The sequence below is a fragment of the Phragmites australis genome, chromosome 1, assembly GCF_958298935.1.
Source record: "Phragmites australis chromosome 1, lpPhrAust1.1, whole genome shotgun sequence".
In the NCBI taxonomy this organism is placed as follows: Eukaryota; Viridiplantae; Streptophyta; class Magnoliopsida; order Poales; family Poaceae; genus Phragmites; species Phragmites australis.
In genome coordinates this window covers 50,605,102-50,746,867 of record NC_084921.1, presented here as the reverse complement: position 1 = coordinate 50,746,867, position 141,766 = coordinate 50,605,102, and the positions used below count along the sequence as shown (strand labels likewise).

General features: G+C 44.3%; 7 protein-coding genes, 2 long non-coding RNA genes, 1 other non-coding gene and 4 pseudogenes across 12 annotated transcripts; 6 read left to right on the top strand and 8 right to left on the bottom strand.

Annotated features, from left to right (window-relative positions):
* Nucleotides 1-3,002: 3,002 nt before the first annotated feature.
* Nucleotides 3,003-5,482, top strand: LOC133925447 (uncharacterized). The gene is made up of 5 exons (XM_062371378.1): nt 3,003-3,445; nt 3,524-3,655; nt 3,756-3,990; nt 4,095-4,317; nt 4,565-5,482. The coding sequence occupies exons 1-5, from the start codon at nt 3,068-3,070 to the stop codon at nt 4,671-4,673; spliced, it is 1,077 nt and encodes a 358-aa protein (XP_062227362.1). The 5' UTR covers nt 3,003-3,067; the 3' UTR covers nt 4,674-5,482.
* A 3,347-nt stretch (nt 5,483-8,829) lies between these two features.
* LOC133890617 (protein STRICTOSIDINE SYNTHASE-LIKE 10-like) lies at nt 8,830-9,902 on the bottom strand. The gene has a single exon (XM_062331078.1). The coding sequence runs from the start codon at nt 9,853-9,855 to the stop codon at nt 8,830-8,832; it is 1,026 nt and encodes a 341-aa protein (XP_062187062.1). The 5' UTR covers nt 9,856-9,902.
* Nucleotides 9,903-14,137: 4,235 nt separating this feature from the next.
* Nucleotides 14,138-16,933, bottom strand: LOC133925438 (patellin-3-like). Its single transcript, XM_062371370.1, has 4 exons — nt 15,503-16,933; nt 14,931-15,055; nt 14,706-14,847; nt 14,138-14,608 (listed from the first exon to the last, which is right to left on the bottom strand). The coding sequence occupies exons 1-4, from the start codon at nt 16,715-16,717 to the stop codon at nt 14,354-14,356; spliced, it is 1,737 nt and encodes a 578-aa protein (XP_062227354.1). The 5' UTR covers nt 16,718-16,933; the 3' UTR covers nt 14,138-14,353.
* Nucleotides 16,934-37,152: 20,219 nt separating this feature from the next.
* Nucleotides 37,153-38,529, bottom strand: LOC133925428 (myb-related protein 308-like). The gene is made up of 2 exons (XM_062371362.1): nt 37,947-38,529; nt 37,153-37,822 (listed from the first exon to the last, which is right to left on the bottom strand). The coding sequence occupies exons 1-2, from the start codon at nt 38,510-38,512 to the stop codon at nt 37,285-37,287; spliced, it is 1,104 nt and encodes a 367-aa protein (XP_062227346.1). The 5' UTR covers nt 38,513-38,529; the 3' UTR covers nt 37,153-37,284.
* Nucleotides 38,530-39,772: 1,243 nt separating this feature from the next.
* LOC133891338 (small nucleolar RNA Z247) lies at nt 39,773-39,911 on the top strand. The gene has a single exon (XR_009904185.1). It is a non-coding gene; the product is annotated as a small nucleolar RNA Z247 (small nucleolar RNA).
* Nucleotides 39,912-67,622: 27,711 nt separating this feature from the next.
* On the top strand, nt 67,623-70,834 carry LOC133925418 (uncharacterized; annotated as a pseudogene).
* Nucleotides 70,835-74,516: 3,682 nt separating this feature from the next.
* On the top strand, nt 74,517-82,296 carry LOC133925403 (protein PSK SIMULATOR 1-like). Of its 2 annotated transcripts, none has more exons than XM_062371342.1 (13): nt 74,517-74,793; nt 74,912-75,431; nt 76,158-76,480; nt 76,639-76,731; nt 76,827-76,917; nt 77,319-77,412; nt 78,374-78,471; nt 79,368-79,437; nt 80,584-80,684; nt 80,963-81,079; nt 81,200-81,276; nt 81,371-81,415; nt 81,498-82,296. In XM_062371342.1, exons 2-13 carry the CDS (start codon nt 75,111-75,113, stop codon nt 82,009-82,011), a joined length of 1,944 nt encoding a protein of 647 aa, XP_062227326.1. In that variant the 5' UTR covers nt 74,517-74,793; nt 74,912-75,110; the 3' UTR covers nt 82,012-82,296. The 2 variants fall into 2 exon arrangements, with proteins under 2 accessions (XP_062227326.1, XP_062227332.1); XM_062371348.1 differs by having other exon boundaries at nt 74,517-74,815.
* Nucleotides 82,297-83,291: 995 nt separating this feature from the next.
* Nucleotides 83,292-96,828, bottom strand: LOC133890608 (uncharacterized). Of its 2 annotated transcripts, XR_009904083.1 has the most exons (5): nt 96,248-96,828; nt 96,055-96,183; nt 84,206-84,262; nt 83,805-84,079; nt 83,292-83,614 (listed from the first exon to the last, which is right to left on the bottom strand). It is a non-coding gene; the product is annotated as an uncharacterized LOC133890608 (long non-coding RNA). The 2 variants fall into 2 exon arrangements; XR_009904081.1 differs by having other exon boundaries at nt 83,292-84,079.
* A 383-nt stretch (nt 96,829-97,211) lies between these two features.
* LOC133925395 (probable magnesium transporter NIPA7) lies at nt 97,212-100,041 on the bottom strand (annotated as a pseudogene).
* Nucleotides 100,042-110,780: 10,739 nt separating this feature from the next.
* LOC133925387 (amidophosphoribosyltransferase, chloroplastic-like) lies at nt 110,781-112,748 on the top strand. Its single transcript, XM_062371330.1, has one exon. It carries the CDS (start codon nt 110,889-110,891, stop codon nt 112,512-112,514), a length of 1,626 nt encoding a protein of 541 aa, XP_062227314.1. The 5' UTR covers nt 110,781-110,888; the 3' UTR covers nt 112,515-112,748.
* Nucleotides 112,749-116,630: 3,882 nt separating this feature from the next.
* LOC133925370 (3-phosphoinositide-dependent protein kinase 2-like) lies at nt 116,631-120,659 on the top strand. Its single transcript, XM_062371320.1, has 11 exons — nt 116,631-117,087; nt 117,209-117,389; nt 117,785-117,837; nt 117,912-118,013; nt 118,089-118,194; nt 118,282-118,360; nt 118,717-118,882; nt 119,440-119,574; nt 119,653-119,816; nt 119,961-120,183; nt 120,264-120,659. Exons 1-11 carry the CDS (start codon nt 116,890-116,892, stop codon nt 120,354-120,356), a joined length of 1,500 nt encoding a protein of 499 aa, XP_062227304.1. The 5' UTR covers nt 116,631-116,889; the 3' UTR covers nt 120,357-120,659.
* A 229-nt stretch (nt 120,660-120,888) lies between these two features.
* LOC133925377 (protein NRT1/ PTR FAMILY 5.10-like) lies at nt 120,889-123,705 on the bottom strand (annotated as a pseudogene).
* A 920-nt stretch (nt 123,706-124,625) lies between these two features.
* LOC133890603 (uncharacterized) lies at nt 124,626-126,055 on the bottom strand. The gene is made up of 3 exons (XR_009904080.1): nt 125,813-126,055; nt 125,214-125,415; nt 124,626-125,133 (listed from the first exon to the last, which is right to left on the bottom strand). It is a non-coding gene; the product is annotated as an uncharacterized LOC133890603 (long non-coding RNA).
* Nucleotides 126,056-136,400: 10,345 nt separating this feature from the next.
* On the bottom strand, nt 136,401-139,685 carry LOC133925360 (protein NRT1/ PTR FAMILY 5.10-like; annotated as a pseudogene).
* Between the last annotated feature and the right edge of the window lie 2,081 nt (nt 139,686-141,766).

Below are 141,766 nucleotides of genomic sequence, written 5' to 3'. Positions count from 1 at the left end.
ACTCCACAAAGATTGGGTGCTCTACGGGAGACGCCTTGCCGTCTAGAAGCACAAAGCTTCAACTGTAAAGATCATAGCGAATGTTCGAGGAAGAACTCAATGCTCAAGTGGCTTAAACTCTCTCCAAACCCAAACTCACTAAATTTTGCAAACTTTGCACTAGAGGTGGTTGGAGGGACTTTGAATGCTCTTAAAGTGCTCAAGGAGTCTAGAGTTCACCAGCAACAGCAAGCCTTAAATGCCATAGGGTGTTGGAGTATTTATAGCCATCTCTAAAAAACTAGCCGTTACTGTTCTGTCAGACCTGACCGGAGTATCCGGTGAACACCGAAGTATCCGGCCCCAAATCCAAAAACGGCGTCAGAATGGTCACATAACGTGTCAGAACTAGCCGTTACAATTCTGTTAAGTTACCGGAGTCTCCGGTCCTGACAGGACTTTCAAAAAGACTAAGTCCGGAGACTTGCCGGACCCTCCGGCCTCTCCAGGTACCGGAGTATCCGGTGAACACCGGAGACTCCGATTTTTTTTATCAAAAAGAATAAATGCTAAATGAGACACCCTTGCCGGAGTCTCCCTCGGAAACTCTGATTAAAACTTTTTCTCCTACCGGAGTATCCAGTGAACACCGAAGACTCCGGTCTTTTTCAATAAAAATAAAGACTTAACCGAGACTCTCTGGCGGAGTCTCCCTCGGAGAATCTGACCTTAAAACTCACCAACTACTGGAGTATCCGATAAACACCGGAGACTCCGGTCATTTTTTAACAAAAATAAATCGGAACCGAGCACCCTCTGCCGGAGTCTACCTCGGAGACTCCGGACTAAATACTGAGTACCGGAGTATCCGGTGAACACCGGAGTATCCGGACTCATTGAACTTTGCAGAACTAACCTGGTGTCCGTAGGTGAGTGTGTCTCTCAACTTGTTGATTCTAAATGATATCTTGAGCATTGAGACACTAATCAAGCAATCAAATGCAACTTTCTTAATAGAGCGGCTATTCTAGACTCAATTTCAAAAAGAAAAGAATTTAAATCCTATTGAGTACTCCTAGTTGCTTCTCCTTTCTTTTCGACGGGCGTCAAACGTCATATGTCTTCTCAACTAAGATTTAAACATATTCATAACTTAGATAAACATATTAGATCCTTAATCGTTTTGTCATCAATAAGCCAAAACCCACATAAGGGGCCTAGATGCACTTTCAGCGTGGTACAGGTGGTGGAGCGTGATGAGTGTTCGGGGCAAGGTGCTGGGTCACAGCTCCCGACCGCCCCCGAGCAGTCTCCAGTTCTCGCGGCTCTTCCTCGGAAATCGCGCCATCCCTTTCTGTGCACGCTACCGCCCCAGCGGGTATATATGCCGGGCGGCTCGCCGAAGAACGAGGAGGACCCAGTACGAGCTAAGAAAGAAGGAAGTCAAGTTCAGTTAAACCAAGGACCAGTTCGGACGAGATCAATCCTCGGAAACCGACGACGAGCACCGAAGAACTAGGAGCACGAAGTTCTAGGCTAGATAAATATTCTTGTAACCCAGTAAACACTCAGAGAGACACTCACAGAGCATTTATAGCATACACACAGAAGTAGGGTGTTACGCTCAGTGCAATCCGAACCTGTCTAAAAATCCCCTAAGCATTTACTGCTTCCTACATCCGATCCTTCCATTCCACCTGCATCACATTTACGCCTATTTATTTCACCGGCAAAACGGATTCAGAATCATCCCCTCGGCCGAATCTCAAAGGGGTCCCTCCGGATCCCCGCTTGAGGAGTTCACCCTCCGACACAAGCCCATAAGGATGTGTTTTATGGATGGATAAACCTGGATGGGTGATGACCGTCTAGCTTTTCATGGTGTTTGATTGGATGGATAAAGTGGATGAGGTGACCACCATTAGAGAATATTATCTAATATCTTGGATCAGTTTATCCAGGCAAAAAACAGCCGGACCGAGCCATCCATCGTTTGTGCGTTATTTGTGTTGTGTTTTGTTCATGCTTTTTATTAAACTCTTGATTTTATTTGGGAGTATAAGGGTGGTCTAAAAATTTTAAACTTTTTTATGAGCAAACTAGATCTCACTAGTAACCTGTTTTAATTGCTTTGATCTAAAACTTCTAAGCTAATATTTAATTAAAATTCTCCAAAGAAACATACTTTTATAAATTCTAGTAATTTTTAATTTCTCAAATAAATTCCAAAAATATGGGAAAATTCACTAATATTCTTCTCATGTGATGTACTAATTTATAAAAATGTTTTGAACACTAGGTTATTTAGTAAAAAAGTGATTTCCTTTGTAATACTCTATTTATATGTATTTTTATCATTTTATGTGATATTATCTTTTTAATTCAATTTGAAATCAAACAGATTCAAAAATGCACAAATTCATCAAAATACTACACAATCAAGGGATAATAGTGACTCATCGAGAAATCATTATAACCAACTCAACTCGTCTAATCCATCCAATCAAACAGAAACTAATTCATCGTATTCATTCTAACCCACCAACCAAACAGAAAACTGGCTCATTCTATCCATACCAATCAAATAAAAAATTGGATCATACCATCATAAACAACAGGGATGGCCATATCTCATCCAACCTGATCCTCCAACCAAATACATCCTAAGTGAATAAGAGAGATCCCATCCACCTGAACGAGAGACGTTGGATTGAGATCCGACGGACCACGTTCATTATTTGCATCTTTGCACCCAATTGAGCATTTGCACCCAAATATTTTGCCCCTACAACATTCACAACTAAAGAGCCCAAAGAAGAGCACAAATCCCATAGCAAATCTGATGGCACAAAATTTAACTGCAACCATAAAAATAATTAGCTAGCTATTGTATAGCAGTCCCGTTGGGAAATAATGCAATTTTGAATTATGTTGGGCCTCTCATACTAAAACTAATGCAGCCCATTAATCATGATATAAGATAGACTTTTCACCCATAACAAGTTTAAGCCCAAAAAAATTCTCTCTCTATCTCTTCCGGCCCTTTTATCCACAACTCCCACCGCCGCTTCGAACCAAACCAAACGCCATGCTCATGGCAGTGACATTGCCATTGCCCGCCGTGGGCGCGGTCGCCGCGTCGCCGCTAGCTCCGGTTACCGCCACAGGGGCAGCGGCGCCCCTCAGGTCTCGCCCCCTCCGCCCCATCGCGACTCCAGCCACCACTGCCTCCTCTTCGTACTCTACTTCCGCCTCGGCCGTCTCCAGCACGCCGCCGTCTGCGAGGCATTCCCGCAAGCACCTGGCGGGCAGAGACGGCGCCTCGGCGAAGCCCGCCAAGTCCCGGGTGTTCTTCCTCGACGTCAACCCGCTCTGCTTTCGCGGCTCCCAGCGCAGCCTCGGCGCCTTCGCGCGCTGGCTCGCGCTCTTCTTCGCGCACGTCAGCCTCCGCGACCCCGTCGTCGCCGTGAGGACACCCTCCCAGACTTTCTACAAAGGAGGAGTAATCTTTATGTGATTTCTGAAATTCTCTCTCTTGTCGTAGGTTTTGGACGGGGAGGGAGGGAACGAGTATCGGAGGCGGCTGCTGCCGTCGTACAAGGCGCACAGGGCTCGCGGCGTCGGCACCGGCGCCGACTCGCGCGTCGTCGACGTTCTCCGCGAGTGCAATGTCCCGGTGGGTGCACCAGATATAGTGAACACAAATGTATAAACTTGTGTAGTTGTATTCTCAGGTCGAATTCTGATGCTTGATAATTTATAAACGGCAAACTCAGGTTGTCAGAGTCGATGGGTACGAGGCAGATGATGTGGTGGCTACCTTGACAGAGCAGGTTTTACAGAAAGGTTTTAGAGTTGTCATTGGCTCACCAGACAAGGACTTCAAGCAGCTGATATCTGAAGATGTTCAGTTAGTTATGCCCATTCCCGAGATTGGCCGATGGTCTTTTTATACACTAAGGCATTATATCGCGCAATACAAGTGTGATCCTACTGCAGATTTAAGCCTTAGTGAGTTCATTTCTTTGGTATCAATCTATGATTGTACCTTTTCTTTTTACCATTCAGAGACCGTTTATCTAACTGACTAATGAATTGGAAGTTATGCTGCACAGGATGCTTCATGGGTGATGAAGGAGACGGTGTTCCAGGAATCCAGCACTTGGTTCCGGGTTTTGGTCGAAAGACTGCAGTGAAACTACTTAATAAACATGGTTCATTAGAAAACTTGCTCAATACAGCTGCAATTAGAACTGTCGGCAAGGATTATGCTCAGGATGCTCTCACTAAGCATGCAGATTACTTGCGGAAAAATTATGAAGTTCTTAGTCTGAAGAGGTATGAATTTTCCATTTTGCAGTAACAAAAAATATCCAAAACTTCAATCTAATATGCACCACATTCAAATCATTCTAGATAGGCAAGTGTACTGATGAGTACAGACCTACAAAACTAACCTGCATTTTGTAATCGAGAAAGAGTACACAAATGTAGCAGTGGAAGTATGTTTAGAGACATCATTCGCAGCGGTTGCTGCATGAAAGCCTAAAAGGACAACTGAACTTATTCCTTTGTCATGCCACAGGGATGTAAATGTCCAGCTTGACGACAGATGGTTATCCACAAGGAACACATCCAATGACACCAGTGTTCTATCTGACTTCATCCTTAAATTTAACGAAGGCAGAAGCTAAAGGCTTGTTTGGCAGAGCTCTAGATTCAAGAATTCTTGGAGCTGGTTATTTTTAGCTTTAGAAATTTATGGAGTTGTTGGTACACCGAGGGGGGATAATTGCTCAGTTGCCACTCTAAGGAAGTGACAATTGCTGCTGAGGATGACATGCGGGCCGCTTTGAGTCTATGCATGTGGAACAAGATGGCTAATGAGCAATTGTCACTTCCTCAGAGTGGCAAAAAAGCGAATGCCTCTACAAACTTAAGATATGATGTGGAGCTGTGAGGTGGATACCTACCAAACAGTGCCTAAATAGCCGGTATGATCTAAATATTCCACAAGCTGAGTTTCTTCCTCACAGACTGTATCACTTAACATGAAAAGAGGGATGTATAAATGTTGAAGGAGCCAGTTAGCTGAAATTTTTGGGTATACTATTTCCTTGCTCCAAAGTAGTTGTGGTCGCACATTCTTGCCAGTAGTAATGTGTGGAAATGGAGTAGTCTACCTAGGTTCAGGCTAGCTGCAAAATAGAAGCTTGGAAGGCCTGTCTTGATGGGTCCTTTATATCCGGAACAAGCTTAAAGAATGGTCAGGAACAAGCTGCAATTATAGTACTATGATCCATCGAGTACCTTGCCAGGAGATTCCTGATGGAGTACTTTCTTCTGGTAGCTGCTCGTTGATGTATATCATTAGATACAAGCAGTTTGTTGTAAGTTTGTACTAACATATATTTGTAATTTCAAGCTGGCAAGCTGCCAACTGTTAGCGTCAGCATCGAAAGTTTATTCATGCCATGAGAAGCACAAATGTGCGACCCTACTCGCTTTGGTTTAATGTTGCAGTACTCGATTTGTGCCAATTGTTGCTCTGGGATCAGGAGTAGAGCGAAGCGAGACATTATCAGAAGTATGTCATCATGATCGACGCTTTTATGTCTGGTTGAACAAGGAGGCTATGTTGGTTGCGGAATCCAGGACTCATTGCAGCTATAGTATCCCTGAAAGTGTCAGGAAGCATCCTAAAATGATCTTCAGACTTCAGGCCAGATCATGATGACATATATGATGTTTCCTCGGATGCTATTAGTAATAGTACTTGCACTCGCTGCAAAACAGACGCAACCTTTTAAACTGTTGGTAAGGGCTATTTCTTGGTTCTTCTCTTGGTTCAGTTTAGATACTGAATTTTGAGCAATGGCGATCACCAGGCTTTCTTATGCTAAAACACCCTATGTCCACATCAGTTTTGGTTTAAATGCGCGAAACCATTGCAATTAGGCTCTGAAGTTTGAGCAACTGTTTAATGAAAGGAGAAAGAGACTTATTGCCTCGAGACACATGACCTGAATTTCGGAACTTTGATCGAGGTGTACTCATGCGAGACTCCAAAAAAGTTTTGCGACCGTTTCGATGGAAATGGAATCCAAGGCTCGACCTTTTTTGGTGCATGGAAGCGGGTGACTGTTTCACATCCTCTGCGATTCTATAAAGTGAATATGCATCAATGCATGCTATTTCAGGCATCAATGCCAGGAAGCGACTGACTGTTCATACTTGTTGGGTGGTTAACCTCTTAACGATCCAATTACAAACTATGTTCTCGGTAGGGGGTTATCTGGGACGAAAATTCTATAAGGCCCGCGTGCGAAGGACCCCGGTGAGACCTCTATCTGCGCCGTGCACGCTCGATCGCACGACACGCGCGTGTGAGCCTGTGTACGCGTGGGCACGTGTCATGGCGCGACATGGGTCTAAACTAAAGACCGGGCCTCACGTAATTTCCTTCCGGGTATCTGCTTCAGAACGTTGTCTGAGTAGCTCACGCACCCGAGCAGCCAAGCACACCGTGTTCTGGCTGAAAGTTAAGTAGCAGCGTTAATACGGCTAACAAGACTACAAACTGAACAGGCGGAGCTTTTATGGTTCCCGAAAACATGGAACGCGGTTTAGGTTTCCGCCTTTCCATTCTTTCTTTTCCTTTCTGATGCTAGCCGGAGTGCCACCTTTTGAGTATAAAATTGTTCCTCTTTCAGGTCCGTTGCAGATATGACAGCAAAAATGTAGTACTTGGTCTACACATAATGGAGGAAAAGGTCCAGGAAAAGAGCAAATAAACGACACGCATATGCTCATCATGTCTCGATGGAAGATTGGATGTTCCTTGTTATGCCAGTTCGATGGAAGATTGGAAGCCAATAACTCATCCCTCTCCATTGCCCTTTCTTATGCCAGTTGCTCACCCTTTTCCTAATCGACTGTGCGGTTTCTAGTGCAAGTAGCTTACACTGGTCGGCAAAAGCCTGTGTCCTCACGAAATTGTCTTGGTTTAAGATCAGAGTCGTTGCTTGTCTGTTTTCCGTAATCGTACAGAAGTAGAGCTGACTCTTCTGTCCAAATGACGCATGTACGAGTATACTTTACGCATACTTTTAGTACAGGACCTGACCTGTATGTATATACTTCCTGATGAGGAATAAATAATTAATATGTATATATATTTAATAGATATATGATATATTCTCAGAACAGTTATCCACTATATACACATTCTTAACCCGATATAATAGTTGGGGTAAATAAGGTAGATGTCAATATTCTAGAGAGTTCATTGTGTTATATATGGAAACCCTCTCTAGATTATAAACAAATCTTCCAAACATTCTAAAGTTATACAATCTGGTGAGGTTACATTTAGAAACTCCAAGATGGTGCGTTTATTTGACTCGACTATTTAAGGAGAGAAGATGGTACGTCCAAGCGCATCTAAAGCGATGTTGATTCTAAAGCTAGACAATCGAATTCCAATTAAGAAGTCAAATAAACAAAATAAAGCAAGCCTAGTCGTATAGGAGCAAAAATAACTCATTAAGATCCATAACAGAGTCATACCCGACGAGAATTATCTGACAAGGGCTTCACGACTAAAGTTTGTTATCCTAAGGGATATCCGAACCTATATAAAATTTTGTGTTTTCTTCTTCGATACATACAGTTCATAACCAGTATCCCTACTTTAAATAAGTACTAGTAAGGTGGTTCATGCTAATATTATAGCTAGCTTTACTGTAACATTTTATCATGATAATATTTGATTAATTTATTTTAAATAGACTATTTACTTAGGTATTTGATTTTTATGATAATTTGATTTTACATAGACAATATTTTATAATAATTTGATATGGATCTTTTTTCTATTCTAACTCTAATTTTAATTATTATTTATTTTATTCTATTTAGACTCTTTATTTAGATATTTTTCTTACCAAACCATATTAATATGCTAATTTTTATTTTAAATTTAGTTATTTATTAATCATAGTATTTGATATGAATATTTTGATTTAATATAGACCGTTAAATATTCATAACAATAAATGATCTATATTTTTTATTAACCTGATAATTTTGTGACCGTTCGAGAGAATATAATGGCTCTTTTTAGCACTCAAGTAATAATATAATAGATTTTCATAATCTACTTTAACGATCTACCACACGCACCAATTTTCAACGGCAAGAACCGTAGCGCCTGACCTGGGTCAGACCTGTCACGAGGCAGCGACGAGACGAGTAGACGACACAACCGATCACCTGAACTACTCCATCAGTTCCTCTGCTAGATATGAAGGAATCCGATGCGTGCATGCGCGTATTGCGGTATTGCATATGGGCACGCACTGTTTGCTGCTCACTGTTACGACGCCGCGTGCCGGCCGGCGCTAACGTTGGAATCGCGATCGCAAGCTTTTGGCTGGACCTGAGACAGGACATGACATCGGTCCTCCGTGCGAGAGCAGTCTCTCTCTTCAGGAAAGGAAGGTGCTTTTGGTACCGTATCTAACGGTTCGAACGATGCTGATGCCTCACTTGTCCGGCCGTGACAGGGAGGGATTAGTCACAGAGGATTTTGGGAGAGCAAGAGTTGAGCATTTGTCGACATGATCCGGGTTGGTGACATTGCATGGAAACAAAAACACACAACTACATAAGTATACTGTATACACATCAGACTGAACAAAGAAAACCAGTAATGAACTTTGTTCGGTAGTGATATGGTAGGCACGGTTGTGTCCAAGACCATATGAAGCTACGGCTTAACTGTAACAACTAACTATTGTTTATCTACTAATCGGATCACTAAACCTAACACTAGCTAATGCTGGCAGCTCAAGCCACCAGGCCGACGTACTCGAGCTCCACGGACCCCAACCACAGCTGACCGTTCCTCTCCGCCACATCGCTGAGCGTGACGCCCTTGGCCGCCGTCAACTCTTCGTGCTCCACTCCGTCGAAGTCAAGGCGGACACCAACCAAGTGCTTCACGGGAGCCGTCGCCGACTTCGCGTCCAACCGCTGCTTCTCCTGGTTCAACGCCACCCAGTAGCCTCCCTTGTTGTCACGCCTGACGTTGTCCGGGTACCCAGGCAGGTCCGCGAAGCGCTCGTACTGCCCCGCCTTGGGCCCGCGGAGGAAGTACCTGAACGCCTGGCACGGCACGGTGTGCGCCACCACGACGTGCGCCCCGTCGCGGCTGACCGCCACGCCGTTCGGGTACGGTAGGCCGGCCTTCAGCACGGTGACGCGCCTCGCCTGCGCGCCGTACTTGAGCAGCCGCCCGGTCGCGTCCGCGTTCATCATTATCTCGGTGTTAAACCTCCTCGGATATGTCGTGCTGCTATCGGTGAAGTACACGTCACCGGTAGCCTGATCGACGTCCAAGCCGTTCACGAAGTTGAATGGGACACCGTCCGCGCCGGTCGCCAGCACCTCAGCCTCGCCGCCGTCGGGTCCAACCCTCATGAGCCCCAAGTATGCGTCGGCGATGTAGAGATCGCCGGTCTTGGTGTGGAACTGCAAGCCCAACGGCCGTCCACACATGCTCTCCGTCTCTTCCGACGGCACCACGGACGCCGTGCACAGCGGGATCTTCCTGTAGTTTGCGTTGTACGCGAACGTGGTCCAGCCGACGGTGCTGCCGCCCCACTTGAGGACGCGGCCGTCCGAGACGCCGGCGTAGGGCCCCTCGCCCTTGGCGTCGAAGGCGAGGCTCTCGGCGCCGGTGACGCCGTTGGGTAAAGGAAGGTGGAAGTCCCAGCGCGTGTCGGTGGTCTTGATCTGCGCAGCGGTACACGACGGGACGAAACTAGCTAGGCCGACGAGAAGGAGGAGCCACGTCGCCAGGTTGAGCCCCATGTTGTGCGTCGCCAAACTAGCTTTCTCGCGATCTGACGTCGCTAGATTTCTCGTGTTGCTGATGTGCCTCTTGACGCGCGGTGGGTTCGCGCTTTATGGCCTGAGACCGGCCGTTGTGTCATCGGAGTCGGACGCTGCTGGGGAATTTCGTTTAGGAGCCGGAACGCCGATCACGAAACGGGCCCGCCGGCCCCGTGTTGGACACTTGCCCCCGGACACTATTCGGCCGCGTCAGATCACGAGTTCACGACTCGAACCCAGACATGCCGATCTCCACGACTCCTTACCTTGCCTACCTCGCAGGTCGCGAGTGCGTGACACGAACCTGCAGGGGGCCTTGTCGCGACAACGTGTGTATGCTAAGCAGACCACATATGAATTGCAGAGGCAGACGACAATTATTGGGACGTTGCGAGGACCGTGCGCACGAACAAGAATTAGCTCCGAGCACGAGTATCCAGATTCCGCTGTAGATCGGCGGGCAAGTGGAGTTGCACGGAGCTGTACTCGCACCGGTTTCCAGACCATGGACCGCCTGGACGGATGGCCACGGACCCCGGTTGTCCGGTTGGTCCCTGCACCGCGGCACGGTCTGGACTGGTCCAGTCGCCCAAGAACGATGCCTGTATTTCGCTTGTGCACTCGCAGCGCATTTCATCATCGACGTGCGATCCGTACGGATGAATGCACAGTGCTTTCCCAGCTAGCTCGGCGTGGACGGTGGACCCAAATGGAACCGGGATGCCAGGACCCCCCGGGGGGCGGGGGAACGCAATTCTGGGGAGGGCTTCTTGTTCATCTTCGTCATGACCGGCTGCTCAGTTCTTGGTTGATTTTCAACCGAAAAGATTTGGGTTGTCCTTTGAAATGCCTAGGAGTCAGTCCCCGATTTACGCCTCCAATCGAGCAAACACGCTCGGCTTTCTCTTTTGGCCTCGGCTCCACCACCCCGGGCCAAACTCTTCTTGCATCCAGAGCATGAGGTCCAGATAAATGCGAGTACTTCCATTGACATCTGGGAGCAAACATTCTGGCTCCGCCACGGCGGAACACTAGAGTTGGGGAGACACGTCCGATGCTGCCTAAATAAATGGGCGCGCGGACGTCAAACACGACAGAGGTGCATGTCCACCCAATCAATCATGAGCCCGTCTTTCCGACGAAACGGGACGGTGGACCCAATCAATCAGGGGCGTTTGGTTGTCTGTACAGGCCCGGCCAGCTCCCGGGATGCAGTTTCTGGTGTTTGTTGTTTAGATGGGTATTTGGATCTAGTTTACCGGTGAAAAAAATATTGTTTTAGCTTGGCTCTACAGAAACGAAAATAATTTGTGTTTCTTCAAAGCTAGACTTGCAAGATACAGGCATACGCTCAGTTAATAATGGTAATTAAATACTACATAATGTATTTATACAAAATAAATATTATGTTAACACTTATTTTTTATTTTAGTCTCATGCAACATATATTCGTATATGCAACCAAACTCAATATCTTTTTAGCTAGATTGAGCATACATAGTCAATCAAACAAATAGCATTCCATACACATAACTTGGCTCAAATGAGCCTGGCTCACTAAATACACGCAACCAAACACAATCACTAGATACGTGCAATTAGTGATGTCATGGCCCATTCCGTGTTAACGACGAGTAATTTGATTTTTTTAAATATTTTTATTAAAAATTGTAAAAATATTACTCAAAATGAAAAAGTTGTAGAAATAGTTGACAGTCGGTACTCCAATAGTTAACTAAGGGTGTTATCAACAATTGAAGTGTCGATATTCCATTTGGCATACATGTGGAGGTGAGACGAGCTCATATCGAAGCCGACAGGTCTTGTATCCAACAAATGATATTCAAATAAAAAAACATAACTTTTTTCATATGATCTCGAATTGAAATAATTTTTATATGAAAATTATATCTATCAACGATATCTACATTTTATAGTTGAACACTTTGTCACTTAAATATGTTGAAATACACAAAAGGTAGCTAGAATATCATCCACATGACACAGGACATGTCGGCAGTTAGTATGCTGACATATCCCACTGCCGATAGGCTATCTTAGGAACTAGTCAGCATTTTAACTGCCGATAACACCTTATTTAGTAATTGAAGTGACATCTGGAATATATTTTTGCAAGTTTCCCATATTAAATAATGTTTTTGCATTTTTCTAATAAAATATTATTATTAAAAAAATCGGGTAATTCCCCTTTAAAATGGTGAGGATGGGGCTATTTATCCCTCTACGAGGGTTCTTTCCCTCATGTTGTGGAGCGGGGTGGGTACGTTCTCATCCCCCTGTCCCCATATCTCCATAGGCCCCGGATTTTCTTATATGTTGTGGTTTTAAACATTGGCATTATGTTATTTTTTAATGGTTTTAGACATCTATCTTGTGCTATTATATATTTATGCTAATTTTTACAGTAGTGACGTCCATTTATTTTATATCTTGTGTTAATTTGATGTGTGCCGGTCATAACAAATGCCAAAAATTTATCTTATGGGATTTTCCTGCAGGCGATGCCGCGAGGGCACCCACGGCGGAGAATTTCCCCGTTGAGGGTCCCTACCTCCCCTTCCCCGGCCTTTGCGCAAAGACGGAGCAGAAACACACACCGCGAGCCACCATCGGCGGCCCCCGTTTGTCAACGACACGCGTCTCGTTAGCACAGAGCTCCCCCACAGAGAACGAAAGCTCCCTCGATTCGGCCATTAAGGGTCCGTTTGGTTGGGAGACAAAGTGGGATGGGATAGGGCCGTCCCTGTTTTTAGGGATGGGATGATCCTGTTTTTTGTTTGGTTGGTTGGATGGGATGAGTCTCTTTTTTGTTTGGTTGGAGGGACGAGGACGGATGAGGATGAGAATCATCAACTAATTATATTTTTTAATTTTAAATAATAATTATTAATAATACACTAATCAACATGCACCAACATGTATTAAGTTACTCTTGCCATAATCATTACTAATTAACAATAAAATATACTAATTAACCATAATCATACTCTAATTAGCTCATTAATTAGCAATAATTAGTACATTAACCCTTACAAATTCTAATCTCGTAGTAATATGTACTAATAAGTAATACAAGTATACTAATATCATTAATCATTTTACTAATGTGCATGATTAACAAAGGTGGATGGCTTCATCCCATATATTTTGAGGGATATCTTCATCCAGCATATTGAGAGAATATTCCTCAGGAGGGATCATCCCATCCCTGCTGCCCCTGAACCAAACAACACAAAAACAGGGATCGCCCCATCCCATTCCACCTCATCCCTTGAACCAAACGGACCCTAAAAGCGCCGAGCGCATGGCCAATCTGGACATTATAGTACTGGCATTTGCTGGTATGGCCAAAGGGGACGCGAGCTTTGGCCGAGCAATGTTCTTTGGCCTTCTTTATTTGCAACAGCTGTTTCGGCCCCGCTTTTCCTTCGTTTGGTTTTTCTTTTCCCATGTTGTCGTTTGAGGAACACGATGACAGCCTTGGAACGAGCGGCAGCGCCTCTGGATGTTCCACCCACGCTGAGCAGCACAGGCGCTTTCCCTTTTGCGTTTGGCCTGCAGCCTTGTCCTTTTACTGCTTGTTTTTTGGAATGCAGTCCAGGTAGGTGAGCGAGTCTATGCAACGAGGTTGAAACAGGAAATGCGCTTGTAAAAGGTAGGATTCACAAATTCGATAGAATTTAAAAACCACCTAGGTCAATAACCGTATAGTAATTTAGTAGAATTCGATAAAAATAGATCGAATTTTATTAAAAAAAAAATTATTTTTGTGTGGATCAAATTAGCCGGTAACCACGATAACAAAACGATTACCATCCTATTTTTAAACCCTAGTTGAAACATGTCTTGCTTTAGTCGCATCCTTTACCTAATGAGACGTGAAGTGCTGTCAGTAAACAGGGAATGGCAGTAAGTAATTCTCAGTGCAACCATGAGTCAATGATCACCAATCTCTGCAACCGATCCTGAAGACAACCCTTCTTGCTGGAAACGGGCAGAGAATGGTTGGAGATATCCTGGCATCCATGGATGGCACACAGCATTCCATTAACAGACAAGGACATGAAGAGAAGAACATACAGAGTAACAATGATGGCAAGTACTGTAAAGCTAACATATCAATGAGAATCCAGAGATGCAATGTACATACAGATCTACAGAGGAGTAACATTCCCCAGTCCTTCCCACAATTCCCCCCCCCCCCCGGCCCTCAACAAACCATTCATCACAATGTCATTACTATCTTATCACCCTCTCTTCCAATTACTTTCACAAAAACAAGCTCACTTTGGTTTAATTAAACAAATATAGAATATGAACCAAAAACAGCAAACCAATAAATTAAAGAACCAAACCAAAAGGCTGCACCCTCTCTTAATTAAACAGATATAGAATGCTGACATGAACTGTTGATCATGTAAATGTAGGACCCAGGCGGCTGCATGCAACCTCAAACTCATTCGCTGGTGCTCTTGACCTTCGATCTGTAAAGGAGCTTCTTCTTCTTGGATGCAGGGTTGTTGATAGTTAGCACAAGTTTGCCGGGGTCACCAACCTTGAAGGTTCCCTTCATGATTGGTTCCTCGTTGGCGGGCACCTTCCTTGTTTTCTGCACGATGACAGTGTATCCACCCTCGGAGTCGGGGGTGAACTCTGCGCCATAGCTCACCTCCCAACCGAGCACCCGGAGTTCCCATACAATTGTCGAGTTCTACAAAAGTAGCACATTTGTAAACAGCTGTTAGTATCAACAATCTAAGTGCTGCAAGGTTCATGAGAAGTAATTTAGAATGTACACAAGGGACAACCTCAGTGACAGGAATCTCGATGGTTTCTTTGGATGAGGCTTTGATAGTGAGCTCGGTGACAGAATCGGAGGTGGTGAACTCAGGATCATCCTCCTTGAAGAGGCCTCCAAATTGGACAGGAACTTGCTCAGCCGCGATGTATCTGAATTTGGTTAGAAATAATTTATAAGCAATGCCTGGAAGATCTAATATGCACGCAACTGTCAAGAATTTTGCGTGCCAAACCTGAAGAGGGTCTCTGCTGACTTGGCCGGGCTAGCAAAAACGAACTTGCTCTTGGTGCGCTGTGTGAGGAACGGGCTCATCATCTTGTTGGCAGCGAGATACCACCATGGCACATTGATGAACACCTGTGCAAGGTGACCAACGAAATTTTATGATACCATTCCACATTTGAAATAGTAACTTTCAAATTGTAATCAACTTCAAATCGGTAATAGTAAACAATGTCTCAACTCACTAGTTGTCCAAGCCTGACATATACGAAAAAGAAAATATCCCGATTTGCACTACGATTACCAAAAGCACATACCAAAAGACAACAGTCAACTTCAAACCAGCCGGATCAGAGTAAAAATTCCCACGACACCATAAAGGTCCAACCTTTTATGACAGTACCCGATGAGTAAGCTTTGGCATAATCATTCACTCCCAACGTTAAACTAAATCGCGCAAAGAAAGGAATCTTTCACATTAACGAGCTAAATTTTCGAATCACACTATGGCATTTTGAATCATAAATTCGTAATGGCCTGCAGCTGCAAAATTCCAAGTCAACAATTCAATAGAGCCGTTACCTTCTTGGCAATGAATTCAGGGTAGTTGTCCTGGAGCAGTGCGACGGCCTGGCGGGTGACGGGGCGGTGCTTGCCGAGCATGGGCGGCGAGTTCTTCAGGTCGGTGACCTGCACCATGGAGCAGATGCCGCTGGGCGCGAAATCCAGCTTTGACAGGATGCCGCGCTCCAGCAGCTGGATGCGCCACTTGAGGAAGCGTTCCCGCTTATCCTCGTCGCTGAAGGCCTTCTCGTAGAGATCCTTGTCCTGGAACTCGCCGTAGACGTTGTAGCACACGGGGTGGCCCTCGCGGTCGGCGCCGCGGTAGAACACAACCTTGTCCAGCTCCGGCAGGCCAAGGTCGGCGTCGAGTAGTGCGTTGATGCCGAAGCGCTTACGCCAGAGCACCGCGGACTTGAGCATTGCCATGGCCTCCTTCACCTTGAACTCCCGCGCGCGCAGGAACTTGAGCAGCACCGTGTCCGTACGCTCGTCGTCGCCCACCAGCGGCACTCCCCAGATCAGCACGAGCTCAGGCGCGGCCGCCTGCGCCTCCGCTTCCGGCGCCGCTGCCTCCTCCGTTGTGGCGGCGGCAGCGGGCACGACGTTTTCCTCAATCGCCTCCACCGTCTTGGTGGTGCCCTCCTCGGTGACCACGACGGTCTTCTCCTCCGGCTCCGGCTCCGGCTCGACCGGCTTGGCCTTCTCGGCCCATGCATCAGCCTTGGTGTCCTCGGCCGCCGCCTTCGCCTTCGCCTCCTCGGCCGGAGCTTCCGCGGCCGCCTCGGTTTTTGGCTCCTCCGCTGCCGCCTTCGCCGGCGCCTCGGATTTGGCCGGCTCCTCGGCCTTGGACTCCTCCTTGGACAGCTCCTCGGTCTTGGCCTCCTCGGCCTTGGTCTTTGGCGGCGGCGGAGGGGGAGGAAGGTTGAACTCACCGGCGGCGAGGGCGGCGGCGATCAGCTGCTTGAACTCGTCGAGCGCTTTCTTCTCCGGGTCGGGCAGGTCGGCCACCAGGTTGCTTTCCTCCTTGAACGACCCAGTACCCTCTATGGCCCCCGCATCGTCGGCGGCGACCGCCGCCTCATCAACCTTCTTCCCCGCCTCGTCCTCAGGCTCGGCTTCCTCCGCCGCAGGCACCTCGACCTTCTTCTCCGCCTCCGCCGGCGCCGCGTCGGTCACGACCACCTCAGACGCGGCCGGCGCGGCGGCGGTCTCTGGCTGCGGCTCCTCTGCCATCTCTCTCAGGCACGCTTTGGAAACGAGAGAGAGAAAGAGAGAGAGAGAGAGTGGAGCGCTGTGCTGGGATTAGGGTTCGAGGGGATGCAGGGGATGAGAGATATAGGGAGCTAGGGAAGGAAGGAGCGAGGCTAGCTGAGCTGTCAGAGGGAGTCCAGCCAGCTTTGCTGCGCTCTTTGCGGTGGCTGGCTTGAAGAGAACCAAACCAGAGCAGGGCGAGGAAGGAAGGCCAAGGCGAGATAGGTGGCGCGGCTGGGTGGGCCCCGCATCATGCAACTGATTAGTACCGATTAATGACGGGTTAAAGAGCGTTTTCTTTTTCTTTTGAAGACGATACAATTGGAGTGATCCGTAGATATCCGTAGATTTATTTTAATTTAATTTAAATTAAATAATAGTTATTTTAAATGATTAATTAGTTAATTAAATTGAACTAAATAGATTCACAGATCCCGCCCATCCGTAGTAGCTAGTCTGCGACTGCATTTCAATATTTCAGACACGATCAGCACAATGGATCCATGGGACGGCATGAGTCAAATGTGCACGCAATGGATCCTATGTTAACTTTGTTTTCTCTCCCGAAAGAAAAGGAGGCAGGTATGGTTGCCATGGAGAATCCAAGGCTAAAGCTGTTGCTCTATGCAAGTACTGTTTCTACTAGACGTTGGAGGAGGAGGATCGGTAGTTGTGCCGAGTCTTACGTTGTCAATTCCTATGGACCCGGTGGATCAATCCTGGATCCTGCTGTACTGTCTTTCTACTAACTTCTAACAACCTGTTCTTGGCATCACGATGGATCATGCTCTGTTCTGTATAAAACGTCACAAACCTGAAAACATCAGCGCATCTGAGAGAGATATTCACACATGAATTTCAAGACATCCAGTAGCATTAATCTTTGGCTCAACTACCTAATAGAAGGGGAATCATATTGGTGCTTACTATCACTGATCCTAAATATAAATCTATTTATATTTTTTCTAAATAAAATATTTTTAGTTTTAACTATCAACTGCTAAAAATCGTATCAATTGATAACATAAGGTTGATGTTACTTAGATGTATTATAAAAAACACTTATAATATACAATTCTTTCTATTAAAACAATATATTCTTATTAATATTATTAATCAAATTAACATATTAAAATATGTGTTGATATCCTAATAGATTTATATTTGAAGACTTTTACGGTACACCTAAATGAGCGCATGCCGTCCATTTTTTTCATCCGATGGTTTAGATTGGTCCAATAATACTTTATCGCCCATCAGTATCATGGGTATCATTAAAGAGTATCATATGTATCATAAGGGTAGGATTGGAAAAAAAATATGATAAACTTGTAAATTATATGTTTAATTAGGGAAGATCAAAATGTTAGTTTATTCTTCAGATAAGCTTTCACTTATTCTGTTCATTTCATTTATTAGGGTTTTCACCCTCCATCGGCCGGTCGATGGGTGGCGAAAGTCCGAAGTCCGGTCAGTCAATGACGTAATTACCTTAAAGGTACCAAGATAATTACAATAATACCTACTAAAATAGACGGTTGGATCACAACAATGATACTCTCCACAATCTAGTATCATGATGTACTGTAAAGATTCTCTTATATTTAGGATGAGAGGAAGTACAACATTTTGACAAACCCTTAAAAGGCAGAATCTGTGTGATAACCCATCGGACCCCAAACTGAACTGCCGACTGATATGTGTCATTGAGGTAGAGGGGCACCATGTACCCACTCATCTATGCAACCATCTGCTGGCTGACAACTAGACATCAACATATCCAAGAGGCTGTCACATACTCACATATGCATGCGTTCCACACTTCCACTAACTGGTAGCCCATTCAGCTCCACAATCCTAACCTGCGCGCATGGCTGGCCCAATGCCGTAGAACCAAAAGCAAGTATCATACCTAATTGCCAAACTAATCCGTTAGTAGCACACCATTGGTTTTGGTTGCAGCAGAGAACCAAGTTCCCATCCACATGATGTCACTGCTAAAAAATGGTCTCATGGTACAATCCAACAATTAATACTCCATCTCTTCTTTTTTTTATTTGTTTTTTAGTTGAAATGTTTGGCCACCAATATGTCTAAAGTTGTTAAGATTGAGTATACGGAAATTATATAATTAGATTTGTCCTCACAAATGCTTCAATAAAAACTAATTATACAAATTTATAGTCATAATTACGTTTCAATGATCACAAAAAGTGAATAAAGACACGTAAAAAAGAACGAAAAGTGAATAAAGACACGTAAAAAAGAATGGAGGTAGTACATGTATCTATTTTTATTTATTTTTAAGTGTATAGGCCTTCAAAGTCTACATTGGAATGAGAATGGAATGCTACGCAGATTAGGTCCCGACTCCTAAGAGCAGCTCCAGCGTTGAATTCTTGAGGGTGCTAAGGTAAAAGAGGGAAAAATTCTCAAGGTGCTTCATACTGGAGTATAAGTTGCTAGCAAGCAACACCTTAGAAGAGTTGTTGGGGAAATTTTTACAGCATGTTGTGGGATCCACTTTGAGAGAAAGAAATACTACATATTGGAGAGGAAAGTAAAACTTAGCACCTTTGTGATGTGGCAGACTCTATCACGTCTTGATGAATTATACAATGAAGTTGTCCTAAAGCGAAATGACTCCATGATTGATCCAGGCATGCAGGGACGCTGGAGCGAAGACATTGGGGGCGATTGATTGCGACGACAGCAATTGAACTGAGCCGGTGTTTGGAGGCGATTGGGTCATGCACAGCTCGATCAAGGCTGGGACTGGGAGGTACAACCAATCAACCTGACCAAACCATCCTTCCTTCGTATCGTACTCGCAATTTTTTTTTCCTGCATAGATTAACGAATAGCATAAATAAAGAAGATTAGCGAATCCCATAGGACGAGTTAAGCACCAACCCAGCCTACTTAATCGCCCAACAGCATCCGAGCCATAACTCGATTGGCAATGACGAAAGAAGCACAGAGCTCCCGTGCCGAGGCAGCTGCGTTCGAGCACTGCACTCGCGTGATATGCATGGAATTTTTCCGATTTTTCGCGGACTCGTACGGAGCGGCTCGCTCGATCCTATCTCCAACATAAAGGGCCTGTTTGGCAGAACTTCTCCTGATTCAAATTCTCTAAAAAAATTGATTCTCTGAGGAAGTGATTCTGTGGCTGAAAATGATTCTTAATGATTCTCTAGGATAAATTCTATTAATCAGGAGAATCAGCGTGGTCAGCTCCTCAGGAGAAGCTAATTTTTTCAGCTCCTCAGCTTCTAGTTCATTTCAATGAATCAGGAGAAGTGATTCACTCAGGGAGCTAAAGCCAAATTCTGCCGTTTGGCAGAGCTCTTCCAGATTCAGCTCAGAAGCTGAATCTGGAGCTCTGCCAAACAGGCCCAAAGATCATAAAAATAGATCCCACCGTTTAAAAAAAATCGCTCAACAAGTCACCAATTGGACGGAGAAGGCAGAAACTGAAATGTGGCCTCCACTACGCAGCCAGATTCGATTGGATCCCGGTCTGGCAGACGCGGGGCCCGAGATGTATGGACACTCGTATCTTATCGTCCAACGGCGACGTGTTGTGTTTTGTCGGGGAAGACTCGAAGGCTGCCGATACATACACGGCCGGCACATGATCGGTGCCGCATCTCTACCCATCCGGGCTTCGTGCGCCGTTGTTTAAAATTTCCCTCGTCGCCTACAGGTACATGGGCGCCAGTTATGCATCACCAGTAGCGGATTTGCGACGAGTAGTTGTGTTGTTCGGCGGATCCAGATCGATGCTGATCTGTGCAGGCCGGTAGCCTGCCTCCTGCCCCATTCCAGCGTGTCGAATCGGCGTAGTGCGTTGGTCGATCTCGCCTCGCCTCGCCTGGTTTTGTCTTTTATTCTTTTGTTTAATAATCTGTTGGGTGAAAACAAATGTTATAGACCTATCAGACATGGGACTAACCTCATTTGGAGCACATGTGGCGATTTGGGCGAAATCCGCACCTGCACAAAATTAAAATCCCTTTGCAACTGCAGTGGTTGCGGATACAAATGTTTTCTCGTGGGTAACTTATACTTTGGACCGGGATATATATCACGCGACCGGTCGCGCTCACGACACCCTCGTTTTTCCTTTGTCAGTGACGCACCGCTTTCTTGATTCATTTTCTCCCCGGCGCTTGCTTCGCCTTGTCTCGCTAGCGACGACTCCGCCTTCCTTGCCTCGCAGTCGCAGCACGCTCGCCTCCTAGCTGCAGTCCCCATCCTCCCATGTGTCAGCCTCCGCGCGTGACGCCGTGGCCGCCCAACGCTCTGCAGCCGCACTCGGCTTCCAGCACTTCGCCGCCGTGCTCGGCCTCCGACCATCGCGATGCCCCCGTCGACCACATATGATCGTGGAGAAGGAAGACACCGGAAGCATGAGATGGCCAGGAGACAGGAAGAGGAAGAAAAGGAAGGTAGTGAAGCTAACCATGTTGTTATGACACGGCCATTGTACGATGTCATTTTGGCATGCCAGAAGAGCTACACATATACAAATTTATGCTGCATACATGTACATGCAGATGTGGATATATTTTTAAGTAAAAAAAGAAAGAGATGAAGCAGTGGGTTGTCAATTATTCCTGTTTCCTTGCCCCGAGTATGTCTTTCTTCTTCTCTTTGCAGCCCAGCCGAGCAGGCCCACATGCCCCTTCCCTTTTCTTCCTTTCACTCATCTCTCACCCGGCCCATTTCACCTTTCACAGAACATCCCATATCGGTCCAGCCCCTCTCTTTACCTGTCAGCCCGCGCGCACCAGCGCAGGAGGGGCTATCCCCTACCTCTGGGTAAGGATGAAATTGAAAATGGAAATTTCCGTATGACCGGAGATAGTTTCCATCTAAACTAAAAAGTAATAGCATATATTTGTTCCTGATAATTTTCGATCTTATCGTTTTCGATTCTAATTCTGAGAAAAAAATATGAAACTGAAAATGATTTGAGCAATTTCCGATCGTTTCCATTTTTCTACAGTTTCCGACTATTTTTACCGCTTCCTTTACCGGCCACCCAACATCTCACTCACCTTCTCACACCGTCCAGGCACTACACCTCCACACCCCGAGTTGCTCTGCCGGGCGCCCCGCCCCGCAGGGCCATGAGCTATCTTCCAGGCGCCGCACCTCCCCGCCTTGAGCCACTCTGCCAGAAGCCTAGCCCCTCTTCTCCCCACCTCGAGCCGCACTGCCGCTGCAAGCCCTGCCCCACGCCGCCACCCAGCCCCTTCCCGCCCCCTGCCGTCAGCAGGTAAATGAGTATACCCACGGGCAACGGGTTTGGTCCCCACTCTTCGCCCGCAGGCGTTTGAGGGTATACCCGCGGGCGGAGCAAAAACTGACGGTACAGGTATGGATAAGCATTACCCGTACCCATAATACCAGATTACCATCCCTTAGTGCGAATCTTGAGATGGCAATCCTATACATTATGTATGAACTTACCATTTGTGTTAAACACTTGGATATAATTTATCATGCATGCCGTTTTGAATTATCGATTCCCGATCGATAATGGCATGTTTTCGTCTCATAATATCGCTTCTGATTTTCCTGTAATACTGATGCCGTATTCGTTTCTGACACTATCGTCATCGCATTCGCTAACGAGAGAAAACATGAAAGTGAAAGTGGTTGAGGCCTTTTACCGCTCGTTTCTGAACCATTTTCATCCCTACCTCCAGCCGCTCTTGCTCCCAGCCGAGCCACCTCCATCCTCTAGACACAGCCGTTGTGGCTCCCTCCAATTCTATCTTCAATGAATCACCCTCCAAATCGCATCGAATCTGTGAAAAATGGAATCCCCATCCGACTCCCCTTCAAATCCCAACAAAATGGAGTTTATCTCTTAGCCGAAACTCGAGCTGCGACCTATATAAATGGCCCAAGTTCAATCTGTATGGAGAGGGGGGGAGGGAGATGAGGGCAGAGCCGCCACCGCCTCTATGCCAAGCCGAAGACTGGTCGGCCGCTGCTGACCAACACCCTGTTGGCCGCCCATCCTCTACTGTGTGCGCCCGTGCTAAGCCTATTGCCGCCACTTTGAGGCGAAGAAGTGGGGAAGTGTCTCTGTTCCCCTGCCGCGGCCCGGTTGATGACCAAGATCTCGAATGCCCCTGCTGGTTGAGGCCCTGCCTGCCGCAGCCCACGCACCAAGAAGACTAGTCGTAGGCCTATCCACGACGAGGCCCTGTAGTACAGGGCCACAGTCCCCTGTCACCACCATCAGTTAGTATGTCATCACGCCATCAAGCTTAGTCCGGTCGTGCCGTCGTAGACGGTGCTTCGGCCTTGCCATGTTCTCTTTCTCTTTCCCTATTTGAGCCCAGCCTTCATGTTGCTCTGTTGATCATCCCCGGCCACCAGCTCGTCCTTTGGCTACCCCTTTGTCGGGTAGTCAAGACGAGGGCTGCCACCTCTGCTATGCCCGACCATCGAGTCGTTGTGCTCTCTGTCTGAGATCGGCCTTCGTGCCACTGTGCTGATCATCCCTAGCCATCACTCGTTCTCTGGCTACCCCTTTGTCGGGTAGCCAAGATGGGGGCCGCCACCTCTGCTGCCTCTCTGTGAATTCCAGCCATGTGCCACTGATGTTCGTGCCCCGGCTGCATACTTGGTGATACCAGCGCTCCTACCTAGTGCTGTTGAAGCCTGAGCTCCAGTTGTGTGCCGTAGGAGGTCTGAGCTGCCCCGTGCGCTGTTGAGAGTGCATGCGTTGTCGTTGGCCTTTGCTCAGTATGCCTATGCCGGCCACCATCTCTCCCTGTGTGGTCTGCTGGCACTTGGTCTAGTATGTTGGTATCAGATGACCCGTGAGAATTGATGCTGGAGTTTTTTCCTAGTGGTGTATGATGGCAGGGCGATTGCATGAGGCCGCTTCCTTCTTTGTTGTCTTAATGTGTATTGTCGTTTCAACTGCTGTGCTGTTTTGCCGATGGACAATGCTCTCTATCTTGGCAGATAGGTTACTGATAATATTGATGGTGCCCTGATGTTTAAGGCTGTTGTAGTGGCTTCTTGATTGCCAGCCCCCTTGCATGTCCTAGTACTATTGTGGCTTGCTAGTTGCTTGCCCTTGTCTTGATGATTACCTAGTGGTGCTATGCAGTGATGGTGGCTGCTGGATCATGGCCATGTTAAAAGTTTATTTGAAGTTGGTTATATGGTTGCCCCCGGATTCACTTGCTGATGGGCTCAACTGCCTTTGTGGCTTTGCCTATGTGGTATTGTTGACTTACACTGTTCCTTTGACTTTGTGGCTCGACTATCTTTGTGGCTCTGTCATATTACCCTCATATGTGTGGCTCAAGGGAGTTAGTGAGCTTAGCACGATCACAGGCTTCTGTTTGTGTCCAAACTGTCACTTTCGGTAGAAGCTACGCATCGTGCCGTGTTCTTAACTCGCCTCTACTACTTTACACTATACTGAGGCCAATAATGACCTGGAATACATAAATAGTCAATGACGCAATGCTAGACTATTCTCCCATTACTTTCTTTTATTTCTAACACTTACTTTGCTATGTCTTTGTTGCAAGTGACTATAGCCTTGCAGACTCGAAGACGACCTCGATATGACGATCGCCAATGCAACCCTTCATAGATGTCAGGAGTCCATTGATGAAAAAGGGAGCTCAAAGACATGCATAATTAAGAGAAGTCGCTTCACGAAGTCTCGGGAATCAAGACGAAATAATCGTCAGATGATATTATACAATCATATTAGCGTGCGCGTTGTGGAGTAACACGTTATGAAAAAAGAAGTTGTATTTTATGAATTCAACATGAACGAATAAATTTTACATGTTTCTGTTACATCGCCCCCATCTTTCGTATACTTTGTGTACTGGCACGCCTGCATATTATCATATTTAAAGTTATATACATATTCGGTGCAAGTTTTGAATCCGCGAAACAGCCGTATCAGGATTTTTTCGAGAAAGGAAAACAATTGATGTTTTATTGTTTCTCATCATAGTAGCAAGGTGCATCAAGTTGCTAATTAGATAGCAACTTCAATGAATATAATGTAGCAAATTTATGTGGAAATTGTGTACCAACTTCCGTTAGTGTTTGATAGCATCTTTAGTGAGTGTTCAGTAACAGCTTCAAATAAGACAATGATTTCAAGTGAGTACTATTTTAGCAACTTCATGGAAGTTTGGTAGCAACAATGCGGAACAATGAGACTATATAGCAACTTCAGTGTGTGTTTAGTAGTATTTTGAGTTAATATTTAGTAACAACTTATTTAGAACCAGTGGATCTACTCAAATTTTACTATGATTTGGAGGCTTGATAGCAATTTCAATAAATATCTTGTAGCAACTTATGTGAAGATTATTTACAACTTACATAGCAACTTCAAAATCCAATATAAAAAGATAACAACTTATGTGTAATAATTCCAGGGATATTTTGTTGTAACTTATGTATACAATGTTAGCAAGTTAGAATGTTAGCAAGTTCAAATGAGATATCAAACTCCACTTCATATACTTGACCAACTTATGTGTAAGATCGACTTCATTAGCAAGTTTGCACATAAATTGATAGTGCATATAAAGTGGCATTAAAACATATGCAATGTGAGTCTAGTTTTGTAGATTTTATTGTAAGAAACACAATGTTGCGAACAAAATTAAAAACGGATAACTGACGACAAAATAATTATCATTTAAAAAGGAAATAAACAGACATCAATAAAAACCAACTAATACTTGCTTGCTGGCGTCAACACCAACCTATCCCACGATCTGGTGCAAAGCCGCTCCCCGTAAACTTGGGATTTTATTTCTTTATATATTTTAATTTTTTTAAAATAGCATAAATATCTATATGCTTTTAAAATTAACAAAAAAATGTGTTTCTCGTCAGTTGAACGGGCAGCAAATATCCAATGGATCACCCGTTTTCATGACTATTTAGATGTTTTTTAAAGGTTTGAGAGGATTGGAATGCACGGTATTTTTATAATTTTTAGATAAATCTTAAGGGTGATATTTTTGTAAATTTTGAAAACGAGCACATATTTCTGCTATTTTAAAAAAAAATCCTGATGTGGAGTGGGATTGAAATGGGACTTCCGTGTGGCGGCGCGATGGCAATTGGAAATTGACCCACAGAGCCTTTTGGGGTGGAAATGCGGCCCATGGATATACAGGTCCACTAGCCCTTCCTGGACCAAAACGCATGCAATGCATCCTGATGGACACGATAGCCCAAGCAACACTCGCCACGCCTGACCCGCCACCCTGCCATGGCCCAAGCACTCGGTGTGCGCGTAGCCCAACATCGCTTTTCCAATTGGGCCGTGTCCTATGGCCGAACCGCTAGCGCGCGCAAGGGCCGGCCGTGCGGGATGACACGGCATCTGTACGTCCCGTGTCTGCATGCTTTTCCAATTGGTAGCAGTCACGCACGCACGAGCTAAAAGGTCACGAGAGTAAGTCTCCAGGAAAGCTTGGCTTCGCGAGAGAAAACGGGAAATTTTTTGCTCAAGGTTTGACCAGAGGAGCACTGCACTGAACTCAGAAACAACAGCAACACGCAATGCCTGCAGGCGCAGTAGCACATAGGACGTGGTCGTCAGGCAAGCTAGGCTCCAAATCTCACGTCAAAGTTTCAGAGCATCTTCCGGTGTCGCTCGGCCAGGACCAAGGAGACAGCTTCCCCAGGCCAGGAAGTCAGGAAAGGAGCTGATGTACAAATATGGAAATGGCCATAAACAAACAGGTAAAGAGTCAAGGAGAGCATTCTCGAGCCAGACCTGCACGGCTAAACAAGCGAGGTGATTAACGGAAGCGCGCGCCCACGTGATCTACGGAAATCTGACCGCGACAACGGCAAATCTGCTGGTTAGTGATGACTTCTGCGTCAAGTTAGCAGCCGTTACAGTTTGCAGTTGCGCAAGCGGCCTGAAAGCGAGGCCTATCGCTGTACCGTGAATCCGTGGGGCAGGCAAGACTCGTCGAATGGACCGGCCGACTAGAATTGGTTAAGAGCAAACTAAGTGGATTGGCGTGTTTACACCACGTCTGTTTTTTATTGCACAAAATATGATAAAAGAAGATTAAAAATTTGGATTAACCATTTTTAGACATCTTAATATTTATTTATAAATTTATCAATATTTAACACATTTATTTAATTATGAGAAAAACAGTGGTACTTTAATACATGCACATAATTTTAATATATAGATGATAATAATAAGAACCTAACTAAATTTGTTTCATATTTTTTGAGTTTTAGATATTTTCCTATGCATTTTAGATTATTTTAACCGATTTATAACTATTATTTATTTCGCTATTTTTCTGGAATTTTGAAATAAAGCTATGTTTACGTATATGTATGGATACATATACGTATGCATGTGTGTGTGTGTGTATATATATATATATATATATATATATATATATATATATATATATATATATATATATATATATATATATATATATATATATATATATATATATATATATATATATATATATATATATATATATATATATACTGAGAAATGAAGTGGAGAAGTGACTTAGTTTGCATGTGATGAGACATAGACAACAGTTGATGTGTCTTGAACTTGGTTAGTATGTGTTTGTGAATGTTTGCTGTTGTTCATGTCTAACTTGAGTTTGCGGTATTTGGAATTAGCGAATTCTTCTCTGTACGTAGAAAAATTACACACATCGAAAGTTCCGATGTGAACGTCGGATGTTCCGGTGTGAGCAGTGTATACTCACCAAACTATTTCTTGTAGAGAGTAATTTTTCGGGTGAAATTGGAAGATCAATGTAATGGAAGGTCAAATGAATGTGATGGATACACCAGAGGGTATCACTAGAGCATTTTCAGTGCTGAAGCAGAAATGAAAGCAAACACCGGATGGTTCGGTAATATATTTTAAGAGCATCGGAGTATTTTCTGCAGAGAGGAGATTTTTAGCAACAAGTTTGATTATGTACGCTGAATAGTTCGGTGTTAAGATTGTGAACACCAGAGAATACACCAGACCTTTTGTTACAGAGAAGTTACCAAAGGGTGGTTCGGTGGATTAACACACACTAGATTATCTGATGATGGATATGAGATCACGGGAAGCTTTCACTGGACCTTTTCTTGCAGAGAGCAAAGTTTTTCTGGAGCAGATAGTGTTACACTCACCGGATGGTCCGGTGTTTAGGAGCAGAACACACTGAAATATCTGGTGTTCATGTTTTTTACAGGATATGCTCTGAGTTTAAATTTTTGATTTTGTGCTAACCTAGAGATGTTTTGGAGTGTGGATAAATGTGTTTATTTGTTTCATGGTGTGCAGGTGACAGATGCAACTTGACGGTCGACGACGGGTGATCAAGGCTAAATGACCGCTTGGTGTCGGATGATCAAGGAGTGTCAGGTGGAGTCAAGGGTGATCTTAACTGTACACATGAAGGTCAAGCAAAGCATGAAACAGAGGATGAAAATAGCATGTTGATAAAGTCAAGCGAAGGAGATGTCGGTGCAAGTGATAAGGCGGCCCAAGGGATCGAGAGCGGGAGAGACTTGCCAACTGTCAAGATCGCAAGACAGAGGGCTCGCGTCATCATCAGAGCGCTTGCTTCAGGTGAAAGCAAGTGATGGCTAGTCACGCTTTGAGAAGCGAGCTAGGTTTTGAGGTTTGGCCTCAAAGCTGTGGGAGGAATGGAGGAGTGTATGGCACCATCGCGGGGCTTGTGTTGAGACGAAGCTAAGTCGTATAGCACCGCGGTCGTACGATGAATGAAAAAGAAAATAGACTAAAATACCTTCGATGTTAAGTATAAGTGTACAACAAGATAAGAGTATTTTGAAAAAAAAAAGTAGGAAACTTGTGGGTCAAGTTTATTTGGCCTATAAATAGAGGGGTAGGGCTATGTGAGAGGGAGAACCAGCCATTTGAGCCCTTGTGCCATCCATATAAAATAATTGTGCTAGGGTTTTAGTAGAGAGGAGGATGAGTACTTCGCAAATGTAATAGGTGAGAGTTTTGAGAGTAATTTTTTTAATCCGTTTAAAATAGGGCTGATCTTTGTGAGTAATAAAGTTTATTTTGTTTCATATGCTTGAATTTCCTTCATTCTAATTTCTCTCTCTTGGTTTTCTTCCCTTGTATGCAAGTTTTTTCTTTCCGGTTTTGATTTTTGTTTTGATTTTTGGCTAAAATTTCAGCACATTGTGAGGTCATTCTTCTTGTTGCTAGAGACATAAAATTTGTATACACACGCTTATGTGACGGGGTCTTGAATTTTCTGCTTATATATAATTAATTTGGAGTGTTTCGTTGCTCGGTGTTCATCGTTTCTTGTTCTTTGCTAATTGTGATCTTTCGAGTGCTAAGACATATAGATTGATCTTAAATGAAAATTTCTCTCAATTTTTGCTTCAGCTTAAATTTTGAGGTGTGTTGGGTGATCCAAATAGGAGAAAATTATCAATTTCACAAGAAATTTATTTAGCCAGCTATTTAACCGCTCTAGTTACCAATATTGTTCCTACGTATATATGGATACGTGTATATATCTATATATATATATATACATATAGGTGAAAGTTACATAAACAATAGCTATATTAACTTATTTTCATAACAATAACTATATTAACTTACTTTTAGAATTGCTCTATTTTTAGTCTTTTAATATATATAATAGATGTGTGAGCTTCACTGTATCATAGACATGATTACATGAACATGTTGATGATTTCTTCTGACTTCAGCGACGTCAGAGAGTGATGGCAGAGCTCGGACAGATCGTCCGTGTAGCCAATCAGACAGACATACGTCAGCCTTCAAAAAGTAGCATTTGACCATTTCAGCGTTTTTTTTAAGAAGCCCCTACTGTCGTATATATAAATATAAAATACCACATACAACCAACAGAGCATTGTACATCATCAAGGCAAAAGCCCAAAAAGAGAAAGAGGAGAGAGAAAAAACATATACAATAAAGTTTTTAATTTTTATTTTTAATTCAAAATAAAAACTATATAATTTAACTAAAAACGCTCAATCCATTCACAACTCCGATCAAAGATTTTTTAAGCTAGGTTTAATTAACTCTAAAAAAATCTTGAATCTAGCCCTGTGTCAAACAGGGTCTATAAATCAAGAGGAAACCGAAATGCTAAAAGAGGTATTCATTCTGTGTAAGTGAAGAAACACATTCTCTATAAACATGACTTCCAATTACTGAAAGAAGGGATTGATCTTTGAAAAATCTTCATGTTTCGCTGTTTCCAAATTTCCAAAGACTTAACTTAGAAGACTTCTATAAAGAAAGGATATTGAAATTTGTTCCTTGCTTCTTGAAGCATGCTGAAGAAATTGATCGAGTGATTCCAGCTAATGCCAATAAAAGACCAACATCTGACACTGAAAGGACATTTAAATAACAGATGATAAGTGGTATCTTCCACACTGACTGCAAAGAACATAATTATAGTCATCACCCTCTATTTTTAAGTTATTAGCAAATTCCTAGAATTAAGTCTAACATGAAAGAGCAACCAGGTAAAAACTTTAAGTTTTTCAGAACACTTTGATTTCCAAATCCATATGAATGAGTCAGGAGGTGTGATAGGCTTGAAAAGAATTGCGTAGAACTTCCTTGAAGAGTATGTATTGTTTCCCCAACAATAATGCCAAGTATCCATCTGGCTTGTAGATTGTTGAATTTGCCGAGTCTTTTCCTGCAGCACTTGCAGTTCATCAAACCATTTCAGCGTCTTCGCAGCCCCGGGCCACTTCCGCGTGTGTTGATTGCATGCTTGTCACTGATGCAACACAACGCTGTGCTTGTCATGAACAGATAGCATCGAGCTACTATGATCCAAATGGCAAGGCACCGTCCAAGGAGGATCTGGTATGATCCACACAGTATCTTCTTCAGAACTGCATTACTGCGCTGCTGCAGGTCGGAATTTACAGCTCCGGTTAAATGCAGCAGCCTGCAAGCTGATCACTCGCTGACTTGTACATCTGCTCCATTGATTGTCTTGACAAAGCCCAGTTTGCAAATGCATCAGCGACCTTTTAGGTCATGTAGTGTGTTAACAAAATTGCTTAGGTAAAGCAAAAAAACTAACACTTGGCTGTTGCACACTCCACGTTATTTACTTATTTATAGGTTCCAGAGTGACCACTCGTTTGCTTCTCTAAAAGAGCACAGGAGAAAGAGAATTGCATTTGAAAATCCGTACATCTTACGTTTAGGATTAAAAACTGAGCATACATTCTATCTCGAATTCTCGATGTCTTTGTCTCCAAAAAAAAAGAACAATTGAGAGTCCATAACATTGATAACACAATTTTGCCATGTTGGATTGAAAGAAGAGAATAAAACAGGTTAATCTTATTAGTTACTCCTATTTCCATTTGTCTAGTTTGAGGATGCAAGACAGGAAAGAACTAGTATCAATGAGAAGTGACTAAGAACATGTCAGACACCTGGAGAAGTGCGGATTAGCCTGGATTCAGTCTCTGCCCGTGTTAAAAGCACATGACCTAACTTATGCTCCATCCGAAATGCTAGCTGCATTAAGTTTCAACACTTACGGAGTAGCTAATATTCCGTCTGTTGCTGTGTGCCATTACTCACTGCTGGTCATCACTAAAAAATGCTGCAACTTCTGAGAAGAGCTGTTGCAAAGTCACATACCCTAAAGCTGCAGAGGAATAGAACAGGCTGCTGCTATATTATGGCCTGCCATAGCTCACACACTGTTTGGACAAAATAGTAGGTATGACCAGGGTTTGGCCAAGCCAACCGGGTTCAATCTCACAGGAGAATGAGTTATTTAAAAAAAAAAAAACGAACAGGGCGCATATTATATTAAAGCAACGTCGGTGATTACAACCCTGTTTTTAAAAAGGATTCTAAAGAGTAACTAAGAAAGACACTATCCAACCTAGATTCCGACCATTTTCAGGACGTCTGTGGGACACATACGATTCGCCAAAACAAAACGAAAGGGCTCCGAACTTTGATACGCAGCAAGAGATGCGTGCAGACGAGCGCAACCTCAACTCTGATCAACTCCAGCACGCACAAAAGCATATGATCGAGCACCGGCTACCATATTCGTTTCCCTGATAGATCAGCAGACCAACGCCACCAAACAAAGCGGTGACGTGGAACACCAGAACCAGCGCTGCTGATTGAACCATCGAAACCTGTACTTGAACTTCAAGTTTTTCTAAGCCCTGATTCCTTGTTTTTTTTTTCTGGTGATTAACATGACAGAGATTGGCCCTGAATCAGAAAGATTGGATGCGGGGCGTTTTCAAACTATAACTACTGATAAGATGCTTAACTCCATCAGTTTAGTGAAGCGATTTTTAGAAAAGCGCCTGTGCTACTCCACCGACAAATATGTTTCTGACAACAAATCTCTTTCTAGCTATATGCTTTCATGTGCTACTAACATTGGGCAGGGGTGAGATTTATCCATCAGGGAAGCAAATGCTGCACGATCGGACAGGCACCTTTCTAAGTGCGTGATGGCTACTTCGCTGTTGTGGCACCGGTCCGGAAGCAACATCACCGGGTCCAGCTTTCTTGGCCAAACCATCAACCGTATGCCTAAACAAGGACAGATAGGCTTCGCTAAGCATTTAAATTTCTGATCAGTTTTGTTGTTAGCAGTTCATATCACTACCGATACAACGACGACATCAACGCCTAATTCATACCGAAGATCTCTTCGTAATCGGGATTAGTTTGACGGCCTCACATGACCCACGGCGTTTTCTCGAGCACTGTTAAGCTATTCTCTTTCGTGTGCCATGTGGTCGTTTTTCCAGTTACAGAACCGCAGCGTCGGGGGGGGGGGGGGGGGGTCTACGAATCCAATCACGACCCGGAGATCACGGCCATCGGCGCCAAAAGTCCACCAACATGTAGGTTCTCCATGACTTGGTTGCAGCAGCGTCACAAACTCGTCGTTTGTTGTAACAGTACACGAACTCCTCCCGTGAAGGCGTGAGCGATTGGATCGAAGTATCTATCATGTAACCGTAGCAAAACAAGCAAAAAAGCGACATGTATCTTGTAGTTATCTAATGATGATTGGACTAGTCCCCAGGGTATCAACTCAACTAGGTGCGACCCCTACGGGTCCGAGGCTGCGTGGCCCTGCGAACCCGGTGAATCCTTCACGCCGTGAGAAACTTTTTCAGCGGCGTGGTATATGCAAATTCAGATTCATTCGAGCTAGAGTTCCGTGGTGAGAACATGGAGCGGCTTTGGTAGGTACTAGGTCGACGGATCGGATCAATCCCCCCTCGTGTTCTCGCGCAATGTGTCCACGCCAGCCCGCACCACGGCTTTTTGCTCCAATTCCCACGGCACGGTCCTTGGAATGTCCACACGGTGGCAGGCACGGCTCGCGAGACGCGACGCGACCACGGCGGCGAGGGGAGACCGCACCGCGCAAGCAACCGAGATGTCCAACGGGCACGGGCGGGTTAGAAGCGTGAGCTACTGCCGAGCTTCGTGGCAAACTGGCAATGGTAAGCGCCCGGCGGAAGTGGGAGAAGCGGTTTGGTAGAGGGACTTGTTCGTGAAATAACTGGTAACGGAATCTGTCGCTGCCATTGCTAAGGAGATGAGCATGGAAAAAAGAAAACCTAGCAAGAGGAACAGTTTGCATCCCCAATTAATCGGTGACAAGCAACTTGTGTTTTGCATCCCCACAGGTACGGAACTCAGAGAGGAAATTTGGCCCCCGTCAAAAAGAAATTCCATCCTGTGTAATATTTTTTGTTCTAGGTCATGCAAACGCTTGCCTCTTTTTCTAAAAAAAATCTTGAGATGCATGTGTAAACTCTTGTCGACTCGATTACTTGTACGTAGAAAGACCATGGTTAAAAAAGTCGTGATGTATTCCACCTGCACTTCACATTGTAGGCTCCAAGAACGCACTAGTTTGGCAAATTGTTGGTGTGCTCATCATGCAACAAGCTAGGTAAAGTTCAGCGGGTAACAACATGGTACAGCTGACTGGTCAGAACGGGAGACCAACGGGCATGAGTCATAATTTATCTTTCTGACCTTTTCTGATTCAGTAGTTATGAAACTAGTGTCAGACTTCAAATATTCTTGCGTCAAAAATGATGGCAGATGAAACGAGCATTGACCTTATAAACATCCATGGAATTAAAAGATGGGGGCTCGTTACCTAACCTTCTCTGTGCTTCAGATGTCACGCTAGAACTTCTCTCACGAACCTTCAGATGCAGTTCTAGCGTGCTATACGGACTAACATGTCAAAAGCTTTAAAAAAATCATTGGCACCAGCGCAGACTACCCGTAGATTATTAGTTGGGCTCAGTCTTAGCAAAATTTATCCATTCCCACGTCGAACTTACCTGCAAGAAACTCTTGTTTGTGGTTTGACAACAGGTTGAGAATTTTCAGACTGGCAAGTGGTACTGGACAAAGCTCAAAAGTTCCAGGTAACTGCAGTCTAGCCAACAGTTCCAGATAATCACAGTCATGTTGTACATATTTGCCCACCTCGCTATTTTTGTAAATGCACCTTCACCGAAAGCAAACCTCCGATGTATGACGCCAAACCACCAACCTCCACAATCCAATTCACGGCCGCCTACAATGAACACTGAGAATGGACTTCAAATAAAATGCAAACATTAGTGAATTTATTTTTTTTTGTGAAGAAAGCATCGGTACATGGATTTCACAACAATACCGTAACCATTTTACATGAAACTACTTAAGTCATACAGAACTATTTAGGAATCCAACCATAGTGTCGAAGAAAAAAAAATGTATAATGTGTTTCTTACATCACGAAAATCAAGTGACCACGAATTTAGAAGAGACTTTGATTTGCCCGGACAACAGCCACTACGTGAAAAAAGACATAAATGACGGGTGCATAATGATTAGCATCCGTCATCTAAACACGTTATTGATGACTAAGTCGTAAGTGATGAATAAGTATCCATCACCAATAAGATTATTGATAACGGATCACAATTTGACCCGTCAATAATAAAGATCAGAAGTGAAGAGTTATAATTGTGACATGTTATTTACAAAAAATTATAAATAATGGATCACAGTTATGACCTGTCACTTATAATTAATGAACGTTTTTTATTTTTGGACATAAAAAAATCAAAAAAATAAATTTTCACCGGAACCATCCCAATGTAGGGGCCATCAACACTCGTTACATGTCACACGCTATTTTACATATTTAGGAATTAAACTCGTGACCTCCGCTCGCGTGCATTATCCATTACCACCACACCCTTACCTGCGTTTTGAAGGAAGCTAGATATTTTATCCTTTTAACATCGTCATAAGTGATGTATCACATTTATGATCCGTCACTTATGACTGTTTTTTTTAATTGTAATTTGATTGGTGACTCGGAGTGACCTTCAGTAAAATAGACATATTTTGTATACGAACTTCGATTTTGATTTTTTTTTATATCATCAGGTTTGGCCAAATTTTTCGAGGGGAAAAAATAGTATGGAAGATTGAGTTCTCGCCTTCTAAAGCTTCCGCACTGTTTTTGAAATGTGTATTTGTGTCCATAGCTGCCACCCCTTATAACAAACTTGAGCATAAATGTACAATAGTTCATAATCTAAGTGCTGCTGAGGTGAGAAAAAAATAAGAGAAAAATAAAATAAAAACAAAAAATTATAGCATCATGCTATGTACATATTTAATATATAAGCAAAAAATTAAGTAAGTTATGATAGGAAACTGATTGACTAGTATATCTAATAACTGATTTATTAAAATTTCGTCACCGGTTTTGTTTTATCAAACTGATCATTAGTGACGGGTCACAACTTGACATGTCACTAATGACTCTCTAGGATGACCCGTCACTGATGGACTGGTCATAAGTAATAGATCATATTACGATATGTCATTAATTTCATATCTCTTTTGTTTGTTTTTCACATAGTGAGGTGGGCAGCATGCTTATCTTGTGTTTGAAGTGATTTTCCATTAAGCGGTTCCTCTGATGTAACTCCACCTCGTGACGTGATCTTTGACATGTGGTATTTGCTTCCTGTCCTTTTACATGTCAACCTACCTAGGTTGGTTAGTTAACTACCACTACAACATCGCATTCAGAATTTCATGTCATTGCAGAAATAATTAGGGAAAATTTTCTACCGGACACGCTTGAAGTGTGGCCTTTACTGTGGGACACGATTTTTTTTATTTAGCTAGTGGACATTGTTCTTCTGTGGTAATTTATTATAGGACACTACACCCATTATAATAATATTGTTGGGTATGAGAGTAGGTAGAATCGTTGTGAAAAAGATATGAATACCCTTGTTTGCTGGCTCAATGAGTCATATCGTTCGTGGTTCAATTTCACCCAATGCTCTCTAGTTGCACCATTGTCATCCTCTCCTCGTATCTCCCCACCTTGACCAGCGACGTCGAGAGTGGAAGACGGCGGCGAGCAGGCAATGATGAATGCAACACCGACGGTCTCTTGCTCCCAGTCGTCTGCATCAGGTTCGTACTTGTCCCCCTCGACAACACCGACGCACTCTAGAGGCCATACAACATATCTACCTCTAGTCCCTTGCTCATACTACAATTAATATTGTTTGTCACATAATAATCCTACTAACCATCACTCATCCACTCTACATAAGTTACGATTCTAAGAGCAACTTTACAAGTAGAGTTCGAATCCATCTTAAGCGATATGCATTGTATAAACAAAATGAACAGTACAAACGAGAAAATGAGCTCTGCTTACTACACTTCTGAATCTAAAGAAGGACAAGGAGGGATCTGCTTACTCGACAAGCGTCCATTTGAGGCTCGGTGGCTTGGAAGGCGAGTCCACGCTCCGCAATCGATGGGGAACGGGCAGGGCCATCCTCCTTGCACGCTGTCACTGAGATATCTTGGTTGCGGTGGGCGAAGACTGCACATTTCTTGGTTGCGACAACAAGGAGAGTGGCAATAAGTTTGATTTGGGGATTAGATATCAGGAGGATAAAGTCGGCTCGGCCTACTTGTTGTCTGACTCTATCAGACATGGATCTAACTCAGAACTTAGTTAAAGGACACTGAGCGTTATTTTCACAATAATTCTCGCACCTTTCAGACAACAATACTATTATAATAAATACGATGCCCTATAGCAGATTACATCATAGTAACGACATCTATCAACTAAATAAAAAAAATCATGTACTATAGCAAATACCACACTTCAAAGGTATCCTATAGCAATTTTTTTTGCACAAATGACAAGCAGAAGCCCGAATCGGATGCGCAAACCACTATATACCTCCCAGCGATGACCCTACGCTAAATTAAAAACACACACAAATCAATCGATTTTGAATAAATGGCAACCATGGGGAATCAAACTAATCATCCACATCGGTCATTTCCATTGCAAACTCTCTTTTGTTGTTTTTACAGATTTTCTGGTGTCTGCCTACGGTACTTTCATGCCTATATGTACTGGCCCTCCTCTAGTGGCCTGAGAAACCGAAACGCCGGCGGCGACGCGGTCTTGCAGCTGCAGACCTCGCCGCTGCGGACGCCAAGATGGTAGCACAGACAAATGGTTGTCCGTTGCTGCTGCGACGTGGGCGTCGACGCGGTGGCCGGCGTCTTGGGCGGCGAGCAGGGCAGACCCATGGACAGGTCCAGGTTCAGGTCGGGGCACCGCGGCGCGTCCGTGCTCCCGCCGCTGCTGCTGTGGCCGTCATCCGACGGCGTTGGCCTCGCGGCGGCGGCGGCGAACATCACATTGGTCGGGACGGTGATGGCCGGGCGCGCGAGCCTGGGCGCCGGGGACTGTGACGGGAAGCCGGCGGTGCTGGACGTCGTTAGCCCGCTGCCCGCGGCGGCGCTGCCGCCGCTGAGCGGGCGGTGCGTCTGCGGGTCGATGCCGCGGCTGAGGAGCTTGCGCCTGATATGCGTGTTCCAGTAGTTCTTGATCTCGTTGTCCGTCCGGCCGGGCAGCTGCCCCGCGATCAACGACCATCTGCACGATCGACGCGACAGCCCAATCAATCGCTACCCCACCGCAATTTCACGAGGGCACGCAGGATGGAACGGGATCGAGGAAGAAAGAGCAAATCGAACATGTGGCGCGGCATGCTGCTTACTTGTTGCCGAGCAGTGCGTGGAGCTTGATGATGAGCTCGTCGTCGTCGTCAGTGAAGTTGCCGCGCTTGAGGTCCGGGCGGAGGTAGTTCATCCAGCGGAGGCGGCAGCTCTTGCCGCAGCGGAGGAGCCCCGCGGCCTTGGGCAGCGAGCGCCAGCAGCCCTCGCCGCGCGCCTTGATGTAGGCGATCAGGCGCTGGTCCTCCTCCTTGGTCCACGCACCCTTGTTGGTGTGCGCCTTCTCGCAGCACGGCGACCTCCCCATGCCTGCTCTTCCTCCTCCTACTGCTCTGCCGCGCTCTTCAGTTCTCGCGAGCAGGTGTTTCTTGGCGGACGCCTGAGCTCGAGCTCGCCTGGAGTTTGAGCGTTGGTTGTAACAGGGGAGAACGAAGAGGGGCAAAGGAGCGCGTATATATGGGAGCCAGCCGGTGCGTGCTAGGAGACCGAGGCTGGATTTTACCCCTTTCTTTTTTCTGATTTCTCCCTCATTCGGCCTGTGTGGGCTAGCTGCTTCGTTGTACTTGGTGGCATGGTGCACTCGATAAAGCAAGGATAGGCTATGGCACATTATAAGTTCTCGATGGATTCCAATCAAACCATTAACACGGCAACTATTTAAGAGTGAAGTAGACAAACATCACGAAGAAATTATTTTCTAGTCAGACAGGTAACAAATTAAGGAACTCTTTTGAATAATGTCCCTGCACCTAACCGATGTCCTTTCAAGTCTTCAAGAAAGAATTCCTCTTCCGAATACCACGTAGCGCTCGTATTAGTTGCAAACCAATTATCAAAGCGAAGCCAAACTGAAATTTGGATTACCAATTTAGTGGCCGAAATTCGGGCCAACTATAGATGTGCCAGTACTAGGCTAATTCTTGTTGGTGTAGTTTGGTAGTTACACAACTCCTTGTAGTTGTACTTGTTTCTCTTTTCCTACCTTTCTCTTCCAGTTGAGGCATTTTTTTTCTTGGTGGTTAGCTAACTTAGCAGTGTTAGATTTTGTACTACTCAGGTGCTATATGCATCGCTAGCTGCCGTTGGACGCTTGCATGTGCATGTAATCTCTGAATGGAGGAGCGTAGCTTTCGCTAGGATTGCGTCGTGGTAACCGCGTATGCACCGTGGTGACCGCGTCAGTCTGTTGCCGCTCTTGCCGGGCGTCCATTCGTGTAAGCCTGTACTACGATATATATACATCATGATCCCATCGAGGATCGGTGCGTTTGGCTCATCTATTCCTCTAGATTACAAACTTTCACATGGTACCAGAGCCTCGATCTAATTCCGAGCTTCCGCCATGGCCAGCTTCAGCTCCAACACCACAGCCACTTCATCGTCCTCCTCTCTTCCTGGCATCTTGCCAACGCCGTCGTTCAATCACATGGTGAATATGAAGCTAACGCAGGAGAATTACCTGCTATGGGTGGCGCAGCTTCGGCCCTATTTGAAGAGCCAAGGTCTCATGGGCTATGTCGATGGTTCCATCGCCTGCCCCAGTCAGACCATCGCCGTTGAGCCTACCGAAGAAGGAGGCGGCCGCAGCATCGTCGTCAACCCGGAATACACCCACTGGTATCATCAAGACCAGTTTGTTCTGAGCGCCATTCTTTCCTCCATTACTGAGGAGGTGCTCGGGACCGTCGTCAACATGACAACATCGCGCGACGTCTGGCGAACGCTGGAGAAGATGTATGCGTCAAGCTCGCGCGCGCGGATCATGCAAATCCGCATGCAGCTCTCTACGATCCACAAGGGAGAGCTCTCCGTCGCTGACTATTACCGCAAGGTCAAGCGTCTCGCCGACACTCTCTCCGCCGTCGGGAAGCCGCTCGAAGATGAAGAACTGATCGCGTACATGTTGCGCGGTCTGGGCCCCGACTACGACTCGCTCGTCACCAGCATCACCACGCGCCCTGATTCCTACTCCATTAGTGATGTCTATGCGCACATGCTCAGCTTTGAGATGCGCATGGAGCACAACAATACCATTGTCCAGGTATCCTCTGCTAATGCTGTCAACAAAAGTGGTTCTGGACGTGGTGGTGGCAGGGGCCGTGGTGGGCGAGGACAATTTCGCGGCGGAGGTCGTTTTCGAGGCCAAAGCAGTGGGCGCTTCAATCAAGCTAACCAAGGTGGCCAATCTCATGAGGTGGTGTGTCAAGTTTGTGACAAAAAGGGCCATGATGCCTCTCGATGCTGGCACCGTTTTGATCACAATTATCAGTCAGGAGACACAACCAAAGTTGCAGCAGCCGTCGCCAACAGCAACAGCTACTCCATCGACCCGAACTGGTACATCGACACAGCAGCAACTGATCACATCACCGGTGAGATGGATCGATTGTCCTTGAAGGAGCGCTACACAGGAGGTGATCAAATTCAGGTCGCCAATGGAGCAGGTTTGCCCATTACTCATATTGGACACACTAGTATTGCTGGTTCAATTCGTCCTTTGCATCTGAATCATGTCCTTTGTGCTCCCAAAATCACCAAACACTTGATCTCTGTTCGAAAATTGGCCTTTGATAATAATGCTCTTGTTGAATTTCATCCAAATTCTTTTTTTGTCAAGGACCTAGCAACCAGAACCATTCTTCTCAGAGGCAAGTGTAGGAATGGCCTTTATGTTCTTCCAAATAAACAGACCAGTCAGGCCATGTTCTCTGCCAAAACCACACAGGAGCAGTGGCATCGACGCCTTGGACATCCAGCTTCACAAATTGTTCTTCAGATCCTTCGTAGGAATAACATTGCTGTAAACAATAGTGCTTCTCCTGCCTTGGTTTGTGATGCCTGCCAACAAGGAAAAGCCCATCAACTTCCTTTTAATTCTTCATCTCATGAATCTACAGCACCTTTGCAAATTGTTCACACCGATGTGTGGGGACCTGCTATTTCTTCAGTTAATAATTCCAAGTACTATGTTTCATTTGTTGATGATTTCAGTAAATATGTGTGGGTTTATTTTCTGAGAAATAAGTCTGATGTTGAATCGGTGTTCCTTCAATTCCAAAAAAACGTTGAAAACCTGCTCGGTGCCAAAATCCGTTCTGTCCAATCTGACTGGGGTGGTTAGTACCACCGTCTACACAAATACTTCAAGCACACTGGGATTGAACATCGTATTTCATGCCCACATACACACCAACAAAACGGAACTATAGAAAGGAAGCACAGGCACATCGTTGAAACTGGCCTGTCTCTTCTTGCACAATCACGCATGCCCTTGCGCTTTTGGGATGAAGCTTTCAACACTGCTTCCTATTTAATTAATAGAATGCCCACTCGAACTATTGGTCATGACACACCTTTTCACAAGCTGCTCAACCTTGAACCAGACTACACTTCACTGCGTGTGTTCGGTTGTGCTTGCTGGCCTAATTTGAGGCCATATAATCCCAAAAAATTGAACTTTAGAACAAGGCAGTGTGTGTTCATTGGTTATAGCGCGTCTCACAAGGGCTACAAATGCTTTGATCCTTCCACTGGACGTGTTTATATTTCTCGTGATGTTGTGTTCGATGAGAATGTGTTTCCTTTCACGAATCAATCCACCACAAGTGTTCATGTGCTTAATTCCTCCAATCAGCCTACTGTCCTACCTGTTGTTGCCAGATATTCAGAACTTTCTCTTGTCTCTCGTGATTTGCATGAAAATATTGAACCAGTAGATACTAATGCTAGTGTGAGTAATGGACAAACTAATCCTGAAGCTAACTATGATCTCTCTAGTGCAAGTTCACCTTCTGTAGGGTCAGGTGCAGTCCACAGTCTGTTAGGACCGACTGAAAATGAAACTGAAGCCAATACAAATCAGTCAACTGAGGGAGGCAGTTCTGAAAGTGTTCCAGTAGCCGAGGGAGAAAGATTACACCCAATGAGAACTAGACTACGTGATAATATTGTCCAGCCCAAGCAGTTCACAGATGGGACAATCCGATATTCAGAGAAAAGAAATAAGTTTGCAGCAGCGACAGCAACCACTGGAGCAGGTCTCACAAAACAGCAGTGTTCAGTTTCAGGTTCAGAAACTGAAACTGAACCCGACAATCTACAGCAAGCTCTTGCAAGCCCCAATTGGCGCCAAGCTATGAATGATGAGTACACTGCACTGATGAAAAATGAAACTTGGGAGCTGGTGCCACCCAAGAAGGGGATAAATCTGATTGACAGTCGCTGGGTATACAAAGTGAAAAGAAAGGCAGATGGGACAATCGACAGATTTAAAGCCAGGCTGGTTGCAAAGGGGTTTAAACAGCGATATGGTTTGGACTATCTAGATACTTACAGCCCTGTTGTCAAGCCAGCAACAGTTCGAATTATACTGTCTCTTGCAGTTTCACAGGGTTGGAGTCTACGTCAAATTGATATACAAAATGCATTTTTGCATGGTATTCTTGAAGAAGAGGTTTATATGAAACAACCACCAGGCTATGAAGATCTAAACAAGCCATCCAATTATATTTGTCATCTCAAGAAAGCTCTATATGGATTAAAACAGGCTCCAAGAGCATGGCACTCTCGGCTGACAAGCAAATTACAAGAACTTGTCTTTGTGTCATCAAAGGCTGATTCTTCATTATTTATATTTTGCCAAGGAGGTATTACAATATATATGCTCATTTATGTAGATGACATAATCATTGCAAGTTCTTCCTCTAATGCCACTGATCAACTGATCAAACAGCTGACAGCAAGCTTTGCAGTAAAGGATCTCGGGCCACTTGAATATTTCTTAGGAATTGAGATCAAAAGGATACAAAATGGAATTCTCTTATCTCAGAAAAGCTATGCTACAGATCTGCTCAGGCGAGCTAACATGTCTAACTGCAGGCCAATCTCCACTCCAATGGCTTCAGGTGAAAAGCTATCTGTTGAACAGGGAAGATCACTTGATGAAGTTGGACATTTTCAATACAGAAGTATTGTAGGAGGGCTGCAGTACCTGCTCATGACTCGACCTGATCTATCTTTCTCAGTAAATCGGGTCTGTCAATTTGTTCACAAACCTACTGATTCTCATTGGGCAGCAGTGAAAAGAATCCTCAGATATGTGAAGGGAACAATTGATTATGGGCTGAAAATTCAAAAGTCTCCAACAAGTCGCCTAAGTGCGTTCTCAGACGCGGATTGGGCTGGTAGTCCTGAAGATCGGCGCTCAACCAGTGGGTTTGCTGTGTTTCTAGGAGCAAACCTTGTGTCATGGAGCTCCAGGAAACAAGCAACAGTTTCGAGGTCTAGCACTGAAGCCGAGTACAAGGCCATTGCGAATGTTACGGCTGAAGTGATCTGGTTACAGTCTCTTTTGAAAGAACTCAAAGTTTTTCAGAGCAAGTGTCCCTTACTGTGGTGTGATAACCTTGGGGCAACGTATTTGACAGCAAACCCGATGTTTCATGCAAGAACGAAGCACATCGAAGTCGACTTCCATTTTGTCCGTGAACAAGTTGCAAGGAAAGCTATGGAGGTACGGTTCATATCGTCGAAAGATCAGCTAGCTGATGTCTTCACCAAGCCCTTGTCTAGAGCACCGTTCGTCTCAAACTGCTACAATCTTCATCTGGGCAACCCAGGTTGAGATTGAAGGGGGCTGTTAGATTTTGTACTACTCAGGTGCTATATGCATCGCTAGCTGCCGTTGGACGCTTGCATGTGCATGTAATCTCTGAATGGAGGAGCGTAGCTTTCGCTAGGATTGCGTCGTGGTAACCGCGTATGCGCCGTGGTGACCGCGTCAGTCTGTTGCCGCTCTTGCCGGGCGTCCATTCGTGTAAGCCTGTACTACGATATATATACATCATGATCCCATCGAGGATCGGTGCGTTTGGCTCATCTATTCCTCTAGATTACAAACTTTCACAAGCAGTACCGGAAGGCCATAATTTCAGCGGCCAACTTCATCATTAGAAGCCGATCAGAAGGGGAAGGGGAAGGGGAATCAAGTCTGGTACTTGTTTCCAAACTTTGGTGGAGCAACCGCCACTGATTGGCTAGCTAACCCATGAGCTGTGCTCCTGTGTTTCTTTGTAGCGTTTCGTCATGTGTGGCCAGCTCGAATTCTTTAATCCCATCCCTCTCTGGACAGAGGGCAATACAATAATTTAGTCCTGATTGCGTTAGCTGTGCAGGTTGAGTTTGGTAGCGTTTGTGGGCTCGGATTGCATAAACAGTCGGGGCAAGCGTGCCCCATGGTCAAAACGAACATGCCCGGTTTTCCTTTTCCGTTGGGAACTGCTCGGATGGAACATTGGGCCCGGCGCGACGAAAGATCCACCGTCCGTTTGATCTCAGGCGCGCAGGATACCTTTCCGTTGGGAACTGTCTCGGATGGAACATTGGGCCCGGCGCGACGAAAGATCCACCGTCCGTTTGATCTCAGGCGCGCAAGATACGCAGATGGATTAGACAAATCATTATCCCGCTGACAAAGTGGCAAGTTCTGCACGGAACGGGATCGGGTCATTTTCACCTGTCGGCACCAAGGGAGAGAGAGCGTTGCCAGGACAGTGACGGACACTGTGACCGCAGATTCGTTGAAAAAACGGAGCAACAGTACATGGATCGAAAAGTTATACGGCGTTTTCAGGGTTTTAAATGCTCGGCAAGGCGGCAACCTTTCTCCATTTGCTTCGCCTTTACAGCTCGCTCAACGGCCGCGGCATGAATGAGTGTGGGAGAGATATAGTACTACCAAGTACTAGTACCAACGCAGACGGTGATGCGACACACTACTGTACCGCACCCAGTAGCAATAATACTATCTCGTTTTCATTTCCTTATCATTAATTTTTTACTGTAACAATTTTAATATTGTATTTTTTTAAGTTTATAGATATTTAATTTTTTTATCGTTAGATTTGAGGTAAAGGTTACTTCATTAGTATCGTATAATTTTAAGTATTTGCAGATTTTTCATAAAAAACATATAATTAAAATTGCTACAATAAAAAACCGATGAGGAGTAAATAAAAACGGAGGTAGTAATAAGTACTCGTACCGTTGGTGCTCATGGCAACAAAAATTTGCTAACCTTTCTATTGATACTTCCAGATGGCGTCTTGGCTAAATTACCCGGGTTAATCAACGAGTCAACTGTGGGCTAACAACCAACTCCATTCGTTGCTACAAACTGAGAATCTTCGGGCAGATTTGCGCGTGCATTGAAACCTGCTGCTTGGAATGCAAGTAGCGGCCGGCCAAGTGTGCGATCTAAAAAGTTGGTTCTCGTTTCGTTGGTGAACGCAATCGCATGCGTAGCGAAGGCCGCGACATGGCCTGGTCAGTTGGTAGCTTGGAGCAGTAGCGAATCTCCCGTACGCATTCAATGTTGGCACTTGGCAGTGAAGTCTGCGCGTGCCGTTTGCAGGCTCGCACCGTGCTCGCACCAGAGGCAGGCAGGGTGCAGTGATTGCCTATCGCATCAACTGAAGGAAGAAAATAAACCGAGCGTCTTCTGTCTTTGTCATCTTGCGTATCCATGGAGTACTAGCTTCAGCAAGATCTTAAAAAGAGCGGCTAGCTTGTTAACCATGCGTCCATGGGCGCGATAGTTAGTGTGTCGAACAAGGACACCGTGTGGTGGAATGGTACGAGTCACTGCTAGATTCTGTGACGTGTTTGCTTTTCTAGTTCTTTTCGGTTAGGCGGTCTTTTAACAAAAAAAATTAAAAATTTACTTCCTATAACACTATTATAATATCTCCTAATATTATTACAGTATCCCTTATTTTTTTTATCTTCAACAGACATCATATTTTCTACCTTTGTTACTCTCCTGCTCCCTTCAGATCCACATGTTAGTCTCTAAAAACAGGGATGCGGTGATCAGTTTTCAGCGATAAATTTGTCGGCCAAAGCTGCCTCTAGCTTCACTGTAGCGAGCACCAAATGCTTTTTGCTGTCTCGGTTGGAGAAGGATGTGGCGGCTGGAAACGGTAAAAGTCGGAGCTACAGTGATACAGTGCCGATTCCTAATCTGTTGGAGATGGTCTTAGATCCATATTAAATATGTTTTTCTTGTAACATTATGATTATAATATATGTAAACCTAAATGTATTATTCGTTCCTGTGTAATTTAGTGTCGGTTCTCCATGCGGGGAGGAAAAAGAACCGTGGCTGCACTGAATCCGGACGGATCCGACCGGTCGCGGGCACGTAGCTTTCAGGGAAGTGCATGCCAAAAGGCAACAAGGACGTCCCGATTAAGGACGAACAACCGCCGTATCCGCAAAGCGCAAGTGCGACGCGAGTCCCATCCGTTCCATTCCATTCCATCCACCCAGCAGGTCACGATTGGTAGGTGCCCTGGCGCGCGCGGCGGCCGGGTTGGTAGCGCCACTGCGCAGGCCCGTGACTGAGGCGCCGGGGCCCTCCGGGCTCCCACCACGCGCGCGGCCGGTGGGCGCGAGCATCCCAACAAGGGAGAGACGCGGTGCGCTCGTACCCTCGCCCTCGTCCGCCTGCATCTCACTGTGCGCGGACGGCGACGCACGTACCAACCACTCGCGGGGGGCCGCGGATCGGGCGCCCTCGCTGCACTTGCGGCTTGGGCTGCAGGAGCTGCAGTGCAGGAGCTGGGCGTAGCGGGTTGGTGCGAGGTCTCGAGTACTGCCCGTACATTTCCTATCGTGTTTGGGTTGGTGCCATGTCGCGCGTACGTCGACGACGTGGATGTCCGCGTACAGGTCGGGAAGGGTACGTGGACCGGATCCTATGGAGAAGCTAGAACTAGAAGGATCCGTGGCCATGGTACGTTCCGTTGGTTCGTCACTTCAGCTCTCTGCAACGACCATTAATGATGATGTTACCAGTGCAACTATGAGTTTGTACCTATACGTGCGGTAATCGCCTCTGAATCTGCCGCAGAACTCAGTGCAGGAGACGGCTCGGCCTCCAGAGCTCAACCTTACAGAAGATAGTACGCGGTGGGGTAGCTAGTGGCGTACTTAAACGGTTAAAGCAAAGTCGTTATCCGGGCGCGTCGAAAGTCGTCCACGGATGACAGAGGTGACGCGGTAGTGGATCAGTACTTCACCTTTTCGGTCCTTTCGCCCTCTTTCATTTTGGCGTCGTTGAGAAGGGTCAATGCAGAACCGTGTAGATGTAGGAGCTCGACTACAGATGGGGTTAACCGTGTGATAGTTTTTTTTTTCTCGAGGTCGCACGCTCGCTGCACCAAACAACAACCGAGATTCAGAGAATGCAAGTTTAGTCCTGGATTCATCTGGTCCTTTCCCTTGTCCCCCGCTAGCCTGGGCCATGCATGCCTAGGAGGTTGACGGGATGGCAACGCGGGTAGACTGCGCCAAGTCTACACAGCACTTCGCGTGCCAGGGGAGGATCTCTGCCGATTCTGCCTATCAGAGTATGAGTGCCCGTTCCAGGGGCCAAGCTTGAACCCAGGTTCTCTAACCCTCATGAGCATGAGCGTCAATTGGTCAGGAGTTGTAGTTGTACATGTTTTCTGTCAGTGGCCTAGTGCGAGTGGTTCTTTGAAGCCTGAAATCTGAACTTTACATGCATTACACTAACTAACGATCTTTGTTTGATAAAAACAAGTTGATGATCAATACTTGTATGCGTTCAAAGGACGACATCTTTGATGGGTGTCTCGGTGTTTGGTATGCATGAATCAAGGAGCGGACTCGTTCAATCTACATGCAGCAAGGGGTTGCTGGTGCCCGTTGATTAGCTCTTTTTCTGAAGCTACGCCAATGAAGTATTTATGTTTGTTGACTAGTTGGACCAGCTAGGCAGCTAGTGACTTGATTCCAGTCAGTAAAATCGTTTACCCATTCAACTCAGGTTAGTAGGAAACAGCGTTTGCATACCGTAATAGAAAATGCTAGCGAATGAGAGGCAGTAATACTGAGTTAGTGACAGTGTACTACTATATATACTCCTACCTAGTAATTAATTGATCAATTCATAGATGGCATAGTAGTGGAACTTATACTTCTTCTTTCCCTTGACCTTGCAGTTGTTTAGTTACTGAACTTAGAAACAGCTCACAACCATTTCCTTGCTACCAGATAAAAATACTAGTAAATCGTTAGGTAAATACAACCATATTGAATCTTAAGCTTGCTGTGCAGTGAAAAGTGAACTACGCTGCACCTAGAAACAGCTACACTACCTGCTAGGCATGACGCTAAAGTTGTTGGAACACAAATAACAAGACTTTCGTCTGTAATGCTGAACAACATACATCACATTTATAAGGAACAAATACATATTTTTTTTAATAGAATTATAACGAATGGAAAGTCGCAACCACACCATGTGTCTTTGTTCATTTGCTATATACAAATGGAGACGCTACAGTTTGTGATCATGTGAGGACTAGAGGATGTTAAGGCCTACCCAACTGTGGTGGTTCATGACAGTCATTTCCTTGTTTATGTAGCATTATCGTCGCTAGTATAACCCGCCCAAGCCTAACTGTACCTACCTGATGGTACCCTCACAACTTGCTGCGTTATATTTATTTGTGAATAATTAAACTCTGTTTCTATCGATGATTTCCTGTTGTTTGGGTTCAGGAGAGGTTGGAATTTGGAAAATATTCTCAACTGAAAAGTACAGAACAGTAGGACAGTTGGTGAGGTGTGGCTTTATAGTTTGGAAATGATAATATCGTTATAATATTCACCATACGACACACTAATTAAATAAAAATTTAAAATAACAACACAAATAGGACATAAGATGTAGTCCTTTGCTTTATTAATGATTATATATACAACTTAAAAACCTCTCATCTCCTTATATGAAACTCGTTTTATATAGATAAGCAATATAAGACTAAATTTCATACCACTAATATGCCTGAAGGCCTATGCTCCCTTATGCTTTTGTTTAGATAAATATTCACACATATAGCTCATTAGATGAGTCCTATTATAACAAATATTGTGTATTCTGTATTCCCTACTGAAAATGAAAATAAATGTGTAGGGTGTCAAGAATCTTTTCTGCACCAGTAATGCACAGCCGACATTACCTCTCCTGGATGTTTTCTGCCCATCGTATTGGCAAGATGCTGATGGCGTTTGTTTGCTTCGTTGGCTCGAATTCATAATTGGAATGCTGCAGGTAGAGCAGCACTATGTATGCAGGTAGAGCAGCACTATTAAAGTAGCTTACAAGTATCCCATTGACCCATTGATTCGGATGGTTGGATCGGATATTCTGATAAAAGTCAAAACATCTGGTTTTTTGAACATGGATCTCTTGGTTTCGAATTAATTCTTAGATCGGATGTTTCGATCCATCTATATCGGATGTTAGGGAATGAAGTTCAAAAACTATCATTTTGAATAGATCCGATGTTCCGATCATAGGGATCGGAACTTCCGATGTGGTTTGAAAAGATGTCAAAGGTTGGTATTTGAAGGGGTCTATTTATACACCCCTTCCTCCTCTCCAATCCAATAGCTTGCCATTTTGAATATGAGCATCTCTCCAAAGCAAAAGCAACTCTCCTCTCCAAAGAAAGTGTTCTATTTCTTTTGAGTGAGTCTTGAAAAAAGAGCTAGAGTGCTAGAAAGAAAAGAGTTAATCTTTCAGCACTATATTTTATCTCTAAGCTTCTTTGTTTGCATTCATTTCTCTTGGAGATTGAGGACTCCTAGACGGCTAGGAGTCCGAGCTAGCAACACGTTTGTGTTGTATCATGAGAAAGTTTCGAAGGCCGAATTTTGCCTGTGCAAGGAAACAAATACCACAAGTAAGCCGACGAGTACTTTGTGCAACCTCGGGATTAAAAGGGTTAAAAGAGACACAACTCAAGTGTGATTGAGACCCTCAACAGAGATGCAGGATCCCCTCAAGGATCCAAACTTTGGGAACAATATTGACTTATCTCCGCCTTTGGTTATTTCACATATTTCCTTACTTTATTTTAAGTTGATATATTGCCTAGTGTTATGTCATATAGGATTGCATCTTGTTGCTTGCTTTAGAGTAGTTTTAATTTTGTATTTAATTTCATTAAGGCAAAGTTTTAGCTTGTTTAGAGGAACATTAGAAAATGACATATTCACCCCTTCTAGGTTATCATCACGATCCTTCAATTGGTATCAGAGCCTAATTTCTTTAAATTAGATTTGACCATCTAGAGATATCTAAGATGGTGGGTAAATAAGTTAGTTTTATGGAAGGGGGAGCTAAAATTCCATATGATTACTCTACAAGCTCCTCTGTACCCTCATATGTGCATAGTTCATTTGGTAGAGCTCTATATTTTTATGATACACATTATGCGGCATGGAAGCATAAGATAAAGACACATTTGAAATCTATTAACCCTTCTAATTGGCATATATTGGGAAATATCTATGTTTGACAGGACTCAAACAATCCAATCGCCGAAGATGATATCAAGCCGCAAATGTTATCTTTAGCGCCTTGAGTAGCAATGGGTTCAACCATGTTAAGTGTCACAGACAGAGTTTTTTTTTAAAACAAACTCATCTGTGTGACCCTTTCCCCTCTATAAGCAAATTTGCTTCCTAGCTACTCTCATGATATGGCATACACACTTCATGATTAACAAATTAAATAACATATTGCACATTATTCAGAACATCGATCACGCATTATTCAGAAATTCAACACAGACATTTACATATCACAAATATTAAGAACATCACACGGATGCACATCACATATTATTCTGAATAAACCTAGCTAGCTATATATAATCTCTAGCTATACATCATTGGCGATGCTGTCTTCCAAAACGATGAGATGATAGATATCATTTACGACGCCATCTTTCAAATGGATGAGATGCTTGACAACATGGCAATGTTGTCCACAGAAGGACGAAATGATCAACATCATTGGTCAATTGATACCATATTACAAAAAGACGGAATGATTGATATCATCTCCTCCTGTGTTTCAGCACAACGTCGACCCAAGCATCATCTTCAATGAGCATCTCACAGTTATCCGGATCAGGCTCTATCTTGACTATCTCAAGCATGAGTCAGAACCAGACTACGTTGTTGCCAAACTGTCAGCCATGGTTAAGCAAGAAATGCACGTTCAAACCAATCTTACAGTTCACGAAAATGCATCTATTGTGACGAGCAACAATAAAGAATTTTTCATATGCAAGAACAGAATGGAGAACAAGATTTATAGCAAAAACAGGGTCCACAGAGGTGCCCTTCACAACAGCAAAGAACACAAAGTCCACCCGGCCGAAGTTGATGCCAAGCATCCGCTCCGTGGAGGCAGCCATAGGGACAACTCCATCTTGTCACCACCCAATTGCTGTGAACTGAGACATTGCAGATCTGCAATGGAAACAAAACATTACCCTCAGTTACAAATATCGAAGCAAATCCTAACAAAATCGCGATGGGAAGCATACAATACTCACATCAATGCAGTGAAAGGGATTTGGCCCCCATATCTCACTTCTCATACGTGAAAAAATCCATAGTTGTATGTGTGTGGACTGGATGGAATCGAATAGAGCGAGGAAGATGAACACTTCTCATTGCTTTATATCGAGGGAAGACGAGCGGATTGTGTGTGGGAAGCTAAAAGAGCTAGGGAAGACGGGCGATCAAAATTAAAACAGTTCCTAGATCTTTAAATCTTACAAGAAACCACCTGTGACAATATAACAGACGGTTTTTTTCTTTCTAAACACTATCTCTATTTGTATGATAGAAAGAATTGAATTTGTAAAAACCGTTTGTGAGTTTAGGCACACCCAAACGGCGGTCTTGTACAGACACACCTATCTTAGCAACCGTCGAAGGATATTTTATTAGTGACGGGTCTTAAGAAATCGTCTGTGACATTCAGTCTGCTTTCACTGATTCTGTGGTAGTTGTTGGAAATGGGAGCCCATAACCACCTCTAGTGTTGTTAAGGATGTGTTTCGTTATCCCCACTCCCCTGTACAAGCCAGTCTATGTACATACAACATCACATTATTTGGTTGCATATATGTATGTAGCCTGGTTGAGCAGAGAAGTTGTTTGGTTGCTCGCATGAGCAAACAATTTGAAAAATCAGATGTGAGGGAGTTTCTTTGGTTGCCCGCATGCACATTGGTGTGATAACCTCCTGGTTGTTGAAGTGAGAATACCTCCACCACTTCTCAATGTAAACACAAATTTCATAGCAAAGTAATGATGATTACAACATGAACTAAAAATATGGCTTGTTCAAACAATGAAAGAAGCTCAAATTTCACTCACAACACTTGCATCAGACAAGCTATAACTAAAGAAGCTCAAATTTAACTCACAAGTGTAAGATGGCAGAAAAAACAATGGAATTTGGCAAATAATGAAATAAGCAGGAGACATCACCTTTATCATCTAAAATATTGAACCATAATTTAAGTGATTGATCCATAATCAAAGCATAGAATGGTTTCTGCTCCATAACTTAAGATTGAAGGGGCAAACATACCACCCCACAAAGGATTGATAATCTAAACCTAGCAAATTAGAGAGTTCTGTGTCTCTCAACAAAATAAGGTGTCTAGAATCACCTCCATCCACTATCACCTCCCACCCAACTGCACAAAATACCACCTACTCTAGTGTCACCTTCCACCTCACTGTACAAAATATGGTGGATCAAACAACAAAGAGAACCTTGCTGCACAAAAGATGGATCAATCAGCATCATCAGCATGGACATATGCTCAGATTCACATTAACCTATCAGGGATATTTGCTCATATTTAGAAAAAAGATGCATGGACATGTGCTCATATTCACAAATAAGCATCATCGGCATGAACATATGCTCATATTTAAGTAAACAACAACAACATAGACATAGGCTCGTATAAACAATTACACACCATGGGCTAGGACAAATGCTCGGAATTTATTTCCATTAAGTTAACTAAATCAAGCTACTTCAAATCATAAACAAGTAATGACATATCAACAACATAAACAAATGGTAAATTATGAAAAAAAAGCACAAAAATATCATCCACCACAGGGAGGGGGAGCACATTCCTCTTTACCTCCACATGAGCATGGCAAGGTTCAGGAAGAGGAGACCACATAAGTGCACACAACAAAGAGAAGGAAGGATGAGGAAAGCAAACCTGCACGAAAAAAATTAAGAATAAACATCGATTTATGCAAAGGGAGCAAGAAACACGTAAAAATCAAAATCCATCTCAGAATCAATTACCCTTTTCCCTTAAGCACACACGGAACAACAGACCATCACCTTACATAGTGAAAACAAAAAGGGATGAGAGCCGTGACAGTTGATATGGGAAAAATACCTCAAAATGAAATAAGATTTTGCCACTAGCACTAAGAAAATGGAGAGAGAAATGGATGTATAGGGGGATCACTTGCCTCTTTTCCTTATGCAAGGCAAGCTGAGCTCTCTGCTTGCTCCTGCACAACAAAGAAAGAGAGGAACAGAGAGAGAAGAGGTCAGAGGAGGGAACCAATCAGTATAGGAGGAGACCGGAGAGTGGCAGATGAGAAACGAAGAGAGGAGGGCTTTACCTCTGACAAGACCTACGACTGAGAGAAGAGACAACTGAGGGAGGTGTGTCGATGTGAAGGAACCATCTAAATTGTATTCGAATTATTCACTAGGATGATCATTTGATAAGATGAGACCTAGCACGCATCCATCTCTTGACATGCTACTTGCAAACTCATATCTCACCACAACATACATAGCCACTAATGATTAACATGAATCCAATCTCGGTAGTCCCGGCATGTGTTGCATACCCAAGATCGAAACACACGCCCTTACAACAAGCTTCATCACATCAAGGCATAATAAAAAGTGAGTAATGTAAATATATTATAAATATTTAAGTTATTACATGTTCAACAATTTATAGAACAACGAACACTAGGAGAACAACATACAATAGTTTCATCTCCTATCCAATGAGACTTACTACGCAGTGGAATTAAAGTTTATAAATAGCAAAAGATAGGTGGAGCTATTTGCCATGCCACACCACCAACACAACATGAGTAGCCCATATTACTCTTGCCTATCACCGACATAGGAAAGCATGAAGTAACTGTACACTACTTTTTCCTCACATGCAAAACTCAGCAAAAAAACAAGATGTGTACAAAATTACTCGTAATACTTATTCCATATTAGTTACATATAATAACCCAACTCCAAGGATCATGCATTTGGAGATGAATAACAAAGAATCGATGATAAGGTTAAATGAATTTATTCGCAAAAGCCATTTGTCGACTCAAGAGTGTGAGCATCTGCACCTCTTAACATCTCATACCCTCCATTCATGAGCTCATAACTACGAACATAACTATTACTTGATCATACTCTTCTCATCAGAACTCACCACTAGCCACTTCCCAACATAGCACATACATCCCAACATCAGAACTCTACGATTGATGCAGATGGATATAAACATGCTTATAACTAAGAGTGTGATAATTCAAATTGGTTTTACACTCTGTGTGAGGGTACATATTTACCCACATGACTCAGATCCAACCTCTTAGCCCCCGAGACAACATTTATCATACATGTAACTACCCACTTGCGCATGTCTCTATGATACTGGGGTTACTACAAGCGTGTCCCAGACACATCTAGCTCCCCGCCACCTTACTTTTTCTCATTTTTTTTTCTCCTACATGTCATAGAGCCGCAAGTCAAGTGTTAGAACGCCGTATGATAATCGGTTCATTCATATATTTATTGAATATATGGATGTAGGGGAAGTGCTTAAGTCAACGACAAACAACAGTCTGTGTTTAATCGATGCAAGCGGTCTATATAATTTAGGTTCCTCTCCCGATCGACCCCTAGCACCATCCACATCTCATCTCATCCTCACCAACTCTTCATCCCAATTTTATTTCATTGTGACATAATAATTAACCTCTATAGCTCGCGAAAAAGGGTCGAACCACCGCTTGACTTCTACCGATGACCTATGCATTACTATACATCTCGAATAACATTTAAGTTAGACATCAACATTGTTATACCCAGGTTACAAAGATGGTTATCATCAATAATTCAAGGTCAGAACAATGCTTCAACTTAAGTTCGACCCATAAATTCTTACATTAACTCGCTAACATACACAAAATACTTAAAGCAATAACTTATCAAATTAGACAGCACAAGATCCAAAGTTAAAGTTGAAGAGGGATTGCAAAATGATTGTCTGGTGGAGATGAACAAGTCGGATGGTCCGGTGTTGAGCAGTTGTGTAAACTAGACTATTTCTTGTAGAGAGGATTCCGGACGATCGGTCTGGCGAGGTGAACACATTAGATGGTCCGACGCTCAGAAGGTATGGACGCAGATCATTCAGCATTCATGATTTTTCTAAGACGTGCATTGATTGAGAATTTTGATTATGGACTAATATATAAAGGAGTTTGTCGGTGTATAAAATAGGGGCCCCTTGTTCTATGGTCCCACAGCTGGCGATTCCAATTGGCAGAAGATTTTTTCCAAAACTAGAGTCTCATTGCGTGACCAGTCTGTGCTTACGCGACTAGTCTGCACCTTCGCGACTAGGATCCTTACCACAGAAGGAAATCCTTCGCCTTCGTGAAGGCTGTTCGCGGGGCAGGTACTCACCAAACCAGTCTATTTTTATTAAACACTTTCCACTTAAGTGTCTTTCCTTCCCTAGACATTCTTCCCCGGCGAACAGGTTGTGGTCAGTACGGAGGTGCAGCATCACAGGCACGCATGCGAGTCTGGTGATGGGACAGGGCAGGCCGGCTGATCGGGGTGAGGTGAGCATGGAGGTGTTTGACGGATGGGACAGGCTCAACAGTATCTTCATAGCAAAAGGGGTCCACTTGTAAGTTATTCATCTCTCTGGTATATAAAGAGTGGATGACCCAGTTTGTAAGGGGAAGAAACTAGTTCTGAAACACTGATAACTAAATACACCGGACATATGACTATTATCCTTCTGGAGGCTTGAACCTAGATAACCCTTGTGTTCTTGTGTTCATAGCATACGCGCCTCGCAAGTGTTGTTCACATGTCCCTCGACCGATACACCTCAGAATTATTATCAGGGATTAATCCTCGACAGTTGGCGCGCCAGGGGGGAGGTGTGTTTCAGCGTTTCAGTGAATGTTGGAGATTAGATAGGGCTACTCATGGCCGCATCCACGGTAATGTCTGAGTCCTGTTCCGAGGACCCCGGTCACCGCGGAGAATTCATCGTGGGATACGACTTAGATGAGCCTAGTGCGCTCCAAAGTTTAGACATAATATCATAATTCGAACATTTTGATAGTCAAATAAGACCACGCAACAGAGAGCGGCATAGGCCCCGATGTCTCGGGTACTTGCAGTGAGCTCCAGGCCGTATGCCCCGGGTGTGCTAGCCCTGGTAACTATGGCACTGCCTGGAGATGCGCCCACCACATCGGGATGAACCACTCACCAACCTATGCGATCCTCTTCACCAAAGTGCCCTCCGCGGCGTGAACTAGATCCATCGGCCACACAAGTTTCCCGACCAGGTTAAAGGATGTTCAGAAACTGACTGAATGCATTTTATTCCTTATGCAGGGTCATCTTGTGGATAGAAAATAGGGCCTTCCACTCTTCAAGTTCTGATAGAAAGAGCGATCACTTTCGGCGGATACTAGGAACGGCGGCAGTCTCCCAGGATCTCAACAAATGACCCTTTTGCTTCTCCTGTACTGATCGCTCCTTGACCTGATGAGGAGTCATTGCCCTATTTTGCAGCTACCCTCACAGGTCACCGGAGTGTTACTGATTGTCGAGCGACGGGTGCTTTCTGCAACCAGAGACGAACATGCACAGGACCACACTTGTTGGTAGGTTGTTCACGTTGATTGGACTAGGGGTTGGAGCGATCGCGACCCCACCAGCCAGCGACACCTTCCGGTACACATTTCAATTAAATTTTTAGGCCACCATACAATGTTACGGAGTACGAGGGCCTCTTATCTGGAATATGAGCAGCATCCGCACGAGGGGTAAAATGCCCACTAGCGATGCGGGACTCGCTACTAGCCATAAACTGGGTGCAGAGGGTTTCCTGCGCTCAGACCAAACGACGGCGACATACGTCTTTGAAGTGAGAAAGCTAGAGCGATGCTTCTTCGGTTTTGAAGTCTAGCACGTCCCTAGCAAGGACAACTTCCTAGCCGATGAGTTAGTCCGTCTAACCTCTTCTTGTGCACCTGTCTCGGTCAGAGTCTTTGAAAAAAGATTCATATGACCACACATTGTGGTCCTGAACCAACGTGGAATGGATGCTTCGCTTGGAAATGGAGCACCAGAGTCAATACCTTTGGAAGCAATGCCTCCTTCGGTGTCGTCGACTTCGGGTGGCCATCATGTGGTCGTCCTGCTCGATTCGGATACGATCAAGATGGATCAGATCTTGGACTACCTTCAAAATCAAGCAGGCCCTGATGATGATAGGTCAGCAGAAATGGTCACGTGGAAGGACCACAAATACTTATAGGCAGGGGGACGCCTCTACCGTAAAAGGAGAAACAACCTTTTACTGAAATACATCACTCAGGAAGGGGGAGCAGAACATTTCCCGACATCCTCAGAGGCATATTTGGTAGCCGTGCTTCATACCGCACTCGATTCAAGAAAGCGTTCCAGTAAGGATTCTAGTGGCGCACGACCCTCCTGGATGCATGCGAGCTGGTGAAATGGTGCGGGTCATGTCAGAACTATGGTCGATATGCCAAGCTACCAGCCTAAGCACAACAAACCGTACCACTCTCTTGTCCTTTCACTGTCTGGGGCTCATTATCATGGGATTGTTCCCTAAAAGCCACATGCGATTTTGAATTCCTGTTCGTGGCAATAGACAAATTCACCAAGTGGATAGAGGTCAAGCCAGCCAGGAAGATCACTGTCACAGCAATGATTAAGTTCATATGAGAGGTGGTAATGCGGTTTGGTGGTCCAAATTGCACAATTACGGACAACGGGACTCAAGTCACTAGTCGGAGAACGCATGTCGCCTTGTACGACCAGGAGATGCGGCGAGAGAACAATACAAATATGAGCGAAGAGTCCCGTAAACATGCTCAAAATTTAGGCAGCCTGATGCCAATAGAGCTTCAGGTGCTACCATGACCACAGGGTGCAGAAGCAAATACTGGTAGTAGGCGACCTCAACCTCAGACGAGTATAGAAATAGGGCAAGTCATGACAGGCTCTTCCCCAAGGGGGAGAGGTCCTACAAAGTGGTCTGCTTTTCCTGACATAGCATGGTCGACGTGGCCAGAGGTCGGCCACAAATTATAGAAACTCGCGGAATACAGTTTCTATGTGCAAGGGTGCTCGAAGACGAGCCTATTTTTCTATTTTGCAGGATCTTCCAAAGGAGCGTGGAACATAGCTTATAAGTTTTTTTTTTCAAATTTAGAAACAAACTCTATTTTTCGGGATAGTTCGGATACGAATGGCCTCACCAAATGGTAAGTTTTCCGATTCATAGGCTTGACTGCCTGGTCGACAGTTTTCTGGCCGACTAGACGCTAGAGCTTTTAGGATATGTAGTTTGTTTTTGTGCAGCGTACAAGTTGTTTTCTACCCGATCAATCATATTGTTGGGGTGGGGGGGGGGTCAAAATTACTACTCGCGTAGTGTCAAATGTATGGGCGTCCGAGGAATGACTACCACGAGGACATGAGTCCTAAATCGGGTCGAGTGCTAGTTGCCCCCGACGAGCTCGTCATGCTAAGGGCCATCCTAAGCGCTAGGAACCTTACTGGTGAGCACCCCAAACCTACTCATGTAGTGTCGAAGGTATGAGCATCCGAGGGATGACGACCACGAGGCTACGAGTCCTAAATTGGGTCGAGCACTGGTCGCCCCCAACAGACTAGTCATGCTAAGGGCCATCCTAAGTGTCTGGAACCTCGCTGGTGAGTACCCTGAACCTACTCGTGTGGGGTCAAAATTACTACTCACATAGTGTCAAAGGTATGGGCGTCCGAAGGATGACGACCACAAGGCCACGAGTCCTAAATCAGGTCGAGCGTCGGTCGCCCCCAACAGGCTCGTCGTGCTAAGGGTCATCCTAAGCGCCAGGAACCTTGCGACGAGCACCCCGAACCTACTCATCACTCGAACACAGGCAAAATTTACACGAAGACTGGTCCTTCCATTACAAAGCGACCACCTGGGCAGCTCCCGGGGGCTAGATCTAAACAGTCTATTCAGTACACGTGAGACCCAAAAACATATGGCAGTGGATCGAACTGGACAGACCAAAGAATGGAGTTATCAATAGGCAGATATGAGTCTACGAGTTCATTGAGCTCCTTGGTGGTCTTTGTGGCGCCAGCAAAGCCTTCAGAGACTACTGGGATGAGGTCTGTATCCGGAAGGTGCTCGTGGACACAGGTTAGGGCAAGACAGGTGTCAGCAGCTCTAACATCAAGCAAGTGGTCGCCCACCATCATGCGTAGCCTTTCCTCAAGGCCTTTCGCCTCCTCAGAGGCCGCCAAAAACTAGTTGACATGACCAATCACGGTGTCTCCAGGAGTGGGGCGAACCTGAACGCTGGCGGACCACAACCTCGGGTCAAAGGGTGTAAATGCCCAACTAAGGTGGTCCTAGAAGTTTTCACGTCGATGGTCGCTCTCTCTAGTCATCCGCTCTAGGTCTCTCCACGTTGCGAGCAGCTACTCCCGACAAACTGATCAAGAAAATAGGCCGCGAACCTCGCAGAGGTCAACTGGTTGAGTCTTGCTTGGCTAGCCTAGGACTACACGTGACCGAGTGATGGTAGGACTGACGCACCTTGGAGGTCACCCTATAGGTTCTCTCGCTTGATCGCAAATCCCAGCTCATGCTCAGCCACTGCTTCACAGGCGCGCGTGCAAGACTAGTGATGGGACAGTGCAAGCCAGCTGACCAGGGTGAGGTGAGCATGGAGGTGTCTGACGGATGGGACACGCTCAACTGTATCTTCAGAGCAAAAGGGGCCCACTTGTAAGTTTTCTCTCTGTCTAGTATATAAAGAGTGGAGGACCCAGTTTGTAAGGGGAAGAAACCAGTTCTGAAACACTGATAACCAAATACACAGGACGTAGGGTTATTATCCTTCTGGAGGCCCAAATCTGGATAACCCTTGTGTTCTTGAGTTCATAGCATACGTGCCCCGCAATCATTGTTCATGCACACCTTGACCGATACACCCCAGAATCATTGTCAGGGATTAACCTTTAATAGAATTGGAGATATGTGTTTGCTTATCTCGTGTTGTGCATGTGATGGATGCAACTCAGCAGTAGATGGTGAGATAATCGGGGCCAAGTGGGGTGCTTGGTGCCAAATGATCAATGAGGTCGGGCGAAGTCAAGGGTGATCTTAGCCGTGCACATGGAGGTCAAGCAAAGCATATGAAGATGGAGTGTTGACAAAGTCAAGCGAAGGGGATGTCACGGTGCAAGTGACAAGGAGGCCTAAGGGATTAGGAGCGGGAGAGACTTACCGGCAGTTAAGATCATAATATAGAGTACACACGTCGACATCGGAATGCTTGCTTGGGGTCAGAGCAAGTGGCAGTGAGTCACGTTTTGAGAAGCATGCAAGACGGTTTCGCGGTTTAGCCTCAAAACTATGAAAGGATGGAGGGCACGTGGCACCATCGTGAAGCTTGTATCGAGGTGAAGCTAAGTCATGAAGGCTTCGCAACTGTTCAATGGATTGAGCGAAAAAGGAACAAAATATCCCAGTGGTAGGTAGGAGGCTATTGCAAGGGGGGGGGGGGGGTTAAGCCAGCCATTTGAGCCTTGAGAGATAGGTTTTAGAGGAGAGGAAATGAGAGCTTGGCCTTTGCAATAGGTGAGAGTTTTTTTAAAGAAAATATGTTGTAATTTGCCAAAAAAGAGGGCTGCTCTCCGTAAGAAATGAAGAGATTATTCCTTTCAATGCTTGTGTTCATCTTCTTCTAGTATCTTTCTTTTGGCTCTCTTGCTTTGTTGTGAGTTGTTTCTCTTTTTTCTTGTGTTTTTGTTTCGGTTGTTGAGCTGAAATTTTTTCACATTGGAAAGTTGTTCTTCTTGTTGCTAGGGACATAAGATTCACATATATTTGTATACAATTGGGTATTAAATTCTCTTGCATATAGATCATCAACTTGGAGAATCTCTTCTACCAGTGATCTTATCTTTGATTTGAATGTTTCTTTCTTCAAGTTGCAATCTTTTCATGGTAATGACTTATGGACTGAGTTCCATTGGAACCTAGGATTCATATACAACTATGAGAGTCATGATTTCATTTGCATTCTTGATTGCAACTGATTTTCTTTTCAGATTTTGCTTCCTATCGGTGTATTAAGTAAAGGGGTACCCTGGCAAACAGGCCCCGTGAGAGATATAACGGTCAAAGGCGTATATTTCCTAAAACTGGTCGGTCGCGCGACCAGGGTATAGTTCCTACGACTAGTACGAGGCGTACACGATCAGTCTCACTACACCATCACATAAACCCTCAACCGGCCTCGCTGGTTGCAGGGACGGATCTGACACAACTTGTCCAATCGCATTTATTGACATCAACTCAAGTGTTTTTTCCCCAGGCACCAACTCCAATGGGCGAAGTCATGAACGGCGTAGAGGGACCTTGTCCTGTCTCGTAGCATTAAATGCTATGGAGTGAGACTTTTGTAGGTCGATGTGGCGCTGCACGACGGACCGGATATTGTTAGCAGGTCGATAAAGCAAGTGACCGAGGACGGTCCTCCGTAATGATGGCTTGAGTTAGATATTAGGATGAGCAGGGTCATTTGTTTGGACCCATACGTAAGTCCTCCTCATCTCTACTATATAAAGGGATGAGGACCCCATTTGTAAAAGAAGGAAGATCAAGTATGGCAGCCAACTAGAACTACCTCTATAACCAATTAGATCATCTATAACACAACACATAGGACGTATGACTATTATCCCCCGGGAGGCTTGAACATATGTAACTCCCTGTGTCCCTGAGTCCATTATACGCGCACACATCGATTCTTGAAACGCCGTTCATGCACCCATTGTCCAACATATCCTGAAATCACTGTCAGGGACTAACCCTCGACACTTTCGCTTGAGTTTTTGAGATGCGTTGGGTGAAACGAAGGAGAAGATCATTCGATTTGAAAATTTTTGGTAAGACACATATTCACCCCAAGTGGCGATTCTCGGTGCTACATTAGGGTTGTTGGATGGGTGATGGTCTGACCGCCAGATGCGTACATGTGTTGCACAAAAAGATGGTTGCGAGGCAAGAATCAAATGCATTTGAATTAGAGATTGAGCTTTAGACACTTGATGAGAGTCGAGTTCGTCTTGGCTTGTTACTCTTGGTGTTTGCCAACACCTAGATGACATGGTGGCGTTGTGATCCGATGATCTTTTTAAAGAAGTTTGTGAGATGGGCTGGTGTAATTGTGAGAGGCTTTGTGCATACTTTACCTTAAAATACAACTCTAGTAGGATCGAGATAGTGAGTGGTTTATTGGATTAATCCGACTCAAGATCAAGTTGCTCGTGGTGAGAATTACATGCTTGATAGAAGAGCGATTAAAAACTTAAACTCACCTTAATGTGGATTATGAAAGACCAGCAAGTTTCCGAAAACACGGTAAAATTTTAGTGTCGTCTTTATATTTTGCCTACTTAGTTTATTTGTACTGTACAATTTATATTTCTAGAATTATATTTTTCTACATGTCACCTAGATTACAAACCTTGATATAGATATAATGTTGACCACATTGTTGAGACTTAGATTTTGAAGATTTTATATGTATTGTAACCGATCTTTTAATTACATATTAGAATCAATTATATCTTGCTAAAAGTTCCAGAACAGTATATTCATCCCCATGGAATCGGCCCCCTTATCCTACAACCGTGCAAGCCTAGCTCATTGGAAACGACCGATTTCTATGTATCTAAGGCCATCTCCAACGGAGTCTCCAAATTTGAGGATTCTAGTGCTACAGTGTTTTACGGTATACTGTAGCACTAGAAATCCATCTCCAACAGATACTCTATCCAGTGATACAGTACTGCTACAGTGTTGAGGATAGGGGATGCTGTAATAGTGATAGGGAATGCTGTAATAATATTTTGAGGATGAAAATTTGAGGTAGCTGTTGGAGATGGTCTAATAGGCCAGGATGCGAGGCATTTTTTTTCACGCGGCTTGCCAGGTCCAAGAGGCTGTACAAGCAATCAAACTCCAAGAACTTGCATCTCATAAGCTGGATAAGGTAAATGAAGCGATCCAAACACACCCTAATACTCTTCTACTATTTTCTTTGCGATGATCTCACCAACAGATGCCTTAAAAACCAAAATCATTTGCATAACATATTAGAACGTGCCAACCCATTTGATTCCTTCCCGCAGACATCATCATGAGTTCATGACTTCATAAGTACTTTCCTCTCATATATAAATCGGTTTACACCATATATTCTATTTTCGAACTTTTACCTGCTTCATTTCCATGATTGGACTTGGTAAACAATGAGTCCACTCTGCATTCAGAAGAAGTCACGCCTGACTCCTCTAAAGTAAATGAATTAGGCGAGAACTGACTTCTAAAAAATAATTGACGAGAATATCCTGTTTGCATTTGAAATTTTCCAGTTCCTCGATCTGCTGTACCGATGTTGCTTTCGTCGCATATTCGCATTGTCGAATTTGTTACAGTTCGGTCATCGCTTTCGCGCTAACATTGACGAGTTTGTTAAGAGTTTCCCAAGAACAGATAATGTGCACAGGTATGCTTAAAAATGTTGGTTATTGTATATTCGCAGAGGCGTGTGGGTTTTTCCATGTCGTACGTGCGAGCGACTGCGAGTACAGCTGAATGACTGTATGACTGATGATAAAAATACTCAGAGAGCTAGCCTAACCTGGCTGATCCTGTCAGCGAGGCAACCGCCAAAACTGTTGGATATAAGGATCCTTTAGTTTTAGATTAATCCCTACATAAATTATGAATACGAACCGATAAAAAGCCATAATCATGTACGAACCGATAAGCCTAATGGTGCAACATTTAAGGATGATAGGTTTTAAAGATCGTTGATGTAACGAATGAAGTAGTCTACCTACCACGACGTAACATATGAAAAGAGGCAAAATTCTAGCTTGTTATATCCTTCTATAGTGGAGTTGGCCGATAGTTACATATATAAAAAAAACCTCACAACACGGATGTGCTATGATTAGTTTATGTATATAACCGTGTTGATCTTTTGCTCACACAATAAAAAAATAAAACTGTAAAAGAATACTGCATTCACGTAAGCAACTAGACCCTATTTCAGTGAATCATTTACGCAGGTATTGTACGCCCATGTATTTCACCGTGGCCTGACGACGCAAGCAAGCACAAATGTTTTTTTTTCTAGTCCTCTTGAGCCTTTAAAATTTATTAAAAATTATTCAAATATAATCGGCCCAACCTATATATTCTAATAAAAACGGCTGGAGATTGTGCATGATCGACGAGTCAATTCTACAGTTGTGTATTCTTCAGGCGTTACCCCCGTTTCAGGATTCTAGTCCGTGCGGTCAGATTGGGAGAACCACGGTAGAGCCATTGGCACGTGAGGCTAAGCATTATACTAAGGACTGTTTAGTAGAGCTTTAGATTTTTTTTTTTGAAGTTATTTATTTTTAGCTTTAGAAATATGTAGAGTCACTAAGAATATTTGAGTAAGCTATTTTGTTTTCATTTTAATCTAAAAATAGAATTATATCATTTTATCTTAGTCTATAAGCTCAATATCTGACATGAACTGAAAACTGGAGCATTTCTAAACAATATAAGGAGAGGCTTCTAAAGTTCAGGGTTTACACTTTCCAGTCGGAGCTACTACTCTCTATGCAATCTTCTTTGCTACCTATCTCATTCACCGATTTTCTTCTAAGTTTTCTGTTTCTCGTCCTCTCCCATCGATCTGATTGATGTGTCGTCTGATTTAGGCTGCCGCACCGGATATGCTGCTACTTGAGGAGACTTCAGAGTTCAGACTGAAGTTGATGCACATGGCAATTAACATATTATTTCTTCAAGTTCGTGGTATGTTTCAACAACCACGGGCCACTTATGTGGACGAGGCCTAAAACACATGAGCAACCAGCACCCAGAGCCCACGCGCGAGTGGAGAGGGCTGGCCCGTACGTACCAACGCACCCGCAGGCTGGCAACGACCTGCCCTCTTAGATAGTGTTTGGATATGTGTATGGCCTCATATACGTATTAGGTGATTCATGATGTTACCTATGCCATTGTTTGATTGGATAAATAATATCAACTTATACAGGGTGGAGTGATACATATTCTTGTAATATTCTAGCCAGATGCTGCATCTGCCTCGTTCGGAGAATTTGGTCGAACCACGCGGTGCAGGATGGATCAAGTACCTGACCACAGAGGTGGCAATATAGGCGGTCCGGTCCAGCACGGTATGGGCTTATTTAGGTCCAATCTGTTTAGACACGGCTCGGTTAGGCTCGTTAGCTAAATGGGTTGTGTTTTGCTGGCTCACATGCCACGGTGCTAGCCTAAGCATAGCACACTTAGGATCGAATTGTGTCGTGTCGGCATGCAGCCAGGTTGACCTAATGTTATTTTTTTGGCCTGTTAGTCCAATAACAAATAGAAATCAGAAAAAACATCAAAAGCTGACGGATGTGAAAATCGAACTTACGATACCGTACATAGGAGACAAACACTACCACTGTGGTAGGTATCTTTTGTGTATTGGAGATAAACAAATTATATAAAATCTTATAAAAATAGAAAAAAACTTAAATGAGCCATGCTGCGCCGGCCCGATGTGACACAACTCCGGCTCAAACACGGACCCGTCTAGACGTGCCGTGCCGACCCAATCCATTTACTCTCGTGCCATGCCGTGCCTGGACCAGACCATTTTTTCCGTACCTCAGACTGGCCCATTAGGGCCGGCCCAGTTGGCCACCTTTACCTGAACATAGGTTCAGGTCACCTCCCCAGCGAAGTATTTACGTCCCATGTTAGAACTCTTCCCCATCTCCTCCGACGTGGCGACAACAGTGGTTGGAATTTCTCCTAGGTGAGGCCACCCTCTCTAAAGGCCACCATGGAGGCCTAGCTTCATCCCCGGTGAGGGTCCCTCCTCTTGCTCCTCCACGAGGCCCCCTCTCAAGCGGCTTGTCGCCATCGTCGCATCGCCGATCTGGTTAATCTGTTTTTTTAAACAAGATTAACTCGACTTATATTGAAAACCAATATATGAGCATACAGACAACATTATACACAAATGAAAACAGAGAAACTAGATACAACCAGAGACCAAAAACAAGATACAAGCAACATATATAGAAACTAAGCATAACCATTATACAGGACTCGGCCAGACACAGAAAAGCTAAACAGCACAATAATAAAGGTGGAAATCAGCAGCTCCACCACAACAGATACTAGCAGCATAAACGAATGAGGTGAGAGAACCACTGCAAATCATTGGTACTCCTCCAACCTTCCAGTCTTTTCCTCCAAGTAAGAGTTCCATATCATAGAAACTAAAGCTCGAATAATATGACTAGGTTGGAAGCTGTTGCACTACTTCATGAGCTACACTAGAGCTGCATCATACTTCTTCTTGTCGCTCTCCTTGAGCAAGATTTTCCACTTTTGCAAGTAAGAAAGATTATTGAGAAGAATATCAATTGACTTGTTAGAGAAGATCCTCTCAATCGCTATCTTGTTGCAAACTCGCCATATCACCTAGTACAACATGCAAAGAAGAATAGATCCAAATTTGCCAATAAATTAAGTTCCTGAGTTAGCCAACCAATAGTAAATTCATCAAGTTTCCTGGATTATCCAGCCCAACCAAAACATTTCCTAAATCCACTTCATGTGAAGATATCAAGAACGTATTGAAAGAAAATGTGATTTATAGGTTCTATTTTTTTTTACAGTCATAGTCGTCGCCACACTCACCGGTCTGGCGAGTGCGCTTAGTCTGCTCCACGCAGTCGGTGCCAAGCACAGCGCGTCGCATCAGGCGGCACAGACAAGCGGCACAGCTAGCATGCTGCCAAAGCAGTTTGTTTGTATGGCTTGCAGCGAATTAGTGGTGAAGTCTCAAGCTTTCAACATTGCAACAAAGGTGTTTCTCTGGTGGTTCAGTCCAATGCAAATTGATGGTGGTATGGCTGCATGATTACTCTATCTCTGTAGTGATCTGATTGCACGGATGTGAAGTGAACATTTGTTGTGTTTGTTTGATTCAGATTCATGCAAATTGGTGGTGTTATGGCTGCATGATTCAGTTTGTTTTTCTAATTTGCCTGTTGTGGTGGTTTGATTATATTCAGCTATGTCTGAGAAGTTTGCCGAAGCAAAAGTAAATTTCAGAGGTAACCTCACTATAAGAAGAGGGAGAACGATTTTATCTGCACATATTCTGCCAATCAAATATAAACTTATACCAACTTATTTTATCATATATAATAAACCAAATAAAAACTTATATCATTCTATATAACCAATCGAACATCTAAACTATTCGAGTCCATTTAAAATCATCCCATTCATCTAAACCATACTAAATATATATGTGCAGCGATTCAAGCATCCAAACACAACTTTACTCCGATCCATGCACAGGTGCAGGACCAAAAGCCATGGCGGCGAGACAGCGGCGCGCCGCCCCATCTCGTCTAAACGATTTGAATTAACGTGGAACACACACGTCGGCCCCGTAGACCACTCGTGCGCCTTCCCCCCTTCCCCTCCGGGTTCCCGATGAGGCGACACCTCATGGCGGGACGGATGACATCCCCAAAACCCTAAACCCCGAGCCGCTCGCCGCCGCCGTCGCAGCACCCGCGTGGGCCGGCGGCAATCGGAGCCGAAGCGCCATTGATGAGCTCCGCCGCCGCCGCAACCAGTGATGCACAAGCTCCTCCCCCGCGCCGCCTCCTTCCTCGACACCACCGCGGCGGCGCCGCTTCTGCTCTCCTCCCCCCGCATGCCCGCGCTTCGCCTGGCTGGACCGCTCCTGCCCGCGCGCCGCAGCACAAACCCTAGCCGCCTTCGCGCGCCGCCGTGGCTGGGCTGTGACGGCGCTAGGAGGGGCCTCAGCTCCGTCGAGGCTGTGATGCACCGATAGGGAGTGGGGAGCTGCTCGCCATTCCCGGAGTCGGGCCGCGGAACCTGAGGAAGCTCGTGGACAAGGGATTCGATGCGTGGCGCAGCTCAAGCAGCTCTATAGGGATAAGGTGTGTGCATGACATTATGAGCTATTCTCGGTTATATATTTTGTTTTTATTTGTAGTACTTGTTTATTTGGTTCAATATCATGGTGAAATTCCTAATCTTTAGAGTGAGAAAAACAGCAAGAACAATTTACTTTTATATCTGTCTCTGGAGCCAACTTGCGCTCTTTAGTTCATTTTGAACCATGCTGTGTGACTATTCTGGTACTTTTTCACTGAATGATGTCCATCTAATCTTAGTTCAATGTTATTCGTGCTGAGTGCTAACATTTTTTGAGCATTTCCAGTTCTTTGGCAAGTCTAATGAGAAGATGGTTGAGTTCCTGCAAAATTCAGTTGGCATCATTCACAAGAACCATGCTGAGAGTATTACTTTGTTCATTAAAAAGAGTGTTGATGAGGAGCTGAAAGGCACCGATACATCTAAGCTTTCTAAAAATAGGAGGCTTACCTTTTGTGTGGAAGGGAACATCAGTGTTGGGAAAACTACATTCCTGCAAAGAATAGCCAATGAAACTGTGGAACTATGTGACCTTGTAGATAGTACCTGAACCTATTGCAAAGTGGCAGGATGTTGGCCCTGAACACTTCAATATACTTGATGCTTTCTATGCTGAGCCACAGAGGTATGCATACACCTTCCAGAATTATGTATTTGTGACCAGAGTCATGCAAGAGAAGGAATCTGCAAGTGGCATAAAACCTCTTCGGCTGATGGAAAGAAGTGTTTTCAGTGACCGAATGTTAGGTCTATCTTTACTGTAAAAACTACCTTGATGATGAATCCAAAGCTTTTGTGTAATTTGATTCACTTTTAATCTGTTTTATTGTTTATGCCTTATCCTATTTAAGGAATGAATATTATTGATATTTTCAGGTTTTTGTTCGTGCTGTTCATGAAGCAAACTGGATGAATGAGATGGAGATCAGCATCTATGACTCCTGGTTTGATCCAGTTGTGTCATCACTCCCAGGTCTTATCCCTGATGGTTTTATTTATCTAAGAGCTAGCCCTGACACTTGCCACAAAAGAATGATGGTTCGGAAAAGATCAGAGGAGGGTAGTGTTACTCTTGATTACCTTCAAGGTTTGCATGAAAAACATGAAAGCTGGTTACTTCCTTCCAAGGGAGGAGGTTCTGGTGTATTGTCGGTCAGTCAGCTTCCAATTCATATGGAGGGTACCCTGCCTGCGGATATACAAGATCGGGTATTCTACCTGGAAGGAGATCACATGCATTCTAGTATCCAGAAGGTAACATATCTTTTACTTGTTTTCATAAGTATCCAGTAAGGGGTTATTTGGTTACATGGGTGAGGCTCTTTCTCAATTAGGTTCCTGCTCTGGTCTTGGACTGCGACCATGACATTAATTTTAACAAGGATATTGAAGCCAAACAACAGTAAGTTTCATACTTCATAAGTGTCAATGTTCTATTAATTTTCCTGTAGTGTTAACCAATCATTTTATCCAGAAGTTCTTCTAAGGAGAATGAATTGGCAACTTCTCTATTTTGTTCTTTTCATAGCTTGTGGTTTACCGAACAATTTGAAAATAATGATCCTTGTGTAGATACATGGTCCGAAATTGAAAGCAGTGGCTAGTGTAATTCAAATTGGTCTGGCTGATAGGCTGATACAAATAGTGTAGACTGTAGACGAGCTGTGATGTGGTAGCATAGTGACCATCTTATGTGGCCCTAATTTGGTAGTTTTTGGCATCCTGCCTGCAAAAGTTTTACTAATGTCTAATTTATTGAAGACTAGGTGTTGTTCCTTTAGAATACGAATAGATAAACATGTACTTTCTTTTCTTAAACAATCTGAATTCTTTGAGATGTTGCTGTACATACCGTTTGCTCCATCAATTTTTTTTCGAGCCCAAGTCTGGCCTACGATGAACTCATACTATATTTATTGTGTTGGTGATGTTTGCTGTTTTGTCTTGATTTTTATTTTCCATAGTATCAGATGCACTTTTTTTATCTGAACACCCATGTGCTGTTAAATCCCTTAAAAATCATATACTCATTGATATTTCAATATTTTCCTTGAAGATATGCTCGTCAAGTTGCAGAGTTCTTTGAGTTTGTGAAGAAAAAGAAGGAATCTCCTTCAGAGACAACTGATGGTGACAAGAGTATAAACAAACAGATTATGCTTCCCCACAGAGGTGGTTTGTGGGTCCCTGGAAACAGCCCTTTACCAGAATCTGCTCTAAACTCTTTTGATTTCACAGGGACAATGCCTTCCTTCCCCTCAACTTAGGGGCTAACAACCCATATGCACTATTGATTCCTGCCCACGACATGGTATTTTACAGAATATATGCGTGTTCCATCGACTTCTGTATCACAGGACAACACCTTTAATTGACGGCCTTGTAAATATTTAAAGATTATTGAATTGTAGATTTTTAACTGCTTTCGTGTCAATACTTGGTAGTGGCATCAACTGTGCGGTGCTTGCCTTTTCTGGATTCTTATGACGGCCCGCTTGGCCGTTCAGTTGCTTGGTGTATGCCTGTTTCTGTAATGGTGCATAAACCAAAGGGCCTAGAGTGAAGCTTTGATGCATGCTGTCGTGCTGCACATGCTTCGTTGCATTGCCAATCATTTTGTTTTTTCTTTTGCCGTCTGGTCTTAGAAAGGAATACTCGACCTGTCTCCCGAGTCCTGAAGACCAACGTGTCCCATACGTAGAGGGTTCAGTTCTTCGCCCAGAAATTATGGCTATTGAAAAGAGCACGCCATCTTACCTACAGAAGATAGAAGTGATTGCATGATGGTAGTGTACCAGTTAGTGGTTGGTAGTTCTGCTTGGCAACTGTACCATGCATTTAAATGTACCATCATCTCAGAATACTTCTACGAGATGCTTCATTCTACGGGATGAAACGTTTGGTTCTTTGCAGAATGACTGGACGACCGTCCCTCTCACCGCTGAAAGCCTGAAAGGAACACCATGCAGACGAGGCACTCGCTAGGGTCTCGCCGAACCATTCTTTCCATGAGAATTCTTGCTGGTCGACGGAATTCCAAGAACCTAGTACGTCCATGCATGGAAAACGAATGGCGTGCCCCGTCTGCCGGTCCGGGTCACGAATCCCCCCTGGCGCAGTTGAGTGAGTGGTTGGTGGCTCGAGAGTCGGTGGAAGACTTGCATGGAGCCCAGCGGCGAGTCTGGTTTGGTTTGCACGGGTAGCCCGGGCACCGGCACCGGCACCCGCACCTCACGTAGTAGGCGGTAGGCCGCAGCGCGATTCCTCGCGATCTCACCCACCGCCCACGGCCACCGGCGATGCGCTGCGCCGCTGCCCACCACTCGCTCACTCAGTAGCCTCGCCGCTCGCCACTTTCCACCGGTCTCCCGTCTCGTCATGCGCGCACAAGTGCACAAACCGGCCGCAGATAACTCCATTCTCTCCGTGCGCGCACGCGACGGACTCGTGCGGAAGACGTCGCGGTCGTCCCGGGATACCGGCAACCGGGGAGGGCGGGCGGCGACCCTGCCACCGCCAGCGACCCATGGAACCGAACCTGTCCAATCACGCGCGCGGTCAGCACAAGACGCCGCGACCGTGAGCCCGGAGCCTCGGACTGAGCTCTCTTCCTCCTTCGACTTGGTCTGCAGCGCCCACGGGAACACCAATAATGCGATGCGATGCGATGGGTTGTGCGCGGTCGTGTCCCGCGTTGGCTTTTGATCGCACATGGTTCCCATCGGAGTGACGTTACGAAAAATCTTCGCCGTGCGTCTCCTCCGGATTGCAGCCGCCATGCTGGATATGTGAGTGGTGCTCTGCTGTGTGTTTTTGCAGGTCCTGACCGGTTCAAAGGCTCAAGGGAGGACCGGTTCAAAGGCTCAAGGGAGGATCGGTTCAAAGGGTTTGGCCGTTCTAGCAAGAAATGTGTCGCGGATTTAGCAGCCGGTTGCGATCAAAGGAATTGTTTAAGTCTGCCTTTGATTTGACTTTTTTTTTTTCATTTCTATGCGAGATGTACATGAGTTAGCTCTATCCGGGGAACAACCTTAGCGGAAACTCTTACATTGTCTTAGTCGTGACAACGAGGGATTTAATTTTTAGAAAAAAATAACTGTCAATCTCGTTTGGAAAAACGTTCTTGCATACAAAGAGTTGCAGTGAACTTTACTTTTCACCGAACCGAGATCCTATTTGCTTTCTGCTTCTGATTCTGCTTCTGCTACTAACAGAAATCAGAAGTCAGAACAAATGAGATTCTAGAGAAGTGACTTCTGAAGAAACCAGAAGTCTGTTTCTAAGAAAAATAAATTAAAGCTGAGAAGCTCGCTAAGATACGTTTTTTGAGAAGCTATATGTTGAGAAGCTAAAAATTTATTGTAGAAACCAACAGGCTATTTAAAAAACAGATTTTCAAACAAATAAAAAACATAGCTTTTCAAAAAAAAACTCAGACAACCCCAAACCATGAGTCTGAGAGGCCACTGGCACTTCGGCGGAAAGATAGCTACGATTTGGGACTTTGTTTGCTCACATTTGTCAAATCCATCACTCTCACTGCAGGGACAGATAGAAGACTTCAAGCAAAAGTTTGGAATCACTGACCATGTGAGTGTTCAGATCACTGTGATTTCAGCCATTCACTTCAAAAGGGTGAATCTTTTTTGGCCTTGCTTTTCCTTTTTTCCCCCTTCTCTCCACAAAGTAGTACATGGCATGGAGTAAGCGGAGTCTACCTCTGAGATCTCAACATCTCATGCTGTAAAGTTTCAATATGTTACAGGTGATTCAGTGAACAAATAATGATCTTGCGTCCGCTTAGGCCCCGTTTGGAACTTAAAAAAAAAAAAAATCCTATTCCGAGAATTGAACTTGTTTTCTGTAAAATTCCTGCCTACACGGGGCAAATCACGAAAGTAACATGTCGGCGTTACAAGGAAATCTCTGGTGATCGTGCTTGTAGACCAACGGGCAAACTGAGCCACAAGTTCAGCACTTGACAGAGAAGTAAATATTTGTATTGCATGACAAGTTCATTCCATCGCTGTTCAGTGGTGAACGGATAACCAGATGGAAACAATTCAAACTCTTTCAATTGCTTTTCTTTTTTTCCCTACTGGGACAAAGGAAGTGCTGTGAAAGTTGACCTGGTACAAGAAAAAGACAGCAGAAAGGTAGGTGTTCAAGTTGACTAGAAATCATATATAGATAGCTTGCCTTAAATTATTGCCTAATTTTAGCTAAGCCATAGACCAGCATCCTGTCTAGCCATGATCCACATATTAAGATCATCTCCAACCGTTTTCCGTCATGACCTAGAATCCCTTCACGAAAAGATTTTCGTTCACTTTAGCGCTCCAATGATTTCTTTTTACGGTTCCCATCACGAAGGGACTCTCAAGTTCATTCCCTTCAGAACGGGATTTTTTCTCCTTTTTCTTCACGAATCCCTTCGAAGAGAAACTGTTAGAGATAAGAGAAAATAAATAGAATGAGAACGGGAAAGAAAATCGGGAAGAGAAAGAAATGAAGAGAATATGATTGAAGATGATCTAACTGAAGCTTTGTTCTCTTGTTCTCATGCAAGTCCATTTTGGTTTAGGTCTTGGCTAGCCCCAACTCCAACCTACTCACATGCAAGTGTTCTTATTTGCTTTGATAATAATTCAGAAAATGCTTTGGTTCATTGCACTGGGTTACCCTTCAACAACGACCCATGCAAATAGCTGTTCTGGATACTATTAAGAAATTCATAGCTGAGTTGGAAAATCGTAAAAATACAAACATATTTGGGAAGTCATACGATTACGTAGTACTATTATATTGATGCTTGCATATTTCTTATACCGTCACAGCAGCTATTTTTTAAGACAGGCTAAATACCAGTCAAACAAATCAATTGGACAATCCAAGTCATTATTGCACATGCACATAGCAAATTAGTGTTAAAATAGAATAGACACTGGTACTATACTAGCTAGCTTTCGACTGTTTCAAGGTACACAATATGAGTAGCACACAAGAAAGAACAATCTACTTCAATTCCATGAAAAGGAAATATTTGTAGCGAATGCCATTAACCATGTATAAACCTTGTTAGCATTTGAAGTATCTCTAGTATTATATTAGAAATTAACGATGCTAGTAAGTAGTAACCATCTCTAAATAATGGGCAGTAGAATTTGCTGAATCCATCTGTATCTAAAACTAAAAAAATCTGATGACGCTCAATAAATAAGATGGCATTACTACAGCTGTTTTCCTCTTAACCGCGTACACACGGACGGCGACACGGCCGCTGTGAGACCGCGTTATGAGCGACCGCTGCTGTGCGTGCGCCTGCTGCGTGTGGCAGTAGCAGCAGCAGTTGGCCACCGAGCCTGCAGTTTACTGGACCCTCCTTGCCGCCGCTGGTGGAGTGGACGCTCGGCTACTCCCCCCTGCCCCGTTCTACTCCATCACTCACCCTGCCCATTGTCTCCTCTCTCTCCTCCCCCAAATCCGCCAATTCCCCTTGAGAAAGCACCGCCTTTGCACCCGATTTTGTCCAGCCTCGCCGATCCACCCGCTGCAGGTGTGTCTCGGGCCAATTTTCGGTAAAAATGTGTTTTTTGTGGAGAAAAATCCCTTCTTTTGCTCGGAAAGGTCGTGCATTTTTCCTGACTTGGCGCTGTTTTCCGTGGCATATGAAGGTGGGCGGCTCGCCGGGGAGACGCCGCGGGGATCGTGCTGCGGCGAGAACCCACGTTCCGAGCTGGTTCGTTTCCGCGTGGTTCGGTTTGGTGGGATGGGAGGAGGCGGCGTGAGGATCAGAACCGTTTTGGTGCTTGGGATGTGAGAATCACCGGGTGGCACTGGGGGGTTAGGGTTTGGTGAGGAGGGGTGAAGGAAATGGGGGGCCTTTGCTCCAAGGGATCGGCGGTGGGCAAGTCGCCCAGCGACACAACGCTCGGCCCCGGCCGAGTGGTCGACCACCATGAGCGTGTGGTGGTTGTGGAGGAGAAGAAGACTGTGGTTGGGGGAGAGGCTGCTGCCAAGAGGATACAAGAGGAGCAACAGGAGCAGAGCCAGCAACCTGTATCGGTCTCGCAAACTGTGGTGCCTGGAGGTGGCGTGGATACTGCTGTGGTACCATGGGATGGGGTGCCGCAGTTGGCGCGGTTGCCGTCGCAGAAGTCAGGGATGGGTGTGGCAAAAGCTAGTGCTGCCAAGGCAAGTTTTCAGTACTTCTTACTTTGTGGTGAACTTAAGTCCAATGTAGCTTAATCCAACTTTTATCATCACATATGCTCAAAACATGATTTGTTTATATCAATGCATTCTTTTCTTGCTCATGCTGCCAAGGGATTGTCAGTTTGTCACATCATGCACATGGAAGTTTAAAGTTATTTCTGTAGCATTAGCATTTCAGGATATGCTGGACTAGCTGATGATCTGTTAGTATCCTTGCGGAAGTCTAATAAGTTTGCTGCTTCACTTTGTGTGCCGGTAACAAGGCATTTGCTGTTATCTGCTGATCCTATTCTCCCTGCGAGTCTACTTTAGCAGCCGAATATAGCGGTCTTAAAGTTTTTTTCCCTTCATATTTGCTAAGGGAAGGAATCACTGAACATTTGTGAGTGCACATCCTTCAAACCTGATGCAGTGCTGTATCGACCTTCATGCCTATCATTTTGCCAAGCATGTTGTTGTAGGTTTTGCTCCTTATTGCTGCATCTACTATGATTTGATTACTTCCAGTGCCATAGAATGAATTGTTGTGCCACACCTAAGAATGATATAAAATTTCATGAGTTTTTATTATTGCTAAATAGAAATCTTTGCCCTTCACTATTTATCCATGATATTTGTTCCTTGAATGTTCCGGAAATGTCACTTGGTGAGAGAGATTGTCAGACCCTATGACATATTTCATTTTTTCTTGCCATGTTGAAACAGGTTTCAGAAGTAAGCTCTATTCTGGGTAGAGCTAGTACTGCTGGTATTGGAAAAGCAGTGGAAGTGCTAGACACACTTGGTAGTAGCATGACAAGTTTGAATATGAGTGGTTTTGGATCAGGAACTACAACAAAAGGCAATAAAATATCTATTTTAGCATTTGAGGTTGCCAATACCATAGTCAAAGGTTGCAATCTGATGCACGCCCTTTCAAAAGATAATATAAAGCATTTAAAAGAAGTGGTACTTCACTCAGAAGGTGTTCAGAATCTTATATCCAAGGATATGGATGAGTTACTCAAGATTTCTGCTGCTGACAAAAGGTTATTGTTTAGTCTCTGCTGCTTTTATAAACTACAACAGTTGTCCGAAAGGTTTATTTATTTTAATTTTAAGTAACTTCAACTAGGTTATACGAAAAAAAATGTACTTCAACATGTTTCTATACTTGTAGTTGCTGAAGTTCTGTTTGGTCCAACAGGGAAGAGTTGAAAGTGTTTTCTACAGAAGTTGTTCGCTTTGGAAATCGCTGCAAGGATCCTCAATGGCACAATTTGGACCGATACTTTGACAAGTAAAATTCATTTTTTGGCCCCTGCACTTGATAAAGGCAACAATTTTGGGGTATTGATAATGAACTCAGTGTCTTTATGCATCAAACTCTTTCAGGTTGGCATCAGAACGGGCTCCTCAACATCACTTGAAAGAAAAGGCAGAATCAGTGATGCAGCAATTGGTGACTTGTGTTCAGTTTACAGCTGTAAGTAATATTTATTTGCCTTGGAAGCAATGCCCTGTAGTGACATTTGTCTACCAGGTCTGTAACTGTAGTTTAGCAGACTGTAAACAACTAAACATAACCAAGCTGAAGCTTTCTTGACAAATGATAAGCTGAATATTATGTGAAGACATAGAGAGGTCAGAGGAGTCTCAAGATTGTTTAATGAGTCACTAAGGTTCCATTCTCAGCACTCTGTGACTAAAATGTTCTATGGACCAGTTTTACGAGTGAAGAAGTAATAGTCTAAATTCATCTGCCTGTATCCATGAAATAGTATAATTTCATCTGAATCTTAGCTGTCATTCTCCTAGCATTTATTAGTTCTGTTCTTTTCACCTTTGGTTCTAATTATAGACTTATTTATTTTTTCTAACTTTCAGGAACTATACCATGAAATGCATGCCTTGGATAGATTTGAACAAGATTATCAGCGTAAACAGCAGGAAGAGGATGGTTCAAGTGTAGTCCAAAGAGGTCAGTTCGTTTTGCATGATAACATATAGGAATCATCTGTAAGAAGTTCATGATATTTAAACTCTGGTTTGGCTGAAAAACAATTTTATGCCTCTTTTGGTTGGTGCTACTTCTGGTTCTTTTTTCATATCATTTAAAAAAAAACTTTTGATTGAACATAACACTCAGGATTCAGGTCACTTGAAAAAAAAAATCTTTAGATTTAGTATAACACTCAGGATGTCTACTCTTGGGCCATTGTTGTAGGTGACATGCTTGATGTTTTTAATCGCAGACATCAAATTGTATTTTATTAAGATTGTCAGTTTGACATTGATAGTTCTGTGCATACATAAACAGACTCAAGGTCTCTTTCTTATGCTGTCATCAATCACTGTCAACTGTTTCTATAATTGTCATTAGGTGAGCAGCTAGTGTAATTTGACCAATACATCCAGGGGCTGCTGCTGTGGTTCATCTGACTATATCGACTGCACCTGACAAATCCAAAGTAGCCAAGTTTTATTTTTTTCCTGTGACCAGAATGACATTCCAGTAAATAATAAAAGACGATTTGCATTTGATGCTTGTTAACGCAGTGAACATGAGTTGTGAATAAGAATAACCCATAGGAAAAAAAACTCCAGATTTCCAATACCTATTTCCACCTTTGAACATTTAGCACAAGTGCACAACTACTACTGCTATCTGGGCTAGGCTTAATATTTAGCCATGTAAGTTCAATGTTAATAGTGTAATTATTCTGTTTCCTTCATTTTTTATGGGTATTGCCTTTACGATCTTTATCTGTGACATCTAGCTCTTTTCCCCTCTTCTTTGGGTATTTGCTTGTAAGAACTAGATTTTGAAAGCACTTGCCTCTGATACCTTAAGTCTGTTTACTGGTTCATGAGTATATTTTTGCACTGTTTTGTTGTCATCATTTGATAATGATGCTTAATGCTGTTCCGTTAATTTGCAGGTGATAATCTGCACATACTAAAGCAGGAAGTGAAAAGCCAACACAAGCATGTTAAAAGTTTAAAGAAAAAGTCTTTATGGTTTAAGAATTTGGAAGAGGTTGGCATGTAATTTTATTATACCAAGTTGGTATGCTCGTACAATTGTGTGGCTAGATTTAACAATGCCATCTTAAGATTTTAGTCACGTATATAGTCGATTACATTAACTATAGATACTCTATACTAAAAAATTGATTGAATCCCCAAAAATATTGAAATTAGCTAAGAATATCCACAGAAGCCACTTGTCTGTAGAAGTCTCTTCTTGCCTCTACTGTCAAGCACTGCGAGTGATAGAAAACTATACGGAAACACAAATGCCTTTTATGCCTCTCTTTCATGTTATAATGCTAAATAAAGAAAACCATAAGAAAAAAACTACCTCCTGGCATCTCTCTTCCATGTTGCAATTGTGGCCTACTACCATGACGCTGCATCTCCTTCATACACCTGCAGATGTTCGCTGATGATGCAGCGGACAATTTGCAGAGTTAAAGTCAAACTAACCACTCGACATGGGTACAATGAAGTTTAAGGGATAAATATGTAATCTTATTTCTGTCTATTATTATCTTGTTTGAGTTTATATGGATTTCTTACTAACATCTAATTTGTATCATGTTAAACAATAGCTACAGTCCACCAAATTGAGGACCAGATATATACTCTCTAATAACATCCATTGGACATTGTTTGTTAACCATAATTGAGGGCTGGGTGTTTTTTATTTTTGTGAGAATTATTAGCATATTTCTCTTTTTCCTTTGCAGCTGGGAGACACCTAAAATCAATTTTTACCATGTAACAGACCATGTGCTATCAGCAACGCTTAGCTCTAGGAAAGCATTTCCATGTTGTTAAGATCCACTCACTCGATGCTCCGAAAAAATCTTACTAGTTTTGCTCGTGCAATCCTGTCCTTCTAATTCAAAAAATAATATTTATTCTTCCTAGGTCATAGAAAAGCTGGTAGACATTGTGCACTTCTTACATTTGGAGATCCATAATGCCTTTGGGCATTCAGGTAATGAGCTTTGCAATTATCTCATATGAAACTTTTGCACATATTGAGCTGTGGGCTAGTTTGTCGTCTCGATTGCTTTACTGCTGAAAGCAAGTGTGAGATACGTAATTAATCCACCTTATTACTAATGTGTCATAAGTCATAACTTCAGTTTCACCTTCTCACTCTAGTTGCTAGGTTAAGCACCATGCTTGTAGGTTTACTTCAAATGTGTTTTTATAAGCAATCAGTTCAGGTTCTTACAAATCGAGCTTCCTAGTTTGTCACCCCTCTGTGACTTAGCAGGTCTTGTCACTCCCTCTTAAAGAACCATGCCCATTGAATTTTGGGTCACCAGGTGTATGGAACATTCATCTTGTTACGCACTTGGCATGGAAGTCTTAAGTAATACAGGGATGTATTTTTGTGCCTTGGTTGAGTCGTCACATGTGCCATACTTCTCTTTTAGGGCAAGCAACTCTAAAAAACATAGAATTATGGCCTCATTAACTCTTTAAATAGTCACGTGATTCCTTGTATATTTATAAAAGAGTTGAACTTTGTTCCTTGTTGATAGTCTAGTGGTCGGAAAGGGCATAGAAAGTAAGCCAGTGGCATGGAAGGGAAGTGTAAATTTTCGGTGGTAGATTGGGGAAAACGTTAACATTTGGTGACATAGGAGGAATTATCCCGTGATAATATGCTTGACCACCAGTATTGTGTGGAACACAAATTCAATGTAAACAAGGAAACTTATGGTATTCTGCCATTTTTTTAGTTGCCTGAAATTTGATGTTAATGGTTGAATTTTTTTTTTCTTTAATTGTCATTGCATGCCAACTAATGTATACATAAGTCGGGTTTGGCACTGTAAATATATACTATGTAATATCAGGATTTCTTTTATCATTGACATTGAAGTGTGAACGATATGATCTATCCCTACTGTGGATCTGACTTACTATTTTAGCTAAAATTATGCCACAGCAAGAATCTTGGGAGTACTTCGCTGTTTTTTATTCTATAATTTGCATATAGTGAAAACATAATCATATTCATGGCTTAAACTTTAAACAGATTATGGTTCTGTGCTTAATGCTATGATGGTTTTTTTCACCATTATTGTATTAAGCATTGATTAAAACTTGTGCTCCTAACGATATGCAGACAATGAAGAATCTCAGGAACCTACCAAACGACGTAATAGATTGGGTCCAGCAGGCCTTGCATTGCATTATGCCAATATCATCAGTCAGATTGATACTCTTGTAAGTTCACAAACTCCACTTCTTGGAGAGAAAATTCAATAGGTCATTTTCTCTGTATCAGCAAACAGTTCCCGTGCATTGCTTGATGAAGTTTTGTCAATGTCATGCATCCCTCAATTCCCAATATTTAATCGAGGAAATGCAACTTTTCTATGAGGATTGAGGATGGTAGTGTTACAATTCATGGGGCAGTACTAGTAATGTTATGATTTTGTTGTGCTAAGAAACCCAACTTGCCACTTCTTTTTTGGTTGTAACAAGGGTTGATCAATTGGCAGGTTTCTCGATCAAGTTCTATTCCTACAAACACAAGGGATGCATTATACCAAAGTTTGCCACCTACCATAAAGTCGTCTCTCCGGTCTAAGCTACATTCATTTGGAGTCAATGAAGAGGTATGTGAGGTGGCACACATGACTTAAGAAAAATGAAATTAGACTTTAACAGTCAACATCATGCTATGTTTATTACATGTGACTGTAAAATTGTTGTAAGCATTTACTGGATTTGTGTAGCTTACTGTTTCTCAAATCAAGGCTGAAATGGAGAAGACGCTGCAGTGGCTTGTCCCTATTGCAAATAACACCACGAAGTAATCTAAACTACCTTCATAGCATGCAAAATCAGCTACAGATTTTTGCCTTTTCCTTTCTGTTACTGAATTTGTTATGATCTGTCCATACCAGGGCTCACCATGGTTTTGGTTGGGTTGGAGAGTGGGCAAATACAGGGTTGGTATCTAACTTCATTCAGTTTTAACAGGAAAATGATATAACTAGAATATCGAAGTAATGATCCTTTTGTCTTATGCAGGTCAGATGTGAACTGCAAGCCAACGGGGCAGATGGACCTGACCCGAGTTGAGACACTGTACCATGCTGACAAGGACAAGACTGAAGCATATATCCTTGAACTTGTTGTGTGGCTTCATCATCTTATTAGTCAATCCAAAACCGCTAATGGTGAGAGGTCTCCAATCAAGTCTCCTGTCCGGTCTCCTACGCAAAGGGGGCCTGCAATCACATTGTCTCCAAACAAAGCCAGCAGCAATTCATCACCTCTTTTGACGCAAGAAGACCAAGATATGCTAAGGGATGTCAAGTACAAGAAATTCATCCCTGGTATAAGCAAAAGCCAAGAGTTTGACACTAAGTCAAGACATAACAAGCAAAGCAGACTAAGCAAAAGTAACAGCCATTCACCAAGCAGTGGCAACAGGAAAGAGTTGCTATCAATCAGGAGGCTGCTTCCTGTGATTGACTTCGAGATCGACCGGACAAAAGCTCTTGATGTGATAGATAGAGTTGACAATATAAAAGTACAGTGATGAATCAAGATCGACTTGATGCTAAAGCCTGAAAATGTGCTGCGATCTGTGATCTTGAAAATCCAGATTGCGGCCTGAACCAAGGTGCCTGCTTGAGACGAACTAGCATCATGGTGCCAATTTGAAGGCACGAAGAGAGGTAGAGAACCATTGTCCAGGCTGACTTTGTATGATATATGGTGGGGTGAAAAGGAAGGGAAAATTTCATTGTACAAAGGGATTTGTTGTGTTTGTTAGCTCTTGTACAAGGAATGCAAGTTTTGAAGTAAAAAAGAATATCGAAGATCTCTTTGTGTTCCCTTGACAAGCACAGGAATCATGTGCTTGTTAGCCGCATCAAAGGCTTGACCTAGTGGTCTCTCTCAGGGTACAAATGTTTTTAATTGAGGCCACCAATCAACATCTGTTGTGGAAGGTACTTCGTGCTTCTGCCTCTGGTAATCTCATCGCATTGCAGCTAGGAGGTTAGGACTTGGATCAATGTCACACAAGGGCAGACTGCGCCTTCAAATCTGGCAAAGTTTGAAGCTTGGTTTCGGCCTTACGAATCTGTTTGGTTTCTTGTTAAACATTGCGACTCTAATCTTAAACGTTCCGCAAACTTTTGGGCTTGTGTTTGATTCAATGTCACAATTCTGGATTGCCGTACTTTCTTAGCCTCATACCATACGTCAAAGGCTTGGCTTTTTGCCAAACGGCTTTTAGCCGAACATTATTACACTCGGGGCGTCCATTTTCTTGCCCACAGTTTTTGCAACGTGCCATCATTTGTCTAACCTAATTGTAGCATAGTTGTGCCAAATAGACTCTCCAGGATCAGTGAATTGCATAGGTGAATCCAAGAGACGCCACCATTAGCTTTGGACGCCTGCACAGGTTAAAACCTTTTTATATTTTTAGGAACATACACCCTCTGATCCATAATATGTACTCATTTTTTTAATGTCATATTATCTTAGAATACTAGTCAAAATGTTATGTTTCATATTATATTGATGTCCCAAATGACTTATATTTTCGATTGGAGGGAGCATTTTATTTGTTATAGAGAATAATTTTTCGCATGATAACTTGTAGTAAAGGCATATTGGAAAGGCATGGTTTCTTCAAAAACTTTTAAATTTGAACAAATACTAGTTATGTGTTTGTGCGTTGCAACAGGAGCTGAATATTATCATGCTACAATATTTGTCATCATCAGCTTAATGAGCCTCACAACTTCTGGAAATTTAGATGTAGAACTTCCATAAACAATTATGATTGAATCAACATTGGATAGAAATCAATGAATCACATTAATTGACAATGTAGATTTATATTTTTCATATACACTAGGCGAGAAGGGTTTCTATATCGACATACAAAAGATCAAAAAAAAATTCTAAGCTCAAACCGAATGATGAATACATAGTCAATTAAGGAAGATGGGGGCTTCCAAAGATCGAAGAGGGAAACCATACAAAGTAACAGTTCTCGCTTCACCGAATTAAACCAGTAGACTTGTAACGTTGTACTAATATACAATCTTAAAGATGAGTAGTTATCCAGTGATGCCAGGGGGGATGTAAAAACTCTGCTCGGTCATACATCTTGGGCCATTTTGCTGCACATCAAAGGAAAATGACCATGGTGTACTGAAGTACTAAACATTTGTAGCAAATGAGATTACTTATAGCTGAAGTAAAATAAAAAGAGGTGAAGCTACGATGTTGTACTTTTACCGATTTCCAACACTGTGAACTGCATCAAGATGAATAAATAAACTAACCTCAAAGAAAAGGGGAAGCAATTACCTTAGCATCAAAGTCTGAATTTAAAAGTATGTCGGATAATTTCAGACCCCTATGATCACTGGAGGGCAGTCCTCACGAAGATACTCCAATCCCCTGTCCAATTCTAATTTACCAATGGATGTTACAACAAACCAATCATCGGAATTCAATTTAAAAATTATCACTCGTTCATTCATTGTGAAGGAAAGGGCATGGGTAAGATCATAAGAATCTCACCATGTCGAGCACGATCTCCATCCGAACGTGCCAGCTCAGAGCTAATCTATGTGAAGGCCCTGAAGACAACCACATGATACACATCAGAATCTCCCATATTAAGATCTCAAGATAGAGCTGCATCCATAAGCAACTTGAATTAATTTATTAAAGTAGGAAGATAAGCAGTTGTGCAATTTCTCTACCTCATAATTCTTCACTTATTCTCATCTTTGCTATTTCTCCGATATTCCTTTTTGTTCCTAACCGATGCAACAACTTAGCAACATTTTTTAGAGGGGAAACACAACATTGTAAATGTGCAAATCGACATAGTGAGATGTCTTTCTATCCAAATTAGAACACTAATAAGTAGCGAGGTATATGGAACGTTAAGTGGTATGGGGTGATCAGCTAAAAAACATGGATAAACGAAAGGCAGCTGGAATATTACATAGGGCACATTCCACTTTGCTAATTTAGTGGTTCCTTTAGAGTCCTGATGCTAGTCTTGAACTACAACAAATATGTAGATTCCATGCGTAAGCACATAGTAATTAAAAACATACCTAGCCCATTGATCCATACAATCTTAAAATAGCTAATCAGAATACGAGGGGGGCTTCTTTTGTGCAGGAATATGAACATATGTTCTCCTGCTATGGTAAAAGGGCACACAAAATATTTTTCTGCATACAAAGTAGTACATTGGCTCTTTTATCACTTGATTTCTTAGAAATTGCCAGCTTGATGGAGGGTGAAATTAGTCAATTGGAGGGGTGAACTGACCAAATCCTAGAGAGAGATGTGCATTTAGGCTGGTGCTTCGTGGAGGATACATGGAGGGGGTTCATGACAGTAGAACTGTTGATGGCGTTAGTAACAAAGATATCAAATAATGTAATGTGTGGAACAGCCTTAGCCAAAAACACTCAAGTTTTAAAATTGAACCAAAAACAAAAATGTTATCCATGCACACAATCAAAGCATCAGTGAAGCAAACAAAATCTCATAGGCACATGTTCACTTAAAAGGCAGCAGGATGCTAAAGTTTGTGACTTACTAATGTTGAGAATTGTTAGTCGATTGTTTCATAAATGATGTATGGAGAAGAGATATGCATTTAGATGGATGAGCTCTAAGTAATACCCGGGTAAGTCAATGACAATACCTATGAACTAACAATGTTGTTGAGAATTATTATTAGGTTATTCTATAGGGGATGTATAAGTGATGAAGCATGGATTTATTAAGGAATGCCATGAGTTTAAAGAATTGCATCAAAGTTATTGAGATCTTAGTGATGCTCATACGAAGAAGAAGAAGGTTGAAGAATGAAGGCTAAGTTACTTATGGAGATCAAGTAACTAAAGGTATGTCATTGTTAATTACATTTTATAGACTAATTCATGTGCTTTGTGCTTGAGAGTGAGTTGAAGTTAGGATCCATAAGAAGACATAAGTTAAACTAAAATCCAATATGCTAAGAGTGAAGAATAAAGATATGATTCCATATTTGATAAAATGAATTCATTGAAGATGCCATATACAAAGTTGTTCCCTATGGCAAGATGGTGAAGGGCAATCAAGACTCGGCTATGATAGACCATTTGATGGTAAAGCGCAAGCAAATGGTTTTGCACCGAAGGACTAAGGCGGTGGTGAAGAGCGAGTGAAGGCTTTGCAACAATACCATGCGAGGCCATAGGAAGCTACTGGTGATTCACATCAATCACATGAAGAATCAAGAAGAGATGTAGTGAAGATGATATTAAAAAATGACAACCCTCTAAGTTTTAAGGAAAGAAGCGGTACTTAAAGGTATTCAAAGGCTCAAAGTGGTTCAAATGAGTTTTATCTTTGAAATTGAGTATAGGTACCCCTTTTTTTACCAAGTTGAGAGAAACAAATCATCCTACGAACACTAGGATGTGTACCCGGACGTTCCTGATAAGCCGAAACCTCCGGATTAGGATCTGGGTAGGGGTGCTCAGTTTGGCTTTTCTAACCAACTCAAAAGTTCCAGGTTCTACCCGAAAGTTTTGGGTAACTGGATGTTCCATATGAGGATCGATTTGAGGTTCTATGCTTGGGTTTCATGTCTGAACTCGTAAGTTCTGGATTGGATTGGAACTTCTGGATTCTGGTGACTAGCCGAAACCTCCGGAACCTCGGGTCTCGCGGGAGCGGGCTTTTTGTTGACAGCTGCCCGACGTGCCGACCGGCGGGCAGCGCCCTCCGCCGGCATGATAGGGGCAGCGTCGCGCTTCTTCCTCTTTTTCTTTTCCCACTTGTCAGAGCGTGAAGGACCTGCTTTGTCGGTAACGGGTTGCTCAAGGCGCGGGACGTGCCACGCCCGAGCCTTCGCCGGCTTGGTGCACTTGTCGGCCAGCGCGAAGAGCTCCGCGGTAGTCTCGACCTCATGCGTACCTAGCTTCTCAAGCATCCGCTCGTCGTGGACGCCCTGCCGGAAGGCGACAATGATGGCATGAGGGGTAATCCACGGGATGGTGTTGCGGACCTAGCTGAAACGTTGTATGAAGCGCCTCAGCGTCTTCCCCTCTTGCTGCTTATCGGCATGGAGGTCGCACTCCAAGCCGGGGCGTGTGAAAGTGCACTGAAAATTAGCCACAAATTGGTGACACAGATCATCCCAGGAGCTAATAGATCCTGGGGGTAAGTTCATAAGCCAAGAGCGGGTAGAGCCCCTCAAGGCCACGTGGAAGTAGTTGGCCATCACCTTTTCATTCCCACCCGCCGCTTGACGGCGGTGGTGTAGATTTGGAGGAACTCGATGGGGTCGATGGACCCGTCGTACTTCTCCGGTAGCTCTGGTCGGAACTTCGTGGGCCAGTTGACTTGGCGGAGCTCACTGGTGAATGCGCGGCAGCCTGTGCCGTATCCTACGGCGCCAGTAGTGCCCTTGGGGGGCGTACGCCGGGGCACCGGGGAACCCCGACGGTCGCGGGCCGGCATAGAGGAAGCCTGGTCCTCTGCCTCGGCCTCGCGTCCGGACTCCCGGTGGCGCTCGAGAGTGACGCGTGCATCCTCGACAGCCCTTCGCTCATTGAGGTGCAAGCAGAGGTCTTGAGCTTCTGTTGTGACCAGGGGAGCGGCACTCCGTCTGGAGCCCCCCCCCCTGGCCGGTTCTGTCTCCACCCGAAGATGGTCTGGCTCTTGTTGCACCGCGGTGGGAGGTGGCACGGGAACTTTCAGCCAGTACCTGCCGGTGAGCCGTACCCACCAAGGCGGCCACCTCCTGCAGCCAACGGCCCTCCAGGGTTTCCCCCGCTGCCTGGACAGGCGAGTGCCTGAGGAGTGCTTACGCCGCAAGCAAAGCACTCTCAGGGTTGGCATCACCGAAGGTGAGACTACGCCGTAACGACGACCGGTGCTGTCCAGACGTAGATCTTGCGGCAGGGACGTTTCCCGCTTGCTGAGGGTTGGGTGGCCGGCCTGCGACGGTGGCGACCCTGCTGGGCCTAGCGCCGTTGTCCCTAAGGTAGGGAGGCGCCGTACGGGCTGACTGTTGCTGCTGTTGAGGAACAGCAGGAGCCGGGGCCTCCTGGGCCACGTGCTCCACTTCTTCGCTCGAGTTTGAGCCAATGCGCTGAAGACGATGTCCACCCTCCATTTTTCCTGCAGAAAATAAGGCGGATTCAGGGATGCAACCCCCCTACCTGGCGCGCCAGCTATCGGTGGATGAACACCGCAAGCGGGGATCCAGAGGGACCCCCTTTGATATTCGGCTGGGGGACTGATTCTAGATCTACCTCGTACGTGGTTTTAATGCGAATATATGAGATCTAGGCGGGACGGATGATCGTCGGCTAGTGAGAGTAAATGCTCAAGGGATTTTAGACAGGTTCGGGCCGCACGGAGCGTAATACCCTACTCTTGTGTGTATGATATGCCATTAATGCTCTTGGAATGCCTTTCTTTGGATCTCTGAGTTTCAATGTTTTTTGTCTAAGTCTTGAGCTTTGGTCTTGTTCCTTGCTTCCAGCTTCTTCGACTTCTATCAGTCGTCTTGCTCTTCTCAGTCTGCTCTTCTACGAAGTGCACCCCCCCCTTTTATCCTGTCGGGGGAGGTTCGACGTGCACAGAAACAGGGGCACGAGTTCCCATGAGCCATAAATGGAAATCAACCGTCATGGGGCTACAACTTGATGTTACACGGGTTGAAAAATGCGCATTCTCCCGGTCCTGTCGCCCATTACACCCAACTTTAGCAGATGCAGGGGGCCCACCGAGCAGCCACCGAACTGCCCTGCATGCCCTCTCGGTCAGAGCAGATCTAACACAGCAGGGGGGCAGGCGATATGCCTCGAGCCCAACGACGATATCTCCAAGCCGTTTCCTTCATGGGCCCCGCAGGGTCACGTGCGATAGGACCCGTCGCATTAAATATCCCCACGCCTTCCTGCCAGGCGATGGTAGGGACTGATGTACTCAGTACAACAGGCATAGGGGGGAGTGGTTGGATGTGACCGACCACGCTTCCTCTTAAATGCAGCATCGGACCTCTCACCGATTGACACCTCACCGTGGAGCCTTTGTGGGGTCCACCGGCAAGGGGCTTCTTAGGTCCTCAGGGAACTCTGGGTGCTTGGGGACCACTGTTCATGGCCCTGAACGCCCTCTCCCGGATATGTCTCTTCTCGGATCCTCGGGGAACTCCGGGTACTCGGGGACCACTGTTCATAGCCCCGAGCACCCCTCCCGGAACTGGCTTTTCTCGGGTCCTCGGGGAACTACGGGTACTCGGGGACCACTGTTCATGGCCCCGAGCACCCCTCCCGGAACTGCCTCTTCTCGGGTCGTCGGGGAACTACAGGTACTCGGGGACCACTGTTCATGGCCCCGAGCACACCTCCTGGAACTGCCTCTTCTCGGTCCTCGGGGAGATAGTCTCCGAGGGATGACGTCACGTGGCATTCTGCGGTCCTGGCCTCGGGACTCGGGGACCCCTGGTTCCCATGTCACTGACAGTACTGGTGGTGGAGCGTGACGAGTGCTCGGGGCAAGGTGCTGGGTCTGAGCTCCCGGTCGCCCCCGAGCAGCCTACAGGTCTCGGGGCTCCTCCCAACCAGGGGGTCGAGCCCGAGACCTCGGCTCCTCCCGACCAGGGAATCGAACCCGAAACCGCGGCCAGCCCCGACCACTACGCCGAGCTCGGGGGCTGTGACAAGTCCTCGGGCGAGGCCGCAGTCCGGGCCCGCCGTACACAGCGACCGGTGTACTTCGTGAGTGAAGTCCTCCGAGGCGCCAAGACAAGATACCCCCAAGCCCAGAAGATGCTTTATGCAGTGCTCATCGCTTCTAGGAAGCTGTGTCACTACTTTCAGGCGCACAAGGTCTCAGTGGTAACCACATACCCACTGGGACCGATCCTACAGAACCGAGAAGGCACCGGGCGTATTGTCAAGTGGGCGGTCGAGCTCACAGAATTTGATCTGCACTTCGTCAGCCGCCAGGCAATTAAAAACCAGGCTCTGTCCGACTTCATGGCAGAGTGGACGCCGGTCCCTGAGATCGATAATGAAGAGTTGTTCGCATACCCCGGGCAAGATGGGCCCGGGTACTGGATCATGCATTTTGACGGCTCCCTCACGCTGAAAGGCGCGGGGGCTGGAGTAGTGCTCACCTCCCCAACGGGTGAAGTACTCCAGTATGTCATGCAGCTGCATTTTCGAGTGACGAACAATATGGCAGAATACGAGGGCCTCATCGCTGGCCTCCGAGCAGCAGTGGGTCTCGGGATCCGGCGGCTGCTTGTCAAGGGAGACTCCCAACTGGTGGTCAACCAAGTATCCAAGGAATACCAGTGCGCAGACCCGCAGATGGCGGCGTACGTGGTGGAAGTCAGGAGGCTGGAGCGGCACTTACCTCGCTGCGACAACGCTCTGGCCGATGACCTCTCCCGCCTGGCCTCTGCCCGTGCGATCGTCCCGGCCGGAACCTTTGAAGAAAGGCTCACACAGCCATCCATCCTGCCTGCCGACCTGGATGAAGGGGAACCTTCGAGCCTAGTTGGGGGAACTCAGGTAGCACCCTCAGTGGGAGGTCCCGTCAGGGTGCCATCGCCCGGCGAGTGCGCAGTGCTTGTCGGTAGTTCTCAAGAATCCTCATGAATCACCGAGATTCGAGGGTACTTGAAAGAAAACATCCTTCCCGGGGATGATGCCTCTGTGAAGAGGATTTCACGGCAATCCAAACGCTATGCTATTGAAGATGGGGATCTCTACCGGCGCGGCACGGACGGTGTCCTCCAGAAATGCATCACCCGGGCAGAAGGAGTGAGCTCCTCACTGAGATCCACTAGGGCGAGTGTGGTGGCCATGCATCATTTTGCACGCTGGTCGGGAAGGCCTTTCGGCAAGGCTTCTACTGGCCTACAGCCCTCCAGGATGCTTCCGAGTTGGTTCGACGCTGCAGGGCGTGCCAGTTCCATGCAAAGCAGATTCACCAGCCAGCCTAGGCTCTTCACACCATCCCCTGTCTTGGCCCTTCGCGGTCTGGGGGCTGGACATCTTGGGTCCATTCCCCCAAGCAATCGCGGGCTATGAGTACCTCTACATCGCCATCAACAAGTTCACCAAGTGGCCGGAGGCGGTCCTAGTTGTCAAGGTTACCAAGAACACGGCAATCCAATTCATCTGCGGTATCACAAGTCGCTTCGGCGTCTCGAACAGGATCATCACCGACAATGGCACCCAGTTCACAAGTGCCCTTTTCGGGGAATACTGTGAGGACCTCGGGATCAAGCTTTGTTTCGCCTCTGTCGCTCATCCTTGGAGCAACGGGCAAGTCGAGCGCGCCAATGCCGAGATTCTGAAGGGGCTGAAAACCCGAACCTACGACGTGCTGGCAAAACATGGGATAGGGTGGATCGACGAGCTGCCTGCTGTGTTATGGGCCAACCGGACTACGCCAAGCCGGGCCACCGGGGAGACGTCTTTCTTCCTCGTCTATGACGCCGAGGCAGTCCTCCCCTCCGATCTCACGCTTGGCTCCCCTCGGGTGAATGCTTACTCAGAAGGCGAGTAAGAACAACGAAGATGCGACGACGTCGATCACTTGGAGGAGCGTCAGTGATGAGCCACCGTCCGAGCCGCCAGATATCAGTAGAGCCTGCGGCGCTACCATCAGCGCCACATCCGGGCCCAGTCACTCGAGGTTGGGGATCTAGTTCTCCGACGCGCCCAGACACGCGAAGGAAAGAACAAACTCTCCCTCATCTTGATCGGTGCCCCGTGGCAAGGCTTGTTTCGGCTGGCCACAGAGGACGGGTAGCCTCTTCCAAACACGTGGAACATCGAGCATCTACGCAAGTTTTATCCCTAGGTGGGCATGTTTGTGCTCAGGCCAACCAGGACAGGGGCCTCCCCCCGCCTAAGTTGGCTTGGGGCTGCCACCAACCATGTAAGTTAGCACTTCTGTACAAATCGTCAATATACGCTCATATTACTCTTATTCTGAGTTTTTTCCTCTGGAATCTATATGTTTAATCTACTTGGTGAGATGCTCGATTTGTGTGAGAAAAACACGCTCTCTCATTTTTCTCGTTGATAAAAATGGATCCCGGTCGGTATGCGTGTAGACAGTGACTGCTGACTTAAGTCTGTTGTGGTAGGCTGTGGTGCCCGGCAGCATGGTAGTACCCCGAGCGCTACCGGGCCTCTGGGGTTCTCGGGTAATCCTACGGCTCGAACATGAGTGGTCGGGACCGCCTAGACCTCACGGGCAGACTGTCAGTGCTCGGCCTGATCAGTCCTACCCCGGGCACCACCGAACTATTGGACCTCTTGGTCATACCTCTGTCAGTACACTTCGCGGATCCAGGCATTCGAGAGGTCTCGGGTCAAAAACGAGAGCAGTCTATAATGAGTACTGCACTAACAGAGTGCACCAAGCAAAGAACCTTTGCCTATTTTCCAAGCTTACAGATCAATGCTCGAGAACCAAGTAGCCCGACCACAAGGGCATCACCTCTGGGGTCCTCGGGTAATCCTACCACTCGGACATGAGTGGTCGGGACCGCCTGGCCCCAGGTTCTATTACCGGGTTTCTAGTGCTCGGGTGCTAAAAGGATGTCCTGGGGGCTTAGGCGCTCTACACGAGGGAACCCATGTTCCCAGGCGCCCCGAGCTCAGGGCATCTACCCTTTCCTGGATCGGTCGGCCGGAAGGCTGACAACTACTCGGTGAGTTACTAAAGTCATATGAATTTTGTTTCATACATACGCAATAAACTATCGCTCCCGAGTTATCCTCGGGACCCTCGTATGCTAATCTGTTCGGCGAGGTAGTCCCCTCACGCGCAAAACCCCGCCCTCGTGTTCGCTTTTCTGGAATGACAAAAACAAATAGTAGTCGGAGTACCGTACAGGCGGCAATGGCTGACCTAGGTCCTTTATGGTGGCTGTGGTGCCCGGCCGGCTTGGCAGTACCCCGAGTACTACCGAGCATCTGGGGTTCTCAGGTAATCCTACCGCTCGAACATGAGTGGTCGGGACCACCTAGACCCTAGGGGCGGGCTGTCGGTGCTCGGTCTGGTCAGTCATACCCCGAACACCACCAAACCGTGGGGACTCTTGGTTGCGTTTCCACCTGCATGTGTCTCTGGTCTATTTGTTTGAAAGGTCGTAGGGCGAAAAGCGTTCACTGGTCGTGGCGTGTACCATGCCAGGTGGATTCGTCTCCCGAGCAAAGAAGTTCGTGTCTGTGTCTCCTGACTCAGCAGCCGCGCACTCGCAAGGGCTCGGGAGCTGGACGCTCGAGTGGTCCCGCTGCTCGAACATGAGTGGCCAGGGCAACCTAACTTTTTGTAGGAAGACTGCCGGGCTCAGCCAGTGCCTCTCGGGACATCAAGGAAAAACAAACAACACAAAGAACAAGTACAGAGCGGAGTTCGATTCCAAGAATAGCTTCTATTATATTAAAGGGAACCATTCAGGAGGGAATCACTCACATATTTACAACATTCAAAAAACAAAAACCCTAACTATTTACAGGCTAAGGAGGAGGGCACGCTTCGCTGCTACTGTCACTGCTCGGGCCAAGCTCCCACACAAAACATTCCACCACCTTGGTGGCGACGTCGCGGACGGCTGCCCGGGCGGCGGCTTCCTCTGGCTCAACCACACCCTGCCGAGCTAGCTCCAGTGGGAAGGCAGGGTCTCGGCTGCGGTAGCAGGCGAGAACATGCTCGACCATTCCTTGGGCCAGTGCACGCCCCTCCCGGGTCGCCAGCTCCTGGACAGCGGCAGGAAGGGCCTCGAGGCGCCGGGCGATCTCTGCGAACCCGAGGGCGGTGTGGCCTATCGTCTCCGTTTCCAGCGACTGGCACCCTACAAACACACGCCCAAGCCCGGCTGCCTCCACGGTATCCCGCGCCTGCCGAAGGATATCCCGCATCATCAGCTTCACGTTCGTCCGTTCTGAGAGGACGGCGTCGAGCTCATCCTCGACGTTCTTCAGTCGGGCCTCGAGACCGCTGCCGTCGGTGGCGCTGATAGGGATGCCTCTCGCGGTCGGTATCTCCCGGCGTTGGGTGGCCGCCTCGATCTGGGATTGCTCCAGTTGCTCGACCCGGGCCTTGACGGCCTGCTCTCGGGCAGCTAGGTCGGCCTCTCAGTTGGCGACCTGCTCCTCCCGGGTGGCGAGTGCTGACGATGCCAAATCGGCATCCGCCTCACGCCGCGTGATCTGCTCCTCCCGGGCGTCAAGCGCTAATGATGTTATGTCGGCATCCGTCTCACGCAGCGTGACCTGCTCCTCCCGGCGGAGGACGTCAGCGCTGCCGCGCTCGAGCTCGTCGTTCTGGCGGCAGAGGTCCGCCTGTGCAGACCGCACGGCCTCCTCCCTCTTGCTGGTCGCCTCCTCCTGTGAAGCAACCTGCCGCTCGCACTGGGCAAGTTAACCCTCACGAGCGAGCAGCTCTGCAGCGCGCCTCCTCGATGCTTGGTCACGCTTCGCCGCGAGCCGCTCTAAGCGGTTGGCTTTCTCCTACGCGGCGACGGCCTCGTTGCGGGCCTCCTCCAGTGCCTCCCGCTCCACGGCCACCTCCCGCATGAACTTCTCATAGGCCGTGCGAGCCGAGGCCACGTGGGTTTCCAGCAGCTTGCGGACCTCCTGCAGTAGACCCCTCTCGTCGACTAGGGCGACACGCTCTTTTTCGAGCTCAGCCCGCTCTGCCGCAACAGCCACCTCGAGCCGCCCGATGACCTCCCGGGCGCTTTCCAACACCTCGGGGAGGGGTTCCGGGACCTGGCCAGAAGACGACCGGGGGCTGGATCCCCTGTGAGCCTTCTCAGCAGAGGCGCTCGGGGACCTCGATGGCGGTCGCGCCGGCGCCACCCTTGTCGCGACCACCTCCCCTGCAGCCGTTTGCTCCTTCCTCGGAGGGCTCGGGGCAGGGCCGCCCAGGGCTCTCAGCTCAGGACCGGCCAGGGCTCTTGGCTCGGAGCTGGCCGGGGCCCTCAACTCGGAGCCCGCCGAGGCGCTCGGCTCAGGGAAAGGGGCTGGCCTCTGCTACTCCGGGGGCTTCTGGCCTCCGGCAGAGTCCTTGGGCGGCCTGAAACGAAAACATGTTAACCTCTAGCCAAAATCCGGGCGAAGTATGCTCGAGAAAGAAAAAGAGGCTTACGTGGTTTTAGCCCCGCGGTACCGCCATCGGGACTGCGGGATCCAGAACTCTGGGCCCTGTGGCCTGGGCTCAGGCCCAGGCTCCGGCCTCCTCCTTTTCGGTGGAGGGCTTTGGCCCTCAAGCCGATGTGGGCCGGTCCTAGCGGTCGCCCCAGAGCCTGCTCCCGAGGACTGGCCGGTCCGACCGCCAGCCGTCGCGTCATCAGCCGGGCTCTGGCCCCCGGGTTGCCGTGAGCTAGATCCATCCTCCGCCCCGGAGTCCGCTCCCAAAGACTGGCCGCCTCGGCTGCCCGCTGTCGCGTCGCCTGCCGTCAGCCGTTGTCGCGGAGGTGACGGCGACGAGGATGAAGATGGTTGAGGGATATACGCCTGGGGACACTTCCCCTTGTCGCCCCGGGTCAGCGGTCTGCTCTCGTCGGCGACGGCGCCCCACCCTCCATTGTCGTCCGCCCCGGGGATGTGCAGAGTCCCGGAGTCTCGACGCCCCGGACGGTCAACCAGCCCCTGGGCGTCGAAGGCCGGTATTGACTCCTGCAGAGCCACCCGATCCGAGTCTGCGCAAAGCGCCAACTCCTCACGTGGCAGGACCGCCCGGGCAAGGTCGTCGACGCCGGTCACCACCTTCAGCAGTGTCGTCAAGGCCCCCTCGTCGAGGTCCCCCTCCTCGCCTATGCAGGTCCTCGTCAGGTCGCGAGGCCCGGTGTACATCCAGGCGAAGCGGGCGCGTTCCCTCAGAGGTGCCAGACGGCGGCGCAGGTAATCAACGACCACCATGAGAGAGGTAAGTCCCACCCGACACAGGTCTTCAATGCGGTTCAGCAACGGGCACAGGCGCGCATCCGCTGTAGGGACCGCTTCCCAGATCGGCTTGTGAGGCTCCGCCGGCGATTGGGACAGCGAGAGGCGGTCATGGGGACTGATGTCGACGTAAACCCAGTCCCGGCGCCAGTCGTCCCACTTGCCGCACAACACCTGCGGAATGTAGGCGTCGCCGAGTCCCTCCCGCAAGCGAAAGTTGCAGCAGCCGACAACCTCCACCTCGTCCGACCCCTTCTTCTTTCTGGCCGCTCGAAGGATAAAGAAGTGCCGGAAGAGCGCGACCGACGGCGGCACCCCACGAAAATCTTGCAGAAGTGGACGAAGATCGTCAGGATGACCAACTCAGTGGACCAGCTGGACGACGAATACCGATTAGCAAAATTGCAAGGCATCATATGTATTGTGATTTAGCATATCTAAAATCATTACGACACCTCTGAAAAAATCAAAAAGATCTGAGAGAAATGCACCACTTAGGCTTGGGCCTAGAATCCCAGGATGCAGCATTTGAAAAATGCAAATGAAAACAATTGCAGAGAAATGCACTGCTAAACAGATGAATCACATGCTCTATCGAGAACACTCACATGACTTGTTCTTGCAAGGACAGGCGGATCAAGTTCAGCAGCGCGAGGAAACTCTGAGATATTCACAAGAGCAACGCCGAGAATAGCAAACCCTCACAGCTCAAATCGTCCATCCTACGACCGGGAAATCTGAACAACGAAGACACATGAATCGCCCTAACGCGAAGGTGGAGGACAAATCAAACAGGGGAACCAGAGGGGCGGCGGCGCGGACGGCTAGGCTGAATGAACTTGGCCGGTGTGAGGAGTGCTCAGAGCCGGCCTTGCCCGTGGTGCGGGAGTGGAGCAAGAGGAGACGAGCAGCCGGTGGCCGTGATCGATGCTGGTGCTACGGAGATGAGCAGCGAGAGACTGCGCAGCGCGACCGACGATCCGATCGGAAATAGGGAGGGCGCGGCGCGCGACGTGCTGAGGGGTCATGGCAATTTGGAGGGGACGCGAGTGCAGAGCTGGGGCGTGGGGATGAGTAGGTGTGGAGCTACGGCGGAACTTCTGAAGGTACAGGAAGGCTTCAGTAAATACTACGTGTTTTTTTAAGTAGTAAAAATTCCCTTCAGAGTTAGAATCTGTGCAATACATTCATCACGAACGGCCAACTCAATAAGGAATTTGGAAAATCTAGACCTGTATGAATTCGTGCAGGCACTGCGCCAACGCGGTAACGAATTGGCTGAGAAATTTTGATCGACAGAATAGCAAGCTCATTAAGTCCTTAGTTATTACCTTCCTAGGTAATATGAGATGCTCATTACCATGGGCTGATCAGGGGGGCAATTTTTTTTGGTACGTAAGAGGAAAAAGAGAAGAAAGAGAAAAGAGAGGAGGGAGAACCTCTTAGGCCATCTCTAACGGAGTCTCTAAATCTGCAAATTCCAGTGCTACAGTACTTTGCGGTGTACTGTAGCACTGGGAATTCGTCGGTTACTGTATTCAGTGATACAGTACTGCTACAGTGTTAATGACAGAGGATACTGTAATAGTTTGGATACGCCACTGCTCATTATTTGGAAGGTGGAAAGCACAGGGGCAGCTCAGAAAAGCCCGACAAGACGACCGAAAGTCGGATAGCATGCGGCGCAGAAGAGGAACATCCATCGAACACAAATGAGCGTGCACACGAACCTCCTGCATATTCAGGATTACACCGGCGGGACCTATGTTCAAAGCACTCAAGCAGCTTACTACTTTATATTCACATATACACAAAAACAGGGCAAGCATCTGGCTTGGTTTCAAACATCACTGAACTGGGGGTTTTACATACACAATGGACTGCGCAAATACATCAACTTACACTCTGGAGTCGAAAAGGTTTTTTTTTTTTTGCCATGATAGCAACAGGAAGCTAACAGCCTTACATAATTGACATTCTGACGGGACGGTAAACCCGCTCAGATGCACACCGAACACAATCCAACATAATTTCTACAAAATTTTGCAATTGCTTTGAGCTGGTGTCAACTAAGATGGGTCCTGTGACGGGTGACAGGCTTCAGTCTCCAATCTGCATAGGAAGGACTAAGAGCACATGAAAAACCAAGCACCCTGGATGGTCTCTATACAAAGTAGTCTTGCCGCACAACAGTGATCAATTCACATGTAAGGGAGTCGTCTTTTTGCTTCCCAATATAGCTATTTCCTTGGATGTGCCAATATATCTTTGGAGGGAGTGGTGTATACAGGTCTGCAGAAATAGACAGAAAAGTTCATGAGGCAACAAATTGAAGATATTTGCTATACCAGGTTCTACCAAACTGGACAAAGATCTACCTGCTGACACAGTTTGATCAGGATCTCTAGTCCAACGTAGCACAACAGTACTGGCAAGAACTGTAAGAAATCCACAAATTTCAGAGGTGATGTTGCTTGCTCTCTGCCCAGACCAGTCCTGTATGGTCACCAGAAAAGGTTTACTAACAAATTAACACGAGACTACCATCCTTTACTAAAGTTTTTGAAAATTATGCTGACCTTGAACATTATGGCACTTGCTAAGATGGTGAGGGTCGTGAACATGGCATAGTAGATGGGAGAGACAACTGCTGTATTGAAAGTATCCAGTACCTGCAAATTTAACACAACATGCAGCAACACAGTAAGTATATTAGCTGCTAAAGAAGTAACCTCTGTAAATATTTTTTAACTAAGGTAGCCAAACATTGAGATTAAGTACTGCAATATCGCGAAATGAAATTAAGTACTGCACAATCACACGACTGACGATGCAATAAATTAGTCAACAAGAATGTGAATATGTGACCTCTGAGACAAATTCCTTTTAGGAAACCTATGACACAGTTTTCAAACATCTTACTTTAGATTTGTTAAGGATGCACTGTTTTGTGAAAATTTTAAGAGTAACAAGTTCCTGATTAATGTATATTGATTTATTGATCAGGCATGAGGTGTACCTTGTTCAGGTAAACTAATTGAATAACTATACATGCTGCTGAAACCGCTGCAAATAACCATGTCTAGAAATAGCCGGCCTGGTTTATGCCTTCAACTGTAAGCTTGATGGCAATGTCCACAGCCTTGATGCTCATTACCTAACAAAACACAATACCAAACAAACTTCATGTTGGAAACAAAACAATAAGTATACCAAAAGCAGAGGCATGCACAACATTTACCGTCAGGGATCCAATCACAGAGCAAATTCCAACATAGACCATTATGTTTGTCTGTCCATACCGCGGAGAACAATATAGCATCAGAAACAGCGACACTGCCACTGCTACGGCAGCATAGCAAAGGAAGGCTGCAATGGCAAAATTACAGAGCAAATTCAAAACATAATTCCATTGTGATGACAAGCAGTAGCTACATGGAAAAAACTTGGAAAACCTACTACGTTGTGTTGCCAAGTTCCAAATCTGCTCCACTGAACTAGGGGTCCTCTCTTGGGGAGCATGGAGGATGATCATCGTGGACCCAATAATGCAGAGACCACAGCCCAGCACGCCCACCCGACGCAACTTCTCATTCAGTATGAAATGGGCCAGAACAGCACTGCATCCGACAAATCACCATATAAGCATACAAAGACACATTCAGAACAAACCAGCTTGAACATTCACCAACTTGCCTGACGATAATGCTGAGCGCTCCCAATGGTGTGACGAGGACGGCCGGCGCAAACATGTAAGCCACGAAATTGGCAATCTCCCCGACAAGCACTGCAGAGTTCCAGTTATGACCAAACATTTCAATTCAATTCTAGGATGATTAAGAATCAACGAGGCCAAAAGGATCGTTGATGCTTACTGGTGACTATCCCGACCCACCAGAGCGGCTCCAAGAGGTAGCCATAACCTCCGACACCTGAAATTTTTCAGCAATTCAAGGAAGGTCACGTCGTCTGTTACATGAAATTGACCTGTACTGGACATAAAGGAGCGACCTTTGGCACATTCCACAGCATGTAGGGTTCGAATTAGCATCCAAGAACCAGAAAGACCTAGAGCCAGATACGACGAGAAGAACGAGCAAGACAGCGCCTATGGGACGCGGGGGCGGGGAGAGAGAAGCAGACCTGCTCGGGAGCCGGCGGCGCGCGACGACGAAGCTGACGCCGATGAACGCGGAAGAGGCGGTGGGGAGGAGCGAGCCCTTGAGGTTCGCGACGAAGAGGTCGCCGCCGCCTGCTTCCGTCGCGCCGGGACTCATCGATGGCGTGCGGCCGGCGCGTTTGAAGCGAGCCCCCGGGCTCTAGTTTCGATATGGAATTGAGGTTTCTGTCCGGGCGATGTGCGCGATGGGGTTGTAGTTGGACGGAGGAACGAGGGAACGGAACAAGTGTAGCAGGACTGCAGGAGACGGAGGAATCTGGAAATCCGACGGAGTATTGAAAACCCCCCATTTCGTTCTCTTTTGTCTGGGTTTCAGGGTTTGCTTTGGCATTGCTTGGAGTACATGGATGTCAGTCTCTGCGTGCCACCAAGTATCGTGTTCGACTTCATGTTTGGGATTTGGGACTTGGGAATGGGAGCGAAGGCTGAGTTTTCTTTTTCCTGGCAAGTGATAGGAGGATCTTCATAATAAATAAGTATTTGCTGATTCTAGTTAGCATCAAAGTTGATCAGAAGACAGTGTGACGGCAGACACGTGACTGGATTACTGGAAGAGACAAGAGCAGCATGACCTCCTGTCCCACTCCCAGCGCACTTGTCAGCGTCTGCGCCAGCACGTCCGGAGCGTAGCGTACGATCCAGATTCCAGATCGCGACCCCGCCGGACGCCGCTCGTCTTCACTCACCAGCGAAGCTAGCTCTCATGCTTTGCCGCCGGCGGCCGGCCGGAGCGGCCTTCTGTTTGTTGTCTGCCGACGCGGACGCGCGCGTTTGGCCTTTGGAGAACACTTGCCGCGTAGCTCGTTTCGGTGGTTGTCGTTCCTCTCGCCTTGAGCGACGCCCTTGGCCTCTTCGTGCCGGTCGTTGGGAGCTGTGGCCTCGAGACGGGTGCGTCAGCGACAACTTCAGGTGGGATGGGAGACGCCACCGGGCAACGGCACTTTCGTGCCTGCCAGTGCCAAATGGTCCGCTGCGCTGCTTTGACGCGTTGCCTTGGCTTATACTAGTAAAAAGTGCAACATGCAAACGCTTGTCACCAAGTAAAGACAGATTGCTAATCTTGGGCGCCACGAGCTTGCGTTGCTTCGTCGACAACACGATGCGGCCCCCTGGGTAAGTTCGGTGCGATCGCGCAGGCACCACCACATGTTCTAGTCCAGAAGCTGATGCGTAGCACAAAGCGGCCCAATCTGACGGACAAAAACGACGACCCCGGGGCCTGGCGCGGCCAATTTTCACTTTTGAAGCCCAGCCGACGTGAGGTGATGAATCAGGCTCAGGCGTGCGGACGAGAGCGCAGCACGCGAACCCGGGACAAGCATGGATGTCGATGCACCGGGTTCGATTCCGGGGAGCAAGCTGCCCGTTCTCTCCACTAGTATCTATACTAAAATAGATGAGTTATAGTAAATTTAAACAATTTTTATTATATATTTTATATAATCAAGCGGTACATAATTAAAATTGATATTTTACAAATGCATGGTTCCTAGTGCAGAATAGACTAAACAACAGTAAGATTCCAGCCACGACCTGCATGGACCGCTCCAGATCGACTAGACTGGTCGATACTACACGATAGTCCATAACGGAGCGTTTTCTCGAGAATACAGGTCTATCTGTTCGGATGTCAGAACTAGATTCGAGGGTGACTGATGTTCACGAATCACAACACATTGCTCGAGCCACTACTCCTAGGCTCCTAGCACTACCGATGCCCCCTCCAACCGGCTCTTCATCCCGCTGGGCATCGCCAAATATAGCAAATCCACCGAACAAACAGTCTACAACCGATTCTCTATTCCGCTCGCTAGTCTCTAGGACTCGCCATCTCCTTTGATAGTCTCGCTACTTTTGGAGAGGAAAACGCGCTTGCCATGTCCATTTCGCTAGAAGGAAGCCGATGATACGTGGATAGCTTCAAATTTTTTCTTATCTTCTTTATTCAAAATAGTAGTCTTCCGTTGCTCTAAAAATTTTAAATTTTTTTTTATATATTTTATAATCCATGAGTAATCCATTTTAATTAGATTCATCTAAAAAAACCTATGTAAAATTTAAATTAAAATTCTTCAAAAAAATACTACTTTTATAATTCTAACAATTCTTAGGGCCTCAAATAAATTCTCAAAAATTGAGAAAATTTACTAATATTCTTTTTATGTGATGGACTGATTTCTAAAATTATTTCTAGCCCTAAGTTGTATGATACAAAAGTGAGTTTCTTTGTAATGCTCCATTTATATGCATTCATATCATTTAATGTGATATTTTTCTTTTAATTCAATTTGAATTCAAATAAAATTCAAACATATATAAAATTTAGCCGTTAGAAATATAGCCATTACAGATATTTTTTATTTATAGGATACTAATAAAATATAGGTGAGTGAAATTTAGGGAGCGAGATTTCAAGAGTAGGTTGTAGCATGTAAAGAAATAGAGACAGAATCTTTTGGAGAGGCTATATATATGAAAATATAGGGAGCGAGATAGAGTCGAAGATGCTCTTATACTAAAGAGGGAGGAACAAATCCAAAGAAGTTTTTATTTCTATATTTTTTAAATAAAAAATTACAAATATACATGTCCGTTTTTAAAAAATACAGATATATACTCCTATCAACCTTCCAACTGGCAACAAGTTTAAAAATAAAAAAGAAGTAAATTTTAAAAGACTACCAAACTTTGACAAAATAATCACAAAACTATATATTTAAGCAATAATTTTATAAAACTACAGATTTAGTACAAATTTTATCATAAAACTACAGATATTTGGCAAAATAATCGTAAAACTACATATTTAAGAAATAATTTCATAAAACTACAGATTTAGTGCGATTTTATCGCAAAACTATAGATTCTTGAGGAGTTGTTCTCAGCCTCGTTACCATGACGGTCAGGCCTCGTTTGCAGTCTCACAACAGCTATCAGCTTATGAAACGAACCATTTGGGAGCTCGTGAAACTATAAATACTTTGACAAAATTATCGCAAATCATAAAATTACAGATTTAAGCAATAGTTTTACAAAACTACAAATTTAACGTTAATTTTATTGTAAAACTATAGATTCCATCACAGACCTGTTAACCTGATGAATGGACCCCGCTTATAGTCACATGAACTCCTGGATGGTCTGTTTCATGAGCTATCAGCTATTGTGAGACTGTAAGAGTGGTCCGGTCGTCATGATAATGGGGCTGAGAACAACTACTCTAGAATTTGTAATTTTATGATAAAAATATGTGCTAAATCTGTAGATTTGTAAAATTATTGTTTAAATCTGTAGTTTTGTGATAATTTTACCAAATTATCTATAGTTTTGCGATAAAATCAGCACTAAATCTGTAGTTTTCTGAAACTATTCCTTAAATTTTAGTTTTACAATAATTTTATCAAAATATCTATAGTTTTATGAAATTTACTCATAAAAAAGTTATGTTTCGATGCTTACAAAATTCAAAACACTATAGTAATAATCATAAAAAATTCTGAAAAAATATGTTGTGTATATAATTCTATCATCTAGCTCTAAAAAAAAGACAAAAATATAACAAAAAGACAAATCTTAGGGATCCTAATATTTGTCTTTTTTTCTCGTTACACAAGTAATTTTTTTAGTTAACTTTTTTGGAGAGTTAGATGATAGCATCATCTACATCAAATATTTTTTTCAAAATTCTTATGACTATTTTGATAGTATTTTGAATTTTAGGAGCATTGTAACATAATTATTTTTTTAATTTTTAAACCTGTGCAGAAGTCTAGACTTGGATGGCGAAACTAGTTCATCCCGTAGCTTGTAGCGAATCATCAGCTCTGGACGGTCCACACAACTGTGGGCCGTGTGGCGACTCCCGTTTGACGTATCCGCCGTAGCTTGTATCCCGTTTGACGTATCTACCGAAACCGACTCGTATGCTCAGGGCGGCTGGGTTTTAAATATGTGAAAAAGCACCATGACCCACTTGGCTGGGACCACTGCTAGCAGTCAGGTTGGCTCAGTGGTGGGCCCACCCATCAGCCCTCGTGGGCCTGTCCCCTCGAGCCCACCACAGGAGCAGGCTACTCTACAAACCACTACTCCAAAATTGGGAGGCATGAAGCGAGTTTTTTATTTTTATATTTTTTAATATTAATATTTAAATAAGTAGAATCCTCGTGAAAATATTTATAATAATATAAATCTACTACTTCTTATAGAGCGGTTAGACACTTACCGACTTGGTATTACCGACTTGTTAGAGAGCGCGTGTAAACAGTACTATGCTAAAAGTACTGTTCACACTGTGCTTGTCAGAAGTACTTCACTTAAGAGGGCGGAAAGCACCTATGGTACTATGAAAACACTTAACCATACTCTAACAGAGCGGTTAGATTCTTACCGTTTTATTAAAAGACGCATGTGAACAGTACTAGTCAGAAGTATGATTCCCAGCTTCTCTGTATAAAACAGTAGTCTTTATTGCTTACAAATTCTAGAATTTTTTATACATATTTCATAATCCATGTGCAATCTATTTAATTTAAATTCTCTTAAAAAGTATGTGTAAAATTTAAACTAAAATTCTTAAAATGGCTATTTTTATAAATTTTAACAATTGTTAGGTCCTCAAATAAATTTTTTTAAAATCTAGAAATATTCACTAATATTTTTATTATGTGATACAATAATTTCTAAATTACTTTCAACACCAAAAGGTTAGTTTCTTTATAGTGCTCTATTTGTATATAGTTTTATCATTTCATATGATATTCTTCTTTTTATTCAATTTGAATTTAAACATACACACTCATTGATTGCGGCTGGAAGTACTATTTATAGCTCTATTTTCCTCTCTTATCTTCTCTGTACAAAACAGAAAACTTCTGTTGCTCCAAAAATTTGATAAAATTCACTAATATTCTTCTTATGTAATAGACTATTTTCTAAAATTATTTTTAATTTTATAAATATGGCTATTACGTTCTTCACCGATCAGGTGCATCACAGAGCAGCTGGTCACATAACTCAGTTTTAAGCATGAAATGATAACACCTTGCTGCCAGCAGAGCATCTCTATCGTGACTCACATGTTAGACACGAAGTGACCACACGATAGAACTTTAGGCATGAAACGATAACACTCTGTCGTGCATCAGACTTTGGACACAAAGTGTCCACATAACTCAGTTATAACTATGAAATAACAACACTACTGTCCTGACTCAAGCTTTAGACATAAAAATGATCACACGACAGAGTTTTAATCATAAATTAAATGTTAACATCTCTATCCTGACTAAGACTTTAGATATAAAGTGACCACACGATAGAGCTTGCAAATCTTTTCATCAGGCATGCTTATTTATATTAATATTACAGAATATAAAAATAAAAACTCAATGTGAATTCGTCCTTAAAAAAGTGAAGGAAAAGAAGAAGAAATAAAGGAAAGCACGAGCACGTCGTCGACGCCCATGGAGCCACGATGCTGAGGATCTCCACTAGCTCTGCCCTTTTGGCTCACATAGGGTGTGTCTGGTTGCCTGTATGATATTTTATATAGTTGTATCGTATATTATGAATGAGAAAAAGTAGACTGAGGAAGTTGTATTTTAGAAAAGATGAGTATTTAACTAGTTAGATTTACTGATACAAATTGAATTTGAGTTTATATTTGATAGTTTGAATATGAGATACGATGAGGTTTACTGTCGCTGACCATTGGGCTAGCCGATCCTCCGCAGCATCCCGCTAGCCTGGATCGAAGCTACTGCCGATTCCAGCGCACGAGCAGATACAACATCGGACCGTATTCGTGCACGGGCGGATGCAGCCTCGGACCGCTAGTGACGACAGCCAAACACTCGTCTCCGTCGTCCGCATATACGCACGAACAGAGCAGGCCACCGTCACGGCAACCAAACGCGCCCGTAGTAAACATCTTTGTCAACGGGGTCAAAGTCGGTTTGATTTTCTTCAAGCATGGCGGCTGCTTGGAACGTCGAGGAGAACCAATGGACCTTTTCAATTAATTACACATTTTAATGGGTTTTTTTGTCATCCACATATTGTAGTGTCAGTGCTCGTTGCTATTGCATGTCATATATTTATTGATTCTCGTAACATATACTTTATCTAATTTGAAATAAGGGTTATTTTGAATATTAATATAGTTTAAAAAAATACAATTTTAATTACTATTTTTAATATATTAATAAAATATAGTAAAATATATTATTATGAAAATATTTTTTGAGATAAATCTATTTGTATCATTTTTAATTATTCAAACTCAATACATAAAAAATAATTTGTAACCTAATTTTGAACTAGTTGGCTGCACGTAACCTAAAACTACATTTATTTTAAACTAAAGAGAATATCAAATAATATGCTATAAGTGTTTGGATGAAGATTCTCCAAGTCTAAAACACGTCAAACCATACCCTTCTTTACAGTGAATTGTGTAAATTTCTAATCACTTGTTTTTATTTGGATTTTGCCTAGCATATTCGAGGATCAATTCTTTTTCCTTCTTATTCTAGATCAAGTGGGGGGAGTCTATTACTTCCATCTAACATAGTTTTAAATACATGACCTTAGTTGTTTAAACGGTACAATGATATGTTTGTTTCCTAATTGAAGAATCGAGATGGCGACCTAGAGAGAGGTGAATATGCCTTTTTTGAAAAATACCCTAAATAAATTGAAATTTCATCTTAATGAAATTAAATGTGAAATTTAAATCTACTCTAAAGCAAGTAACAAAATGCAATCCTATATAAGATATAAACATAGGATTAACACAAAACAATTTATGAACTTATAATAGAGTATAGCAAATATGCGAAATAACCAAAGAATATAGAGACGATGATGTTGTTCCCGAAGTTCGGATCCTTGAAGGAATCATACGTCTCCATTGAGGGGCTTGGCCATACTTGAGCCAGGTTTCTTTTAACCATTTTCCTCTCGAGGTTGCACAAAATACTCACCGGCTTCCTTGTGGTATTTTTTCCCTTGTAGAGGTAAAATTCGACGTTCACAGTAGCACATCCGATCTCCGTGGCCTTCTTGATGATACTCGAAGCATGTTACAGTAGACTCCTCCGCAAGCTTGTTCAACATAGTTGTACGGTTATCTTGAGGAGGTTGGATATAATTTTGCCCTTTAAGTTTGCCAAGTCCTTCTCGAGATTCTCCACTTCTTGCTTGAGCTTATCATTCTTTTGTGTAATGAGATTGTTAGGTGATTCTATAACATTCTCAACACAAATCTTATTGTAAAGGGGTGAGCTAAATAAAATAATCAAATCATTGTAAGAAGTATAAGCATCTACCTTATGATTGAAATTAAATAGAGAGCTAGATCACTTTAAAGGAACCTTAGTTTGAGATTCAATGTACTTAAATTTAGTCTTAAGCTCTTTATTCTCCTTGTTTAGTAAAATGAATTTGCTCAATAATTATTCATAATTAGAAATAAATATATCATAAATGTCATTGAGGGTATTGAATTTCTTAAGTTTTTTAGATTGTTTCTTAATGGCCCTTCCTTGCTCATCGATTAAATAAAGGAGTTCTTCTTGAGAGGGAGAATCCTTATCGAATTCATCATCACTTACATCGCTTATCATACTATTTGCCATAATGCACTTGTGTGATGACGACTTGAGGGATGATGACCTTAAGGAAGAGCTTCTCTCAGAGGAGTGGGTAGTGAAGCTCTCATCACTTGAACTTAAATCTTCATCATCGCTCACCCATCTTCCTATTCTTGCGAATGCTTTGGCTCTTCCATTTGTCTCCCTCTTGATCTCGTTCTTCTCTTTGTTGATATGATCAATAGTTTTGACTAAGTCTTTCATAGAGGTTCGATGATCAATCTTATCATTGATCTTATTGATGTTCTTCTTCACTTAGAAGGTGACCTTTGCGACTTCGGGATCCATCTCTTCATCACTTAATGTGTTTTGCCCATCATCTTCATTGCTCTCTTAATCTTCATCTTCGTCTCCATCATCTTCACTTGAGCTTGACTCTTGCTCTTCCTCATCTTTGCCTTCATGTGTTAGTATGGTCCTTGCTTGCTTGTGAAAGTAAGGTTCTTGACGTCGGATGAGGAAGAGACTTATTCATAGTCTTCTCATGGGTGGTGATCTTACCAAGAACTTGATTTTGAGTCATCTTCTTGATGTTGTTGTTGTCGTAGATGATGGAGACTACCAACTTATACTTTGGAAGAAGAGCTTGAAGTATTATTCTCACAACTTGATCATTTTAATCAGCGTCAAATATAACCCATTGATCTCATTAATAAAAATATTCAAACGTGAGTATATATCATTAGTATTTTCATATGGTAGTTGTTTGATGCCATTGAGCTTAGTAGCAAGCATATGATATTTCTCATTGCACATATCCTTTGTGCCTTCATGTACTCTCAATGAGACTAGTCCAAATATCATGTGCATTGGTGAGAGAATAAACACGATTAAATACATCAACATTTAGGATGATAAAATGATACTCTTTGCCTATGGATCTAGTTGTCTCTCCTTGTTGGTGATGTGTTACCTCATTCTTCCCCGGTAACTCTCTAAACATCTAAACATCAGGCTTGCAAATAACAAGACATTAGAGTTTTTCAACGGAGGAAATTTGTGCCATCAAAAACTTGAGCACTACGAGTATCCATCCCAACCCTGAACATCATAACTCAATAGATGGTGAAGCCTAACCGATCAAATGAGACGGGGTCTCAAATGCTACTTGAATAGCGTGTCTTTGTGAAAGGTGTGAGCTCCGACTCTGATACTACTTGTGAGGATCTGTGACGTCCTAAGAAAACTAACTGGCTCTAAAAACATTAAAAGATAAATCTATCTCAATTTCTATCTAAATTTACTCTTGATTTATCTAGTGTGTCTACTCTACCGCTCAAAAGAATTTTGCAAACTATAGCCAATCATAACAAACTACTCTAGAAGATAAATGCGCAAAGTTAGATTACAAGAATATAAATGTGGAAACATAAATACGGTAGAGAGAATAAACTCAGCATAATAGATTTTTATCCTATAGTATCGATGATATAAACATCATCTCTAGTCTATGTTAGAGTTTCACCAAGGATATGCTCCCGGACGGCACCTGGTCACGGCTTTTGAGCCACCAAGGCATCAAGCCGGATGAGCTATCAAGCCACCAAGATAATGCCTCACCACAAACCTCTCTTCCGGTCACTTGTCGTTGTGATCACTTCGAAGCTTGAGCTACCAAGGTAAGGATCTGCATGTTCCCGTACACATGTCTTGCCGCCGCTCCATACAAAGTCAGAGGGTCAACAAGCTTGAGCAAGAGTTTCTCAAGCTGCCGGTGAGTCACCAGAACTTCAAGGCACTGACGTGCCACTTGGTACAAGTTAGAACCACTCCTTGATCCCTTCTTCAAGCTACAGCACCTAGCTACAACTCACTCTAGGCCTATAAGTACTAAACGCTCTCTAATTTTGTGCTTAATCACCTTGGATGATCATTTTAAGCACTTTGGTGGCTTAGATGTTTCCTCAAGTTTCTTTGTTTTTCTCTAGACTCTACCAGCATGTCACACCTTCAAATGACTGAGTGGAGGGGTATTTATAGTTTAAACTCGCCCACTAGCTGTTAACCCAACGACTCAGAAAAGTTATTAACATCGGATGATCCGGTAAGAACAATAGTACTAATATCGGATCATCCAGTGAGTACATCTTTAGAAACTAGTCATTGGACTTCCACTCAAAATCATCATGAACACTGGACACTTTGATGTATACTTCATCCCTATCACCAAACTATCCGGTGAATTACCCTGAGTCCGACTGTGCCACTTCTCTGTGCAAAACAATCCGGTGTAAGCCTCTGGTGTACTTCCTCTTGACATCGAACCATCCGGTTAGTTCATCTTCGTTCTTCGACCATTGGAATAACCTTTGCAAGAAATGCTCCAATGAAGCCTCTGGTGCACTATCTTCCCATCACCGGACCTTCCGGTTCGTTGGTCTCCGATTTTCAACACTTGCAACCCTCTCTACAAGAATTGCTCTAGTGTATTTCTTCTGTTGATCACTAGACTTTTCAATGAGTTCAACTTCTTATGTCCCGAGCTAAAATACTCCTGTGAGCACCTTCTTTATCAACACCGAATTATTCGGTGGCTTCTTCAGTTCTGCTCTTTTCTGCAGATAAAGCTTTGATGCTACACCTTGCTGAATATCAGACTATCCGGTGAGGCTAATAGCCTTTAAACACAATACTCTGGTGAGTGCAAACTTCTCTGTATCGGACTATCCGGTGAGACAAATCTTCTGAAACTTCTTTAATTCAACCAAACTTTGTCTCGACTGCGGTACCTTCTTGATGTATTACATCCATAAAACTTACTAATATATATTCTTGACAAACATGTTAGTCCGAATAACTATATTGTTATTAATTATCAAAATCACAATCATAATCTAATATGACCATTTTCGCTATAACTGATATAAGAGGCATATGTGATCCCGGGTTTGAGATCTTACATGTAACTTATTTTTTACAAACATGTTAGTTTCAATGACTCTATTATCATTTCATCTTTAAATTACTTAACAATATCATCTTTTTACTTATGTGAACATCTAATTAATATTAAAAAACTAACAATATATATGTATTTATTAAAAACTTATTTTTTAACAATAATTTTTTACTCTATCTCTCATCTTAAATATCACCTAAAAATCAGACATACGGAGTGGCATTAACCCCTATGTCCGAATTTCTAGTTTTGCATGCTCTCGACTATTCGTGTAAATGCAATGTGTTGTTTGCACACCCGGTGTCTCGGCACGGAAGATGCAACCGTAATAAAAAAGAAAGAAGGAAATCAGCACAACAGATATTCTTGGTTTAAATCGCTCCGTTATTTCTCCTTATACGAGGGTGACCGCTCCATTCAAACTGCAAAACTAGAAATATCCTGATCGAATCAGCGCTAATTTATTTTCCCCACCATATTGTGGGAAACATTGTTCTCGAAAAAAATATTGTGGGAAACATAACTCTATACGGCTTGAGGCTTGACCCGACCGTATATCTGTTGGGGTACAGCGTCGGGAATGGCCTCCACACGCCCACCCGACGCGACCCGAGCCGGCCCTTTAAGTCCCGTCTCTTCACGTGCGTTCGGGAGGGCATCCTCGAAAGCCCTCGCCTCTCCAAACTCCAATACCACCGCACACCACGGATGGCCGCCGCCGCCGCCGCGATCACCACACACTCCTCCCGCCTCCTCCGCCGCAGCGCCGCAGCGCCGGACACAGGACACCTCCAGCTCAGGTGCTCCACTAAGCCCTCGCCTTTCGAGCTGCGGCACCGCGCCGCGCTCCTTGCTCCGGCGCGGGCCCTGCTCCCCGACCGCGTAACGCCGTTCTCCTTCGACGAAGATGGAGATGACCACCCCCGCGAGGAGTGCGGCGTGTTCGGGGTCATCGGCGACCCGGACGCGTCGTCGCTCTGCTACCTTGGCCTGCAGAAGCTGCAGCACCGCGGGGAGGAGGGCGCGGGCATCGCGGCGGCGGCGGCTGACGGCAAGCTCAAGTCGGTGACGGGGCTGGGGCTCGTCGGGGACGTGTTCCGCGACCCCGCGCGCCTGGCCAAGCTCCCTGGAGACGCCGCCGTCGGGCACGTGCGCTACTCCACGGCCGGCGCCGCCGCCTCGCTGCGCAACGTGCAGCCGTTCCTCGCCGCGTACCGGTTCGGGCAGGTCGCTGTGGCGCACAACGGCAACCTCGTCAACTACCAGGCGCTGCGTAACCGTCTGGAGGCGCAAGGGTCCATCTTTAACACCTCGTCGGACACAGAGGTCATCCTGCACCTCATCGCCACCTCGCTCTCGCGCCCGCTGCTCTCGCGCATCTGCGACGCGTGCGAGCGCCTCGCCGGCGCGTACTCGCTGCTGTTCCTCACGGCTGACAAGCTCTTCGCAGTGCGCGACCCGTTCGGCTTCCGGCCCCTGGTGATGGGGCGCCGCCCCAACGGCGCCGTCGTGTTCGCGTCGGAGACCTGCGCGCTCGACCTCATCGACGCCACCTACGAGCGCGAGGTGGAGCCCGGGGAGGTGGTCGTCGTCGACCGCCGCGACATGTCGGTGTCCTCCTCCTGCCTCGTCCCACACCGCTCGCGCAAGTCGTGCGTCTTCGAGCACATCTACTTCGCCCTGCCCAACTCCGTCGTGTTCGGGCACGCCGTCCACGAGCGCCGGAACGCCTACGGCCGCGCACTCGCCGAGGAGTCTCCAGCCCCCAGCGCAGACGTTGTCATCCCCGTTCCCGATTCGGGGTTCTACGCCGCGCTCGGCTTCTCGCAGGCGTCGGGGCTCGAGTTCCAGCAGGGCCTCATCCGGTGGCACTACAGCGGACGCAGCTTCATTCAGCCGTCGCAGGCGATCCGTGACCTCGCCGTCAAGCTCAAGCTCGCGCCGGTGCGCGGCGTCATCACGGGCAAGAGCGTGGTCGTCGTCGACGACTCGCTCGTGCGCGGCACCACCTCGAGCAAGATCGTGCGCCTGCTCCGGGACGCCGGCGCGCGCGAGGTGCACATGCGCATCGCCAGCCCCCCCGTCATCGGCTCCTGTCTCTACGGCATCGATACGCCGAGTGAGGGCGAGCTGATATCGAACAGGATGGACCTTGAGGGCGTGCGGAGGACTATTGGTTGCGACTCGCTCGCTTTCCTCTCGCTAGACAAGCTCCACAGCATCTATGGCGATGAGGCGCATGAGCTCTGTGATGCGTGCTTCTCTCGGAACTACCCGGTGATGCCCACTGCGCCAGAGCCGGTGCCGGACCTGGTGTCCGCCTTCGAAGACTAACCAGAACGTGCAACTAAGGGAGTGGCTCTATACCCTGCATGCTTACTATAGAATCTAGACTCAATTTTGGGCATGACATTTTTGTCTTCGCTGTTGCATTCATCCATCAGAATTTTGAGGTTACAAGGTTTATACATTGATCGAACTGCTACTGCGAGTTTGATCTAATCTATTGTATTGTGATGATGATGATGACCACGATAATTTTCTCAATGGCACAGGGTTAAAATATTATCTTTTTGGCACTTCAGGTTTACTCTGTGTTTTCGGTTTGCTTCAAAGGTTGTTCTTACCTTCCTGCTTCTTAACGTAGTTACATAAGTTCCATCCATTGGTTAAATGCCTATCACTAGCAATGGACAATGTTTGGTGCACATGCGCATTGAACTTGATCTATCTGTGTGCCACCGTAAGATTTAACATATATTTCAGCTATGCTAGTAACTATATCAATCCTATGACTGTGATGTGTGTAAGTGATCCTTCTTCAAGTACAAAAATGAAACCTTTTGGGGAGCTCTTCTATTTTCCACGTTTAGGCATGGCAATATCCCAGAATTTTTAAGACATCTGGAGTTTCTGCTATAGACTGGGTTAACAGAGAAATTTCCAGAATTCTTAAGTTGGTATGAATGAACTGCAAGCTTTGCATTCTTAAGTTGGTATGAATCAAGCTTTCCACCCTGTTCCAGAGTTGAGCTGTCCATAAAAAAGGTTGACCAGGACTTCCTATGTCATGGTAAAAGACACGCCAAACACAAACACTAGTGAAATGCCTTTTTTCAAGGTCTTGTTGAATTGGAGAAATATGCTTACCAAATATATTTTCATATTTTTTTTCATGCGCAAGTCCAGCAATGAATTTCATGGAGTCTTAATGCGGTAGTGATATGATACTCTCTGCACATTGCAGTGAAGCCTGTAACTGCAAACTTTATATTAGTTGCCTGTCTTCCGACAACAGTCCTTGTTTAGTTGTGGACTTGCATTCAAGACGTGGCCAAGGTGAACTGAAGTGCAAGACGCAAGCTTTGAATGGTCAAGAGAGGCGCACCAGTTTCACTTCCAGTCTTCCAGAGGATGAGATAGTTCGGCTTCTTTCGGCTGAGAATATGTGCTATTATCTTAGTTCGGGGAAGGCACGTAATAGAGAAGCATTTGTACTGTTTCATTCCACTGATTATAAGGAGGTTACTTTTTCGAAGGAAGACAGCAGGGGAATCCCCCACTGTTAATAAGGAGGTTACTTACTGTATATCATTCAGTTATTCAGTTACTCTGATGATCTGTAAATTGAACGTCTATTAACTCTTCGTCGGTTGTTCTTCACCCTGAGACTTGTCTGATTTCTAATATTTTGCTGTTCAGTTGGCAGAAATTTATATCTCCTTACGAATACCTGCATTTTTTCAGCACTGCAGGTAAGGCAATACATTGGATGCATTTGTGCACTTTTTTTAATGGAATCAAGTTCCATTGGACCTGAGGCTCAGGCCTCCTTTGGTTTGGAGGATTTTTGAAGGAAAAATAGAGGATTCCATTTCCTATAGGAATGAATACTGTTCATCCCTTTGGAATGGAGGATTGGAGCACAGGAAAATTGGAGGAAAATTTCCTAAGTTGCCCATTTCACAGGAAAACCACAGGGAAAAAAATATCAAGTCTGATCTCTTTTTTTCTTCCCTTCGCGTAGGATCGAGGCAAAGAGGAAGGAGATGCTGCGTTAGGGGAGATGATAATAAATGGTTTAGGGCTGTTGGGCCCACCTGCAAGTGTAACGAGTGATTGTTTTAATTCTGTTATATGCTGCTAGTTAATCATGGGTGATGTCAAATCTTTCTTCCCAAATTCCTGTGTTCTTACTGTGCTCCATCCAAACGGTTCGTTTTTATGGTTTTTCTGTGTTTTACAATCCTCTGTTTTACAACTACATTTCTATCAAAATCATATATTTTTTCTATAACTATATTTTATTATTCCTGCGTTCCAAAAGAACACTCAGCCAAATTGCTGGCCACACAAACAGTTACAAAGTCTGAGAAAGGTCCAGCCAGAAACGAGTGGGCCTTCCCCAACTAAAATAGCACCGTATTTCCCTAAACCATCCGCTACCGAGTTGCACTCGCGCGGGCAGTTCAGCAGCAGCATACGTTTGGCTTCTTTGACAAGAACTCCCAGTGGAGATTGATCGAGAGTGGATCCTTTCAGAGAGCAGCAACCAAGTTCGACGCATCAGACCCGAGGACGATATTGGTCATGCCCCATTCACTCGCCTGCCGGATTCGCCGCGAGGGCGCCTTCCAGCTCTGTGTGTATATGGCATTACTCGCTCTCTGAATATAGACTGCGCCTGCAGCCTGAATTTCGCCTTGTGCATTGCGGACAGCAAAACCCCATCCACCATAGTACTATTTTGTGTGAAAGGATTCATCAATATTATCCACCATAGTACTGTTTTGTGTGAAAGGATTCATCAATATTAGGACCTAACAGAGCTCTAGGTTCAACTCAAAATTGGAGCTAGAGCTGTAGAAAGATTGATAAAATTTGTTATGCTATATTGTTTTATTTTAGACTAAAAGTAGATGTTTAAATCATATATTTTTATTCTATAAACTCCAAATTCTATATGAATCTTGGAGTTATAACTCTGCTAAACAACCCTTAATCTTCGTGTATTGTGCTGTTGAGTTTATATCTGTATTATATTTGAGAAGTTTTGAGGCAAACGTTAAGAAGAGACATTTTTTTTCAAGTCTATCCGGTACATGGGTACAGGATCCATCCCCTTCTCTCTTTCAGCACTAGCTGGAGGAGTCCTCGAGCACCGCTGAAAGGGCGTGTTGCACTTGCATCACATCTCAACATCTCATCTTTCTCCGGTCTTCATGCATCTTTCTCCCAGGAACCAGTGACTTTTTTTGGCCCCAGAGAATTTCTCGGGCGCACAACACAACAACTGAAAGCCTGGTCGGGACATGAGTGCTGCTTTCCGCAAATGTGGCGCACAGATCAAGGAGCAATGCGGCCAGAAAAAAAGAATGATGTGTCCCGTGCTGTTGCTCTCTGCAAATGTCTTGCTTTCATGGCTGGGGCCGTGCTGACCCAGACCGTTTGATTTCCTACTTTTTGTTGTTGCAGCGTTGAATGAATCCACGAAACAAGATGATATTGTAAGTGAAGATAAGAGGGACCACTCACCACCCAAACGAGTAAGGTTTCTTCTGTTTTCGTTTAAGAGCAAATCGGCTGCATTGCGCCACTTTGAAGTTCAGTTCGCTCTAGAGAAAATCAGCAATGCCATCTTCCTTTGAAAACTGTGTCACGACTCACGAGCATTACTAGTATTTCGAAGTGACAGGTGATGGTCGTTTTTCTTGATCTGATACTACTGACAAATGGAGCGAACTGTATCGACAACAATTGATACCAGACTGTATTGCCATTGCCATGTGAAACTTGTGCGGGTAGCTTGTTTTGGCAGGGAAGACCCAAGTTAATTCCCTAGGTTTTATAAATCTACTTATGAGATACACACGAAATATGCGAACATGTATGAAGCACGATAGCAACATACAAGGATGTGGCCAAGTTCACTGAGGTTCGATCTCTCGGTGTCACGTGTCTCCATAAAAATAGCTTTTAACGAAAGCTCTAGGTAAGAGGGTCCGGTTTTTTTAAAAAAGATACACACAAAATACGTATAGAATCATCATTAAAATCATCATACTTGCCGGCTATCGATAAACTAATTGGATTAACCAACAAAAGTTGACCTCCGTCGTATATTAAGCAGAAGAAAAAGTCTCTGTAACGGTTGGTTGATAGTAAAAAGTTATAACGAAATCGATGACAGCTTGTACTAGAGAACAAGTATAATTCCCCTTAAATAATAAAATATGTTAACATGAGGAGAAATACATTTACTAATTATATTATCCATAATTGATGCTACCGATTATTTCCTTTATTTCGTTTCGTTACTGATTCTCATGATAAAGAAAAAAAATAACTTTATCTTAAATAAAATAGTTTTAATAAATTTTTTTTATCGAAACTATAAAGAGAAAATATTGAAACTCTGAAATCACAAGATTATGGTCTTATCCTCTCCCGTTGTCGCTAGATTCGATTCCTTTCATCCGCTGCGCCCCGGCCCCGACGAGACCAGCCGAGCCCAAAGGCTGCGGCCGTCGCAGTTCCATCGATTCCGCTCGCGCTCGCTTTCCCACCCCTCGAAGCCGAATCCGATGGTTCCGCCCGTTGACCGCCTCCGCCATCGGAGGCCGCGCCGCCTCCCCCTCCTCGGAACCCGCGCCCTCCTCCTCCCTCTCCCCCTCCTCCGTCTATAGATACCGACACCCCGCGCTCCCCGATGGCGGTCGGCGGCGACGACGACATGGAGAGGGACTTCGCCGCCAGGCTGCGCCTCGCGCACTCGCGCTCACCCGCACCGCCCGCCGCTTCGTCCTCCCCGACCGCCGGCGGGATCGCCTTCCGCGCGCCGCAGGAGCAGTTCACCGTCGACGACTTCGAGCTCGGCAACATCTATGGCGTCGGCTCCTACTCCAAGGTTCTCTACTACTCATTAACTGCGTGATGTGTCGTGGTCTGATGCTGGCCGGGTCGTGGTCTTGTGGGAATTGCGGTTTTTTGATCGAGTTGTCTGTTTTGCTGCATGCGGTGAATGGCAGGTGGTGAGGGCCAAGAAGAAGGATACGGGCAACGTCTACGCGCTCAAGATCATGGACAAGAAGTTCATCACCAAGGAGAACAAGATCTCCTACGTCAAAATGGAGCGGATCGTGCTCGACCAGCTCGATCACCCGGGCGTCATCAGGCTCTTCTTTACCTTCCAGGACAACTACTCCCTCTGTTAGTGCCTTCTCAACCACTCCCTTGGCCACAAATAAGTGACGATGTGGACATTGACACGGTATAAAAACACAACTTTGGCTGCTATTTTTTATTATAATATATTTATGAAATATAACAAAAATATATTATTATAAAAAAACTTTTCGAGATAAACCTACATGTATTATTTTTAAACATCCAAACTTAATACATAACCAAAGTTTAAAAGAGGGAGTAAAACAAGCTATGACAATATCGATCGCTGAATGTCTTATTAATTGGTGGTTTGACGGGTTTGACTTGGATTAGCATGCACGCGAGGAGTAGTAGTAGTCAGCATTAAGGATAAAGAGCCACTAGCTCCATTGTAAATGCCGCCCTTGGGTGAATACGATGTCTCTTTTGCCGTGTAGACATGGCGCTCGAGTCGTGCGAAGGCGGGGAGTTGTTCGACCAGATTATTCGGGTTAGTGTTAAGCTGCTCGTAATGTGGTTCATTCCTGTCGTGTCTTTGCTTCTTATGTGTGGAATCGGTTGCAGAAAGGTCGTTTGTCTGTGGATGAGGCAAGGTTTTATGCTGCTGAAATTGTTGATATACTGGAGTATTTGCACAGCGTCGGACTAATTCATCGGGATGTCAAGGTGCGAAAATCAAAATGGAGATGCCCATTGGCCTTACTGTTTACGTATTTGACAAGGACGCTTTTGATCTTTCAGCCAGAAAATTTACTGCTTACTTCTGATGGGCACATCAAGATTGCTGATTTTGGTAGTGTCAAGCCTACAAGGGATACTTCAATCAAAGTGCTCCCAAATTCAACTAGTAAGACAAACATAAGCTGCACTGAATTGTTGTAGAATTCAAAATGTTCCGTTTGTAAAGTCTTATTTTCCTTACATTTACCTACAGATGAAAGGGCCTGTACATTTGTTGGAACAGCTGCATATGTACCACCTGAGGTGCTGAACTCCGCCCCAGCAACCTTTGGGTGAGTGAAAACTTGCATCTTGTATCCAGTAGGGAATATATCTTTTTCTTTCATTATACTCAAATTCTGCATTCTTTCACGCATGTTATGTTTCTATTCTGTCAAATATCAGTACTACACTATTATTGACAAGGTACATAAGATAGTCAGACTGCATTGTCTCGTTGGCATGAGGAAACTAAACTAAATGCACATTCATGCATAAAATGCTGAAGATTATGAAGATCTGAGCATTCCCAAACTCCCATTGCTGCCTAGAAAATTCATCACCAAAAATGGATGCATACTGTGAAACCACACTTTGTGGTGATATGAGCATAGCTTCATACATATTTGTCTTATGAACTTTTTGACAGAAATGACTTGTGGGCGTTGGGGTGCACGCTGTATCAAATGCTTTCTGGCTCTTCGCCATTTAAAGATGCCAGTGAGTGGTTAATTTTCCAGAGAATCATTGCAAGGGACCTTAAATTTCCTGAGCATTTTTCAGATGAAGCAAGAGATCTTATTGACAAGTTGCTGGTACTTACAAATACTGATTACTTGTATAGATTTTGTGCAAGTTCCTCATTTATTCTTCATGTAAATATGATGCTGTTTTGTATTATATAAATACCGCAAACAAAATATTGGGATGTGTTTCTAGTGGAACTAGTGGGGGCCACTATGCCAATGACACATTCAAACCCCAGCCGCCTACCTGCTTTGAGAAAAAAAAATGGATTTCTTCCCTGTGGACTGTGCTGGGAAACTAGTAAGAAATAAGGATTAGCTCCAAACACGAAAACCAGGATGGTAAAAAACATAAAGAAAGTAGCCTAGCCAGGGTTAGCCCTAGTTTGGAAAAAAAAACTGCAAGCATATATAAGTCAGATTCTTGAAAACCCACTGGTTGCTCATGCTCAGCTACACTTGCCGTCCAAACACAAAGCTGATGTTTTTACTTTTAAAACATAATAAATCTGCACCTGTTTCCCTACAAAAGTTTGCATGCCTTAGATCCCAAATTCGGAACTGTAAATTTAAAGTTCCGAACAAAAAGGCTTCACTTTATCCAATATTTTCTCATTAATATGCAGGATGTTGATCCAAGCAAAAGGCCAGGAGCGGGACCTGATGGTTATGCTTCGTTGAAAAAGCATCCTTTCTTCAGAGGCATGGACTGGAAAAACCTTTGGAAGACACGAGCACCAAAGCTCGCAATTGATGCAAATGTATTCTTTTGTTACACGTGTCAATAAAATCTTTTATTTTATTCCGGCCTTCATCTTTCTGACAATATCCCCATTCAGGCAAATGAGGATGAGGATAGCCAGGATTCGAATTGGTTGTCACACATGGGAAGCGTGGCAGTAAGCCAACAGTCAAACCCTGTTATCAATAATGGTGCTGCATCTTCTGAAGTACGCTCCCATATATCAAAATTAGCGTCCATTGACTCCTTCGACTCTAAATGGTAAATACCGCGTATATCACGAAAGTGATTATACCTACATGAGAATAAAATAAAATAAAAGGCTGAAATGATGGACATCATGCTCGCATTTTTGCCATGAGTTTCTAATTCACTTTGGTGCATTTTACTTAAACAATGTGGCAGGCAAGAATTCCTGGACCCTGGTGAATCAGTAGTCTTGATATCAAAGCTGAAGAAGATTAATAAGCTAGCAAACAAAAAGGTCCAGTTGATTCTCACTGACAAACCTCAGTTAATCTGTGTTGACCCTGCAAAGATGGTGGCCAAGGGGAACATTATTTGGTCTGATGACCCAAGTGAACTCAATGTGCAAGTATCAAATTCTTCACATTTTAGAATATGCACGGTATTCATCTTTGCTGCAATTGCTCCTTTAGTATTATACTACAAGCCATATTCATCACACCTAATTGAGTTCTCTTACAGCCAAAGAAGGTGTCAACGTTTGAGGATGTAAAGCAGCGTGCGTGGCAATGGAAGAAGGCAATCGAAGACCTCCAACGCTGCCAAAAGAATTGATTTTCAGTTCAAATCAAGATCCGAAAAGCTAAAATTACGCATTGTTAATACGGCACAACATCCTTTTCACATGGAGGAACATGAGGGGGGTTATTCTCCTGCCATCCTGCTCCCGTGCCTGATTGGAAGGAAGTCACTACTCACTAAATGGCACATTGACTGATGCCCCTATTTTTTCTTCCCATTTCTACCTAAGTTTTCTTATAGCACAATTTTGTTTGTCCTTTTGTGAATCGTTGCATCCAATAGCTTTGAAACGGCTGCAATCCCGAAATATCGACACAGGAAATCAGTTCATCCAAACGACTTCAACAGTGAAGTTGTCACGTCCACTGTTATTCCATAACAATTTCATGTTTATATATGCTCCACTTTCCTAATTGGAGTAACAAAGTAGATACAGTTTCTTTATTAACATTTTCCCTCAATATAGGGATACACTAGGACATGATCCAGAATGCTTCACCAACTACTATAAGCAGCAGGATCCAATCAGATTTAACAGTAGCCCCCCCCCCCCCCCCCCCTCCACGATTCTCAAAGGCAATGCACAAAGAACATAATAAAGCCATCTTCCAGACTGATAACCTTTAATGAAATAATTTATACGAAATTTATACAATGAAATCTATACAAAGAACGCCCATAGCTACTTGATGCACTTGAAGCATGTTCATTTCATGCAGTCAATGTACCAAATTAGTACCCTTTTTCATGTGCACATTGACCTGTGCAAAATACATGTAAGCAGCAAAGCCTAAAGCACCGAGCACGGTAAGAACCAATAGAAGTAATCGAGATGTGCTCTGTTAAGATTGTTGGGGAACCAGCTTTGTCCAGTGCTACTCGTCACCTTGTCAATTGCATATACAAGAAAGCTACTGATGAAGTTCCCGGCTCCGGATTAGGGATGACAATTTATCCCGATTACCCATTTAACCGCGGGTAAATATCTAAATAGGGTAGAGTTTGAGTAGAATTTTGTACCCATGGGTACATTCATCGATAGAAAATACTACCCTGACGGGTAGACATGTACATATATAGGTAGAATATACTCATACTCGTGAAACCGTATACATGTATGAGTCTATGACAAGTGGGTCATTTCTCTAAACCCTAACATTTCACATCATATAAATACCACAGTCCTCACTCCATAGCTCTCTACTCTCCCACTGCTGCATCGTGTCCCAAGAAACCCCACCTCTCCTTCGACCCCTCCGCTCCCAACCCGCCCAAGAAGCCCCGCCTCTCCCCGTCGCGCCTCCCTGCACATGCTAGCCCTGGCCCACCGCCACCCCACCCCACCCCGTCGCCCCCCTCCCTGCCACCGCCACACCCAGCAAGCCCCACCACCCCACGGGTAAATAGGTATATCTGCAGGTGATGGGTACCCACGGACGATGGGTTTAGAGCTGGCCCTTTACCCGCGGGCGTTCGCATATATACATGCGGGCAAGTAAGAAACCAACAGGTACGTGTATAGGTGAGTACTACCCGTACCCACCGTACCTTTTTGTCATCGCTACTCCGGATGTGCTCAGGAACAACGCCAGGCCCAAGCTGCGTAAACAATCAGGTACTTGGTCATAGAAGAATTCTTGCAAGCCAACAGATGCAAACACATCGGCCAATCCAACCAGAATGTACTGAGGGACCATCCACATGAAGCTCATAGGAATGGCAGCTTCAGGTTTGTCCAGCAGGCCATAGTCTCTTGCTATCTTGAGCCTCCCCATCTCAGTGAGCGCAGCAACAATCGTCATGACAATCGAGATCGCCAACCCGATGCCGATCCTTTGCAACATTGTGATGCCCGAAGGGTTCTTGGTGTATTCCATAGCTATCGGAACGAAGATTCGGTCATAGATTGGCAGGAAGAGCATGATTGAAGTGTGAAGGATTTGCATGGAAGCAGACGGTACCACTAAGCTACCTATTCTCCTATCCAGTGTGCTTGCCTGTTTTGTGAAGAAAGTAAACGACTGTGCGACAACAACAGCATAAATCAGGCAGGTAGCCCATATGGGAAGCATCTTGAGCAGTGCTGCGGCTTCATGAGGAGAATTCGTGCTGCCTGCATTGCTAGCATCCACCTTGGATGAAGATGGCAGAGATAGGTGAGAATTATTGGGTGATCTGCGCGAAGAAGAAGAAGAAAAATCTGGTTTCACTTTCAGAGTTTTAGAAGATTGGTTTCGATGGAAGCTAGGTTTCATCAGTAAGACCATGCACAAGGGTCTTCTGTCACAGACGAAAATCTCGTTAAGAAGGGATTTTCGTTCCTTTCAACACTCCAACGATTTTTCTTTATGGTTCTCGTCACGAAGGGATTTTCAGTGTCATTCTCTTCAGGACGGGATTCTCTCTACTTTCCTTTCGTGATTTCGCTCGAAAGGAAATTGTTGTAGATGAGAGAAAATAAAGTGAATCAGAACGGGGAAGGAAATCGGAAGGAAATAAAATGAAGAAAATTCTCGTCACGAAGGGATTTTCAGTGTCATTCTCTTCAGGACGGGATTCTCTCTACTTTCCTTTCGTGATTTCGCTCGAAAGGAAATTGTTGTAGATGAGAGAAAATAAAGTGAATCAGAACGGGGAAGGAAATCGGAAGGAAATAAAATGAAGAAAATATGGTTAGAGATGATCTAAGTTTACTTTGAACGTCGTGATGCCAGCATACCTCGCATCCATGCTGCAATCGGTTTGCCAACTTGTCGAAAGAGGTTTCCATTGGCGTTTGGAGGGTAGAAACGGTAAGTCTTGGCCCCAAAACAGAACACAGCAAGAGCGAGAGCCATGGCAACGCATGGGATCCCAAACCCAAGCTGCCAGCTGACGCTTTCTTGAACGTAGTTCAGTATCGGAACAGTAATGGCGTTGCCACCATATACGGCGAAGAACCATCAGTTGAAGAAGGTGCTCCTCGAGGACAGTTTTTCAGGCCTTCAGGGTCTCTCTCATCAAATTGATCGGCACCAAATGCTTGGGCACAGGGTTCGTGGCCGCCCTGAGCAAATGCCAACAGATAGAGGGAGACGTAGAAGAACGCCACATGAGCAGAGAAATTTGAGCATTCGGCTGACTCCATCCTGCCTCCGCACTCTGGTCGCTCTTGTGGCACGAGAACTGATGAGAGGGTGAGCATGCCTAGCCCCTAGAAATGGTCCAGCAAAATAAATTCAGGTTGAGCCGTTCGACCAATCCAGAACGATGCGTCCTTACCAAGATGTAGAGGAGGGATGCGCCGACGACGGTGCGGTAGCGGCCGAGTCAGGAGTCGGCGACCGCCGAGCCGAGCAGCGGCAGCAGGAACGCGCACTATTACAGAATCCATTAGTAGGATGTTTATGTACGGATAGATTTATAGAGTCATCTCTATAAAGATAGTATAGGTGGTTTTAAATTAAAATCATCTGAGAAAATAGTAATAAGCAGTTGTAACAAAGTGGGACAATACAGTATAAACGGTTACAAATTATAATCATCAATAATAGTACAGACGGTTTCAAATTAGAACCGACTGTAAAAAAGAAACAGTACAGACGGTTCTAAACTAGAATCAAGTTTAGAACCATATATACTAATAGTGTCCCACTCATTTTGAACATATATCTTATATAGATTATTTTTATACAATGATCAGTAATGAATGACAGATGAGACGGTAAGAAAGGTTCGTGCGAGGTTAGAGGTTACGTTCAATTTAAAAACGTACTTATGGTATTTTGTGTAAAAAATCGTATGATTTATAATCGCATCTATATAATAATATAAAGAGCTGATAGAGGTAGATCATCAGGTTCAACAGGATGCCGCAGTAGGCGAACCGCTCCGCCACTGCCACTCCTGCACGCATTAGTACCCGCCCGCCGGAGATCGCAAACAAGAAGAAGAGTTGACGTGCGCTGCTTTTAAAAAGCTTTTTAATTTGGGGAGGCGCCATACATGCATGCATGCACGTTGTGTACCGCGTACCGACGATGAAGACAGCAGCGGGTCACCGGCCGGAACTGCCGCGGGCGGCCGGGCGGCCGAGGTGGTCCACCGCGGACAGAGACGGCTCGGCGGTCGCGGCTGGAGGGCCTCCTCCATCCTCTCCTGCCTTCTTGCTCGATCGCCAAACTGTCCATCGGGAATCGGTGTGCTGGCTGTCTTCTAGCTGAGACTCACACCATACGATTTTAAATGCCACTGAAATTAACACACGGCAAAATCAACACCATATATAGTACAATCCTGTTCCACTACAAATCTGTCCACCACCTACTGCTTTCTTTACTCTCTCTTGTTGAGTTTCCCGTATCATGTCTTTCCGTTTGCAAGAAGCTCCAACCACGTTAAGAAGAAGAGATATCATGTCAAAAAAGTCACTAATATCATCATTTTTTTTAGCTACTGCTACTATGACTAACTGAAGCTGGTGAGCAAAACAATGGACATAGAATGCTGACCTATTCTCTCTCATGATCAGAGCTCTTAAACCATTGAACTCACCTCTCATGTTGCTTGCTCCATCATAACCTTGACCTCTGACTTGTTTCCAGCTCAATTTATACTTGGTAAATAATTGATCGATGTTAGATTTGAGACATAAAGATGTTGTCTCATTGACATGAACAACACTAATGAGTCTTTCTTTGAGCACTCCACATTTGTCGACGTACCGTAAAACCACAGCCATTTGTTCCTTGTCTGAAACATCCGCAGACTCATCAACCAACAAGCAAAACACATCACCACCAATCTCTTCGATGATAGAATTCACTATGACCTGCACATAACACATTATTGATCATTCTTGAGAGTCGAAACATAATTCATAAAACAAAATAATAAATGAACCACTATTACCTCTGCAAAGCATTGAACAATGTCCTTTTGTATTGCTGGAGCCACCATTTGATGATTTTCTGGAGCATTTCTTAGCACAACCTTCTTAATTTTTTCATTTTGCTCTGCTAAAAGCTTCACCAACTCTAGAAAATTCCCCCTATTCTTAGAATCTTCTGACTCATCATGACCACGAAAAGCTAATCCTTGATGCAACAAGAACCTAGTAGTATTTATGGAAGTACTTAGTCGAGTAAAATACTCATCTTTTGCAACATCACTCTGCTTGTTGAAACCAACAACAATTGATTGGCTTGGTTTTAAAAAATTGTTGCATCTTTTCACTGCCGCATTATGAAAACTAGTTAATCCGCCTACATGAGTGTCTAATCTTTTTTTCTTGTTCCAATAAGAGAAACCTTTTGTAACAAATGCATCATTTCCAGTTTGACCTTCAATATAATCTCTAAACAAGTAGCAGTATAAGCAAAAAGCTTTATCCACCTTCTCACTATACTCTAGCCAATCATATTCTTCAAACCATTCAGGGTTAAACCACCGTGGCTTGCCTACTATGAGTGTTTGCGGATAATTGAATCCAGGTTGTGGCCGGTAAGGACCTTTGATCAAATATCTTCTCCTTATCTGATCTTGTAGCTTAAGGCTAGGATATTCTTTGATTCTCTTTCGATCAGCCGGATCATAAGGTAGCTCATCTAAATTTACATCTTTTGGCGACAATATTAAAGAAGAATGAGTAGTAACATTGATGTTTGATACAACTCGATTTGCACGTGAAGTCCCTTCATCACTAGCAGGTGGTAATTTTCTTTTTAAGAATCGTTCCATTATGTTCATACTACCTGTCCAATTGGAGAAATTAAATTGTGAAGTAGTAAACAAAAGTTACTACATACACTAATACTGTAATACACATATGCTGATATGCACAAGTAAAAAGCAGCACCACTACTTTTCTTACCGGAACCTGACATCGTTGATTAGGAGCTCTGCCTGCTCCAACGACCAGGTCACCAACGAAGAACAGCCTCAAAATCTCCAGAAATCCCCAGCCCCAAATCCTAAGAGATTATTGATTCATTGGAGATTACTTCGAGATTAAGTAAATTAATCGGGTGGCCCGCTCGGCTGCCTCGGCAGGTAGGAGGGATCGAAATCCATATGCAAATCAGATGAGGAATTGGGGATTTCGGTGGGTTAAGGCAAAAAGACCCTCACCTGATTGCTCCTAGCTGTTCGGTTCGCTTGTGCCGCTACGACGCTATGCGTCTTCGTCCAGAAACAGAGACGCTGAGACGGTGAGACCTGACGTGAAAGGCAAATAGGCTGCAAAGAGCAACTCAGGGACAAATGGGCTGAGATGCTTAGTTTTGGGCTGCCAACCTGCTCTCCACATGGGCTAGCTGATTTAGCCAAAGCAACCAGACCTGAAAGCAACTCACGTGCTGAGGAACTAATGGGCCAATTATGGTTGCTTCCATGGGATCGCTGGTGTCACAAGATTGTACATGCTGGTGTCACTAACTGTAGAATAGAAAGGGTACTTGGATCGGGCCGCAAGTCATTGGTGTCCTGTGACACCACTGCTTGAACGTTGGATCCGCCCCTGGCAGCCACATTACCCACCCAAGTACCCGCCTCGCTATTATGAAAGCGATACGGCATCCTCCACGTGTAGACCTCGACAACACGTGCAGATCGGCAGCGCAGGAAGATTTTCCGGCGTCTTAGCTAGTAAGTAGATCACAACTACTCTATAAGATTAGGTTTATATGCCTATTATTAGGGCTTGCTAATTAAGTATAGAAAATATCAAAAGCCGTGTAGAAAATATCAGCGAACGTGACTTATAAATCGACAGTGATAAATGGCATTAATATCGGCTGATGGTTTGAGCTGACAGTGAAGCATCATTATCGAATGAGAGCATCAGTCGACAGTGATACACGAACTATTATTGCTGGTTCTAGCTATGACACAGTAGTAATAGTTTATCAAGTATCACTGCTGGTTCGTGTGAAGAGTCAGCAATGATACTGATGATAATTTATCTTAAAAAATGTATAACTTTTTTTTATATGAAGTTGGATGAGAAAAACTTTATATTAAAATTGTAGCACTCGATAAGATCTACAACTTTGTAGTTGAAAATATTTTAATTTGAGGTTTTAAATGTCTAAATTATGTTAACAAAGTTTCAGCTGTGGTTGATGACATATCATATTAAAAAAATTCATAGCATTATACAAAGTTGGATGAATATAAACTTTATATGAAAATTATAGCTCTCCACAAGATCTACAACTTTGTAATTGATTATTTTTTTTATTTAGAGCTATATAGATGCACAAATAAATATCAAAAACTAGTACATAGTAAGTCATATACTGACCACAAACTTTTGGCCTCGATCAAAACACTATAGTAATCATTGAAAAAGATAACGCAAGGTCACAAAGTTGAAAACTATAAATTTAAAGATTTTTATCGTGAGTTTGTTAAGATAGATTGATGAAAATGTTTACGCAACACTAACTTTCATATGTAGCATTATGTCTCTAAAAATTCTCAGGCAAATCGGAGAATATCAATTTTCAACCAAAAACTTCAGGGATCTTGTTGAGTTTCTTTCTTGCCTTTTTTTTAGAGTCAAGAAATGTGTTGGTCTAAAGACCTATTTTTTTTTTCAGATGCGCCTCTTCGTTAGCTTCAAAAGTAGAATTCGAACGTTAAAATCAGACTCTATATGTAAAAGTTATGATTGTTTTATTGAATACTATATGGATTGGATATAAATTTTTTCATACGAAATCGGATGGAGAAAAACTTTACATAAACATTTTAGAACTCGACGAAATGTACAACTTTATAGTTGATAATTTTTACATTTAAGATTATTTAGATGTCCAAATAGTTATTCAAATATTCGATCAGAAGATGTTAAAAGGATTGATTTTGCTATTATACTCACAAACGAGATAGCTGATATGGTTAAAAGAGGTCACCCGCGTGCACCTGCTATGAGGTTGTGAATTCGAGTACTGGTTGCCACATGCGAGTAAAAATCGTGTGACTTGTAAATGGTTGGGTGCGATCGGGTGTCTCTGATCGTGATTTTTTTCTTTTCTCGGTTTAAAAATGTTGAATCGGATCTAATTTTCACTGTCGGCTGAAAGCTTTAACCGATAATGATAACCTATTTACTGTTGATTTCTAGACTAAAAATAGTAATAGAAGATTATCACTGTCTATTGTCTATTATTAGATTAAAACTGATAGTGAAAAGGGTTTTGAAGTTTTCAAGCTGATAGTGAAGATGATTTTTAGAGTAGTGTAGTTTGCTGGGTGGCCCGGCCGTCTGGTCGATCAGACACTTTTCGCGCGGACCGAGTGCAGTGCAGTGCAGTGCAATGCTGGTTGAACAGAACAAAAACACAGCAACCCGACTATATATATATACAGTCAACTACTTGACTGATTCGAGCTGCTTCAAGAGTGGATCTATTTGTATCATTGCACATCATCGGGAAAAGCTGTCATTTCGCAGTCAGCCATTGTATCATCGTAGTTTAGTGCTTATTGATCAGCTCAAAATAGGGAGCATCGTAGCCTGCACAAACACCGGACATGACTACCCACTGCAAAAAAAAAAAACTCATATACTACATCTTATTTCTCACGGTTTTTTTAACCATGTGAAAAATTTATCTCCCACAATCCTAGTGAGAAAACTATATGTAAAAAGCTATACAGCTGAAACTATGACAGATAGTAAATATCTTTTAGGAATGGCAACGGGTCATATCGGGTGCGAACGAAGTAGATTCGTGCCTGACCTGCGACCTGAATCGGGTTACTCGACCTGTGTCCGTGAAGAGTGACAGGCAGAAAATATTGCCTATGCCCGTGCTCGTCGGGTACCCGAAACAAGCAGGTCACCCACGGGTTTTTAACAGTAACAACACAATAGCAGCATTTTAGTAAGCAACAACACTTCTTTTTTACGGCAGTAGTTCAACAAGACTTAACAAGTGAAACAAGTCGCAAGTCTCAAACAGGCAACAAAAACATCTTTTTTCTCAGTTGTGACTTGCTGCCTCTACAAGAAGATGATGAAATTTTCCTTGAATAAACCTATTCTGAATGATTTTTTTTCAATTCAGGAGTAATGACTATCAAAGTTTTACACAAATAAATATATCAGATTTTACACAAATAAATCACCAAATCAAGCAGTTGCAACCAAACCTCAATCTAGCAGGTAATGGCGGACGGCTGGGGCCCAGGGTAGTGCCCGGGGACTCGGGGAGGTGGGAACAGCAGGCGGGGGCTGGAGTCAGATTAGGGTGGCTGCCTGGCCGACCGGGGGCAACACCCGGGACGACATCACAGCTTGCGGCAGGGAGTGGCGGGCTGGGCGCTTGAGGACGGCGCCGCACGAGGCAAGGCAGGGAGCGGCGACCAGGATTTGGCGATTAGCGTACAACAGGGAGAGGTAGGCTGAGCGTCCAAGGATGGCGCGCGCGCATAGCAGGGAGTGGCGAGTTGAGCAGCAATGAGGCGATTAGGCGAGTGACACTGAGGTAGCTGGGAATGGGAATTGGGGAGGGAGCAGCAAGCCAGCAATGACAAGAGTGCAGATTACTAGGGTTAGCTTTGGAAATTAGGCTGGGCTTCGAAGCTTTGGACTGGGCACCCTGGGCTGTTGGCTTGTTGATTGTGCTGATAGGTATATCCGCGGATACCCGTGGGCAGAAGATTATACCCGCACTTGATCCGTGAATTCGTAGGTACCCGACCCGCTATGCTCGTGGGTATAATTTTAGACCCACGCCCATACTCGTCGGGCACAGTACTCGTGGGTACCCGAACCCATCAGTAAGATTGCCATCCCTAGTATCTCCTATGGTTTTAGTGTTAATTTATCACAGATAATATTAGACATGGGTCCATTGCAAAAACATGTGAAATCATGAGGATACCAAATGGCCAAATTTCTCTCACACGTTGCCCCTCCACCTGTGAGAAATAAATGACACGCTTTGTCTCTCTCACCACACACAAAAAACCCCAAATCCCCATCCGCATCCCCATTCTACTCTCCGCTGCGTTCGATCCTCCTCTTCGCCAGGCTCCTTTGCTGGCGTCATCCATGCTACTTGTAGTTAGCGAAGACAAGGTTGAGTACAAGCTGATGTCGGAGGAGTACGACAGTGGTTTGCCCTCCTACTTTGGAAGGATAGCCTTAAGTGATAGGGGTCAAGGCGAGAGGAGGAAGAGGAGAAGAATGAAAGGGAAAATAAGAATGAGGGAGAAGAAGGGTGGCGGTGGCAGTGCCTCCCACAACAATGGCGTTGATGGCAGTGCCTCCAACAATAGCAGAGCAGGTAGTGCCTACATATGCGTGGATGCAACCCCACCGACGGAGGTGGCTGCACCCCCACTAGCCACGATGGACGATTTGGGCCTGTCAGGTTTGGGTTGTTACCGACTGGTGCTACTTCCTTCTCGTGTGTTCGACAGACCTCTGCTAAACTGTCACACGTGATCATGCTCTCCAACATGGTCAAAGCCAGCCATGGCGCCGATGAAGAGGATGAGAAGGGAAAGGCTAGCATCGATAGCCCGCATTGGTTCTAGCTTTTCAATAAAGGAAGCCTCTACACAACTAGGATGCACACAATCCAAAGTGTAGAAAACAAAAATTGTAACTAAGAACAGACTAAGAGGAAAAAAGATACCATAGAAATTATGGTGGTTGGTTCATGATCTATATCCTAGAGCCCCATCTATATCTAGAGAAGAGTGTCCTAACCACCTGCTTCAATTGTGTGCATATTGTTGCTACCATCCCTCAAAACCTCGGCTGCTGAAGCACAGATCAAGTACAGAGTAAGTGCATACATGTATAGATAACTTGCAAAGTAGATTTTTTTTTTCTTTTATTAAAAAATATATCATTTCTGCATAGCCATAGCGACAAATAAAAAGCAGCTGCTTCAACCAGTATATGAGCTTTTAGTCTTTTATTAAGGCCATAAAAGCTAGTTTCCCATCATATAAGATATGTTGTGGGGCGGGTAAAGGTTTGAAGTCACCTTGATGATGAACCATGTGAAACGGGCAAATTTGTAGTAAAAAAAGAAATGCTTAATTATCTCATCTTTGTGATAAAAGCAACACTTTTAAATGCCTTACCATTTTCTCTTTATTAAGTTATCCTTGATTAGTAGCACTCCTTGACATAGATACCAAAGGCAGATTTTGATTTACTGGGTACTTTCAGTTTCCACATATGTTTATTTATATTTAGGGTATCAATTAGCTTTAGGGCACAATATAAAGAATGCACTGAGAATTTATCATTTTGGTTCAAATTCTAGTTAAATTCATCCCGCTATTATGTAATATTAATGTTGTTAAGCTTTAAAAGGATATCATTCCATGTTGTCAACTTTGAGTCAGATGGATTCCATCGGAATGTAACATTAGGAGGGGATGATTGTAACACTTGGGCAATGGTTCTTTGTTTATGACACTATATTGTATATACTAGGATATTGGTCATGAAGTGGTGAGTTACCTAACAACGTGGCCACCCAAAATCTAATTTTTGAGCCATCTTTGATAACAAAGGAGCTGAAGTGGAACAGATGTTGCTTCACTCTCATCAACCCAGCCTAGAAGTGAGAGTCCCTTGGTTTCCACTGAATCTGAGATAGGCTTTTGACCCCAAATATTTGTTCTTTATTCCTGTCATTTTTCGTCTTCGTTGAGTTGTTTAAATAACCATTTACATAGTAGGGAGATATTCTAAACCTCGAGGTCTTGATCCCTAAATCACCATATTCTTTGGATTGGTAGATGATCCTTTATTTCACCAAGCGGTACTTCTTTTTATAATCATAACTTTGCCAGTAGAATCTGGAATGAAAGTTATCCAGTCTTTGAAAAAACCCTTGTGGAATTTGGAATAAAAGCATCATGTACATGGGTAGACTAGAGAGGACCGAGTTAATAAGGATAAGTATATCGCCTCCATGTCAAGCAACGATAATGATGCCCCAGCCGCGAAGAGGATGCAACTACAGTAGGCATAGTAGTAGTAGGAACAAGCAGTGTTGTGACGCCGGTCGAGCGTGACTTCATCTTGGCTTCATAGGCACCGGCCACTTATTTTGTATTTTGGATGTAATCTAAACCGTATATGATGCGGGGTGGTCAATCTTCTCGACATAGGATCGAAGATACACCGTGAGACCTAACGAACCATAGGCGATCACCTGTGTTGATGCAAGGACTTGTGCCTCTTTGAAATCTGCCCAACCACACGCTTTGCAGAATAATCGACGAGACCATAAGTGGATGATATCGAACCATCAATTTCCAGCGAAAAAAGCAAGCACGATCTTGATAAGAAATGCCTGATTCTCCTCTATTGTGGTTGTCTTTGATGTATTAAAGAACAAGCACTATGGTTGTCTTTTATTTATTAGGAAATATGAGTTTTACAATAAACATGGTTTCTATTTTTTGTAACTTTTTTTTAGTTTTGCAGCTATGATCGACACACCAAATAGCACAACTTTGAAATCACCACTGCTCAGATTTTTGGAATAGATGGATCAAGTGCAACTCCACGAATAGATATATTGATAGTCTCAAATTGGATCAAAGTATTCATGAGGATAGAATCATGACTGTTCTAAACTCTTCTTTATGATTTTATTTTGCACAACCAACACAAGATTATGAATTGAATACAAAGACACACGATGATAATCTAGATGATGGACAACACAAAGAACACACGAAGGAACACTGATCAACAAATTGAACATGACTCTAATTGACGAAAACTTAACAAAACTCACAAGAATAACAGACTAAAAACTATGACTAATATTTCTATGTGGTTTTTGTGTGTAGGACAAAAAACAAATTTAAAGTAGCTAGGGTAAAGATCCTACTGAGTGAACGAGGCTATGGTACCAAGATGACGTGCTGATCATATTTGGTCTCATCTGTGGTCCGTGTGCTTTGCCATGTGGGTCAGGATTGTATCAAGGGTTTGGAGATTCTCTTTGCCAAGTCGCATTAGATACTTCATTGTTCAAGCTGAAGAAGGTGCTTCATTGTTGCTGTTCATTGATAGTACCACAACAGATCGAGCCAACCCGAGGAGAGAACTAGGTGTCATTGCTTCTTCACGTATCAATATATGTGTAATACTAGAACTAGTTGCGTGCCTGTGCGTTGCAATAGGAGCCATAAAAATTCACTAAGGAAATCTAAAAAAAAAACCATAAAAACGCGGGGCTCGTCACGTTGGTGCGGGCGAAAAAAACGAAAAAAAAGGTGGGACTCACCACGTGGGTGCGGGACTGAAAGCACGCAGGAGGACGCGAGACTCTTTTGGTACTTTTTATGTAGTAGTAGATATCTCTAATTTAGCAATGTAGTAATTAATCAATGCTTATATCTTGTGTTTTTAAATTCATTATTGTTGTGTTTAAATTAAGCCTCTTCTGTGTTAAATTTATTTGTTTATGTGTGTTTAAATTAAAGTCTTTTGTATGCAATTCGGATGGGGATTTTTGTGTAATGCAGCTAGGATAGTGTAAAATAGTGTAGTGTGTAGGTGATATGGTAAAATATACTTAACATGTACTTATCTTCTTTTGAGTATAATGAAAAGATCAATTCTTAAATTAAATTATCTTGTGTTTAAATTTGTAAGTGAATATATGATTCAAATTCAACATATGTTTAAGTTCATTGTTGTGTTCATGAGGATAGAATCGTGACTGTTCTAAACTCTTTTTTATGATTTTATTTTGCACAACCAACACAAGATTATGAATTGAATACAAAGACACACGGTGATAATCTAGATGATGGACAACACAAAGAACACACAAAGGAGCACTGATCAACAAATTGAACATGACTCTAATTGACGAAAACTTAACAAAACTCACAAGAATAACAGACTAAAAACTATGACTAATATTTCTATGTGGTTTTTTTGTGTGTAGGACAAAAAACAAATTTAAAGTAGCTAGGGTAAAGATACTACTGAGTGAACAAGGCTATGGTACCAAGATGACGTGCTGATCATATTTGGTCTCATCTGTGGTCCGTGTGCTTTGCCGCGCGGGGCCAGGATTGTATCAAGGGTTTGGAGATTCTCTTTGCCAAGTCGCATTAGATACTTCATTGTTCAAGCTGAAGAAGGTGCTTCATTGTTGTTATTCATTGATAGTACCACAACAGATCGAGCCAACCAGAGGAGAGAACTAGGCGTCATTGCTTCTTCACGTATCAATATATATGTAATACTAGGATTAGTTGCGTGCGTGTGCGTTGCAATAGGAGTCACAAAAATTCACTGAGGAAATCTTAACATACCATAAAAAAGCGGGGCTCGTCACGTTGGTGCAGGCGAAAAAAACTAAAAAATGGTGGGACTCACCACGTGGGTGCGGGACTCAAAGCACACAGGAGGGCGCGAGACTTTTTTGGTACTTTTTATGTAGTAGTAGATATCTCTAATTTAGCAATGTAGTAATTAATCAATGCTTATCTCTTGTGTTTTTAAATTCATTATTGTTGTGTTTAAATTAAGCCTCTTCTGTGTTAAATTTATTTGTTTATGTGTGTTTAAATTAAAGTCTTTTGTATGCAATTCGGATGGGGATTTTTGTGTAATGCAGCTAGGATAGTGTAAAATAGTGTAGTGTGTAGGTGATATGGTAAAATATACTTAACATGTACTTATCTTCTTTTGAGTATAATGAAAAGATCAATTCTTAAATTAAATTATCTTGTGTTTAAATTTGTAAGTGAATATATGATTCAAATTCAACATATGTTTAAGTTCATTGTTGTGTTCATGAGGATAGAATCGTGACTGTTCTAAACTCTTTTTTATGATTTTATTTTGCACAACCAACACAAGATTATGAATTGAATACAAAGACACACGGTGATAATCTAGATGATGGACAACACAAAGAACACACAAAGGAGCACTGATCAACAAATTGAACATGACTCTAATTGACGAAAACTTAACAAAACTCACAAGAATAACAGACTAAAAACTATGACTAATATTTCTATGTGGTTTTTTTGTGTGTAGGACAAAAAACAAATTTAAAGTAGCTAGGGTAAAGATACTACTGAGTGAACAAGGCTATGGTACCAAGATGACGTGCTGATCATATTTGGTCTCATCTGTGGTCCGTGTGCTTTGCCGCGCGGGGCCAGGATTGTATCAAGGGTTTGGAGATTCTCTTTGCCAAGTCGCATTAGATACTTCATTGTTCAAGCTGAAGAAGGTGCTTCATTGTTGTTATTCATTGATAGTACCACAACAGATCGAGCCAACCAGAGGAGAGAACTAGGCGTCATTGCTTCTTCACGTATCAATATATATGTAATACTAGGATTAGTTGCGTGCGTGTGCGTTGCAATAGGAGTCACAAAAATTCACTGAGGAAATCTTAACATACCATAAAAAAGCGGGGCTCGTCACGTTGGTGCAGGCGAAAAAAACTAAAAAATGGTGGGACTCACCACGTGGGTGCGGGACTCAAAGCACACAGGAGGGCGCGAGACTTTTTTGGTACTTTTTATGTAGTAGTAGATATCTCTAATTTAGCAATGTAGTAATTAATCAATGCTTATCTCTTGTGTTTTTAAATTCATTATTGTTGTGTTTAAATTAAGCCTCTTCTGTGTTAAATTTATTTGTTTATGTGTGTTTAAATTAAAGTCTTTTGTATGCAATTCGGATGGGGATTTTTGTGTAATGCAGCTAGGATAGTGTAAAATAGTGTAGTGTGTAGGTGATATGGTAAAATATACTTAACATGTACTTATCTTCTTTTGAGTATAATGAAAAGATCAATTCTTAAATTAAATTATCTTGTGTTTAAATTTGTAAGTGAATATATGATTCAAATTCAACATGTGTTTAACTTCATTGTTGTGTTCAAAATTTGGCGCCCAGTGAATGTCTTGCATAAAGGTTAAAGAGAGTATATTCTGTAGCATGAAATACAAGCTAGCTTAGTTGGTAGGAGGGTTGGTTCACAGGCATGAGATTGTTAGTTCGAGTATCGGTTAACGCATTGGAAAAAAATGGTAAGAAAATAAAGAGAGAAAATAGTGGCCTAACAATTGTACAAAAAAGTAGATACAGTTTTTTTATTAGCATTTTCCCCTTAGACACTAAAAGGCAATGCACAAGAGCACTGACCACTAAAAGCAGCAGTGTCCAAGCAGATTTGACAGTATCCCCTTCCCAGTTTTCAAAGGCAATGCACAAGAGCATAATAAAGCCATCTTCCAGCCTGATAATAACCTTCAAATGGAATCTATATATATGAATTCCCATAGCTACTTGATGGACTGGACTTGACTGGCATAGTGGCATGTTCTCCTGCAGAGTCATTGTACAGAAATAGTACCCTTTTTCTTATGCACATACATCTGTGCTAAGTACATGTAAGCAGCCAGGCCAAAAGCACTGAGCACGGCAAGAAACCAGTAGAAGTAATCGAGATGGGCTCGGTTAAGATTGTTGGAGAACCAGCTTTCTCCGGTGCTACTAGTCACCTTGTCAATTGCATACACAAGAAAGCTACTGATGAAGTTCCCGGTTCCAGCTATGCTCAGGAACAAAGCCAGGCCCAAGCTGCGTAAACTATCAGGTACTTGGTCATAAAAGAATTCCTGCAAGCCGACAATCGCGAACGTGTCAGACAATCCAATCAGAATGTACTGAGGAACAATCCACAGGAAGCTCATAGGAATAACAGCTTCAGGTTTATCCAGTAGGCCATAGTCTCTCGCTATCTTGAGCCTCCTCGTCTCCACAAGCCCAGCAACAATTACCAAGATGGTCGAAATAGCCAATCCGATGCCGATCCTTTGCAAAATTGTGATACCTGAATGGTTCTTGGTGCATTTTCTAGCTATCACGACGAAGATTCGGTCATAGATTGGTAGGAAGACCATGATTGAAGCGTTGCACAAGTTTTGCAGGGAAGCAGCTGGTATTACTAAGTTACCTATTCTCCTGTCCAGTGTGCTTGCCTGTTTTGTGAAGAAAGTAAAGCACTGTGCGACAACAACAGCATAAATTAGGCAGGTAGCCCATATGGGAAACAGCTTGGGCAATGCTGTGGCTTCACGAGGAATATTTGTGCTGTCCACGTTGCTAGTATCCCCCTTGGATGATGACGGCAGAGAGTGGTGAGAATCATCAGGTAACCTACAAGACAAAGGAGAAAAATATGGTTTTCAGTTTCAGAAGAATGGGCTCAATGGAAGGTTTCAGTAAGCTTACTTTGAACGCCATGATGCAAGCCAACCACGCATCCATACCATAATCGGTTTGCCAACTTGTCCAAACAAGTTTCCATTAGTTTTCGAAGCGGTAAGTCTTAGTCCCAAGAAAGAAAACAGCAAGAGCAAGGGTCATGGCCATGCATGTGATCCCAAACCCAAACTGCCAGCTTACGCTTTCTTGAATGTAGTTCAGTACTGAAACGGTGATGGCATTGCCACCACATGCGGCGAAGTACCACCAATTGAAGAACGAGCTCCTTGAGGCTAGTTCTTCAGGGTCATTCTCATCAAATTGATCGGCACCAAATGCTTGGGCACAAGGTTTGTGGCCGCCCTGAGCAAATGCCACCAGATAGAGGGAGAAGTAGAAGAATGCCACTTGACCAGACAAATTTGAGCATTCAGTTGACTCCATCCTGTCTCCGCACTCTACTCGCTGTTGTGGCACAAGAACTGATGAGAGGGTGAGCATGCCTAGCCCCTGGAAACAGGTCCAGCAAACAGAATTCAGGTTCAAGTTTCGAACTTCAATCCAATCAAGAATGATTTGTACCTTGTGAACAAAGAATGTCATTTGATAATGTATAAACTATAAAGTGCTTGGACAAGGGGGAGGGGGGCGGTTTGGAGAATTTCTTGTATTTAGTTCAAACATGAATTAATCATAAAAATTCGGACAATTTCTCCCTATCTGAACAGGCGCACATGTTCCTTAATCTCTGGTCCAAATTTGACGTCATCATGGAATGTGTGTAGCCAAGTTTTTAAAACTTTGACTACTATAATAATTCAAAGCATTTAGATCTGTCACAAGCGAATGATATTAGTAGATTCACTTGTCAAAGGACTTATATATCATTATATTAATTTTCTGTTAATACATATTTATGAACAGTTATGGTCCATGCGTACGTAGTAGACCGTGCACATATCCTGGACGACAAGTTAATCGGGTCCAGAGTAATACTTTTCATCTTGACAGAACATCTCTGTACTTATGTTTTTGCCAGCACCTTCTAGCTCGTGAGATTTCACCTATCCCTTCACTGTGGAACTGAAACCTAGAGTCCTAGAATATACTCCCTCCATCTCAAAATAAATTATATTTTAAAGTTAAGCACAAGTATTAAGGTAAAAACTAAAATAATTATTTTGTCCTATTTTAATACCATTCATTGAATGCGAAATTAAACTTGTGTTGACAAGGAAGTTACTTAATAGAGGGGTAAGACTAAAAAATTTGGCTGAAGTTACCTCGAATCGTAGAACATCATATATTTTGAATATTATAGAGATGCTAAAATGTATCTATTTTAAGACAGAGGGAATATTTGGTGCCCCTTCCGGATTTCACATTTGACGCTCCATATAGTAATTGTTCAAAAATTGTACTGGCAGTGCTTGCCACTACTCTAGCATGGAACAAAGTCGGTGCTTTTAAAGTTGCGCTAGCATAGTGTTATGGACCGGTGTCCGGTGAGGCAAATATACGCTTTCGTACCAATATGTATAGCAGGGATGAACAGACGATGGTGCGGTACCGTCCAAGCCAGGAGTCGGCAACCGCCGAGCCGAGCAGCGGCAGCAGCAATGCGGTGCCAAGCCACGCGTTGACGGTCGCCGCGGCCGACGACATGGGCTGTTGGAGCGGGCCAGTCAGGTAGATCATCAGGTTGCCCATGATGCCGAAGAACGCGAACCGCTCCGCCACCTCCATTCCTGCGTCGCTGAAATGAAATCACAAGCACACACAAACACGAGAAGGGCTGACGAGGCTAAGTCTTTCATGTACCGTACCGATGATGAAGAGCGCGGCAGGCCACCGGCCGGAGCTGCCGCGGGCGGCGGGGACGCCGAGGTGGTCCACCGCCGACAGCGCCGGCTCCGGCCGCGGCAGGAGGGCCGCCTCCGCCTCCATCGCGTAATCCTCTCCCGCCTTCTTGCCTACCTTTATCCGAAGTCACTGTGCTTGGCTCTCTAGCTGAATCTTACACCATATTATTTCGCTCGTAATTGCAAACATAGCAAAATCTGCAACAACTAGGAGCCAGGATTCTGGAGATATGATTGGTACCGCAGTACACTCCAAACTCCAAAATAATGTGGACACAGTATCCTCTGGTTGGCAGCGGTTGGTGAGATGTTGACACATACAAATAAAGTCATGAGGAAAAGTTCCTTTTTTAAATGTAGATAGGGGAATCATCTTAGAACATATGTAAGGAATTCGTATTTTATTTTCTATTTTTATTTTCTTTATTTTCTCTTATCTTCATCAGTTTCGAAAGGATTGGTGAAGTGAAAAGAGAGAATCCTGTCTTGAAGAAGATAACTTTGGGAATCCATTCGTAACGGAAATCGCGAAAGAAAATCGTTGAAGCGCTGAAAGAAACAAAAATCCTTTCGTGAATAGAATTTGATTCTAAAAAAAAAATCCCTTGAAGATGATATTAGAAGCCTTTATTAATAAAAACTATCAAAAGAGCGTAAAGGGGCACCGTACAATAGGAAGCAAGAGCAAAAAAAAAAAAATAAAGAGAAAGAAAGGAGGGAGGAAGGAAAAGTTAACTCAACAAAGTCGTGCTAACTGACAGTGGAAAATCGTCTTCCAGGCAACCATTATAAGAGTGTAGCTCGGCAGGATAGATACTGTTCATGCAATGTTTGCTGAACATAACAAATGGGGGGGGGGGGGTTAGAAATGCTACAAACAATAGCGCAATAGCTCACCACTTCACTGGTTTAAAAAGAGTGTCTATCTGTACAATTGTACGTAACGGAGAATTGTCATTTGGCAAGCAGTCATTGACTCATTGTATCATCACAGCTCAGTGGTTAGAGTGTAACAACTCAGGTCCCGCAGAAATCTAGAATGCTATTTAACTACGTTTTAAGTATGCCGAACTATATAAAATTTTTTAGCAGCATATCTCTTGAAATGAAAGGCAATGCGGAAGCAACAGTAGATAGAAATATATATATTATGAAATAACACCACACTAACATTGTTTCGCGCAAGGGAAACTTGCGTTCGAGTTTGTATTTGTAACTTTGTATGTATGTAGTATTGTGGGCGTGTCAGTATAAATTGTATACGAAAGACAGAATACAATGTAATGAAATTGTAACTTTATTAATTCGCATCGAAATCATAAAGTACATATTTCGATTACAAAGTTTTACTCCACAACACACACGCTATCTGAATTATAATTTTCAGCGATTGCTTCATCTTGGTTCCCAGGGCCTCGTGAGGCCGCCGGTTAATTACGTCTGGCGTCCCGGACAACATTCGATTAAGTTGCATCAATGGTCTTCATCAGGTCGTCTACGAGTCTGCAAGACTGCAGTCACACACATCAAAACAGATGAAAGTGAGCGTTAGAAAATAAATCAAAACAAAAGGTGGGACAAACAGTCTAGCGTGAGCTTTATGGACTGTTTATATATCCAGGGTCATCATCGGCCACGTAAGCCTCAGAATCTGTAACTCCTCATCATCGGTCACAGCCTCAGGTACTACGAGAGAATAGAGGGAGAAAGAGTCTAGCTACATGACGGTTCACCAGCTACAACCTGGCGGGAGCCAGATGAACTACACTGTTTCTAGACTCCTATCCACGACCTCTACCCTTAATACCACAGGCAACTCAGCCACAAAGGCAAACACCACAAAGTCGAAGGGTAATAACAAGCCACAAAGGCAAAGAGCCACAAAGACATCATAGTATCGGGCCCCACTATACGTCATCGGCTACGACATAACACCAAAATAAGCTCATTAATCATCATTGGCCATGTAACAACATAATCATCAAACTATCAATAGCAATAGCAACAAAAAAGGGCTCAGGTGAAAGGATCACATCACAGAGTTCTAACAACAAGGCCACAATCACAGGACCGCAACAACTACAACTAGGCGGCTACAATAGCAGGGAAGCAAACATCAGAGCCAGGCCGAACAACCAGTAGAGCCACAATGACAACAAGCCTATACTTCTCCCATCAACAAGTCAACAGAACCGAAGCAACAGGTTATAGGCCTCAGATTAACACATGTGCACATCACTAATATCAACTAACCAAAGTCATCCATGGATACATCATAATAATAATACCATCCTAGGGCAATCAACACCAAGCCACAGTAACAGGGCCTCAACAAGTGAACTAATTAGCCACCGGATACA

What these genes read in the sequence shown, in the direction of transcription:
- LOC133925447 (XM_062371378.1), top strand. Translation starts at nt 3,068, where the DNA reads ATGCTCATGGCAGTGACATTGCCATTGCCCGCCGTGGGCGCGGTCGCC. An exon ending in TCCGCGACCCCGTCGTCGCC is followed by an intron (nt 3,446 to 3,523) that starts GTGAGGACACCC and finishes CTCTTGTCGTAG; the next exon opens with GTTTTGGACGGGGAGGGAGG. An exon ending in TACTGCAGATTTAAGCCTTA is followed by an intron (nt 3,991 to 4,094) that starts GTGAGTTCATTT and finishes TATGCTGCACAG; the next exon opens with GATGCTTCATGGGTGATGAA.
- LOC133890617 (XM_062331078.1), bottom strand. Translation starts at nt 9,855, where the DNA reads ATGGGGCTCAACCTGGCGACGTGGCTCCTCCTTCTCGTCGGCCTAGCT.
- LOC133925438 (XM_062371370.1), bottom strand. Translation starts at nt 16,717, where the DNA reads ATGGCAGAGGAGCCGCAGCCAGAGACCGCCGCCGCGCCGGCCGCGTCT. An exon ending in TCAGCAGAGACCCTCTTCAG is followed by an intron (nt 14,848 to 14,930) that starts GTTTGGCACGCA and finishes AACCAAATTCAG; the next exon opens with ATACATCGCGGCTGAGCAAG. An exon ending in TCGAGATTCCTGTCACTGAG is followed by an intron (nt 14,609 to 14,705) that starts GTTGTCCCTTGT and finishes CTACTTTTGTAG; the next exon opens with AACTCGACAATTGTATGGGA.
- LOC133925428 (XM_062371362.1), bottom strand. Translation starts at nt 38,512, where the DNA reads ATGTGCCATAGCCTATCCTTGCTTTATCGAGTGCACCATGCCACCAAG. An exon ending in CACGCACTGCTCGGCAACAA is followed by an intron (nt 37,823 to 37,946) that starts GTAAGCAGCATG and finishes TCGATCGTGCAG; the next exon opens with ATGGTCGTTGATCGCGGGGC.
- LOC133925403 (XM_062371342.1), top strand. Translation starts at nt 75,111, where the DNA reads ATGGGGGGCCTTTGCTCCAAGGGATCGGCGGTGGGCAAGTCGCCCAGC. An exon ending in TTGGACCGATACTTTGACAA is followed by an intron (nt 76,732 to 76,826) that starts GTAAAATTCATT and finishes AAACTCTTTCAG; the next exon opens with GTTGGCATCAGAACGGGCTC. An exon ending in GGTTTAAGAATTTGGAAGAG is followed by an intron (nt 78,472 to 79,367) that starts GTTGGCATGTAA and finishes TATTCTTCCTAG; the next exon opens with GTCATAGAAAAGCTGGTAGA.
- LOC133925387 (XM_062371330.1), top strand. Translation starts at nt 110,889, where the DNA reads ATGGCCGCCGCCGCCGCCGCGATCACCACACACTCCTCCCGCCTCCTC.
- LOC133925370 (XM_062371320.1), top strand. Translation starts at nt 116,890, where the DNA reads ATGGCGGTCGGCGGCGACGACGACATGGAGAGGGACTTCGCCGCCAGG. An exon ending in TCCGCCCCAGCAACCTTTGG is followed by an intron (nt 118,361 to 118,716) that starts GTGAGTGAAAAC and finishes ACTTTTTGACAG; the next exon opens with AAATGACTTGTGGGCGTTGG. An exon ending in CACATTTTAGAATATGCACG is followed by an intron (nt 120,184 to 120,263) that starts GTATTCATCTTT and finishes GTTCTCTTACAG; the next exon opens with CCAAAGAAGGTGTCAACGTT.